The 142,181-nt window shown below is 45.3% G+C and overlaps 3 protein-coding genes and 2 long non-coding RNA genes across 18 annotated transcripts; 3 read left to right on the forward strand and 2 right to left on the reverse strand.

Annotated features, from left to right (window-relative positions):
• Positions 1-25,353: 25,353 nt before the first annotated feature.
• LOC309848146 (uncharacterized protein C18orf63-like) lies at positions 25,354-35,915 on the reverse strand. The gene is made up of 4 exons (XM_082699338.1): positions 35,770-35,915; positions 27,860-28,879; positions 27,594-27,683; positions 25,354-26,473 (listed from the first exon to the last, which is right to left on the reverse strand). The coding sequence occupies exons 1-4, from the start codon at positions 35,821-35,823 to the stop codon at positions 26,468-26,470; spliced, it is 1,170 nt and encodes a 389-aa protein (XP_082555464.1). The 5' UTR covers positions 35,824-35,915; the 3' UTR covers positions 25,354-26,467.
• Positions 35,916-37,173: 1,258 nt separating this feature from the next.
• On the reverse strand, positions 37,174-55,957 carry LOC309848147 (uncharacterized protein C18orf63-like). Of its 4 annotated transcripts, none has more exons than XM_082699340.1 (10): positions 55,898-55,957; positions 53,291-53,459; positions 51,548-51,626; positions 49,299-49,355; positions 46,626-46,737; positions 45,990-46,031; positions 44,370-44,446; positions 38,743-38,852; positions 37,811-37,907; positions 37,174-37,697 (listed from the first exon to the last, which is right to left on the reverse strand). In XM_082699340.1, the coding sequence occupies exons 2-10, from the start codon at positions 53,422-53,424 to the stop codon at positions 37,587-37,589; spliced, it is 819 nt and encodes a 272-aa protein (XP_082555466.1). In that variant the 5' UTR covers positions 53,425-53,459; positions 55,898-55,957; the 3' UTR covers positions 37,174-37,586. The 4 variants fall into 4 exon arrangements, with proteins under 4 accessions (XP_082555466.1, XP_082555467.1, XP_082555468.1 ...); XM_082699341.1 differs by lacking the exon at positions 55,898-55,957 and adding an exon at positions 55,475-55,885; XM_082699342.1 differs by lacking the exon at positions 55,898-55,957 and adding an exon at positions 54,604-54,718.
• Positions 55,958-64,434: 8,477 nt separating this feature from the next.
• CYB5A (cytochrome b5 type A) lies at positions 64,435-101,674 on the forward strand. 5 transcript variants are annotated; one of them, XR_014302676.1, is made up of 6 exons: positions 64,530-64,820; positions 92,769-92,897; positions 95,535-95,564; positions 98,512-98,535; positions 99,597-99,631; positions 101,304-101,674. XR_014302676.1 is itself a non-coding variant. In XM_082698687.1 (5 exons), exons 1-5 carry the CDS (start codon positions 64,692-64,694, stop codon positions 101,383-101,385), a joined length of 405 nt encoding a protein of 134 aa, XP_082554813.1. In that variant the 5' UTR covers positions 64,435-64,691; the 3' UTR covers positions 101,386-101,674. The 5 variants fall into 5 exon arrangements, 4 of the variants coding, with proteins under 4 accessions (XP_082554813.1, XP_082554812.1, XP_082554814.1 ...); XM_082698687.1 differs by lacking the exon at positions 98,512-98,535 and having other exon boundaries at positions 64,435-64,820; XM_082698686.1 differs by lacking the exons at positions 98,512-98,535; positions 99,597-99,631.
• Positions 69,744-87,622, forward strand: LOC309847856. The gene is made up of 2 exons (XR_014302677.1): positions 69,744-72,879; positions 87,427-87,622. It is a non-coding gene; the product is annotated as an uncharacterized lncRNA (long non-coding RNA).
• A 28,796-nt stretch (positions 101,675-130,470) lies between the features above and the next one.
• Positions 130,471-140,259, forward strand: LOC309848340. 7 transcript variants are annotated; one of them, XR_014302971.1, is made up of 3 exons: positions 130,471-131,416; positions 134,104-136,888; positions 136,966-139,330. It is a non-coding gene; the product is annotated as an uncharacterized lncRNA (long non-coding RNA). The 7 variants fall into 7 exon arrangements; XR_014302972.1 differs by lacking the exon at positions 130,471-131,416 and adding an exon at positions 139,343-140,259 and having other exon boundaries at positions 131,890-136,888; positions 136,966-137,446; XR_014302973.1 differs by lacking the exon at positions 130,471-131,416 and adding an exon at positions 139,548-140,259 and having other exon boundaries at positions 131,890-136,888; positions 136,966-137,446.
• The last annotated feature ends 1,922 nt before the right edge of the window (positions 140,260-142,181 follow it).

Below are 142,181 nucleotides of genomic sequence, written 5' to 3' on the forward strand. Positions count from 1 at the left end.
TTCAGTGCCAAGCAGCGCGCATCATGCAAAGAAACACGGTGCTGAGGAGAGCAAACGGCTGCAGCGGGGGGGGGGGGGGGGGGGGGGCGGGGACCAAGCACCTCCCCGGAAACACGGGGAAAGAACCGTCTGGAAGAGACGTCCGGGCACGTATGCTCGAAATCTCAAAACCGAGGAGGCAGCGAACGAGCACGGGAGGACCCAGGAAGGCATGAGTAAAACTTCTGGGACAGGAGTAAGGTTATTCTAGAGACTCAGTAGACGGCAGCACAGTAAGTCAGATGCCGCTGAAGAGAGCGCTGCTGACGGGGAGAACGTGCTGGGGACGCCCCCCCCAGCTCACACAGCCAGAGAGGCAAGAAGGACAGAGCCTCGGAGCAACGTGACAGACCCAATGAAGACCTGCGGCGCACGCCTGCCGGCCACGTGGAGGGGCTGCTTCAGGAGGAGGAGCGCACGGGGCGGGGAAGGTGAGTTTGAAGAAACAAAGGCTGGGAGTCTTTAGAGTTTAGGGAAGGCAAGTCTTCAGGACGAAGAAGCCCACAACGTCCCAGCAGGAAAAATAAAAACAACTCCAGTTTTAGTCTCTCCGTGATGAGACAATGGGATGTTCAAGTAAAGACCAGCTTCAGCGAGAAGTAACATCCCTTACAAAGGGGTGACAATTTGACTAAAAACATGTTTCTTATCAGTAATAATAAATGCCAGTGAGTAATATTGAGAGAAAATAATTGTCTGCTTGGAGTTCTGTCCTCGGCTGCCTTATCGGTCAGGAACAACGTGAAATAACACGTTCAGTCTGAGACCTTTGCCAGGCTAAGCCCTTTCTGAAATAATTACTGCAGGGTGTATCCAGCAAGAAGGGAACGGGACTCCTGCAAGACAATGGGACAAGTTGTTAAAAAGCACAAATTCGGGGAAACTTAAAAACAAGGTGGGACTAAAATAAATTAAAATAATGTGGACAATGGGAGGCCGTGAGGAATGAACACATTCTGAAGGAGCGGTTTTGTTCCTGAGAATAATGGGAGTTTTAATTAAATTTAATTTTGAATGTGAAGAATGAATTGCTGAAGATTTCATGGAGAACCTTACTGTGCAAGGAGAGAGAGAGAGGGAGAGAGAGAGAGTTGCTACTACTGTGTAAGGAAGTTCCTTGAACGCAGTGGCATGAAAACTAGACATTTTTTCTATGCTCACAGACTCTGGGCATTACGGTCTGGAAAGGCCACAGCAGGCACTGCCCTCCTGTGAGGCAGGAAGACCCACTTCCAAGCTGGCTCCTTCTTTTGCAGTCTGGCGCCCAGTCTGAGCGTGGTCTGAGCCACTGCATGTGTTCTGCTCGGGGCCTGGCCATCTCGGGGCTATATCAGGTTCTGAGCAGGAGCGTGCAGATGGTATTTGATCCCAACGCAGAAAGTTCTTGGTCTTCATGGTGCAAGAACATTCTTGTTACTGGTATCCTTTCCATACTGTTCGAAGGAAAACAAAGCAGTCCTAGATAGCAAAACAGAATGTCCTGTTTATACTACGAGTGAGGAGGGTCGGTACTCTGGGGCTCAGTGCTGTCTCTGCCCTCTCTCCATGGCCTGGTCTCAGTTTTCACTCTTGGTCTTCACCACGAGTAGATGTCTGTACATTTTAAACCCGAGCGGTCTATTTATCTTCTTGATTTGCTCAGTTATTATTTAAGATAAAGCTATGGATTTATTGCCTGCCTTGGAAAACAGACAACGCGCGTGGATGGCCTGAAGCCACCAGAGGGAAAATGACGGTGGCATTTCTAGAATGAGACTGTGACAACGTCCACGTGTGCTAACTATAGGTTTATGGGTCTTCTGATTGCTCTCTTGGAGGGGAAGGTCCTACACAGAATGAGGCTGGAAAACATGCAGATAGAAGCAAGCCTTTCCACTCATTTTCTGGAAATTGAGAAAATGTGTAGTCAATTGTCTGTGTAATAAAGTGTCCGGGGTTGTTGCAAAATTGACTGCTTCACGGTGGAGATCATTCTCCGACCATTCCTTCATGGTTATAATGTGTATTTGATGTGAGGAAAAAGTCCTCAACATGAGTGGACTTCACTTCCTACCTTTTAGGGAAAAAATGGAGAAAAGAAAAAGAGGCACAAATTAAATTGTTCTCCAGTTGACTTTTGAATGTGATGACACAGCAATGTTTAAAAATTGCTGATACAAATGGCCAACAAGCTCAGGTGCGGCTGCACATCCCTGACCGCGAGGACACCGGTGTCAAAACCACAGTGAGGGGGCCCGGCCGGTTCAGCCAGCGGAGCATGTGACTCAGTCTCAGGGGCGTGAGTTTGAGGCCCACGTTGGGCACGAAGCCTCCTTAAAATACAAAGCCACGCGGTGAGACTCCACTCTACAGCCACTTGGATGGCCGTCATGGAACACAGTGGAAGCCAGCAAGTGTTGGCAGGGATCTGGAGACCCCGGTCGGGCTCACATGCTGCTGGTGGGCATGCAGACGTGCAGCTGCTGTGGAAGATGGTTTGGCAGCTCCTCAACGTGTTAGACAGAGTGACCAGATGCCCCGACAATGCCACTCCGGGGTCCGCACTGAAAAGAACTTATACACGTGTTCAAATACTTGCCCACAGATACTCGTTGCAGCGGGATTCACAACTGTCACGAGACGGAAACAACGAAAAGACCCATCAGCAGGTGAACAGATAGACCAGGACGGCTCCCCACACCATGCGGTGTCGCTCGGCCATCAAAGGGAACGAGGCACTGGCACATGCTACCATGAGGATGATCTTTGGAATGTGCTACAACAAAGAAGCCAGATACCAAAGGCTGCGTGTCATAAAGATGCCTCTTATGGGATGTGTCCAGAGCCGGCAATCCAGGGGGACAGCAAGCACATCAGTGGGGGGCGTGGGGCAGAGAGAGATGGAGAGTGACTGCTGAACAGGCAGGACTTTTATCTGGGGGTGATGAAAAAGTTTTGGAACTAGGTAGTGGTGATGTACAACGTTCTGAGTATACTGAATGCCAACTAATTGTACACTTTGGCTCAAAAGGTAAATTTTATGTCATGTGTGCTTTACTCTAATAAAAGAATTGCAGGGGCGCCTGGGTGGCTCAGTGGGTTAAGCCGCTGCCTTCGGCTCGGGTCATGATCTCAGGGTCCTGGGATCGAGTCCCGCGTCGGGCTCTCTGCTCAGCAGGGAGCCTGCTTCCCTATCTCTCTCTCTGGCTGCCTTTCTGTCTACTTGTGATTTCTCTCTGTCAAATTAATAAATAAAATCTTTAAAAAAATTAAAAAAAAAAAAAGAATTGCAGACCAGAAAGCAGAGATGCATTATTTTCCATCACGCCATTCAGAGTAGACAGGCTTCGCAGTTCCCTAGATGGACTTCTCCGGGGACCGTTGCCTTCCGGCTGGGCTTGGAACACTGCACTACATCGGAATCAGAGGCAGAGATAGTGCTGCTGTGCCTCGGGCCAAACAAAACAGAAAATACAGCCCCAAGTCTCAAAAACAAGAAAAAAGGATTTATTTCCTACACATAGAGCCTAATTTTTGGAAGAGAGAGTCCTTTGGTAGCCAGGGTCTGTCACCTCCACTGAGAAGGCTGGTTCCACGTGGGGGCAGAATTTCCAGATGCAGCTGGGAGTGAAACATGGAAGTTATCCCCTTTTCCGAAGAGCGGCAGCGGTGATGGAGGTGGGGAGAGCATGGGGCAGGCAGCGAGGGCCCCGGACCCTGCAGAGCTGAGCGGAGAAGGCTGCCGGTCACTTCTGACAACGCTGCTGCAGGGCTGGAGCGCTGTGGCAATGGGTCTCCCCTTCTAGGAATGTGCCCGGGAGGAATCACAGCCTGGGGGGCGCGAGTCTGAACAGTGTCGTCCTGTTTTCTCTGCTGCAATGCCCCTCCCTTCACCTGCAGACTTTTGTTTATGCCTTAAGACTCAATTCCCATGGGAGACCCTAAGAACCCCCTCAGCACTTGCCCGGCCAGAATCCGCCCCACCCGCCCCTATGGCTCCTAGACCTGTATCTCCTCCCTGCAGCTTTGTGAGGTTGGTAACTCACAGCGATTCCTGCTTTCACTCCACTCCTCCCTTCCGGTCCGAATAAGCGCAGCAGAGACCGCTCCGCTGGTCTGCAGCGGCCATTCTCTTCTTCCTTACTAACAAAATTCTAGTTTTATTAAAAGAGTTGGTGCACTTTTTTGGCCCTTCCCACCATCCTGGTTCCGGCTGCCTACAAAGCTGATGTGACGACTGGAGCTCCAGCAGCTCTCTTGGGTAATAAGGTGTTCTTGAGTATGGAAGCCACTGCTTGGATAGTGAAGCAGAGAACTTCAAGGTCCCTGGATCTTGTCATCAGGGACCTGTCATGGACCATCACGGGCCAGCCTGGGGCTGCTTGTGGACTTCCTTCGCATGAGAGGGAAATACATAGACATGTCATTTAAGCCACTATTACTTTGAATGTTTCTGTTTATATGCAGCCCAAATTGAATGCTGAGTGGTACACTTGCATATCCTTGCACCCAAATTCTCCCACAAGTTCCAGAAGTGTAGATAAATAATGTTCATTTTACTGACCACTGGAGAAGGATGTTATATTGCAAATGGACATGAATTCCTAAAATCCCCGTTAAAACACTCCCATTCTTTCTCCAAGATTCTTTTCCCGACAGCAGCAGCTTCATCCCTCTTCTTCCCCACTCCCTCCAAATCTCTTAATCGTACCCAACCCATCCTCAAAGTTTTGTCAACCTGCACCCTCTAGCCTAGGCATCTGCTGGGTAAGACAAGACACCACTTGCTCACCAAGAACATCTTCTGGGGCCTCGAGTCATTCTCCCATATTTGAGATGACAGTTACTTATTTCTATCTTTGTAGCCACGTCACTTCCTACCCCCCTCCCTGCTCACAGGGTGGGGTCCATCAGTGTGCTGAACCCCACAGACATCTGTATATCCACACTGCCTGGCAAAGCCCTCGGATGGCAGACTTCTACTCAGTCCACCTGCTCCCCTTTCTTGGGGCCACACTGGTGACTACAGCCTTCACAGTCAGTAAGTCTGCTCTGTCTTCGTCACGGAAAGAATGGGCTGTACCAAGTTACACCCTGAGCCACCGCAAGGTCTTCACTCCTCTTGACCCCCACTCGGGGGGCTGTATATCATCTCCTTTTTGGTGTCTTTCTAAATGGGGTGTAGGACAGAAGGACCAACTTCAATTGGCCTATAAGCTACAAATTTTGAAGCTAATGTACGTCTAGGCTTCATGTGTTTTTGTGGGCTTTGCTCTGTGCTTTCATTGGCTTTATCCCAAGCCTCTTGGGCAATTATTTTTGGCTCATTCAGTGGATGGCTTTAAATCAACTTTTTCTGTTCCAAATGCTTAATATAGGGCTTGTCCACTGCAATGTTCATAGTATTATTGGAAAGTGTTTCTTGTACGTAAATCTTTCTGACCCGAGTCGGTTGCCTCCATGCAGGTGAATTACACACCCTATTTGCCTAGCTGGACAGACAATTCTTTTTTAAAAAATATTTATTTGAGAGAGAGAGAAAGAGAGAGTGGGAGAGAGGCAGCGGCAGAGGAAAAGAGAATCTCAAGCCGCCTCTCTAATGAGTGAGCAGCCCCGGTGCAGGGACGGACCTCACCGCCCACGGGATCCTGACCTGAGCCGAAACCAAGAGTTGAACACTTAACTGACTGAGCCACCCGGACGCCCCTCCCCACCCCCGCCCCATAGCAATTCTAAGTGCGTTCTCCACTGGAGGGGCTGTTTCTCACATCCCATGTTCACAAAGGGGGCAGGGACCGAGAACCTGTACTAGGATTTCCACAATATTCAATCTATTCAGACCTTCGGAGGCCTTCGGAGTCGCTAAAGACGCGTGGTCCCTAACGGGAGTGAAGGGGCCTCCTGCGCGCCTCGGGGTGGAGAAAACCCTCAGGCAAGGCTGCTCGCACTGCAAACGGGGCCCTGGCTAATGCACGCCTGCCACGGGTCGCGAGAGACCGTCGTGCCCAGGCGCTGATCAGAGTGAGGCTGTGGGGAGCTCGGGCTGGTGTCCCAGTCGGGGGCTGGGGATGAGGGTGTCAGACTGTCCTGGTCAGGGGTTGGGTGTGAGGGATTCAGGCTGCTGTCCCGGTAGGAGCCTGGGTGGGGGGCGACTCTGACTGTTTCACATTTTCTCTCTGATTCCTTCTTTTTCTGCTGCAGCAAATAACCACACACTCTTGCACGCTTAAAATGACCCAGATTAACTATTTTACAGTTGTGGAGAAGTCTGACCCGGGTCCAGTGGGCTACAAGCAAGGTGCCGGCAGGATGTATTCCCCCAGGGGCTCTGGGGGAGAACCCATTTCCTTGCTTTCTCCAGCTTCTAGAGGCCACTCAATTCCTTGGCTTATGGCTCCTTCCTCTTTCTTAAGCCAGAAACGTGCCATCTTCAAATCTCGATTTCCCTCCCCTCTGCCCCATCTTCACTCTCACTCGCCCGCCTCCCTCTTCCCGCTAAAGGACCTTGCACGGGGACCCACTGAATATTCCAAGATAATGTTCCCACCCAAGATTCTTGACTCAATCAGGTCTGCAGAATATGCCATATAAGGTAACATAGCATAGCTTCTGGGAGTTAGGACCATGGGGCCCTCACTCCCTCACCCCTCCCTGTGCACTAAGGAGACCCTGGAGGCAATTCCTATGTTGCTTCTTCTAACTTCTGCCCCTCCACCCCCAAATCCAACATGGGCATTACAGCCAGTGGCTAGATGACTGGTCAGGCCTTGATCGACTAAGTCCAATAAAAAGCTTCTCCTGGCCATTGACTTTCCCCTTACAGAACGAGAGCCCACATCCCTCCCTCTGGCTTATTTTTTAATCTCGATTTCTCTGTGATCGACTTCCACCTAATTTTTATGCTGGTGGATTGCATGAGAAAGCTCCAGAGCTCACAGAGAAAAGGGACGAGGAGGGCTGGTCCCCGAAGAGCCCCGATTCTTCGGACTCTGCTCCCCGAGTACAGCTGTGGGCAGGGAGCGAGGAGGCTCCGTGACGAGGCAAGCAGTCGGGCACTGGGTGACTTTAGGCATGGAAATGTGCCGCAGTCTGCTGCCTATCTCCTCTTTTAGGCTGGTTTCCTTAATAGTTCTCTGCTACTCCCTTGAAAAATAATAACCTTTACATAACTCTGTGGCTGGAAACACAAGATAAGCCCGCTGGTTGTTTAGGAAATGCGAATTTTGAGACTAGGAAGCAAAAAAAAAAAAAAAGCAACATGTTGCTTAGGGAGCTGGAGATTCTCAAAATGATGTAGGTGGACACTATTCTGTCTGAGAGGTGACAGCTTTAAAGCTTAGGAATTTTCTTTAAAAACAAAATCCAAAGTGGTTCGTAGTCCCTCTTTTTTACTTTAAAAGCTTCCCCCCTCCCCCTCCAAATGATGCTTAATCACTTTAAATACGATGAACAGAGATACGGGGTGGGGGTGGGGAACGCCGCACACCCCCTGGTTCGCACCAGAGCTCGGAGCTCGACAACAGCAGCGAGCGAGGACAGAGCCGGCCTTGGACGCCGCAGCTGCCTGAAGTTACCTAAGAAATGCGCTGCGGGCGCAGAGGCTGCGAGCGCCCTGGTCCTGCCCCAGACCCGTGGCATCCGGGGTCCCCACCCAGCAGATAAGTCCCCACAGGACACTCATGGGGTCTGGCCTGCAGGGGCTGGTGTCATCTTCAGGGCCACCTCCCGGGGCTGAGCTGGGAGCTTCAAGAACAGGATCCTTCCTCCTACCTTTCCCCACCCATGTGGATACAACAAATCCCAAAATTAGCAACGCATTCCTTTTACGTTAAGCATTACCTCCCCTTTTTAAAATAGAAGAGCCTGAGAAACACTGTCGCTTACGTTGTGCTCTTCTGGGGACCGGCCAGGGCATCCCTCAGACCAGCAGCTACTTTGACTGCACAACTGAGGAGAAAGGATCACGGCTCCCGCACACGACACTCCGTGTCATTTGGAAGGATACAACCCTCTAAACAACACTGTCGGAATGTTCTGGAATGAGATGTCCAAGTACGGGGAAGACGGGTTCTACATGTTGGAGGAAAACAACACAAGAGGTTTGCGCGTTCTGCCTGTGCCAGTCCACCGGGGTGAAGGGCTTCCCTCTTCTGTCGCTAGCGGCGTGGACGGCCACAGAATGTAACCACTTGATGCCGGGCTATAACCCAGCTTTGTGCTGAGGAAGCACCCCCCCCCCCGATTTTACACACAGGGATGAACCTGGACAGAAGGTCACGAGAATCCCGCTCTCCCTCACATACTCCGAACTCGCTTAACTTGTCTGGAACGGACGGAGCCGCCGGCTCGTGGAGAGGTGCTGAGAAATAAACACCTTAAAAACACTTAAAAGTGTTTTTTGCAATTGCAGGGTGATCTAAGTCACAAACACTTGCTAATCATTATTTTCCCAGGCTCTTAATTTCTCCAGGTGCCAGAGAAATGCAAGATTAAATTAAACATTAGGAGATACCTTGAGTGCTGCGTTTTGAATGTTGACACATTGACTGTGGTATTTCAAGTTGGGAAACACGAGACCATAATACGTAAATTGGAATCCTAAGTACTCAACCACGTTCTCCCTGGGAACTCTTATAATAGATGTGAGTAGCGATGTTTCTTGAGAATAAGCCTGGAGATCTGGACCTGGGCAAATATTTTCCAAGTCTAACAAGAGAATATGGTGTATGTTTGAGACATGAAGCATTTTTCTTTCCTGAGCGTTCTCATGGTGTTGGGATCTGTCCCTCATTTTCTGCCAGTGGGGGCTGGAGCCCTGCCTGTTGATCTAGAGGTGAGCGCAAGGTGCCCTGGGATTTAACAGGGCACCTGAGCAGGCCCCTCCCTCCCCAATACCAGCCTATCGTGACATTGTGTAGGTCAGTGTGTTATATTTACGTTGTTTTGACTAAAGAATATTTATTCATCGATGAACCAAGAGCAATTTGCTGTGCAAAGTTCTTTTCCTTGAACTTTAAAATCTTTTTGGGGGGGCGCCTGGGTGGCTCAGTGGGTTAAGCTGCTGCCTTCGGCTCAGGTCATGATCTCAGGGTCCTGAGATCGAGTCCCGCATGGGGCTCTCTGCTCAGCAGGGAGCCTGCTTCCCTCTCTCTCTCTCTCACTGCCTGCTTCTCCATCTACTTGTGATTTCTCTCTGTCAAATAAATAAATAAAATCTTAAAAAAAAATCTTTTTTTTTTTTGCTTACTTGGTTTCCATGTTTTTATTATGAATTCAGCCTCAGAATGTTCTGCATCTGTCCAAATCTCCTCTCAAGACACGTGGAGGCACCGATTTCACTCTCTGAGCCGGTCTGAGACCTGTCTGCTCTGTCTGGGTCTGATGGGTGCCTGCAGACCAGCAGAACACACCTTCGCTGGGGTACTGCAGGCTCCCCTCCTTGCCTTTCTGTCCTGGGTCCCCTGCGTCCCGTGCTCCTCATCTTCCACTTCCTTGTTTGGGAGAAGCCCGTTTTCTAGTAACTTTCCTAGAAAGCAGCATGGGAATTTAGACCTTGCGTGTCTAAAATATCTTGATCTCTCTGAAACGTGGTTGACAGTTTGGCTGGACATAGACTCCTAAATCAGAAATTTAATTTTCCTTCAGAATACTAGTGAATTGATTTCATGGCCTTCTAGTTCCCGTGGCTGGGATGTGACGCTTTTTTTTATTCCTGTTGGTGTTTATGTCACCTATTTTTTCTCTCTGGACATTTGTAGGATTTTTGTTTTGTTTTGCGCTTCCAATGTTGCAAAATTTCAGTCATCATGTTGGGTGCTCAGCGAGTCCTTCTGGTCAGGAAACTCATGTCTTGTACTTTCAGAAGTTTTCTTGAATTATTTCTTTGATGATTTCGTCTCTGAGGCCCTGGACGGTACCTCAGCTTCATTTGCACCTGAGATTTGACCCCCGGAGGAACCCGTGTTGGGAGCACCTGGTACACAGAAGGCCCTCGATCAGTTCTCTGTTGAGTGAATGAGTACGGGGTAGTGGGGAGCAAGGTTTGGGTGGCTCCCGAGAGGCCCCATGACTGTGGGGGAGAAGGGACTGAGGTACGTGTCTTCCTTCTCCCCTTGCCCTTTCCTTCACAAAGTTACCAAGGACCCACAAGTCAGCAGCCAGCCTCGAGTGCAGTCTGGAGCCCCGTTAGGGCCTCTCATTGGACCCCAACCTGCCTTCACACCTTCCCTCCCACAGCGTCTCCTCACCGGCCCCACTCTTGTCCGCAAGGGGCTCTCTGTGCCTAAACAGACCGGTAAGCTTCCAACACCCTTCCTCAGCCTGTGCCTCAGGTCTCCCCCAACCAGCCCGGGAGGGACACTCGTCCCCTACCCTCCTTGAGCACCCCTGTCCGCACCCGCTCACGGAGCTCTGCTACGTGTGCTGTGAGGCAAAGCTGTTTTCCCCATGTACACACTCCCTGCGGAAGAGGCCGCGTTTTCCTGGGACTGGGTGACAGGAAACCTGACTCTCGCAGCACTGTGTCGCCCCAGGAGCTGATGGTCAGGAAGCCCCCGGCTCGGGGTCTCTCCCTTCAACACCACCAGCATCTGGGGTGGATGCCTCTGCTGTCAGGGGCTGAGGGAACAGCCTCCACCTCATGCCTCTCCAGGAATTTCCACCATTGCTTTCTTAAAAACACATTCTTTCCTGAATTTCTTCTATAAAATCATATTAGAAGAAACCGTGCAGGCTCCCACGATGCAAACTGACAGATCCACCCAGGGAACAGGTCTGGGCTGTCAACAGGCCAGTAAGAGCCTCTGGGCTACAAATGCAGACTACAATGAAGAAGTCTGCACTGTGATGTGTGGACAGGGACGTTCAGAGCACGACCTTGTTGTAGAAGTCCCCTGTGACGATGGCCGGGACCCTGATGACTGCAGACAGTTGCCAACTGCTCTGTCCTAATGTGACAGAAGCAAGCCAGTAGCCTAAGGACAGACCGTCACTCACGGAGAAGCTGAACGGTTGCCCTGGCGTGGCAGCCTCATGGGACATGGAGGTTCCCAGTACTCCTTAGGGACACTTGAGAATGTATGACATCTTCTCTCATTAGGGCTGTGGTTGAGTCAGGGCTTCTGGAATCCAAAACCAGAGCCTGATGGAGAAGTGGAATAAAATGTGAGGGTTCGAACAGAGCTTCTCAAGATGTCCACAGAAACACATGTGATCTTCTCAGATGTGGGACGGATGTGGCTAGAAATTTCCAGTTAAGGAATGTGGGTAGACTTCATGGATTTTAAGACCCCCAAGAAGAAATAACCTTCAACAGAGAATAAAAAGTGCCCTCCAGCTGGTCTCCCTTGAAGCTGCTGCAGGCCACCGCGTGACTTCTTAACACTCTTTGTGGCCCCTGTTCTATCCCACTTCCGCTTTCCGAGGACAACATTCTGGATGACAGGAAAACAAAACCCAAACAGCTCCTTTTCTCCCTTTAAACACTACTACATTGCCTAGGATGGGTGACTGAAAGAACTTAGAGGAATTTAAACTACCAACTTCATAATTTCTTCACTTCGTTCTATCAATTGCTCCTTTGTTAGGTCACAAGGCTGGGACCTGTACAGTGTTCCCTGAGGACGACTTTGATGTGATCAAAGAGGAACCCATCTCGGCCAGGAGTTCTCTATGGAAACCAGTGTGTCAAAACTTAGCAGAATTACAGTGTTGTGAGAACTAAGTTGAATAAGCACTCTCCAGGGGCCGTTGTGGTTAGAGAAGAGCAGAAGATAAAGGCATTAGGAGCTGGCCTTAGACATCAATAGGCACCGCCCCCCCCACCCCACCCCCGCATTCAGAGGATGAATTTACATTCTAGCTCCTGAGGGCAGGTGAAGCAGAACCCACAATCCCAGCTCATGTTCCAGCCCAACACCTGACTCTCTTCCTCACTGAACAATAGTAATAAAAGGTGATGCCCCTGGGGGAGACCAGCTTTCAGGTTGTATGTATATACCTTTATTGAGGAGAGAATTGTAATTAAAATTCTAAAGTTCCTGCAATATCTTAAGAGATAGGAGTTTGAACTGGTCTTCAAAGCCGAATGTCTATTTCTTCTGGGAAGCCACTCCTTATGGGTAGAGTCCTTCTTCTGGGAAAGAGATGTTTGCAACCCTATGGCTCTGGCTCCAGGGAGGCTCAACTCTGCATAATAATGCAAAGGTTGTAATTATTGTGGTCAGTGTCTCATTTCTGCAGACTGTGATTCTTTAGAGTAATTTTCTTTTCCAAATATGGATTTAGACTACAATGTGCCAATATTTTCTTGCTTGTTTTTGTGGAATTGGTGCATAGCTCTTCACAGGCATTGTTGAGAAAAAATCCACAGACAAGAAGACCTGCATGCTGGCCTGATCCTCTCTTCACTCCAATGTACTGGAGAGAAATCGCTGGAAAAGAAAAAGACAATGAAGTTAGGCAAGGCAAGATGAGGTCAGATAAAAAAGGCAAGGGAATCAACTGGGCTTGGAGTGGTACAGTACACAGACTATATCCTGGGCTATAAAACAAGCCTTAGTAAATAAATTAAAAGTGAATGACCACAGCAGCATTAAACTAGAAAACAATGACAGAAAGAGATCTTCAAAAGCCACAAATATTTGGAAATTAAACAATGAGTTTCTAAATAGAATTTTAAGTATTTTAAGCTGAATAAAGATGAAAACACAATAAGCCAAAATTGTGGGATGCAGCTAAAGCAGGGCTTAGAGCGACTTGCATAGCCCTGAAGGCTTCCACAGGGAGCTGACACCCGTGATCTCAGCTTCCGTTATAGCAGTTAACCACTAAGTCCTGGCAGCTCTACTTTGGGGAGATTTCTTAACCAGCTTGTTTCTCCACGTCATGAGACTGCAGCCCCTCCAGGACCCCCATCTCCAGTCGAGCCTTCCTCCAGCCTCAGTCTCCAGTCTCTCCTGTCCAGCTTCCCTCGCTGCCCTTTCTGTCTTGTGTTCCAGCCCTGCTCCTTGGAGCAGGTTCTCTGGCTCCTTGGGGTTCTCGTGCCTTCCTCCGGGTCTTCTCACACAGCTGTTTCTCCACCCCCACCACCCATACCTCCAGTTTACCCCACTAATTCCCACCCACAGAAATACCCTCGCTTGAACTCCCTTTCCTTCCGGAAGCCATGCTCCTGCTATTGCTCCCGTGATGGCGCATAGAGCTTCCTTCCTGGTACATTCAACGCATCCTCGGAATGGCTTGCCCTATCTCTCTTCCCCGTGGATGGGGGCCAGCAACCAGCCCTTTATATTTGATATTGCATATCTGGCTTCCAGCATAACTTCTGTGCCTTGTAGACGCCAAAGAAATATTTGAAAATGAATGAAAGCCTACTTTACTGGAAATATGACCACTATGTTTGTGGTTACAGGCTGATGAGGTCTGGGTTTTTGGGTCACAGCTTGCGGTCCACATCATTGGTTTCCAGGCATCCACTGGCTCTTTCAGCTTGACAATAGCCCTGAATTCTACCTGGGAATCTGCGTGGTTCCCCGGATCCAGACACTCACCCTGGCTCCAGTAATTACTTAAATACCATTAAGAAAGCCGATCTGCTTGTGGCTTCAACTGGTTGAAGCCGCAATTTCTCAATTAAATGAGTTATTGGGATTCCCTAAAAGGCTCCAGAGCCCTCCTGTTTTGTCATCTTGTCATCATGAGGAGACTGGGTGATTGCCCAGTGCTCTAGAAAGAGCAAAAGCAACAACTTGGCACATGTTGGAATGAAACATGCCTAAGGAGATGAAGAGATGCAACAGATAAGAATAAAAAGGGAAAACTAATGTGGAATTCATCTAAATTTAAACAATATCACTCCTTCAATATTTTTGCATGTATCAAGCAAAAGGAAATGGCTGTCTGGCCAAAAGAGAAAATTCTGTGTCCTGCCACATCTGTTTTTCAAAGTAACGTGACTTATCTTCTTCCTGATGACACAGATAGTGCATGCTCGTCATAACACTTGGGACATTTTTAAAAAAGGTATAGAAAAAAGAGAGATCACCCAGAACAGGACACAGAGTAACCACCACCAGTAACTCCTTTCAGAGTTTTTATACATATGATACAGACATATATTTTCCTTTTCAACATTCAAATGTAGATCATATGTACGTGCATGACTCCAAGAAGCAGTCTGTGCAGCCTCCGTTTTACAGACGTGCTATCACTTACAAGAGACACTTCTGTTGTTGCACATGCGGGTGTTTAAGTTTCTGCTGTTGGAAATTACTCGGCACTGAGCACGCTGAATACTCCTCTTCACGAGAACCTCTGCTCAAAGCACAGGTCAGCTGGGGCGCCTGGATGGCTCCGGGGGCTAAGCCTCTGCCTTCGGCTTAGGTCATGATCTCAGGGTCCTGGGATCAAGTCCCACATTGGGTTCACTGCTCAGCGAGGAGCCTGCTTCCCCCTCTCTCTCTGCCTGCCTCTCTGCCTACTTGTGCTCTCTGTCACATAAATAAATAAAATATTTTTTAAAAATCACAGCTTGGCTTCTCCTGTGTTGGATCCTCTCTTCCCTTCTCAAGCAAGGACACTCCTGTACCTCAGCGTGGGCGTGAGAACATTCTCTGGGGGCTTCCATCTTGCGCGGAGTCTCCCTGGCCCCACGGGCTCCCCAGCTGACCCCCCACGCAGCTGCTGACAGTGCTGCCTTAATTCCATGCACCCCTGGGCCTCGCCTCCATCACCTGCCTCTGCTCTGGGCGGGGCGAGCTCCAGCTCAGGGAAAACAGCTCTTCAGTCTCTGCCTGTTTCTCTGTCCTCCGTGTCCCTGACCTGCGGCACCGCTCCGCGGCGCACGCTTCCCTCCAGAGATGGTCCCTGCTCCTGGCGCGCACCACACCCTGTCGGTCCTCCCACTGCCACACCCGTCGCTGGTCTTCTCCTTCGGCTTGTCTGAAACCGTTGGGGGTATCTTAGGGTCACACCTCAGGCCTCTTCCCTTGCACACCTCGCCTGGGTAATCTTACTCTCTCCCAGGACTTTACCAGTGATCTGCTGATGACTGCAAACGTCTTTCCGGACCAGAACGTTCTCCAGATGCACAGATTAACAGTCCTCGTGACACGTGCCCTGGACGTCCGTTAGGCATCTCAAGCCTAACTGCTAAAACAAAAACATGTATTTTCTCCGTCTCCAAAATACCTCCGTCCGTGCCCTCTCCTTCTGCGACTCAGAAACTCCCACAATGGGTCACTGGTTTTTCAAAGCAAAAATGTAGAATTCACGCTAATTTCTCTCTTTTTCTCACCTTCACAACTTCACAGCCCACAGTGAGGTTCCTTTGTCGACCTCCGTAATGTTTTTGAGTTCGGTCTGACTCTCCATCTCTCCGGGTTCTCTGCTCATGCAAAGCCTTCACTGTGCCGTGCCTGCACGACCTGGCAGGCGCTTCACTGCGCTCCAGGCTTTAGGTCTCGTCCCCTGTGACCCGCTCTCCACACCCCGCAGCGCGGCCTCCTCACCGGCCTCCGACCGCACCTGCCGTCTGTCCTCTGCTCGCCGCTCCGTGTCACCTCCTCCGGCTCCCCCACGGGCTCTCGAGCCACCTGGGCAGTCTTGCTCCTCCTCTCCCATGTGCCCTTTCTCACCCCAGGGCCTTTGTGCTTGCTGTCCCCCCTCCTTGGAACATTCTGCTCCCAGTCTCCACAGGACTGCTTCCTTCTTATCACCAGGACTCACCTCACATGCCACTTTACAATTGAAAGTTGGCTCTGCTTTCACACACCAATTCCAGAGTCGGAGAAACTTGCCCACATGCAAATCACACACAAAACAAGCGGAGAACAAAGAAAAATGCCTACTGGAAATAATCTGAAGTCCAGCCACGGTGGGATGGATAAACTGTGGTATATCCCCACGATGGGATCGTACAGAAGGGAACAAGTGAACAAGACAAGGAGGCCGGCGCGGCTGGACCTCAAGTCGTGACGGTGAACGAGAGAACGAAGTCACAGAAGAATGCACGTGGTGTGGAGTTCACCGCACGACTTCAAATACATTGTGTGGGGGTATAGCTACATATGTGGTAAAACTATGAAGAACAGCAAGAGATTAAAGTAGTCAGGTGGATGGTGACTTTCCTTCCATGGGGGCAGCAAGGGGCACAGAGGGAGCCTCTGAAGGTCGGTAAGGTTGTCCCTTAACGTGGAGAGTAAGATAAGATATTTCATTTTTTATCTTTCATTTGTATATGCATAATTTCTAAGTGCTTTTGAATCCATGGCATTTTTTACAATAAAAAGTTTTTTTTTTTTAAGATGGGACTGTAAAGCAACAGAATTACTTTTTCCTTAGCATTATGATAATAATGCAAACAATGCTTGCTCTGTGTATCTTGGTTCCCTCACTGTTGAGTTGAAAGAACGTTACTCCTCAGCCAACATGTCTTTCTGTTCTTACATTCGGTCGTTCAGCACAGAGCAGGCTGGTTGAAGAGACCTCCAGAGGACATCTGGTGTATCTCCATTCTTTCCAGAAGAGTTGCCAGTTAATTAAAACCAGTCCAGACAAAAGTGAACAAGTTTGATTCGGAAATCCCACTCTCTGTCTTCCCAGGAAGAAATTACTCAGCCTTGTTATATAACGAAATGTCCGAAAATTCTTCCTTCCGACTTACATAGCTGGTTTACACTGTGAGGCCTCGTTTCAAACAAGGGGACAATACAGCCGAAGTTGGAAAGTTTGGGGAGACTAAGTCCAAAAGGGGATGCCCACCGGCTACCGCACCCAGACGGAGCTCTAACCTGCTCCTAGAGCACAGCCCGATGGGCGCCCGTGAGGAGACGGACTCTGGGCCCATGGGCTCCTGGGCCACATAAAATCTCCGTCAAGCTGACGGCGCAGTGTTCAGTGATCTCTCAGCCCGAGAGTCTCAGTGGTCCTGTGGCAGGACCCCAAGGCCGGCCGCGCCCACACAACTTTCTGGTGCCGCGCGGTGTGTTTCTCAGAGCCCCGAGGTCCACCCGCGCTGGCAACCAGGCTCGCCAGAGCTCAGTTTAGTCATGGCGTGGCCTGGCGGGGTATAGGCCACCTGGCGTGTTGAATTTCCTTCTTCGTGTTGTTTCTATTCTCCATTTCACGTCGCGGTTTCCTTGGGGCCTGCAGAGCCAGAGCGGGCAGCGAGGGGACCAAACGCGGTCAACGCGGTCAAGGAGAAGCGGGACGACGGACGCTTCCCGCCGTTTCGTCGCCGCGGCCCCTGGACAGCGAGGCTGACTGCGGTTCGCAAAGTCCCGGACGCGACCCCGGGAGGAGAGAGGCGAGCGGAGGTCCCTGCGGGGGGACACGCAGAGCTCGGTTTTGTGACCCACACGCGCCGTTTTGCGGACACGCCGTGAGCGTCCGGGTCACGACCTTCCGCTGCCATTGACAGCAGGTGGCCGAGCTCGCGGGAGGTCGCGGGCCCTACGGCGCGGCGCCCTGCGTGGGCAGCCCCGGGGCTCGCCAGCCGCTCGGAGGCCCCGCGTGGCCGGGGCGAGGTTGGCGGCAGCTCGGGGACGCCGGGAGGACTCTGGAGGCGTCGGTCGTGGCGTCCGAGGGGACACGGAGAGGAGCCCAGGCCGGCTCGGCCCGCGGGGCTCAGCGCCGCGCTGGGAGGGCGTCCGGGGCCCCGGCCGAGGGCGAGGCCCGGGGAGCCGCGGGAGGGAAGGCCTGGCCCCGCGCCCGCTCTCCGAGGGCGGCTCCCGGCGTCCGAGCCGCCCGCGCCACGGCCTCCGACCACCTGCAGACCCCCGAGGGCGGCGACCCGTGTCTGCAGGCGGGGTCGCCGGGAGCGGGAGGCGGAGGGAGGCGGAGAGCGGCTCGCCGAGGGGAGGCGCGGGGTCGCCAGCACCCACGGGCCGGTCCCAGACCGCGTCTCCTAAAGACCCACACGCCACCCCCGCACGACCGTGACGGCGGCGACGTGCGGTGTGGCGGGACCCGATGGCGCGCTGCGGACTCGTCCGTCCCGGCCAGTTGACCGGGCGCCTCGGCCTCGCCCGGCCCCACGGCCTGGCCTGGCCCCACGTGGTTCCAAGTCAGGGTCGGGGTGTCCTCGCGGACGCGCGGAAGGACGGGGAAGGGCCACGACGGTGCTCACGGGTCCCCTGAGGGAAAGGCCGCATGCGGGGGGTCGCAGGCTTCCCGGGGGACCCAGGTCCGTGGGAAACACGCGTGGGCGCCAACCAGGGACCAAGACCTGGCGCTGTCACCCGCAGCCGGGAGGTCGGGGTGGCCGAGCCGCAGCCCGGGAAACAGCCGTCCCCACGCCCCGGGCGGCCCGCCAGCCCCGCGCCCGCCCCGCGCAGCCGCAGACACGCGGCCGGCCCCGCGCCCGCCCCGCACAGCCGCAGACACGCGGCCGGCCCCGCGCCCGCCCCGCACAGCCGCAGACACGCGGCCAGCCCCGCGCCCGCCGCGCACAGCCGCAGCACGTGCCCGCCCCGCGCGCGCCCCGCGCCGGTCCTCCTCCTGCTGTCCCCGGGCCCGCCGCGGCGCAGCCCCGTCCTTCGCGCCCGATCCCGCCCGGGGCCGCGGTCCTGGTCGCCCACGGCCGTGTAACAGGCAGACCCGAAGCTCCGCAGCCTGCAGCGACCCTGAGCGCCGCTCTCTCGTGCTCTGAGCGCCCAGTGCCCAGGCCCCGGGCGGCTTGGCCGCGGGAGAGGCCGCCGGGGCCCGAAGCAGCCGGACGGGAGCGTCGGGGCGCATCTCGCAGGTTCCTACGGCCGCTCCTGCGACTCTGCGAGCCGGACACACGCCGCCGACTCTCCCTCCGACTTGGGAGAGTGACAGCAACTGTAAGTCCTGTCCCCCAAACCCCTTTCCCAAACAATTAGGTTTCTTTTGTTTGGGGTTTTTTTGGGGTCAGGGGGGGCCTTTCCCTCCTCTCTTTACAGTTTCCGTGATGCCTTAGGACTTGGCTGTTCCTTAAATAACTGTTCCTATATTCCACAGTGCGGCGACTTATACTGGCCTTTCGAGTTAATAAAGGAATGGTTTTCTAATGCACTGTTGTTCTTTGCATCAAACCCTGAAGCAAATCCATGAAATAAAAATAATCCTACCTTAGACTCATACTGGTCACCTGTAGCTGCTATAGGACTTCCCTCCCCGTTTTACTCAGCACAAGTCCTCAGCAACCTCATTGTGTGAATAAGGTTTGAATAAAACTAAGTCGGAAGCAGAGATTATAGGGTTTTTCCCCCCAGAGCACAGATGAATTGATCTTAAAACTGGGATCCACGGGTCGCCTGGGTGGCTCAGTGGGTTAAGCCGCTGCCTTCGGCTCAGGTCATGATCTCAGGGTCCTGGGATCGAGTCCTGCATGGGGCTCTCTGCTCGGCGGGGAGCCTGCTTCCCTTCCTCTCTCTCTCTGCCTGCCTCTCTCTCTACTTGTGATCAATCTCTGTCAAATAAATAAATAAAAATCTTATAAAAAAAAAAAAACAACTGGGATCCACAAAGTAAAAACCATGCGATATGACTGTAGACCAAAGGTCCATTTATTCTTTCACACTCACCATTTCTAGTTAAAACTCCTCAAAGCATCTGACCTGATTCGACCACTCAGGTGCATGCTATAGGGCCGCTGTTCTGTTGCCCTCTGCCCTTACCACTCAACCCACGTGCCTCTGCTGGGACTTTGTTTTGAGCCTAGGGTCCTCCTTCTCTGCTGTTCTCTCGCAACCTGCCGCCCCTGTATCTCCGCAAGTAGCTCATTCTGAGGGTGCGGGGCACACACCATCCTCCGGAGAACGGTCAGAACGCAGTCCTTACCGTCTACAGCCCCACTTGGCTACCTTACCGTCCCAAAGGAAAGCCCCTTCAGTATTCTACACTCCGTGAAGATAGTTTTCCATTTTTCTCTTTAAAAAACAAAACCCTGTGTAATATAACACACACACGGAAAAGCACATGAATATATAGCTACAGTTTAATGAATAAGTCAATGTCTGTATAAGTACCACCGAGGACCAGAAATAGAACAGATGCTGCTGGCATCCCGGAAGGGCTGCCCTGCCGTCTACCTGCCCCAGCCGCACTCCCTTCGCTCCCTCATGACGTACCATTATGCTGGATTTATAAGTAATAATTTCCTTGATTTTCTTTATAATTTTTACATGGTTCTTTTGCTTGATCTGACTTGAGTTCACTGCTTTGGTGATCGGTTCATTTACTCTAAATTTTGGTAAGAAAACCATATTTTTAAAGCTCCAATTAAATTGTCAATACATTGCTTTTTCTTTTTTCTCCAAAAGGCATATGTAGATGCATATGTAGGTCGCAGAAACTTTTATCTTGCTTATGTGATTTTTACAGATTATATGGTTATCTGCAGGGAATTAATACTTATATTAGCAAAGATTTCTTTGTCTAATGTATTGCAGCCTTTAAACAACATTGAGGGGAAGAGTAAGATATTAATTATAGCAAAAATCCTTGAACAACATGGATGAATTTTTTTTGTTTTTGAACTTCACATCTCACTTATCATGTAAGATTCATAATGGTCATTTAGATTGCCTTTGAGCTATTATGAACAGTAGTAGTATAAAACTATTACTGCTGTATAGTATATATACATTATATACATAGTATTATACTACTACTGTATAGTATATAAATATATATATATGTATATATATATATATATACTACTACTGTTCATAAGAGCAGCCAGGAAGATCTTTGTAGAATACAATAAAATACTGATGCTTTTTTGGTGTGTGTGTGTGTGACTACGAAAATTTTCTCTGGCAGAAAACAGAATAAAAGATACATGCAATATTAAGAAAATCAATCACGAACATTCCTCCTAAACTCAAAGCTCCTAAACACAAAGCTAAGAAGCAGATAATCAACTGTTTATGAATTTTTCTATTATTGGCAGCAGTTTCTAAAATTTTAAAAAATCAGAGATGAAAAGCTTAAGATAGAAAAATCCCATGCATCTGATACATTCTCGACAAGTATTTGTTCCTGAAGTGTTTCATCCTCTCGTTCCAGTTCACGAGTGTCCCTTGGATCTTGCCATCCCTTGAACCACAGTGCATGGTCCTTCCTCCACCGCCAGACCTCCCGTGGGGACCCCAGCACGTGCTTCCCGTGCACCTGTCTCCCCTTTGAACTGGGGACCACAGCCTGCTGACTCTCAAGTCTCCTCTTGGCCGGTGTGCTGATGCTGGCCTTGCCATCTCCATGCTGTCCTTTCCTTGGCTCTGGGATACCTCACCTCTCTTTCTGACCTGATCTTGGCTGCTCTTCTCTGCACCATCTCCCTTTCCCCATTCCTTACACACCAATATTGCGTACTCGAAATTGTCATTCATCTTCTCTTCACTCCCTAATGCTCCCATGCATCTTCAACAGTTCTATGTGGATGATATCCCAAACTCAGTTTCCCTGAGCTTTAATACAGTCGGTCTATTCTGTCTTTATGGTGGGTCTTTATCTTCTGCTAATGCCACTAACTCAGTTTACGATGGATGGAATCCACCATCTTCTGTTAGATTTTCCCCACCATGACTCCATTTTCTGCATTTTTGAAAGGTGACCTTCTTACAGTGGTTCAAGATTGAAAATCCAGCTTCACCTGTGGCCCTCCCTCCCCACCCAGTTTCCCTGATGGCTACTTCTAGGTCTGTCAGTACTTCTTATTTTCTATTCTCTGCTGCCTGGACTAGGTTTCTGGAAGAGCCTCCCCATGATTTTACTTCCCAGCCTAAAACTCTTCTTTACCACTGTGGTCTGGTCTGAAGTCATTCTGGTCCCCATATGAAGTTCACACTAACCACACGAGAACCCATGTTCACTGTTTCTAAACATGGGTACCTTTTCGTGCCTTTTCTCATTTGATTTCTGTTTGCATTGGCCTTCCGCCCATTCCTCCTATGTCCCAAATGTGTCGGGCACAACTATTGTTCAGCCTTCAAAGCCCCTGGGTACCCAGCACCAGTCAGCAAGAGATACAGAAAATTTGTGTCCAGAGTTGTAAGATTACGGACACTGTAGGAAAATATAGTTTCAAGAAGGGGAAAAATCAAAGGATAATATTGTTAATTGTGATTAACAACGATTCAGGGAAGTCCACTTATGACATTTCTCGAAAGAGCTGCCTCCACTCGTGATTTCCAATTCTCCCTTCCCCCTTCACCCAGTCAGGCTTTTGCCTCCATCACTCCATAGATCTGCTCATCATCAATGGCCCCCAAGTTGTGAAACACAACAATCAGTCCCCAGTCCTGCTCCTTCTCATCTTAAGTGATCAAGCCAACCATGCTGGAGTCATCTTCAGCCCCTCTCTTTCTCTCAACCCCTAAGCCAGCGTACGGCGTCCTTCACAACCTGCACAGAATCGACCACTCCTCGTGTCTTCCACAGCTGCCATGGCGGCACGCCACTTCCATCTTTGCCTGGATGACTGCACAGCCTCTGGGCTGGTCCCCCTTATTCTTCTCATGCTCTCCTCTAGCCTCAGTCTATTCTCAATGCACCAGTCAGAAGGAGCCTGTTGAAAATCAAGTCAGACCATGTCACCCCTCTGATCCCAAACCCATCTCACTCAGTGTAAAAGTAACTGTCTTTGCCTTGGCTAACAGGCCCAACATCATCAGATCGGATCTTCTGGTCTCCCTGCTCTGGCTCTTTTTACTCTAGCCACTCCTGGACATACATAGCCTGTTCCTTATGCCTGGAGAGCTCTTTCACGTCTTTCTCAATGTATTTTCTAATACATTATTATTGTCATGTTTATCATCTGTCTCTCTCAGTGTTCACTGATGTATCCAAGGCTAGTGTTCACTGAGATATCTCAAGCACCTACAATGGTGCTCGGCATGTAATAGATACTAAATAAATACCTGTTGAGCAAACTGAAGAAACTTTTGAGAACAGAAGTTCTGTGAAGTGGTGATGACCTAACTAGTTTACATGGACCCAGAAGCAAATGTATGTGAAGAAATTGAACCATAAATGTAAAATAGTTTGGAATTTATCCAAGTTTCTATTCCTACAGAACATAAAAATACACCTATCTGAATACTTTTATTTTCATATTTAAAATAAGACACTATGTAGGATACAACATGGACATTTTAAATATCAATACATAATGACCATGACATCTTCAAACATTTATAAGTACTGACCATTCTTAAGTATTAGTAAATATATTGTCAACTCCAGCATAACACCAGATGATGTACAATTTGAAAAAAAGAGCAAAAACTGGCTAGTGAACTCATTAGTAATAACTGACAAACCCATATATTTCACCTATTGATACAGTAAACAAATACAAAGAAAATAATATATAATAGTATATAATTTTAGTAAATACAGTAAACAAAAAATACTGTGAAATTGAAAATATAACTAGTACACAAAAAGCATTTTTCTATTTCTATGAAGATGATTCTTAGAGCATTAATTCTGGCATATTGCCATAGGTTTTTATTTTTATTATTTTATTTATTTATTTATTTTAGATTTTATTTATTTGACAAAGAGCTCACAAGTAGGCAGAGAGACAGGCAGAGAGAGAGAGAGAGAAGCAGGCTCCCTGCTGAGCAGAGAGCCCCATGTGGGGCTCGATCCTAAGACCCTGAGATCATGACCTAGGCCGAAGGCAGAGACCTAACCCACTGAGCCACCCAGGGGCCCCTGCCATAGGTTTTTAAATGAAATGGCTAATCTTTCAAGGTTCTGCATATAAGCAAACATAAAATTATTTATGGTTTAAAACTGTAATGGTTCCAAAACAAGCGTACAATTGGAATATGCAGAATGATTTTGAGGGCAGGGTGGGGGTGGTGTCCATATTGTATATAAATCAATAAAAATTTAAAGAAGTGCAATTCAGTTTTCCTTAATTAGATTTGGAATTACCCTGGCTTTTCAAAATTATAATCTTTAAAATGAACCAAAATCTTCATTAATTTTTTCAGTGAGTCTGAGCACAGCAATTTGGCCTGGAACCTCTTCTCTGAACATGAAATAGTAAATAATCAATCTATATGTTCATGTATCTCTATAGCAAATCATATATATATACACACACATATATAATATGTACATATACATCACATATACATATATATCAAATATACACATGTTACATATATTTTGTGTTAAGCTTTCCTTAAGATAAATATCATGAGATGAAAAATAAACCTTCTTTACACCAGAAAATAGACTGATACTAATAACATAAGCAGGCTTTGCCATGTAGATTAACATTTATCTAACTGAAATATTATCTTATAAATTAGTTTTAGACACTAATGGAGTAGAGGAGGAGCTAGGGAGATTATTTATATAAAGAGTTGGAAGATGCTACACACTAAGCAGTAGATTTATCTTTTTAATTACCTTGCTTAGTCTTATAATACAGTTAAATCTTTTATTACCTAGGGCATGATGACTGGTCAGTAGCAGGAAGGCAGCTAGGAATGCACGGAGCAGAGGGAAAGGCTGGTTTCAAGGACATACATGCTGTGACAACTGAGTAACCAAATATATCCTTATTCACAGTATTGTCACTGACAAATGTCACCACAGCCTCAAAAACACAATGACATAAATTTTTTTTTTTACTGCCGTCTACTAGTTCTCTACCATACCAGTTTTAGTATGAGCAAGGCCCACTCAAAATGGGCTTTAAACTAGATGTGTTCCCTCTGAAAATGACAATATTTCAAAATAGAAATACTCTGGGAAAAAGAAATGCTTACAGTAAAAGACATACAGTAAATTAACCAGGTACAACTTCAAGAGCAAGAATTATATTTACAGGTTTGAAGTGGAGTTTGTATTCACTTTTGCCTTTAATTGCAGTGATTTAGTGAAGTAGCAAAAACAGTGAATCACATTAAAAAAAATCAAAGTTCAACTTACACTCAGCCCTCTGCTGGGTTTTTAAAAATTTAATGAAGAATTCTTTCAGTAGAAGATTCATGAAGATTTTGTATTTCTTTTAAGTATCTTTCAAAAATTACATCACATTTTATAAATTAAACATATAAAAATGTTTTTTAAAAGCCAGAATCAGGTGGGAAACTCTATTTCTGTTTCTCTCTTTTTAAAAGCTCAATAATAGGGGCACCTGGGTGGCTCAGTGGGTTCAGCCTCTGCCTTAGGCTCAGGTTATGATCTCAGGGTCGTAGGATCCAGTCCCACATCGGGCTTTCTGCTTGGAAGGGAGCCTGCTTCCTCCTCTCTCTCCCTCTCTGCCTGCCTCTCTGCCTACTTGTGATCTCTCTGTCAAATAAATAAAATCTTAAAAAAGTAAAAGCTCAGTAATCTATTTGTAAATTTATAGACCAAAACGTCATTGTTGGCATTTGTTTCACTGCACATATGCCCGTATGTCCTTGCTAGGAGCCCAGAGTGGGTTGGCTGGGAACTAGACCACACAGCCAACGGCAGTTTTGTTATTTCAGTAGCACAGAGCACATACGTATGGCTAAACAAATAAATCTTCACGCCTCTATTTTAGTTGTATGACTGAAGGCTCTAGGTGTCCTGTAAAATATGTTTTATGTTTACTGAGGGCTTTCTGTCAGTTTGCATGTTAGACTAAAGTAAAATTTAGTGAGTTAGTAAAGATACTATAAATAGGCCAAAAATGTTATGTATATACATACACATATTCTTTTTTTCTTTAAAATTATGCTATCCCTTGTTTGGTAGTGAGCTATACTGAAGTGTTTATGGATGAGCTGTCTGATGTACTGAATTTGCTTTCAAATAGTATAGTAAAAAAAAATGTGCATCTGTGAGCAATAGAAGTGGAGTGGCAAAATATTAATAATTGTTAAAGCTGGGTGATGGCTCCTTAGAGAATCTTTATACTATTGTCTATATCTTCTAAAGCTTGAAATTTTCAATAATAAAAATAATACATTCAAATAAATCTCCATAAAAATAGTAAGGACAAAATAAAGGTATTTTCAACTAACAAAACTACTGTATACTTAAGATATTTTTTAAAATGTCTCTTCAAAACCATTTTTTTGTTTTATTAAAAAATACTTTTTCATTTATTTATTTGACACAGAGGGCGAGCACAAGCACAAGGAGGGGGATGGGCAGGCAGCAGAGAATCAGACTCCCAGCTGAGTAAGAAGCACAATCCCAGGACCCTGGGATCATGACCTAAGCTGAAGGCAGCCGCTTAACTTAGCCACCCAGATACCCTGTTCAAAACCGCATGTACAATATTGTTGCCACAGTGAAAAACTGGAAAGAACTTAAGTGTGAGTCAGTAGTGGCAATGCATATAATGTACCCACAAACCACGGAATAAATACTAGGCATCCATGAAAACAACAACTGTGAAGTGATAAAGGAGGTTCCACAGCAGGGACGGAGCCTGAGTCCATGCTCACAGGTGTGTCTGAATGTCCATCCCTGTTCGGAGTGGTTATCTCTGCAAAGAGGAATTACAGATTTGTTTTTTATTTTTATTTTTTACTTTTCTCCTGAAAGTGTTTTGTATTACTCAATTTTTTTTTACAAGGGTATATTCTAACTTTATATATGACAGAAATTATTTTCTATAACAACATCCATAAATTTTCTCATTATGCTCTTCTTTCTAGGTGATGGAATGATATAAAAATTATCCTAAGTCTTAAGTAAATCAAAATGGGAAATGGCTGTAGTTCTAAAAAAACAAAACAAAATAAAACAAAACTATGAAATCTGGAATCAATTTTTAAAAATGAAAATTAGAAATTTTAAGGCAATCCAGCACACACTTTTTTCCTTAGTCACCTATTGAGTGCATTAAAATATAAGTCAAAGACTACATAAAACATAAGATGCTTAAAAAAATAGGAACAGAATTAAGTACCTTTTAGTTAATTGAAATCAGGCTGAAATTCTATTACAGAAAGAAACAACATTTATAAGAAAAAAGAAAATGTTTTCTAGTTTGTTCACAGGAATTTGAATTGAAAATAATCCAATAATTCCACACACAAAAAAGTATTTGTTGATATTTTAGTCTCAGAATAAAACAGATGGCAGAATGGAATAAAATGCAATTTCCAGATGCATGGTTTGTGAATTCAGTGCCTTCAACTCAGCATTATCAGCTAAATCTCAAGTTTCACTTTAGCTAGCACCGCAATTTTGTGGAGTAAATTTTAACTTAGTGATTAACCTTTGAAACATCATGTAAGGTTAATTATCTTGGGGAGAAGTCCCAAAGGTACATGTTCTGATGGTTGTGGAATCTTACATCTTTAGGCGGTCTGCTATTGCTATGCCCTCTTTTTAGTCTGTTTGACCACGGAGCAGTGTGGGAACCAGCAAGCAGTGGGACCTCTCACCACCTCATCCCTCTGTGGGGGCCTTTACTATTTATGTACAGTCCTTATTCAAGTACTTCACTGTTCCAATATTTCCTATTTCCTTGCTGATGATAAGGCTTCAAGGAATTTAAAAGTATCTCCTTCTTACCGAGAGGTCAGAGACCCCTAAACGTGGCAATGCCAATTCAGATCATGTAACAAAAATCAATCAGAATGGATCACCTAACTTACCTGCTGGACATTTCCTCCCTTCCCATCCAGGTTCTGAGCTTTCGGGATGACGACAGATTTCTGAGGTTTTGATGTGTCCACATCAGGGACCTGTATTCAGAATGAAGAATCACACTTGGTTAAACTTAATACTTGCACTTGTGTTAAGGCAAGACCCTCTGGTTCTTATTGTTTCTAGATGATCTGGGGCAAATCATTTAAATATTTATTTAGGTGTCTGAAAGGCCTTCAATATGATAAATACCCCAGATTTTTTTTTTTTTTACCTTGTTCCCAGAGAAACTGGACTGTCCATATTGCAGAGTATTGGAATAAAGTCTTTTTGAAGTTTTTGAAGATTCTTGACACAATTTTCTTTTAGACCTATGGGTTGTTTGGCTTATCAGTTTGTGATCACTTACATTAACTTTTATACTTTGATTTACTGATTGTTGCTGTAGTAGTTGGGGATCTTCCATTTCTGTGTCTGATTCAAAAATGTGTGGTTGTTTCTTTATTTTTCGTGACTTGTGTCCTTCCCCTAAAATTTGTGTTATATATTTGTTTGTTAAATGTTCTTTTCCATTCACTTGGAACTCAACAGCTCTGTTTATTACACCTGAACTGTTATCTGACATCTGAAATGCTGAACTATCAGACAGGTATTTACTTTCATTTAAACTCACAGCTGATGATTCTTCATTAAGAGGGGGATATTTTACCATATTTTCACAGGACCCAGTGTTTTTTTCTTGTAGTCTACAAGTATTCTGATTTAAATTTCTAGCATTCATCTGAATATGATGATTAGGTCTTTTTCTAACAGCTGGATCTAAGTTCAGTTTGTCATTTTGCATCATGCTACTTTTAAGTGAAAACAATTTAGATTCTGTAACAACATGCTGTTTTCTTTTCAGGTTGCCAGGTTTTAAGATAATTTTATTCGTTTGTAATGACTGATTCTTGAAAACTGGTATGAATTTTGGGGCAGTATTATTCTGGGGGCTAAAATTTGTGCCTTGAACTCGAATCTTCTCTCTGTTGGGCTTTGGTACTTCCAAGTGTATTTGGGGTGCTTTGTCAGACCGGGATTTCTTTCTATTCTGGACAGCTTCTTGCCGGAGGTGTGGAGTTGAGGACACCCCCGGCTTCTCCAGGTGGCTGCCTGAAAGCTCCACCTTGTGGTGCGTGACTACTGAACACAGTTGAAGACGCTCAGCCACAGCAGGTCTTGGGGAAGGGGCCTGAGTCAGAGAGAACTTGAACATCTGTTTAGTGGTCAGATTAGGTGCCTTGACTTTGTTTTCCTGAAAGAACAGAGATTAGGAAATTTTTAAAATGTCAAAATGTTCTTAATGGAAAAGAAAAATATATATAAAATATCAAAATAAGAATATGAAGTAACACTACAATATATAATACAGCAAAAACCACACAAAAACCAATGAGCCTTCTTGAGGAAACATGTACACTCCTAACGGTTTGCGTCCTTGTTAAGATACAAACCTTTCAAAATATTTTAGATGAAGGTATGTTCTACGTCCTATATAAATCCTATGAAAACTACAGTTAGCTATCCATTGTCGTCCAAATAGATCCGTGCTGCTCTCACTGAGAATCTTTCCCTTTTCTTTATATTCTTTCCCTCAACTTCCTAAGAATATGCTATCAGGTATTTGTCACCAAAAAAAATAGTAGTAAAAGGTGGTGTTCTTACCAGCATGCGTGTTCCACCACCTTATGGAGATACTAGATTCTTTGAGGGCAGGAATGATGAGGTATTTATTCTTTTATCCTTCACATTTTTTAAGAGACTTTATTTATTATAGAGAGAGCTCATGAGAGCACAAGTGGGGGGAGGGGCAGAGGGCAAAGCTTCTAAGCAGACTCCCCACTGCCCAAGGCAGGGCTTCATCTCATGACCCTGAGACCATGACTTCAGCTGAAACCAAGAGTTGGTTGGTCAAAAATAAGCCACCCAAGCACCCCTATACTTCACATTCTTAAATCGTTCACAGTTACTAAAAAATGCTTGCTCCAAGAAATTAAATGAATGGAAGAAGTGGTTGCATCTATACTAGGCCTTTAAGAGTAAGTAGGAGTTTGACTAGAGGACACTGGCTGGCTATGTCTTGATCATTTTGTGTTCTCATAGTCTAAAAAAGTGCTGGTACTTGGTAGCAATTCAACAAGAATCTGTCGGACTGACTCAAAGAGTCAGACAACTCAAAGACAGCCAAGTGTTCAGTCTTTTTTTTTTAAATTGTGGTGATATAAATAAAACATAAAGTTCCAGTTTTGATCATTTTTCAGTATACAATTCAGTGGCATTGAATAAATTCCTTATTGTACTCCTGTTGTGTAACCATTACCATGATCATTTCTACCACTTTTTTTTCATTCCAAACAAACTCTATAATCTTCAGCAATTCTAGTTTTCTTTCCTTGCAGACCCTGGGGACCTCTATTCTACTCTCTAGGTCTATGAATTTGCCCTCTCTAGGGCAAGTGGAATTATACAATATTTGTCTTTTTGTGTCTGGCTTATTTCGCTCAGCATGTTTTCAAGGTTCATCCATACTGTAGCAAGAGACAAAATTTCCTTTCTATGCCTTAATAATATTTCATGATATAGAAATCCCACATTTTTTCGATCCATTCACCCGCTGATGAAAGTGTTTATAGTCTTGTAAAATACGTATCTATTGAGTCCTAGAGTCTGTAAAAAAGTGACATGTGACAATAATGTGAAACATGGGATGGAAAGTTCTTTTCTCATCCTCCGACATCAAAAACAGTCACAACTTGAAATAAAATTTTTAAAATTTCTAGAAATATTCTGCAAACCAGAACAATTGGCTTGCCCCTCTCCACTATGGGAGGTTCGGTTACTGAGCAGAGCTGAGAGGTGCAGAGTGTTAGGAGATAGGAGTTGGAAATAGGCAAAGAAACAGTGAGTGAGTGATCCGGTTATTACGCAGAACAAATCACACTAAAACTTCGTGATTCAAAACAATAATTAAGTCCTCTCTCTCACAATTCTGGGAGCTGATTTGGTTTAGTAGAGTCTCTCATGGAGCGGTAGTGAGAAGACCCTGGGGCTGATGTCATTTCCTCACTCATGTGTGATGCTAGATGCTGGTTGTAAACTGGACTAATTTTAGGCAGCCCCTCACGTGGTCTGGGATCCCAGAGCATGTGTCCTGAAAAGACAGCTTCCACCTGACCTAGCCATGGAAGTCATGAAGCACCACCCTGTCACAGTCCTGCCCAGACCCAGGAGGAGGGAACACAGACCGTCTACCTTGAAACAGCATGAGTGTTGTCACTGGTCACAAGGGCATGTAGATGGATAATCTTGAAAAATGGGAGTACATGTCAGAAAGCATGCTGCCTCTAGCCAGAACTCACAGCATCTCTCACAATCCACTAACTTTGCTGTTAGTGTGCAGGATGCAGTTTAGGATCAACTAATCAGACACATACATTATTTGGAAGGAAGAAGTAAGGTAAAGCCACACTTCTGCAGTTTCTGTTCAAAAGTTCAATTATGAATGTTTTTGGTTTTTCAGTTGCAGAGTTAGCAGAAGCCAAGTATCCAACTCATTGTCTTTGTACGCGTCCAGAAACAGCTTAAGGCACTCATTCTCCTGGACCAAATTAGGTAAATATACCAAACGCCCTCCCCCCACACAGCCTTTCCCTGCCCACAGATGTGACCATGGGGAGAAGAACAATTCTCAAATTTGAAAGAAATTCTATCTTGAAGAGATGTTTTATCAGAAGTAACTAGGCCATCTTAAAATATTTAGGTAGACATTTTTTCCATTTGATGAAAAAAGCCTTCAAGAACTAAGCCATTTTTTTGACTCCTGCATTTTACAAACTGTAGTAACTTTTAAATAATGTATCTACTACTTGAGGTTCCAAAAGAAAAACTCATTCTAGGTAGATTCACATGAGTCTAGAATCACTTGCATTCTGACATAAAACTTATGTAGAATATTGTCTGAAATATGTTTATATTCATACCCTGTTTCATCTTCATCTGTCTCAGAAACATACCTGATGAAAATAACTTCCAAGGGCTTGTATGGCCCCTTAGCCTGTTGATGTATTATTTACTCATTCTTTCAACTCCTAAAATATAGTAAATAGCCCAAAGGGTGACACCTCTAGGTTTATATTCAAAATTTATAAAAAGACTACATAAAGGACAATGTAAACAGCAGATGAGATCATAAATAATTCATGGAACTTAAAATACTTAAATGGTCAACAAACCAGAGCTTTATGAAGTCATAAATCAACAAAAATCTTATTTTTTACTGTATTATTGCCATTATTCTGCCAGGCCACTGGCAAGAGTGGCTAAGTACAAACATCTTATGTAACTTGGTACATTAATATAAATTGTAGAGGAAAACTAAAAGTCCTAACATATATTTAGATATGAATGGATGTCATTTAATGGAGTCCTTGAATTAAGGTAATGGTTAAATAAAACTTGATGACTGACCAAAATGACTGATCAAATGTGTTTTATCTATTAAAATCTGGTCCTGTGTATTGCACCACCTGAGTGTTTCTTGATTAAAGTTGAGCCAGAATTCAGTTAAACTTAGATCTACCCACAGGCTTGCAGGAAGTAGGAGGTCTAGAATATGTTAACTGCAAAGGATATAACACAGGAAAGCAACAGATCCAAAATATGGGACATTCTCTAGGCAAAATGGTCTAGTTTTTCCAGCAAATAACAGACATAAAAAAGGGAGGGGGTTGGAATTTTATACAGTAAAAGAGATCTAAAAGGTATAACAACTGAAAGAAAATTTGTGAACCTTGCCTGGATTAGGATTTAAACAAATCCTCTAAAATAAATCTTTGAGATAAACAGGGAATTGGAAGATAGACTGGTATTAGATTATACTAAGGAATTATGGTATGTAATTTTTAAAATTTACTGTCAGACATGTATATTAAAGTCTTCACAGATGAAAGAACATTGTATCTTGGGTTTCTTTTAAAATACTCCAGTTTACTCCCCACCCAAAAACTGGATCAAAGAAGAGCTAGATGACAGGCATATGAGACCTTGTTATACGAATTTCTTTTATTTATCTTTGAGAACTTCCAACAATTAAAAAAGAAAACTACTTTGGTTAAACACTCCTGCTAATTTAATTTTTTAAAAAGTTGGTTAAGCTTTATTAAATAGTCTGATCAATTTGTTTTTCGCTTTTTAGACTGCATGAATCTTAGAGCTGACATGTGGTATAGCAGTAATAGGAACTAACACTGAGAGCTTAGTACTAAGAACCATTTTGGGCATTACCTAACCCTAAAACAAAAAATAAAACACCCCGTGAAGCATGTGAAGGACGTGGTGACATGCTGCTCAGATCCCCTCCACAAAAGGTTTGCTGTCCCTACTTTTGGGAGCTAGCCCTTGCAGAAACTTACCTTACCTAAGGACATGCCTATCCCTGGGTGGCCCAAATCCAATGACAGATGAAGAAGGGGATATAAAGGCCTGGCTATTTGGACAATGCAAAACCACCAGGGTGGGCTGTTTTAGCCTTAGAGCTCCTGGGAAGATTGGCCAAAGCTACCTGATACCTGATTTGCTAATGACTTCTTCTTTTACCCCATCTTTTTTTTTTTTTTTTTAAAGATTTTATTTATTTATCAGAGGGAGAGAGGGGGAGAGAGCGAGCACAGGCAGACAGAATGGCAGGCAGAGGGAGAAGCAGGCTCCCTGCTGAGCTAGGAGCCCGATGTGGGACTCGATCCCAGGACGCTGGGATCATGACCTGAGCCGAAGGCAGCTGCTTAACCCATTGAGCCACCCAGGCGTCCCTACCCCATCTTCTTCCATCCTTGCCTTCCACAGGTATTCCAAATTCAGTCCCCAATAAACATCATGTGTGCTAGACTCCAGAGTCAGCTTCCTAGAGAGCCCAATTTGTAACAAATGTTATTACCACCACTACCATACCCTGTTTTACAAGGAAACTGAGGCATATGGGGATCAAATAACTTGCCTAAGACTATGAACGTAGTATGGATTCCTAGAATCGGAGCTCTTACACACAGATCTAAACTTTAACTAATTTCATGACTAAGAATTTTCCTTTGGGTTTCATTTCTAATTTTGCAATGTATTTAAATGTGTGGCTATGGTTAAATTACTTGGATGCTCTGAGCTTCAATTTCTTCTGCAAAAAGTGGGGAAAAATTCCTTATTCCAAAATGATGAAGATGAAATAATATACATAAAAGAAGCTGGCACCCAGAGGCACTCAATAAAACTGAGTAAGATAGCTTCTTATTGTCAGGAGAACTACAAAGACGAGAATTTCCAATTAAGTGTGATTTTATTTTTTTAAAGATTTTATTTATTAGAGAGAGAGAGAGGCAGCGAGAGAGTGAACACAAGCAGGAGGAGTGGGAAAGGGAGGCTTCCTGTTGAGCAGGGAGCCCGACATGGACTCAATCCCATGACCCTGGGATCATGACCTGAGCCAAAGGCAGATGCTTAGTGACTGAGCTACCCAGGTGCCCCAAGTATTATTTTACTTTTAAGAAGCAAATTTGTACAAGTGTATTATCCAGATTCACTAATTCTAAAATGGACATGGGCTATAAATAATAAGTATTTGATAAGTATATCCAATAAAAATGCATTATGCAATGATGTATTTACTTCTAAATTCCTCAGATTTGGACTTGGCCAGTAACTACTAAAAATGTTATGTCTGGGCAAAATTTTAAGATTCAGTATCATAAGGATATCGATTGGAATTTGTCCGCTCACATTTTTTTAAGATTCATTTATTCCAGAGAGAGAAAGAGCTAGTGAGCAAGCAAGGGGGAGTGGCAAAGGGAGAGAGAACCTCAAGCAGACTCCTTGATGAGTGCCAAGCCTGATGTGGGGCTCGATCTCACAATGTTGAGATTATGACCTGAGCTGAAATCAAGAATGAGATGCTTAGCCGACTGAGCCACCCAGGCACCCCTCACATTCTCTTCTTAGGAAATGGCCTTGCCTATTGGCCCTGATGTCTGTCTAGGCTGCCATGTTTTTACACCATTTAGATGAGGTGTCCTTGACTCAAGGATACCAAATCCACATACTAGCTGGTCAGAGATGATAGATCTAGCCTGGCCTGAAAAGATGAATGGGGCCTATCAGATCCTGGCTCTGGTGAATTTTAGTCGAGGATCATAAAGAGAATAAAGCAATTAGCATACAAGTAAATGCTGAAAAACTGCCATGATTCATAGCAAGTCAATATCATGTGAAAGCTGAAATCATTGGAGCAGTGGAAACTACAATAAACAGAGGACCCAGTCAGGAAAAAAGGTTAAGCAGACACAGAAATATTAATATAATTCATATTACAATTCAAACTGCTCAAATTGTTCAAACTTTTGTCTTTCTCTTTTACAAAAACACACAATTATCACTTATAAGAAAGGTCACTGTTGAAAATTTTAAATTAAATTCCTTATATTTGCTTCTTAAAAACTTCATGTCCAGTTTTATTACCTGTTCACAAAGAAATCTTATTCTAGTGAGTGTGAAGATACATCAGCATGTTTTCCTTGTCAGTATTGCTTAATTGCTCCTACTCCTTTTATTAGTAAGATTTTACTTAGCATATCATCTTACAAGGAATAATGCTAATGAATTAATTCAGTTTCTATAAATGGAACTATTCTATTCTATAATAGAAGGGAGTTCCATTCTATAAATGGAACTATATAAAGGTTTTTTGATCAAGCAGATGCAAATGAAGTTGCAGTTCCAAGTTAACTTGGATTTGCATGAGACAAATATTCCCAAACTACTCTATAAGATCATTTATTCATTGAAAAAAATATAATGAACACCTATTTTGTACCAGGCACTTAGCATAAGAAAATGAATATGATCTGTGGCCTCCAGGAGCTCATGCTAAATTAGAAGAGACTAGTAAACCGCTGTAACTGTAATTCCATGATAAATACAAAAAAGACAACAAATGGCAATGATAAATAGTCAAGTACCATAACAAACAGCTTTAGGGAAACACTGAACTGAAAGAAAAGAATTCTCATACAATGGGTTAGATAATCCCTCACAGAAAGTAAGGGATCCAAGATAAATTCATGCTATGTCTTAGAGAGCTCAGTAGGGCATGAAATCTCTTACCTGTACATGCGGCTTCATTAGTTCTTGTGTGTAGTAGCATGGTTTAGTGGTCATCTTTATGGGGAAGCCACAGATATGAGGCAGTTTAGATTTTAAGTCTGAAACGAAACTTTTCAACACACCTTCCAAATCTACCCTTGGAAAGAATTGTATGGGCTGACTTCTGATGCAGCTCAGAGGGTATCTGAGAAATGTTAAAGAACAGTAGAACAGTTTTTGTACTCAAGAGATAGCAATTTCTTTTTTTCTTTCCAAGATTGATTGATTGATTTGAGAGAAAGCATGCCCATGCACACACCAGCACACACCAGCGTGCGTGCACGTACACGAAAGGGAGGAGCACAGGGAGAGAGAATCTCAAGCGGACTCTGATCTGAGTGCAGAGCCTGCCTCTGGGCTTGATCTCATGACTCAGATCATGACCTGAGCTGAAACCAAGAGTCAGACGTTTAACCAACTGCACCATCCAGGTGCCCCAAGAGATAGCAATTTCTATGGAATTAAAAAAGTATTATAATAGTAACTGTTAAAAAAGCACACACAAATAAATCCTAACTATTTCATATATTGGTTAATTCATATTTTCCAAAACTTAAAGTGTTTTATCACAGGGATCTTGATTCATTCTATTTTAACACTCAAAATCAAGACTGCTCATTGTGTCCTTATTATAGAGCTTTCTACATAGACTGGCAGACTAAGACATTCCAAAAATGATTTATAAGAAGGACACTACAACCTTTGGAGATTATAAAAATAAGTGTTGACACGAAACAATAAAGAGGTTGCATCTCCAAAAGCTATAAAAAAATTAATACAAAGAAACAACATATATAGTGTATTCAAACTCCAAAAGCAATCCTTTTAAAAGAGCAGTAAATTTTCTGATGAAAAAAATTCTTGGAATAATGTCTCTGCATCTAATGAAAGGGAGTAGTTGATCCCTGTCAGCCTCAATTTTATATTAAGATTTGGGTTAGGAAGTGTAGAATGGAGAAAGAGAACACTATGCCTCTTCCTTCTTCCAATCTGAATCAGAGGTCAGAATACAGAGACAGGAATATGATATCAGTACCAGTTACAATCTAAGGGTTTCACCTGAACACTTTCAATTATCATTAACTTATTTAAAATAATGGTAAGACAGATATTTTCTTAAATCATTGGGGTGCATTAAGTACAAATCAGATCCTATAAATTTTGCCTGTAAAATTAAATAATCTTGCACAAACAAAAATCTTTGTTAAAAGATTAATTTTTTATATTTTGCCCTTTCAATAATATCCAAAATACCACTTGAGGGAGCCCTTGGCTAAGGAGAATCCTAAGATTTTCTTACAGTCTACTAACAATGATGTGAACATGTCTTTAAAAATATTTTATTTATTTATTTAACAGAGAGAAAGAGAGAGAGAGAGACAGCGAGAGAAGGTGGGAGAGGGAGAAGCGGGCTTCCCGCTGAGCACAGAGTGGGACAGGGAGCTTGACCCCAGGATTATGGGATCAACAGAACCCTGGGATCAGGATCTGAGCTGAAGGCAGATGATTAAGGACTGAGCCATCCAGGCACCCCAACATTTTTCTGTCTACTCTAAAATTCCATTTGTTGCCTAAATTGTTGCAATGATGCTTAAGAGAAAAAAAATAATTATTAAACTCATTTTCAAAAACAGAAAACGTGTAAGGGAAACAAACATTCAAGCAGGGAAAAAAGGTAGGGGGAATGCAGTTGCATTCAGACACAGAGAAGGTCGAAAATGATGAGAACATCAAAGCCAGGAGTAAGACTGGATCATGAGGTTGGCAACGGACTTCTCTTATAAGTGGCATGTAAAAGGATATGTGAAGATCTTTCCTCCTATCATTTTGAAGTAGATGCTGCAGTATATTTTAGTATTTCCACAATCTTCTGGAAGTTTATAGCCATACTAAAAATTAAGAACAAAGCGGAAATTTTCCTAAGAGAAACCTAAACTTAGGTTAAATTATAAGAAGCAAAAATCAAATAGCTTCTAACATAGCACACATTTCTTTTCCTTACCAGGTCATCCCAGTGCATCTGGAAATCTTCATATGAGTGAAAAGGACAGTCAGGGGGTGTGGTGTGAAGAATACTTATTATTTGTCCCCTTTTCATACTATAAAAAATAAGAGTTGATAAAACATTATGAGCCAATGCTTGGATATAAATTTAACTATGTAATTTAATTTAGAAAATACTCAAAAAGATTAAGCCACTATCAATACATAAGTAATAAACTAATCATTTGCTCCTAGTTCCAAGTAGACCATCGTATTAAATCTTAACAGCCAGAATTATTAAGAAAAACTAAACTGAATTAATGCAATGTACCAGTAATAAACACAAAATAATGTTTAGTAAATGCTGCCATATAGAAGCATGCCTAGTAACTCTTAGACTTTAAGGAAAAGTCTGTTAAGAGTTAAATGAATCAGAGTCAAATCTTTGTTCCCTACCTTCCTCTTCCCCACTTTGATGATTAAATTATTGTGCATATTCTGTTAGTTAATTAAAGCTCTTTCTCCTAAGCAGGCTAAAGTTTCATCCCATTAGTCCTATTTATATTAATAACAAGCTATTTTTCTCCTAAAGACAGTATAAACTTAAAACAGTTCCTAAAAAATGATAATGAATCATTAATTATATACACAAGTTATAAGGTTTTACTGATACTATTATAATAGTTGTAATTTCATAATGAGATATTTGGAAATTTTACTTTTGTAAAGACTATATTTAACAAAAATGTAAGTGTATAATAAAATTGTTTTAGTAATTTGATACAGGAAATTGATGGCTTTGTACAACATCTTTTTTAAGTCACAAACCACTTCCAAAAATTCAATTTCAAAAATACCTTCATATTTTTCTATACATCATTGCTGAAGCAAAATGAGACAGAACTAACTCTAACTTTGACCCATCTCAGATGACACAAATTGAAATCTCACCTTGGCAAAACATAGCACCAGCTGCTCAAAATTGAATGTCCTTCAATGACAGCATTCTTATTATTATCAAAATCCTTTATAATACTCTGAGAAATACCAAATTCTCTCAGCTTTTAATAGAAATAAGATGTAATGTATAAGTAAGACATCAAAAGAATTTGTCAAACAAAAAGAAACACATAAACAGTCAATTACAAAGTAGTTTTAAAGGCTTAGTTTAAGTAGGAGGTGCATAACACTTTACATAATGTAATCAATGTTTCAACTTTTCCTATTTCTCTCTGTACAATATATCAAGTATTTCATGCTTTCTCTCATTTTCCAACCCTGAACTACTCTCATACTTTTCAACTGGTTTTCAACTTTTTGATTATGTTTATAGGAAGCTGAATTCCTTCTAAAGGAAGGTATTTACATTTTGTGACAATAGTGCCTTAATTTTTTTTTAACTGGACAATGATTTTGAGAATTGTTCTTCTATTTGCTCTTTGGAAGCGAGAGCACAGGGCCAATATTCCCCTTCTGCATTCATTTTCCTTCTCATTGAATGCTTTTCCTCTGGTCCTCAGGGGCCCTATCTGCAGGTACTTAAGCTTATAGTTTAACAATCCTTTTCCCCTTACTGTTTCCTTACCCTGTGGGGCATTTTAAAACAGTGAATCAAATATAAAGAGAGACTTCAAGTGAAGTGTTAATGTCCTCCTCAGAAGACACTATGTTACGATCAGAAAGAATGCTCCATAATCCCTCAACCCCTTTTTAACCTATCCTCATAAGGCTTTTGGGAAATAATGTTCTAACTTCATTCTCTAGTACTACTTTTCAACAAAACTCCAACTAAGCTGGCCATTTTTTAAAATTGCCTAGACAAGTCACAAATGACAAAACATTTGCTTTAAGCACTGCTCTTACTGTGATTTATCTGCGTTCTATCAATAAGAGCCTTACAGGCGTAGAGTTAGACCCAACTCCTCTATGTTCAGTGACTGATCCTTCCCTGAATTCTTATAGCATTTATTGAAACTAATGGAAACAAGAGAACAAGGCAGAGCAGAAAAACACGAATGCAGAAATAAGAAGATAAGAACTGCTGGCTATGTTGTAAGGTAAGAAAGCTAAGACAGTAAGCGTGAGTAAGGATGCATGACTGTCCATGCAAACGAGATAAATCTTGCCCTGTGATGTACTGTGCTTAAGAACAAAGTTGTCTAATGTATGACCTAAGAAAAGGATGGTCATGAAGTGTCGGGTGGCTCAGTCATTTAAGGGTCTGACTTTGGCTGCAGTCATGATCCCCAGGGTCTTGGGATCCAGCCCTATCCATGTTGGGCTCTCTGCTCAGTGGGGAGCCTGCTTCTCTCTCTCCCTCTGCCTACAAATTTCCCTGCTTGTGTGCATATGAGCTCTCTCCTCTGTCAAATAAAAAAATAAAATCTAAAAAAAGAAAAGGATGGTCAGTGCTGGGAAGGCTGTGAATGTCAGGAAAGACTGACTGCAGGTGAATGAATAGATTTAGGAAAAACAGAACCTAAAATTGAATTCAGAGAGGGTAGGTATCATGTCCAAATATTCAGTTTATGGGTTCTCATATACACCCACTTACATAGCTTGAGTTTATATCCTTCTGGATATTTTCAACACTATTCAGAGACTCAAATTGCTGCAGAGATTTTCATCTTAAGTACTAGCACTTAATGTCTATATTGGCTTTTCTCAACATAGATTTTTCTGAAGACTGGCTAACTACCCATATGCCTCAAAAGAAAGTTAACCTCTTACATATATTTACTTAACAAATGTTTATAATGTGCCCTTTCTGAACAGATCTGCACTAACAAGTTACTCAGTAAATATCCCTTCTTCCTTATAATATCAAGCTAAAGAATTTGGACTTTATTTGCTCTAGGCAATGTTGAGATTAACTAGAGATATTTAGGTTGGGATCATCTGTTTTAGAAAGAGAACCCTCTTGATACTGTGAAGAAGAATTAGAGAAAAAATAAGGGAAAAAAAGAAGACCAATATGAAAACCATTTTAATAGTTCAGGCAACAGAAGAGACTTTAATAAGAGCAGCAGAAATGGAGGGGAGGAAGATATTTCAGAGACCGAGATAGGCTATTAATGACTGATTGGATATTGGAGGTAAGATCCATGGATAATTCTGATATCTGTAGCTAGTTAACTTATTGGTTATTGATGCCAGTAACCAAGAGCAAATACAAGGAAGAACCTAGCTGGTACTACTGAGGATGACAAATAATTCAGTTTCAGGCATAACTGAGACTGAGCATCATTAGTACATGCATGTGAAAATATTGAGAAAGGACAAATTGCAACTATATGAGACTATCTGGGAGATAAGTGTATAGGGTTACCACTGGAAGAGTTGAACCTGTTAAGGAAAAGAAAGGTGGGCTGAAAATGGGACTCTAGGGAACAGCAACATTTAAAGCACGGTAAGAGAAGAGAGAATCATTAGTAAGTGGTAGGAAATTCTGATAAAGCAGTTTCAGAGAAATCAAAAAAGGATATGATTTTAAGAAGGAAAGGGTAGAAAATAATGCCACAGTTTCAAATATGAATTCCCTCAAATATATCCTTTTTTCCTGAACTCCTAAAGTCATGTAATTCTTATGATACTTAGTTTGGTACTATATTGCCAACCACTGTTATCTGATTTTTTAAAAATATGTAATAAATATCCTCTCCTGTCAGGCTCTATAGGACATATGAATTTGAGTCAAGACACCTAAGACTAGGTGAAGGAAGTATAATGTAGCAGAAAGAACAGAATCAAAAGAAATCTCTTAAATCCTAAATCACTTTCTTAATACCTTTATGACCTAGAGCAAGTTACTTAGCTTCTTTCCCAGCTCAGTTACTTAAGGGGAATGAAAGTATAAAAGATAAACTGCAAAGAGGAGGGATGGTCAACATCCTCCTCCTCACCTTTATTCCCCTCACCAGATCTATACCCAATACTGGATTTTGATAAAAGGAAGACTCAATCCCAGTATCCTTTAGTCCATATGGGGAACAAGGATAAATAAGGCAAAACCTAGACTCTCAAAGAGATCCCAACTTATTAGGAACACAGACATGTATGGAACTAATTTTTATAACTAATTTTAGTGGGTAAAATGCCATATCAAAAATTTAGGTAAAGTGAGGTTTGGAGAAACTGACAGTCGATTATAATTTAGGCAATCAATTTAAATGAACAGAGTCAGTGTATACTGAGTATATAATGTTGAGTAGAAGAGAGGATTACATCTTTTCCATTTTGGGTGTTTACTTCCATGTTGAGAAAGCTTTAACACATATTCCTGTTGTCTCTCTGTCCATTCATTTTTCCCCAGGGCAGATCAGGTGACTTATCTGGTTGATAAAACCAGGACAATTCCTTCTTCTTCCTCTTGGGGACTGGCCTGTTAGCACAAAGTAGTGTACTGCATTCTGTCATATGGGGAATGGTGCCTGATCTCCCAAGGGAGCCTGGGAGCCTCCATTACTCCCACAAGTAGGAGTGGAATCCGCCTGATTCTAGGGGTGAGATAGGACACATTCTCTAATAACTGTTTTTTTTTTTTTCCAATAATAAACAGTGTGACCAAATATCTATTAAAATAAATAAAATGGAGACCAAACTTGAAAATTCCTTAAGCAGACAAAACCAGTTAAGCCACATAAAACCTAATCTAGCTCATTCTATAACACAACTGAAATTTAACTTCAATTATTTCTTGTAAATGCCTCTAAAAATCATAAATAAAACTTAAATTGTTTTCCAAAACAGAGTAACATAATCACTTTTAACCAATCCCCTGTCATTTGGAACACACCATTACTATAACCAATCATTATGAAGATAAAATATCTTCTACATTTCCATTATAGAAGCTATCCTGCAACAACACCCTCTGAGTCTCATTCATTACACTCTTAGTTTGAAGACTCAGTTCACAAACTATTCTTTTATGTATAATGAACTTAATAAATTTAATTTTAGTTGCTTTAATTTTATTTTTAACATACCCCAATTCATGTATGTTGGACCAGTATCTCCTTAGGTTAGTGTCCCTTTCACTCTCAAAAGTATCCATTTGGGACCATAAATTACATTCTCATCCTAGTAATAAAGATAGTATTCTGATCTCTATATGTCTTATTCTCCTTTTCAATCTCTAATTGATTCAAAACTCAAATATACAAAGCACAAGTCTCATATGTAGAAAACTCAAAGGGCAGTAAGACATGATATTAGTCTTAAAGAAGCTTATTATGAAGTAAATTGGGGATATAAAATGAGTACAATTCTAAACATACAATGTTGTATGTGAGCATGGTGCAGGAGAGCAGGAAGGTTCAAAGAAGGAAGGTCCAAAAGAGGCTGGGAGGTCACAGTGGGTCCAAGCCTTGGAAAGGTTCCTCATCAGTACAAGATATTCATGTCATGTGGCCCATTCCACTTGTTTTTATACAGGTCATTTTCCCTACTGGCTTACACAATTCCTGAGTAATTGTAATTGAGACAGTAGATCCTATTTATTTTTGACTTGTCTCTTGCAAAGAATTAAAGGTAAAGAGAAATATGAATGGAATAGCACTGGAGCTGGCCCTTAAAGGAAGGGCAGGATGAATAGCTAACAAAAGGGTCACTCTAAGCAAAGGAGGAATCATCTGCCTCATATGGACACTACTGAAATTTGGGGCTGGAAAGTCTTTGCTGGGGTGGAGATGGGGTTGCTGTCCTGTGACTGTTGGATTTTTTAGCAACATCCCTAGCCTCAAACCATTAAATGCCCTTCTCCCTTTGTCATAACCAAATTTTTCTTCAGACATTACCAAATGCCTCATGGGGAACAAAGTCATTCATTTCCTTCTCTACCCCGTCCACTGAGAACCACTGTCACAGAAGAAGGAAAACAATATTTATTGAGTTATTATTGATGTTTAAGTTTCTATGCTGGGTGCTATGGGAATTAGTAAAAGACATATCCTTCTAAGAAGGCAAACTGCATTACATATTTTTTTTACAAGTATAAAAAATGCTAGCAGAATGCTAATGAGGGGATATTACATTTAGTATGAACTGAAACAGTGTTTTTAATATTTGGAGATGAGAAAAGAGGCAAGAAGTGAGTGCTGAGGCAGCACAGGTTTGTGGAGAGTCTCCATTGCCATCTATAAAGATTTTTGAGCAAAAGAATGATAGGATTAAATCTGTGTCAGGGGCCCTGGGTAGCTCAGTTGGCTAAGTATCTGCTTCGGCTCAGGTCATGATCTTGGGGTTCTGTGATGGAGCTCAGAGTCAGGCTCCCTGCTCCGTGGGGAGTCTGCCTCTCCTTCTCCGTCTGCCTCTCCCCTCTGCTCATGCTCTATCTCTTTCAAATAAATACAATCTTAAAAAAAAATTTTTTTTAAAAATCTGTGTTAAACTGACAGAATGTTTTCTTTGAGTAAACAGATTTAGAACAATTTCAACATATCAAGCATTTAATAATATGGATTTTGATAATAAAAAACTCTTACCACTTGTTAAAAATTAAAACCTACTAGTATGTTGGTAATAAAGTATATAGTATATATAGCAAATTTAATTATAGAAATAAAAATACATGGTACCTCAGGTAATGGCAGTCTGATTGTGTAAGCTTCTATACTTAGACAAACTTGAGTTTCACTTACATTGATGTCTAATACTGAAAATAAAATATTTAACTGTGAATTTCCTGGAATTATTACTCTATTTTATTAAGTTAAATATTTTAATAAAAAGTAACTTTAAGTTAATTTATTCACATTAGAAACTCAATTAAGAATATGTAATTTTTCCTCACATGGTAAAATCCAAAAAAAATCACCAAGTAATGTTTGAGAGTCTGCAGATGAGAAAAAGGCCTGAAACAAAATGGAAATAAGGGCATGTATGTGTTGGGGAGGTCACAGGGCAGGGTTACAATAAGAACAATGGGACATCCCACGGTTAGAAAAATTCAACAAGTAATTTTACAAGCTTGATTTCTATTACATGTGAAAAATGGACATTGTCCTCTTAAATTGGGAGAGGTGCCATGCCCAGCTCCTAACTTTATAGTCTTTTCCTAACAAATGCCCATCAATAAACCAGGAGATACAATACAGATCTCATAGAGCACCAAGGCTCCTACCTTGCTTTCTCATAATTAGAATTACTTATATAAGTCAGATAGTGGTCATCTTGGGAAAAGGTAGTACCTGAAAGAAAGCATGAGGGGATTCCTGGGGTACTGGTAATGTACTTCTTGATTTGAGAACTGGTTATGAGGATATGTTCAGTCTGTGAAAATCCAATGAGCTATATACACTTATAATTTATCAATTCTGCTATAAATGTTATATTTGGCAAAACTAAAAGAAAAGTTCTAACACAAGAGTGAAGAATTTTGCTCTTCTCAACTTTAATCTTTAACCTCTGACATCTATAGTCTCTTGACAGTGTCTGAGGATGAAACTGAATTTCTGTAATGAACCCATTTGCCTGGAGCAAGAGCACAGTGACTGTCACTCCAGTTTAAACACAAAAGTAGAGGAAGGAGGGCAAATAAACTTCAGCCTGAAAGTCAACTCAAATTAAATAGTTGTGGATTATAGGCGATAGCTCAGGATTTAAGACTATGCCCAAATTGTGGTGAAAGCTAGCATGATTGATTAATGTCTACTGGAGCTTAGGATTTCCACCTGTCTGCTATCTGTGGACTACTACTTAGGAACAGGTCTACTTGAACAGCCATGCTTATCAATGAAGAATTAGACCATACTATAAAGTGTGTATTTTAGATCATCTTTGTCTCTTTAGACAATCTTTTTTTCTCTTTTAAGAAAAAGAAGAACTATGTTCTCATAAGAAATACATCTTTTACTTACAACAGTACTAAAGAGTTTTCAATGATATGACTCTGGAAACTATACATTACAAAGGCTTGCAGAATTTAACTTCTTCAGAGTAATAATTTGAATTAGGTAAGATACTAAAAATATAGATTTTACTACCAATTAAGAGAAGTGATTTTTTTCTTTTATAAATAAGAACATATACTGTGGCCCAGAGAGGATGTCCTGGATAAAATTGTGATTATAATAATATATGATTATATTCTCATAATCATCAAAATTGTAACAACCCACCAATATGTAACATTGTTTTCTTCAACGACTGTTAACCATATTAATATTTTATCTATTTATTTAAGCATTTTTACTTACCGACAGCACTTTGCTTTCCCATCTGAGAAAGAAATTCTCTTCCTTAAAAAATTCATAAGGTAGTCCATATTATTATAACTTATAAATCATACTTAATAAATATAACCTTTTATGTTTAATTATCAAAGCCAAGGAAAATACCTTAAAATGTAGTTTTACACAAAGGAATAACCTAGAGACAGTTCAGAGAAAAAATATAACCACTCGAAAATTATCTTTTCAATTAAAAGGACAAATACCCAATTCTTCCTTCTAACATTTATTTCCTGGCATCGAATTCTTAGAAAATGATCAGACCTCAACACAAAATTCAGAATAGCCTTTTGGTTCCAACAGTTTTTGGTAATTTGTATTCGTTGTATAATAATGCACCATAACTTTTATTTATTCCTTTCTAAATATCAAGTTATTATATAATGTTAAAAAAATTCTTTGAAAAAACATCAGCAGGCCTCTCAATATCATCCTAGGTAAGATGACATTTATGTTGTTGTGGACTTGCCTGAGAAGGCTTAGTGGTGGCTATGCTTTAAAAACTATTCCCTAAAAATAGTATATCCTGAAATTTAAAACAGATGTACAGAATAGAAGTAATTTAATTCAGAAACCCCCAATGACTGAAAGAGATATAGTCACCTTGCACCAAGAGATGGCCGATTTTATTCCAGGCTGGAGCAAGTCTAGCTGTGAGTGAATATGAAAGGCAGTTTTGAAGAATTACAGGAATTACTCTTTGTGGAGCCTCTACCTAAACATATTAAAGAACAAAACATAGGCAAATTTATAGCAGTTGGTATGTCCTATAAACTCAAGGAAAATGTGTATTTAGATCACCATCCAAAAACATGGGTTATTTTGGATATGAGTTATAGTCATCACTACAGCTAATCTTTTCTGGTTCTAAAGTTAATTAGTGTTAAAACATAGTCACTTTGAAACCATGAAGACTATCATGCTACAATGGCAGTATTCTTCCTCCTTATCCTGGCCCAATAAGCCTAAAGTTTTAGAGCTCCTGTGCTAGAATACTAAACTTCATATTCAGCTCTGCAAAGAACTGTATTATGGTTTTCATTGTTGTTCACTCTATTTTAACATCAGAAAACAATTACTTACATGAGCACACATGAAACCAGCAGACTAGCTCTACCTGTAGAGTATTTTTTAAAATCAAGACTTTAACTTCTGACTAATAAAAAGTAATAGGATCCAGATCTATCCTCCCACTTTGGGTAACTAAGCAATAACTGAGCAAGTTACATGAAACTGTGGTTCACAAGACACTGGACATCTAGCAAGAAGTAATAGCAATCCTTAAGAGATGGGAAACCTATAATTAGACCCCAATATATTGATTACAGAGGGTTTTAGCCTGTGGTGCAGAGAGGTAGAACCCTGGAAAACCCAGTGGTCTACCTTAGTTGACAGGATAGCCGAGAGTTCAGGAGGGCTAGGGAGCTAGTTTGGGGGGCAAAACATTACAGAGGGGAGAGAGGTGCACAGAGAGCAAACTCTGAGATCAGTAGAGTCCCTCTTGAGTCATCAGCAGAGTATGGATCAGCCACACAAACATATAAGAAAATACACAAAGCTAGGAAAAGAACCAAGGTTTTCTTCTATTCAAATATCCTTATAAATATAGTCCAAAAGAAAATGCAGCCATTGCCACTCTTAGTAATATATGCATAAAAAATGAGAGAGCCAAGGAGAACTGCTTTCTAATATCATTCACCCCTCATTTTTGTACTATTTTAGTTTCTGGTAAATTTTCCCAGGATAACTACTTTGCTGGCAGTGAAGAAGACAAATCTGTTCAATCTGTTTCACAGATATTTTATTAAGGATGCTCTCTATCAATAGGAGTTCAGGCAGCAGGATGAAGCCAACCTGTAACACTAACCTCAAACATGAACCCAAGGTCTCAGGCCTAAATGCCTGAACAAACCCCATAAACTATCGGGATCTTTCTTAGAAAGCCAAATGGCTTTCTCCTTGATTCTGTACTGACCTTTCTGCTTGGATGGAGGTATTAACCCCAATACAGTAGAATGTATCAACATACATTCAGCCTTGGTGTACAAGGAGGAAATGTAGGGCAATTCTGTCATCAATAACCATCCTGATTCATGACCTGGAGGCCTTTCAGAACAAAGATGGTGTCACTGACCACTGCAGCTAAAGTCAGTGCCAAATTTTGTACCATGTTTTCTCAATAATTTATACAACAGGTAGAAAATAAGAAAAATACAGTAGCTTAATAACACTATCAAATGCTGTGACCCAATTAACATTTCTAGACTACCTGAAACAGCAGCAGAATACACATTGTTTTTAAGTAGACAAGAAATATTTACTAAGGAAGACCATATTCTGGGCCATAAAACAAGTCTCAATAAATTTTAAAAAGTTCAAGCTATATAAAACATGTTCTCTAGTCACAATCAAATTAGAAAAAAATAGAAGGATCCTTGGAAAATCCCTGGATATGTGGAAACTACATAATACACTTCTAACTAACCCATAGTTTGAAGAGGAAATCAAAGGGGAATTAGAAAGCATTTTGAACTGAAGAAGATCAAAACAAAACACAAACATAGGAGGAAATTTAGAGCACTAAATGTTTCTATATTAGAAAGAAATGTTGTCTAATCAATGACCTCAGTTTCCACCTTAAATTAAAAAAAGAAGAGCAAAATAAACCCAAAGTAAGCATAATAATAATAATAAATAAATAATAAATAATAAAAAGTAAATAATAAAAAGAAAAACAATGAGATACAAAATAGTAAGACAACAGAGAAAATCTACCAAACTAAACTCTTGTTTTTTGCGATCAGTAAGCTTGCTAAAGCCTCTAGTAAGATTGATTAGGGAGGAAAAAGAAAGACAAGACACATTACCATTATCAGGAATGAGATAGGTGACATAACTACAGACTCTACAGCAAAGGAAATTAAGGGTGTATTATAAGTAATTTTATGTCAATAAATGTAACAAGTTAGGTGAAATGGACACACTCCTTGAAATAGATAATTTTAATAGTACTATAATCTATTAAAGACATTGAAATTGTAGTCAAAAACCTTCCCACAAGGAAAATGCCAGGCCCAGATAATTTGGTGAATTGTACTAAGTTTTTATGGAAGAAATAAAAATTCTATACAAACTCTAAAAACTAAAAAGGTGGTTCTTTCACAGAGAGCAGTATCATATGAGAAAAACATTTTAATTTTTGTTTGCTGATGAAAAAATTGAATACATAATTAATATAAATAGCATTTGGAATTATTAAACTTCTAAAAAACTTACTTTAGCTCCATATTTTTCAATATAGGCATTAAGTTTCCCAGCTTTATAAAATGGTATCTATAACAAAAAAACAACAAAAAATCCACATTTATAAAAATTACTTAACACAAATACATTGTTAAACAATGCAATACATAGCGAATTTAAACATTCTACAGCAGCTGACCCATCATCAGGCTATCATCCTAACAGCTTCTATGCCTTGGGAAAGCAAGTGATAATTGTTCTCTCCCTAAAAAAGAACATGTGGGTACATTCTCAAAATGAAGAAAAGCCTATCTGAAAGTGACATGAACCTAGAAAAGGAAAAGGCTAATAAATTTCATATAATATCTAACACCTTTCTTAATAAGTTTCTAGGCATGGATAAGGAAAAGGGACACAAATGTGAACTCAAAAGAGAGTTCAAAAGGCCAAAGTGTTTCAACTAACCAAGGAAAGAAATAGAAATCAAAGAAGGTATTATTTTTAATGTAACAGATTGGCAGATGTGTAAAGGTTGTTAATATCTAGTGTTCATGAGAATGTGGAAATACTGTCTCTCTCAATACACTATTAAGATGCCATCTAGTACAAGCTTTTCAGAGAATAGCATCACTTAGATTTTAGTTTAAAATGTACTGCAATTGCACTTCTAGAAAGTTAACCCACAGAAACTACCAAATAAAGACTATAGAATTTTAATGATGCTTTCTGAAGTGCTGTAGAAGTACCACTAGAAATTCAGATGCGCGTTAGAAAATTTTAACTAAATTATTATACACCCATACAATGAAACATTAGACAGCCTTAATAATGGATAAGATGTATGTACCGAAACAGAACAACATCCAGGAGAGGATGTTCAAGGAGAAATGAAAGGGAAGTTTCAAAATAGTATGTATAAAAATCCAATTTTCTACTTTAAATATTTTCAAAAAACTTATGGTATGTAATATCTTTGTAAGAAAGCAAAACACATTTTTAGATGGCTACTTTTCATTTAATATTCTTGCTAAGATTAGGATGCTTGAATTTACAAGAACTCTGAAACAATGTTCCCTCTGTTCCATAAAGATTTGCAGGTAGAAAGGAACACAAGTAAGAGGTAGTAGTGTTTACTTGTCCATCAACAGCTTATCTTTCTTAAAAATAATATAAAAAATGAGAAAATAAAAGATGAATATGTAATGATATAACTTAGAAGAAAAATAAAGGAACTAAAGATTTTTTGATGGATTGTTAGTATTAATAAATGTTCATTTCCCTGGATTCTGAAGAACTAAAATCTCAGAAAATGAGGATTTTCAGAAAGATTTTTGATAAAAATCTGAGGATAATATAATTTTTATAAAGATTTTTGGCTTTTCATTATCATTTCCAGTGACGTACAGCACTGGGACATAGGTTTCTTACTGTAGTTTTATTATGTGTAAATTTTTAAAAATTTTTAAAGACTATTTATTTGTCAGAAAAAGAAAGCACATGCAGGGGCAGGAGGAGCAGCAGGCAACTGGAGAAGCAGGTTCTCTGCTGAGCAAGGAGTCCAGTGTGGGACTGGGATTCCAGGATCATGACCTGGACCAAAGGCAGAGGCTTAACTGACTGAGCCGCCATCCCTAAAAATTTTGTTTTAAATAAAATTTCAAATAAAAATAAAAACTGTTGGGGAGTCTGGGTGGTTCAGTCAGTTAATCATTGCCTTCAGTTCAGGTCATGAACCCAGAGTCCCAGAATCAAGCCCGATGTTGGGCTGTTTGCTTGGTAAGGAGTCTGCTTCTCCTTTTCCCTCTGTGTGTGCATGCAAGCAGGAGCACAATCCATCTCTCTTAAACAGATAAACAAATATGGGGGGGGGAAGAAATATCAAATTTAATGTAAATAAATAAACTGTTGATCTAAGTTCTTTAAAACAATTGGAGATGTATTGGAATAGGAAATTTCTTCCTTTATATTAAGTAGAATTCTAAAGAATAAAATTTTAAAAAAGATTAAGGCCATGCTCTTAAAATTATGTTATATTTTATTCATTAATAGTCTTTATCTTAGTGCTTGTGACAAACTAAATATTAAATCAGAACCACAAAAATGAATTTTAAACATCAGGTATACCAGTTAAAGTCTATAAATGGTTCAATCAAACTATAACATGGTACTTTGGTTTCATAAACCACCTTCAATTTGAGCTAAAATGAATACCTGAATTATTGCTTATCAGTATTGCTCCCAATAATTAGTAATAACACTTCATAAAATTTTAAAATACTAACCGCCATCACTACCCAAATTTGGCTTAATGTTCCAGGCACAGGTGATGTAAGAATATCTTGATGCAAAAACAGCAATTGTCTGTAGAGATGAAACATACAATTTTAAGTGGACTTGCCTTCTGTCTGATTTTACCCATCAGAACATTTTGAAAATTGCTTAGTTCAAAAGTTTACATTTTTCCTAGGGAAGGATTGTGTTATAAAGACTTCTGTATCTCTCCTCACACTTAACATGGTAACTTGAACATTTAGCCTCTCAGCCAAGACTTAAGAATGTTATAAGCTTTCAGATATTGATATAAAATATTATCCTTGCATCTGATTTTCCCAATCTCTTTCATCCGTGAACCTAGATTTCTCATTTAAAACTCCATTTCTGTCCAAAGAGAGACTTGAAGATATCTTAATGTTGTTAAGAATCCAGCTCTTCTACTCCTGTTTTCCTTTTTTAAATGGTAGTCAGGAGGCAAGAGTCTAAGGATTTATCTGTCAGTGATATTATCAACTACTTCAATGTTAGAACTACTAACTAGATGCTTTTACTTCAAAAAAGAAATTTTTTCCAAGCCTAAATAAAGTAGGTAGTGGTTTCATTTTAGTATTCAACAGCCAAATGAACTCACAACAAAAATCACAATTCAAATTATCATCAAGAATTTTGTTTCAAAGATCAAGGAAAAGGTGGATAAAACACACGAAAAATTTCAAAATTAGTATCAAGGAAACAAACTTTAAAAAAATAAGAGTGTGTAGTGGGGAGGGGTTACCTCAAAAAGTTAGATGGGCACTTCTGTTTCTGTTAAGACCCCTGGTGCAGAACCAGATGCAGCAGATACTTGGTTTTGCAAGGCCTGCCTTTGTTTGACATAACTAAGTCTACAATGCCTACAATGAATCAAGACACTTCACTCTGTGGGCATGGCCACCTTCAATTTGAGGGTAAACAGGAGAAAATCTCAGGTTTCCTATCCATTTGTTTCCCAAAGGAGTCACAAGTAAATGTCCAGTAAGTATCAAATTATACTTTAGCACAAAGGGTACAGGCTCCTGGATGTACTTTACTGAAAAACTATACATTGGGGAGAAGAAAACTTTTGTAAATGAGAGAAAAATGGGAGGACACCCCCAAAAGCATCTTCTTTATTTCTGGCTCCTAGCAATCTTGTGTTTGTTCCTCTCCAAGAAATTCAGTTACGGATATTATCTGTATTCTAAGAGTCCTTCTTTGACTCAAACAACTTAATGGACTAATAAATGGTGGGTTCTTAGCAATCATGGAGTTATACTTTAGGCTTCAATCAATCTTGGGTCAGTCATTTCAAAATAATTCTTGGAGAAATACTTTACAGAAATTATCTTATGTTGACCTGCAAATTAAGAAACTGCATTAATCAAAAATGCTTATAGTATCTCCTAAAGTGTTCATAAACACCAGGTACTCTGTAAATATTTATTAATTTCTACCTCTAAGTTTTTGAGAAACTAATTTATCAACGTCCATAAAAAATTTAAAAAGATCACACAAGAAGTCACAAATATAAAAACACTCAATCACAGATACTTTAAGTCCTTCCCTAAATGTAATCCAATCTATCTGGTCAGAACAAAACTGAATTCCTTTATTTAAAGCTATATACACAGATTAAATAAAAGAGTATTTTGTTTTAAAGGAGATACTTCCAAAACAGCTCTAATAGGTCTCAAAAAATTTAGAAAGCCTTACTTATAAAATGGATTTTTTACCTGCATATCTTCATTTGTGTACTTCTAATCTCAGTATCAGCCACCTCATTACTCAATATTATCCTGACAGCACAGAGTTTGTGTAAATCTGGAGATGTGATGAAGAACAGTGATTGCTGCCTAGAATCATTCATATTTTCCTGTTGACCAAATGTCTCAGCTGCCAGGCCTTTAAAAATAAACAAACAGCAATAAAATAGCATTGAACTATCTTATCAAAGGGTTTTAATATGAACCCATCACAGAATATTTGATGTTGTATTGGAATAAGGCAATAAAAACAAATTAGCAGATTTTAGCATTTAAATATCATTACCACTTTACCCTTAAGAATTGTTTATCCTGGGTGGCTCAGCTGGTTGAGCAAATGCCTCTTAATTTTGGCTCAGATCATGATCTCAGGGTTGTGAGATTGAGCTCAAGCCTGGCTCCACACTCAGCGGGGCAACTGCTTGAGGTGCTCTCTCCCTCTGCCCCTCTCTCCCATGCACACACATTCTCTCTCAATAAATAAAATCTTTAACCTGCTAGAACATGTTACAAACATCATTAAGATGTAATACAAATAACCTCCAGTTTACCTTTTTATATTATCAATTTCAATGGTTTTTAGTATCACAGTTATGCAACATCACAATACATACTGGAAATTTTTCATCATTCTAAAAAGATAATATAGAATTACAAGGCTGAAGTTCTACACTATAAGTAAAATAACTTGAGTGTAATAACACAAAAGTGAGCTACTGTTTATCAAATGCCTACTCTGATCTAGATACTAGATATATTTCTATCCCATTGTCTTCATTTAAGAAAGTTAAAGTTCCTGGCTATTCTTAAGTTTCTTTTTGTTTTCAGAAAAAAAAAAAAGTATCTCCTATGACAGTAATAATTTTTTGAAAATCTAAATGTATATAGTGAAGTCTTCTGTTGCTTCAGGTTATCTTTAAAGCATTTCAAGTTTGAATATTTTTTCATCTTTTTACATGAAAAGAAGTATTTACTAGGATGTCTAATTTTTGTTATCCAGTTTCCTTTTCCACAGTTAATTAGCTTTAAAACTTCTATTTGGGACCCGTTTCACAGTTGGTAATTCACAGAGCATACCTCCGCAGTCTGTCCTGGGCATTAGAGAAAACTGGCATGCGCAAGTGGCGGAGTTAAGCTCAGCTTCTCGCACATGCACACACACAGCAGGGGGAGGTAACTGAGAGTCTAACACTTCGGATTTTTAAACAGCAACACATTTTCTCCCTTTAAGAAGAAACGTAATCACGTATCCGCCCGGGAATCGGGAATACGACCTGTCTTACGCAGAATCTCAGGAACCACATGTGTTGGGGTCTAAGGCGATGGCGGACAGTGGCCTCTGGCTGGCTCCCATGCAGCTTCCTCATTCAAGAAGGAGTGTTTCAAAGCTTCGTCTCTAGAGGGGCCCTTGGTTCTCTTAGGGACACGACTCTCAGGTTAACACAAATTCCCACACGTTGTTAATGACCTCATCAATGGGATTTCCCATAGCGTTAAAAGTAGAAACTGCCCTTCCTTCCGCTTTCCTGCTCTATTTTAACGTTTACTGTTATGAAAAGGTTTTTTAAAAAGTACAAGTTCCAAGACAAAGACAACCTCCTTCGCAATTTCGCCTAAAACCCACTTTCTCTGAAGCACTGTGATAAAGGGCACCAAAGCGCACCAGGCAGAGCGTCAGGCGAGCAGCTCAGGACGGCGCGGCCGAGCACGCGCGGCCGAGCACGCGCGGCCGAGCACACGCGGCCGAGCACGCGCTGCGCGCCCGGAAGAACGCAGCTCAGAGCCGCAGGCCCGCGGCCCACTTTCACGTCTGACCTATTTCCCCTAAGATGACTCCTGCGGATTTTAACACCTTCCCGCGGAGGAGGCGCCGCGAGGTCGCGCCGGCCTTCGGCGGCGGGCAGAGAGCCGCGCGGGAGCACCAGGGCCCCGCTGAGGAGCACCCCGGGAGCGGTTGCCGTTCCTCGGCGCGACCGTGGGCGCGTTCTGAGGTCCGGAGCGGTAAACCGGCGGCGCTCCGAGCAGGTCCCCCTTCGCCGGGTTGCCCCGGAAGCCGCGCAGAGCGCCGCACAGCTCAGCCTCAGCGCGGGATGAGGTGCCGGCGACCCGTGCGGTCCGCAAGCCACAGGGGCCCGCAGGGGCCCCATAACCTACCCCGCCCCCCGCGGGCCTCGTGTTCTCCGGGCGGGGACGGGCCGCGCAGGAAGCCCTTCCAGGTCTTTCTTCAGCTTGACGACGCTGTCTGAGCGCGGCCTCCAGGAATGAGCCGGGCGCGCTGGAGTCCGGGCCGCGACCCACCCTACGCGCCAGCAGCCCGCCCCGCAGAGATGCGCTGCGCTTCTCGGGGCGCCGGGACGGGCCCCCGCCGGCGCTCCCTGCCGCTCACAGAGAACCTGCAGCGCCTTCAGAGCCGCCGCCTCGTGAGGCGAACCCACAGGCCTTCACACTGGCGTGAGGAAGGGGCGCGGCAGATGGCGGGGCCCACAAGGGCCTCCGTGCTGCCTCTCTGCATCCCTCACGCTGACATCTCCACAGGGACGTTCGCCCTTTGCTCTGAGGGCTCGCAGTCCTCCTCACCTGCCGCCTCTGCGATCTCCTCCTGGCTCTTGGTTGTACTCCCAGCACGCCCCGCGCGCCCTCCCGGCAGGCCACGCGCCCCAGCACGCCCCGCGCGCCACGTGCTCCCAGCATGCTACGCGCTCCTCAGGTGCTCTCTGGCACACCCACGATCCCCCGCCGCCGCCTCTGCGCTCTCCTGGCAGCTCTCGGCGGTGCTCCCAGCACGCCCCACGCACCCTCCCAGCCGGCCCACGCGCCCCAGCATGCTCTGTGCGCCACGTGCTCCCAGCGTGCCCCACGCGCCTCATGTGCCCTCTTGGGATACCCATACTCCTCAGCCGCCTCTTTTGCACTCCCTTCGCTGTTGTTGGCGCCGCAGGAATTCCTGCAAGCCCCACGCACGTGCGGCCCGTGTGCGCTCCCAGCATGCCCCACATACCCCACCCCCAACACGCCCCAGGGGCCTCGTGCTTCCCCGGCATGCCTTGCGCACCTCGGCTTTTCCCACCAACGCTGGTGACTGGTGACTGGGGACGCCGCCTCGCGTTCATTTAGAGAAGAGCTGGGGTTGGCCCCAGCGGGAAAGCGGAATTCCGGGGCGAGAGGCCTTCTAGCTGTGGAGGGAGAGCACGGTGTGGCTAGAGGGGAGCTGTAGGCCTTGGCCTGCTTTCAGCGCTCACCTAGGTAAGTGCGCCCTTTCCCTCCCATGAAGGGCCCGCCGAGTCCCAACCGTCCCTGACTGGAAGGTTGTGCAGCGCTCTGTGGAGCAGCAGCTGGCGGCAAGCCCATCTCGGGCACCTCCTCCATTTGACGGGTATTTATGAGGCGCCTGCTGTGTGCCTGGAGCTTTTCTAGAAGCGCTGAGAAGGGACAGACCGGCACCGAGGAACGGCCGGGAGCGGAGGGGCAGCCTCCTCAGGAGGCCAGGGCGGTGTTGCAGGAGAGCAGTGGTGCGGCCTGAATCAGGGGAGGGCTGGGCAGGGGGCACTGGGTCCGGAACGAGTACGTCTCAGACACGGATTGGCCTGGGGTGTCGGAGGAGCCAGGTCGAGCCCCACGGTGTTTGTCTCAGGACTGGGAAGGACGGGGTTGCCGTTGGCTGAGAAGGGAAGGCCCTGGAGGAAGGAGGAGTGCGTTTGGGGATGAAGGTGAGGAGGGTGCGGTTCCGGGCACGTGGGTGTTGGGAAGTGAAGAGGATCTGCTTCGAGCAGCATGATCCGCGGCCGGATCCCCAAGCGGGCGTGTAGGAAGAACAGAAACCCTTACGCGGGGGCCTGGGACACTCCAGTGTAAGTTCCTGGGGGTGAGGGGCGACCGCATAGCTGAGGGCCGGGGTATTTTTACGCAGAGAAGAGCCATTTCTGAACCTCGCATTTCACCGGTCTAGGAAGGTGTATTGTGAAAGGATGGGATCTGGTATTGTGTTTGGCCCACTACGGTAGTTCACTTGTTTTGTGTTTGCAAAATAAGCTTTGGCCAAGAGGAGTGCGCGTAGCTATCTTCCCAACTCAGGAGGAAGTGCTCAGTAGGCGTTTGGTTACTCAGCGCCAGCCCGGAGGTCGTCGTAAGTGATTATCACAAGAGTGACCACCAGAATCAGCCTATGACCGATTGTAATGTTCTTTTGAATCAAATATACCAGCAAATAAACTTTTTGACCTTTTAAATTTTTTTTTTCTTATTTGAGAGCAAGAGAGACTCCCCTGAGCCCAAGGCCTGGAGAGAGGAAGCAGCTGAATGTGGAGTGGAAGGTGGGGCCAGATCTCTTGACCCTGAGATCATGACCTGAGGCAAAATCAAGAGTCCTTCAGTTAATGGATTGAGGCACCCTATCGTAAACTTTTATGGTCTGGTTTTATGTCAGCAGTCATTGGAATTATTAAAACAAATCTTTGAAGACAGGACGGTCTCTATCCTACCTGGCATAGGCACATAGGAAGAAAAAAAATTGCATTAGGACAAGGTGAAAAATTAATACAGATTCAGTTTAAATAAATGTTTATATTCACTAGTTTTTTTTTTTTTTTAATCTGTTTAAGTACAGGTAAAGTCTAGTGTTTTTCATTTGCAAAACACACCTGTCAGCACTTCATGTTCTTAATACCTCTGCTATTGAACTTCTGGTCTCTGGCTTCAACAGTTTCAACAAGGCAGAATTAAAGATTTGCAATTTTCAGATACGCCCATATCACCAAACACCCAAGTACTATGTCCAGTTCTAGTCCATTAAAATGAAACGTTGCCTTATGGAACAAAATAGATAAATCTTTTAAAATGTGAATAAATCATAAGTAGATATTTTTATGGTTTTTCGAAAAAGACTGTCATTGTTTATCAACCAGTCAGACCTAAAAGTAGAATATTACCTGCATCTCCAACATTCCTTCGTTTCCCATCCCAGACACTTCCTCACTTACCTCAAGGTAATCACTGTTTCGACTGCTAATGTCATAAGTTAATCTTGCTTCTTTTGAAAATTTATATTAATGGAAGCGTACAACATGAATTCTTTTGTGTCTAGCTTTTTTGTTTTTGTAAACATGATTGTGAAATCCATATTATTGAGGGTAGCAGCATTTCATTCATTTTCATTGCTGGATAGAGTTCCATTGTGTATATATACTTCAATTTGTCCTTTTTTTTTTTTTTTTAAAGATTTTATTTATGTATTTGACAGACAGAGATCACAAGTAGGCAGAGAGGCAGGCAGAGAGAAAGAGGAAGCAGGCTCCCTGCCAAGCAGAGAGCGTGATCCGGGGCTTGATCCCAGGACCCTGAGATCATGACCTGAGCTGAAGGCAGAGGGTTAACCCACTGAGCCACCCAGGTGACCCCAATTTGTCCTTTCAGGGGTTAAATGGACAATTAGATACCTGCCAGTTTGGGATTATTATGAAGAATGCAGTGAAGAGCATTCTTGTTCAGAAAAAAGTCAGAGAATGCTAAATAGTTGTATAATTCTATTTTTATAAAGCTCAGTAGTTCTCCAAGAAAACCTGAACAATAAATTGTTTCTTGATACATTTATATGTGCATAAATTTTTTATAAGCAAGGAAACAATAAGCGCAATTCAGGATCATAATGAATGATTTTTAGGTGACAGAAGGGTGGAATGTAGCAGGAGCCCATAGTCCCCAAGTCAAGTAAAGCGTTCACTGATGCTCATTTATATTATTTTTCTTCAAAATATGTATGTGCATTCACTTATATGAACATTACATCATTGTTTTTAGTTAATAAAACACAAAATGTCATAGCGCCAGAATTTTTATCTAGGGAAAAACTTTACTGACAGGATACATTTTGATGACAACCTTGTGGACATAGTTATTCAATTTACCAGGTATATGAGTCACTTATTGTTTTTCCTTTTATCTCACAGGCATTAAGAATCTTTAAGAATCCTCTTAAAGATTCCACCTATGAAGGTCAAGGTTGTTGCATTATATTAAATGACGTTTAAACTGAGCACACAAAGATTGGGCCATATTTTGTGGTTAGTCAGGTACCACGTTAAAATGAAGGTTATTTCTGAGAAAGATTACCTGGGGAAGAGTCAAATCTTTATTCAGAGCTGGAACTAGGATGCTAAGCTCCAGGCGGGGACTGAGGCTGTGTTCAGCATGCATCTTGACCTGGAATTTGAAGTGTTTGGATGTCTAAGAGCATATTTGTGGTAGAGCATAATCAGCTGTCCTCAAACATAGAGAGGGAGACTGGGACCCTGTATGATTTGTCCCTAGTAAGGGTTCCCACTGGGTGTGTGCCTCATGGTCACAGGAGAATTGACAATCTAATGAACTGATTCAATTGACATCACTGCTGCATTTATTAAAGATGAATTGAATTGAGTCTCTCAGGCTCTAGCATCATTGTATGTGGTGGAAAATTATTTTTGCTTCCTTCAGCAAAGTTCATTTGAATATTCTGGCCCTGCTGTAAGAAAGCAAAGAGAGAGCTATATCTTCATACTTAAACCAGAGTGCCAAGGAGGAGTGGTGGGTGACAGGGAGTGATATCTGTAATCAGTAAGAGGATTAGGGAAATAAAGATATCCAGAGACTAATATTTACTTCTTTGTAGCATCAGCTTTAGAGATCGGAAGTGATATTTTTATTCAGGTAAATAACTGCTTCTGGCATGGCGCTTCCAGTTTGTAAGAACTCCCCTGCCCTCTCCATCATTCACATTGTACACTTAGGCAGATGCATTGAGCACTTTGGATTGCTCCTAGGTGTGCACATTGTTCATTTTAAACTATTTTCATGCTATTGCTGCATTTAGCCTCTCTCTTTTTGTGTGTCCTAGCCTGGGAAAGAAAGAAAACAGCTTTATCTTTAGTATGTGTCTTGGGAAAAGTTAGAAAACTTAGCTAGTCCTCTTGCTAGTGACAGATAAATTAATCCACATTTTTCAGTATGGTTAAAGTAAAATTGTGACATTTCCAAGTACTTACATGCAATCTTCTATGTAAGTTTATACCCGTATTCATCCAAAAACATTTATTGAGCATACACTGAGTTCTGGACACTCTGCTGAAGACACAGCTGTGACCAATTATCCCTGCCCTTGAGGAACTCTTGGCCCAGTGAGAAGGGCAGATGTGTAGACTGATGACTTAGTGAGTGTGTGATAATCAGAGAATCAAGGAATATTGAGTGGGCATTAGTGAGAGGGGAGGAGTGTGATCAGCACGTGCCTCCTCCAGTGTTGACTACTAAGCTGAGTCAAAAAGGGCCCTGAGTTCTAGGGCAAGAGAAAGGAATGAAGAGAGTCCTCTGGCGAAAGGAGACTTGAACAAGGGTATGGAAGTAAGGATAGGATGCTGTGTCTCCAGCGACAGATCTCACTGTTGCTAGGTTAGGCTGTAGGTTTGAGCTGGAAATGACAAAAGGTGGAGCAGGAATGAAGCAGATTTTGAATGATCTTGGATGCTCTGGTAAGGAATGGGAACTTTAGTTACTGGGAGACCTTGGAAGGTCTTAGGCAAGTAGTGATGTAATCAGATTTTAATTTAGATTCATTATTCTATGGAAGATGGACCTGAGGAATTGAAGACTAGAAGGGGAACCTGTCAAGGTATTATAAGCAGGTCGGCAGGTAATCATGAAAGGCAGATCTGGCAGAATGGTACTAGGGATAAAAGAGGAGACCACTCGGGACACCTGGGTGGCTCAGTTGGTTAAGCAGCTGCCTTCGGCTCAGGTCATGATCCCAGCGTCCTGGGATCGAGTCCCACATCGGGCTCCTTGCTCAGCAGGGAGCCTGCTTCCCCCTCTGCCTCTGCCTGCCATTCTGTCTGCCTGTGCTCGCTCTCTCCCCCTCTCTCTCTCTGATAAATAAATAAAATCTTAAAAAAAAAAAAAGAGGAGACCACTCATTAGATATTTAAGGGGGAAAATCTCTGGGACTTGGTGATGATATCAATTCTGAGGATGACTTGGATAATTTGCAAGCTTCTTACTTGGGAAATACACCATCAACTGTTTCATAGAACTGTCTGGAACCCTAAACCCTTTACAAAGTTAAATAGGATACCTGGAATTTTCATTATATATACCATTTTGCTCTTGTTCTGTTTATTTGTGCTATAGACAAAAAGATTTTTAAAAATATAATATTGCAGCCATCTCCTACTATCAAACATTCTCCTTATTTGCCTGCTTCTAAAGAAGGACATACAAGGAAAATGTGCCTAAGAATGTATTTACAATAAGATATATAATGTTGTTTGAAGTTAGGAAAATTGCCCTACTTCAGCAACGAACTTCAGATATTTGATGAGCTTTGTGATCAGATAATACCCATTGCTCTCTCCTCCTCATTTCTGCTTCTGCAGTCCAATTGAACAGAGATTCTCAATTGACATTTGGTATTATACATGGATAGAAACAGCCTCAAGCCATACGTACTTTATTTGAAAATGAATAAAAATGTAAAATATTTAGAAAATTTTGGAAATTATTGCTAATAGGAAACTATTTAGAAATCAACAAAATAGGCTATATAGATGAGAACTTTAGATATTTTTTGAAGGAGAAAGTTAAATTTTGCTAATATAGTACTTAAAAGTCCTGGATATAATGCAAATTATCTGTCGATATTTGAATTGGGAGTCCCATCTTTGTTGAAGGGCCCATTTGTTTGAAGGAACCAGTTCTCTATGGTTTACCTGTATAATGGAGAATTTAACTATCAATGGGCAAGGAAAGGCTGTTCAAGGACATCTTGTGCATGATTGACAGAAGTAGAAAATGAATAAAAAATGTAATTATGTTTGCTTATTTTTGGCTTATAGTGGAAAAGAAACAGTGCTTTTTACAGTACATTTTACCTGAGGAACTTTAGAAGTGGTGTTGGTTTTCCAAATGTTTATAAAAATGTCTTTGCTGGAGGGGAAGTCAGGAGTTTATAAGTATTTGTGTTCTTTAATCTCTCAGGTTTGTTTCCAAATTTGCCTAGATTTACATCACCTTGGAGCACCTGCCATATAGGATGTTTCCTCATACCTGTGTTTTAGAAAAAGGAAGCCTTTTAGAATAATAATAGCATCACTAGCTGAAATCTATTGAATTCTGCCTATGTGCCAGACCTTGTCCTAAGCATATTATAAGTGATATGCCTAGAATAGGTAACTGACAAGCTCATAGCTATGCATCTCTGAATAAATCATCACTAAACCAGGGGCAGGATCCAGGTCACTAGTGCCAAAGTTTTGTTTTTAACCACTTCTGGATTTGGAACTGAGACTGAAATCTGGAACAATATTGATGGTGGATTATAGATATAGCCATGATCTTAAGAGAGTCAGTGCTCTGCTAGAAGTCATGGGAAGATTTAGCTGTTCTAAAAACTGTTTAGGGAAGTAGTGTAATCTGGTTTACTATTTTTAAAATATATAGGAGCATTATAACATGAAATGTAAACATTTGAAAAGAGAAAAAGTGTCAAGTCAATAATTTAAACTCCTGCTTGGAGCAACTAGGAAAAAGAACAATAAACATAAGGTAAACAGATGGAACTAATACAGAAATTAATGAAGTTGAAAAAAATAGAGAAAAACAAAAAGAAATCTGGCTTTTTGAAGAGATCAGTAAAACTGACAAACCTCTAGCAATGCTGACAACCAAAAAATGAGAGAAGTCACAAATTACTAATATCAGGAATTAAACATGGGCTATCAATATAAACCTTACAGACATCAAATGGTTAATAAAGGAGTATTATGAATGGATGAAATGGATCAATTCCTCAAAGAGTAACTCTCCCAGTATGAAGCAGATAATTTGAATAGCCCTGTATCTGTTATGGAGATTAAATTCATGGTTTAACTTCCTGAAAAAGAAATCTGCAAGCTCCTTGGAGAACTCTACCTATTCTACTTTTAAAGAATAATAAAACCAATTCTACAAACCTCTTCAGAAAAATAGAAAAATAGAGAATACTTTCCAATTCATTCTCTGAAGCCAGTGTTACTCTGATACCCAGACCAGATAAATACCATTGTGTGAAAGAAAACCGCACACTAATTTCTCCCACAAACACCGATAAAAAATTCTTTAACAGAATATAATTTAGCAATAAACAAGTGGGGTGTATTCAGAAATGCAAGGCTGATTCAATATATGAAGACCAGTGTATTCCATCATCTGTAAAGGCTATTTAGAAAGCTTGGAAAAAACGTTTCCTTCTCCATGGCCATGCATTCCTTTGGAGGAGGTAAGCAGTGGGGAAGGGAACTAACATTTATGAGGCTTCTAACATGGACGAGCTGTGTTGAGTCTCTAGGAGGATGACCTACATGTGTAACCTGCTGGGTAGGCCCTTTTAAAGAATTCACTACCGTTGGTGAAAAGGACCTTAACAGATGACTTGATAATACCTCCCCAGCCATTTGCAAATCTTCCTATGAGTGCTCCCTAAGCTGGGGAGTTGCTGTTCTGGAGTCCTAGTGCTGTTGATCCTTTGGGATTTATGTAAACAGCACACCGTTGGGAAGAGACCGAGGGGACCCTACCGCAAGTACTCGCCCAGTCAGGGTCAACAGCCGAGAAGCGCTTCAGAGCTTGAGGGGTAACTAGGACTTTTTTCTTTGTACCGCACAAATAATTCCCTGGGTTTTCTTCCTGTGAGAATTGGATACGCCCGGGGAGGGGAATGTCCGGCACAGTTCCCGAGTGACGATGCTGGGCAGCACACGTCCTCTGACGCAGAGTGCTGGCACTGCGCGTTGTAAGTCCCCGAGGCTCGGGACTCCCATCACGTTAACAGATCTTCCTAGTTAACAGACTCGCAGCGGAGCGACTTGGTTACACAGTGACATCCAGGGTTGGCCAGTCTGACCCGATTGCGAAACCGAGGCGAGGGTGGCGTGCGATCGCTGGCCCCCGCTGACCACCCTTGGACCGCCGCCCCACGCAGATACCCGACGTCGGGTGCCCTCCGCCCCCTGCCCCTCAGCCTTCTGCGCAGACGCGACAGAAGCCCCGCCCCAGCTCGCCACTCCCTCCGCGCGCTCCAACTACCGAGGCCTGAAGGGCACCTTCCGCAGCCAGTGCACGCCCGCGCGCTGGGCGGGGGCGCACTCGGGTTGGCGGACGGTGTCGGCCGAGGGCGGGCCCCTTGAGTGACACGCGTCCTGTCCACTCATCGGAGGCCGTGCGCCACCGCCCCCTCCGCGGCGCGGGCCGCCCTGCTCTGGGCGCCGAGCCGGGGCCCGGGAATGTCCCGGGCCCAGCGAGCTGAGACGCGCGCTCCGCTCCTCCCGGCTCCGCTGGTGTCTACACGGCCCGAGGCTCTCCGCGTTCCGAAATGGCCGAGCAGTCGGACCAGACTGTCAAGTACTACACCCTGGAAGAGATCCAGAAGCACAACCACAGCAAGAGCACCTGGTTGATTCTGCACCACAAGGTGTACGATTTGACCAAGTTCTTGGAGGAGGTGAGTTGGAGAGACGCGACGCGGGCTGGCTTTGGGGTTTCCGCGCGGCGAACCGTGTGTCGCTCGCGGCGTGCGCGGGCGAGGTGTGCGGCTGTGTGGGACGCGCTCGCCCGGGCGTGCACCCCTGAGCGCGTTCCTTCCGTCGGCACCTGTGGGCGCACACCTGTGCTCACACGTGGGGGCGCCCCCCGAATCCGCACGCCTGGGAGCGGCCGCGGGGTCTGCACACCGGGGCGTGCACCCCCGGGAGTGTCCCGCCGCGCGTCGGCCGGCGTCGCTGCCCCGCGAGCCACCTCAGCAGCCGGCGGGTGCGGGTGCGGGTCGGGTGCGGGCGCCCGGCGGAAGCTGCCTCCCTCCGCGCGCCGGGAGCACCGCTTAGAGCGGGGTGGGGAGCACCTTCGCGCCCGGAGCTGCCTTCCTGGGAGGGGGCGCTGCTGCGGAAGGATTTGGAATAACCCTTTATGGGTTTACACGGGGGCTGGGGGCTCCATCGGAGACCAGGGTCCTCGAACTTGGATTCCCAGTAGAAGCCGTTGGAGACCACCCGCCCTGAGAACTGTGAGATCCCCGGGAGAGGACCCTGAGTCCCGAGGTCTGGGGGTAGTCCGCCCCCGCCGCCCCCGCCGCCCCCGGCAGCCGCAGGCCCGCCCGCACCCCCCACGCGCAGCCTGTGCTCGGGGAAGGAGTGCGGGGATTGTTAACCGCATCCGGGGAGGACAGCGCGGCGAGGTGCGGTGCCGGACTCTCGGGACTGGGCAATCAACCCCGCCTGCGTGAGGCTCTGATGCAGAAGGAAGGATGGTGGTGAGAACCGCCAGGGGGGCTTGAGCTTGAGCTTTGGGAGTTGTGGACGAACTTTGCCTATCTTAAAGGAGAACATTGCTTTGATGAGGTCCTTGGCATTAGGTTACAATGTTTGCAGTGAATTCTAGGGTGTTTTCCTTTGCTACTTCTGGATTTGTTTTATCACTGTGGGCGAGCTTGAACCGTAAATCCGAACGCAACCTGACCCTCCTTCGCCGCCCCCCACCCCTGCTCCTCCCCCCAAACAAAGGAGAATGTTTAGTGATGCTAACTTTTTTACCGAGTTGGAGGGGAAATGGAAGTCACAGCCTGGTCTCAGCGGAATTACAATTTACCTCAAGGGACTTTTGCTGAGAACTTTTTTTTAAAGCTGTGTCTTAAAAAAGCTGAAAGTGATGTTTATTAATAAGATATTTTACTCCTAAATTGCCAGTTGGTGGTGTGCCAGAAGATAAAATAGTGTTCCGATTGAGGAGTGGTTTATAGTAGGAATGCACACCTGATCTGTCCCTCCTACCTAGTCACAGGCCATAAAGCATCAGGAGTTCATAACCTGGCACCCTTACATCAGGGCTAACTGATGCCAAAGGTCTACTTTCACCTGTTCCTTTTTCCTCTCCCATGGTATGTGTAATTCTAGAATTTTAAGATTTAGCGTGTGCTTTCTTTGTTTCTATCTGTAGGAAAGAACAGCATTTATGAAATAGTAATAGGATATTTTTGGAAAAAAACGTTTTTTCCTTCTTTTGTGGGCTCTATTGTGTCCATTGTGTTGTACGGGCGTCTGCCCTGGCCTCTCCCCCCCACCAGATGTCAGCACTCCCTCCCTGATTGTGACAGTCAGATTGTCTCCAGATACTGCCAAGTGTCCAAAAATCACTCCTAGTGGAGAATCACTGTCCTAAAAATGTATTTTGCATAACTTTAAAGGTAAATTTCTCAGAAGGAGATAAGGAAGAGAAGATTACTAAACTTTAAGCCACTTACATTTCATTTTTATGAAGCAGGAAAGAGAATTGCACAGAATTTTCTGAGTAAAATTGTAAAAGGTGCGAACAAGCTGTTGAGTGGGTAAATTAGCGGAGGACCAGTTCTTTTGTTGAATCGTTTTCAGTACTCTGAAAGTAGCTTGAGAAGAATGTGTTAGGTAATAGGTAAAATGCAGTGAAATGAGTTTCTCACTAATATTTGATAACCAACACAGTGAGATAACTAAAAACTATTTATAGTGAGATAAATAAAAAGTTTACGGTGGTTCCTGTTTCCTTTTCTCAACTGGTACTTGGTAAAATGCTCCCTGTTTTAGCCTGCCTGTGACTTGAGTTTGGGGCGCCACTGCTGTCTGGGCGTTGTGCCCTTCCTTTTGATCAGTAAGTTCAGTATCTTCTGAACTCTTTCGAGTGCATCTCCCTCAGGAGATTACAACCTGAGAGGAAGATGCAGCATTTCCGTTCCCAGAAGCTTCTGTTGGAGGAAGCAGGACTAGCACTGGAAACAGTGCTGTGCTGGGGTCCACGGAGTTTGGTTGAGTAGGGAGCAGACCCAGGAGGGTGGTGTGAAGCCTCTAGCCTGAGCTCTGTAAAGAGGCCCTGAAGCCCACAGTGGCAGGCTGGAAAGGACACCGCAGGTGCGCGGAGTGGGGACTGGATTAAGGTAGCGGAGCAAAGTGGCTGACATTTTGCAGTTGGACCCACTGGCAGGAGTCGAGGCCTCTCTGGAATGAGACCCCATCCTAGGGTTCCTGTCTGTGGCTTCTTGCATCTTAAACACAGATCCTCTCCGCTTCTGCAGGCCACTCTGCCAGGTGTAAAATTCTTCCTAGATCTGTCCTGTTTCCATTACTTTATTCTGCCAGTACTCTTTATCTCTTAACTTCTTTTGAAACAGAGAAAGGGCCCCAGGTTATCTGTCTCTTCCTTCCTCCCCTGCTGATTTCTTCCTTCATTTTAAAAGCTCCAGGATTTCATGAAACTTTTCGGTGTTCACTAAAGAATGTTCTGCTTTCCCTAATTTACCTAGGTAGGAAAGGTTTTTCTTTTTTCTTTTGGAGTGAGGGACTTCCTACCCCTAAAGTGAACTTTCAGTCATTATGGGCTCTAGATCTCCCTCTACTATGAGTTCACCCGCCTGTATGGACAATAAGACTTTTCATGGCAGAGTATTTTTTCCTGCATTCATGTTGAGAAAATGTATAGTGTGATGGGTGGAAGGGGGTACTCCTCCGCTACCTACACTCTCCGTGTCTCTGATGCCTTATTTTAACGTAAAGTGGAGGATGGTAGTAGTGTCTACGTCACAGGGTTTATTACCAGAATTAAAACAATGCTGGTTAAACACATGACACAATACCAGACACGTGGATACATGAAAACCCCTGCTCTAGTTTGGTGCAGGGTGGGCTGCTGGCTCGTTTTCTGTAGTATCTTATGTAGCTGAGTGTTAATGGGAGATTTTAGGTAAAGGTGTAAATCTGGCAGGCAATGTTGAAATGAGAAAGGATTATAAAAATTATATGCTTCCAGTCAAGAGCACAGGTGAAGTTTCTAAGTTGTGCAATGAGCTCTATCTCTTGAAATAATAGCCTTAAAAAACTGGTTTGTTGTTGAAGAGGACGGGAGATACCTGAGAGGGCAGGCTGGCTCCTGGTTAATGGCACGCTGAGGACCAGCAGGTGTTTAGTTACTATCTGTGTTGACCTACAGGATTTTATTGCTTGCAGTTTTTAGAGTAGATTTTCTTTTTTTCAGTTCTCAGTTCTAGTTTTTAAATTTATTTTCGTGAAGCTTGGTTTTGTCTCATCTGATGGTATTATTAGCAGGACTAATGACTATAGAGCTTTGAGGGACAGTTACTTGAAATGAAAACGTAGGCCTTTGGGGCCAGGAGGAAAAAAAAATGGTTTGCTTTTCCCTTTCTGTGATTTAGGCAGCAGTGTGTATTCAGTTTTTAAGAGTTGTGGGAGGCAAGAAGAAAGCATTTTATAAGTGATGAAGTTATGTTAACTTGCTTTCAGCTCCAGTCAATAGCTGTTTGATTTATAAAATTGGTATCTTCCTAAACAATGTGGTAGAGGAGAATGCCTTTGTGTGAAGTTGGTGCCTCCTTGTTTCTGTAGCACATTTTTTTGTCATCCTGGATTTCCTTTAACAGCATTCTGCTTCACAGAGCTGTTGGTTCCCCGTTCGCTTTTGCTTTCAGAGACTGTGTTCATACTAGCAAGTTTTGATGTAGAGATTTATTTTTTTGTTATTTTCCTTGAACATGGTTGCCTACTTTTCAGAAACCAGTGGTTCCTATCCTGGGGCCCTCAGTTCTCCTGGACCCAGGAAGAAAGTGGGTTCTTAAAACTTAAGCCCTTAATTCTGAAAAACACAAGGACAGTATAGCTTGATAAGGGGGTGACATATTTAGGGCTAAATCCTAAGTGCCTTTGCTTTTTTCAAGGAAAACTAATAACACTCTGAATCTGATAGTACTAAAGAGCTGTGGTTGCAAATATGTTGATGACTATAAAGTAGGAATGCTATTATTTCATATTCATAGTTTGGTAAATAAAACTTTAGAAAATAATGAAGCATGTAGGAGGAAAATATAATAGGGGTAAATGTGGAAAATATAATATAATAGGGGTAAAATATAATATAATATAATAGGGGTAAATGTGGAAAATATAATATAATAGGGGTAAAATATAATATAATATAATAGGGGTAAATGTGGCTCAGGTGTCTTGGGTAAACAGGCGGCAGAGCCACAAGTCTACTTGGGGAATGTGAGCCTGTGGGCAGGGTCTTTTATATTTCTGCATTTTTTCCCCCCCTTGGTAACTTTCTGCTACTTTTGAGAGGAGGTTTCAAGAGTGCTTGTATGCTACTACTCTGTTTTGAAACATTAAAAACGGAACAATAAAAAGCAACACTTGAGATTGTTAACTTTTGACTTTTGTTTATCTTTAAGGTGGATGGAAATTCCAAAGGAAGGGAGAGGAGATTATGCAGGCCAGTTTGGCTAACTCAAGGAGTAAATAATGCTCTTTGAATGCAGGTGTCTTTATTCCAAAAGTCCTCCAGAACCATAGAAGACAAGCAATGGGTACTTTTTTATTTTTCTTTTTTAAGATTTTATTTATTTGAGAGAGAGAGAGAGAGGGAGAGAGATACTATGTGCACATGCACAAGCTGGGGGAGGAACAGAGGGAGAGGTACAAGGTGACTTCCTGCGGAGTGAGAACCTGACAGGACAAGGGGAGGGGGCACTCCATCCCATGACCCTGCATTTTTTTTTTTTTTTTAGATTTTATTTATTTATTTGACAGTGATTACAAGTAGGCAGAGAGGCAGGCAGAGGGGGGGGGGGAAGCAGGCCCCCTGTGAGCAGAGAGCCCGATGCGGGGCTCCATCCCAGGACCCTGACGATCATGACCTGAGCCAAAGGCAGAGGCTTAATCCACGGATCTACCCAGGCACCCTTGACCCTGTGATCTTGACCTGAGTGGAAATCGCGAATCGGAGGCTTAACCCTTTGAACCACCCAGGTGCCTTGCAGTAGGTGCCTTTTGGATATAATGAAGTTTGAACAAGCCAGTTCCTGCTAGACATTCTAAATGTTGGATGGGGGTTAAGAAAACTATGTCTCATCTTAGACCCGTTTTGAGGTGAGTCAGGTAGAATCTGTAGATCATTTTCTTTATTCTTAAATGGGAACTATTCTGTCCCTTGTATCAAGTTTGTGAACATTAGTATGTGTATAAGCACTTGGAAAATATATAAATATTTTGATTACGATAAAGTTTTCTTCCCAAGTAAGTTAAAATTTTGTTGTATGGAAGGTTCAATATTTATTTAGTAGGAACACATATCAAATTATAATGTTAAAAGCAAAAATGGTTCAAAATACAAATATTCACTTGAAATATAATTTTTGAGAAATATGTGCTGTGCATTATGGGTATCCTCTCTTTTCTGGCATCTTTAAAAATACAACTTTAATTTTTTCTAAAAACATTTTTATTTATTTTAGAGAAAGAGAGAGCATGAGCAGGGGTAGAGACAAGGGGAGAAGCAGACTCCCCCAATGAGCAGAGGGTCTGACGCAGTCCAATGTGGGGCTCAATCCCAGGACCCCTGAGATCATGACCTGAGCTGAAGGCAGACACTTAACTGACTGAGCCACCCAGGTGCCCTAAAAATACAACTTTATTGCTGTGGGGGAAGGAATACATGTTACTCTGAGGAATTGGACCGTGTGGGAAAGAACAAGGGAAAACTCGCCGAGTTCCCCTGCCCAAGGTGACCGCTGTGAATGTCTCGATGAACACCTTTCCAGGAGCTTTACACACATCCACCCTTGTACAGGGATTTGCTGTACGTAAATGATAAAATACTCCGCATGCTATTTGGTAATCTATCTTGTCCCCCTCTACGTGGAGGACACCATTCTGTGTCAGTAAATTGTATTCTTCTGGCCACTTTCTTATTGGGTAGATGTGTCATAATTTATGTAACCAAACCTTTTTTTTTGCACATTTCATTGTGCTGTTTGCCACCAGTGATGTCTCCCTAGGTGAGTCTTTGTAAACTAGATTGCTGGGTGGGAAGTTACACGCATTTTGCATTTTGTCCCATATTCCCAGAGTGCCCATGGTGATCACAGGAGTGGCCACAGCCCCGGCTTACACGCTAGTGAGACTTTGCTCTCCCAGACCTTTGTTTTCTTTAGTAGCTGAGAGAATTGATTACCCTCCTTCTCTCTGGAATTACTTGGATGTGTATTTTTCTCAGCAGGGCAACATATGAAACCTTTTTTTCTCCTTTAGCACATACATTTTCTTAAAAATGCAGCTGTGGCAAGTAACACATTTTTTATCCTAAAACTTCCAGGGCTGGTCCAGTTTGGAGCACTCAGGAAAAGTGGCCGGAGGTAGCAGCAGAACGATGAGGTTGGACGTAGCAGTGGCTCAGGGCTCTTCTCTGTGTCTTGCTGAAGTGTGCTGCTTTTTCCTGCTAGCTTTGAACCTGAGTTTCCTGGGAACTGCTATTTATGTGCACATATTTATTAACTGGCTGCTTGTGTCTTAGACCAGACCAGGAGAGTGAATTGAAGATGTGGGACTCAGTTCACTCTGGGTGAGTAGAATGTGGTACGAGCAGCCTGTTGGAAAGTGATCTCCGGTCAGGGGGAGCTGACAGCTTGGGAATGACAGCGAGATGTCACGTCCTCGCGTGCCGAGTTGTGTCTCTAGTCAGGCCCATGAGGTCTCCGTGTCCAGAAGGATGGCCCGGCCCTGAGCCAGCTCTGCTGCTGGGGAGGGGCGGGATGCTGGCTGGCTGTGGGAGAGCCGGCGGTGGGGGGCATTCATGGCCCCAGGCACGGTCAAGGGCCTTCTGTGCTGGCTTTCTAGGGGTGGCAACCTGTTGCTCCTTGGCAGCAGATGTCTAGAGTGTCCATTTCCACCTGTTTCTTGCAGTCCCTGCCGCTGGTTATCACGGGCAGGCTGTTCAGAGAGTTTTGCACAGCTGTGTGGAAAATTCCCCTGGACACACAGGACGCCCAGCCTGCTTTCCCTTCTTCTGTCTTCAGAAAGTGTTAACTAAATGTCATGTGTACCCCTCCCTTGGTGGAGATCCCCAGTGGACTAGTGGTAAAAGTGATAGCAGGGGACACTCACTGAATACTGATTGGCGTTGAAAATGTGCCAGATAGTATGCTGAGTGCTTTTTTGTGCACAAAGCCCTCTTTTAATCCCCGAAATGATCCTCGTAGGTTGGAGTTGGTATTCTCCTCTTAAACGTAAGAGCAATGTGGCTGGGAAGGTCAGGGACTTGCTCTAGTCACACGGCCAGTGAGGACAAAGCCAGGATTTAAGTCCATGTTGCAGGACTCCCAGCCCACGTTGTGGAGCGGACACTGTGGCCAGGGCGTGAGACCCGCGAGGACTCGGAGAGCTAAGACAGGAGCCACCCGTGTGGTACGCAGTTGACGGTACTTGCGTTGAGTTTTCCACCCCATGTCCCGGGGTCCCTGCCGGAACCAGGGAGAAAGCAGAGGGAAGTTGAGAATGGAAATATTTGAACAAAAAGAAAACCCTGAGAAGGTCAACGAGCAAAAATGTGCCTGCCTTTCTGTCTTGTTATTTTACTGTGTTGCGTTGCAGAAGGGGAAGGATGTGACCAGCCGTTCCAGTTTCTCACAGGAGGTTTTTCACGCAGTGTCTTGGTGGAGTCTTCAAGGACCCTGTTCCTAACACAAGTGACACGTAGGTGGTCTTAAGAATCAGTGTCCTGTTGTTTAAGGAGGAGATTGTGTATGTAACGGTTAGGTATGTGTGAAGAGTTAATTGCTGTTCTGGACAGGCTTCTTAAGTGCGTGCTCTGGGAGGGCTTGTTCTGAATGGAAATCTGAGGAGGTTTCTGCTCCGATAAAATCCCCGCGTGGGTTCAGCTAATCCCCGCCGGCCCCTTCCACCCCCTCACCGACTGTGGGTCCTCAGCCCCGGTGCTGTGTGTGACACCCTGCCTTGCCTTGTCTGCCTGTGTCACCATTCCGCTGAACGTTGCAGCCTCAGGAGCCCCCCGGGAGGTCTCCCCCCTTTCTCGCTGCTTCCCTTCTGTCTTCTTGCTGCTCTGTGAGTGTGTCTGCCATGCCCTTGCGGTGCTCTGTCCTGTGGACTCAGAGCGGGACCTCACCCAGTCTCCAGGATTTCACGGGTTCCGCCAAATTGGTGGCTGCTTTGAGTTTTCAGTTTGAGGAACGTATGTTGTTATTCTATTAGAGAATGGAACTTCTTGAAGAAAATCAAAGAACTTCATTTTGTGGAAACAGATTGCCATTTCCCTGCTTAATTCTTTTCAATGACTTTCTGTTGCGTTTATAATGAAATCCCATCTCTGTGTCCTGGTTTAATGAGATCTGCATGATCCGGCCCCGCTGCAGGCAGTAATACTATCGCCCTGTCCTCTACCCCTCGCTCAGGCCCTCTCTGTTTCTCAGACACGTCCGGCTTGTTTCTGCCATAAACCTTTGTACTGGTTCCCGCTTTGCATGGTGTGTGTTCCCTGATCGCTGCCCTCTTGAGCTCCCAGCTCGGGATCTTTTCCCAGGCCTGGGATCTTCTGTCCCATCGTCCTGCTTTGCTTCTCTGTTAATACGTCATTCAGTACCTGCTGTTTTTCCTATTCGCCTGCTTGCGGCCTTGCCACCAGGCAGTGGGGCCCCAGTCCGTCCTACTCACTGCTCTGTATCCTGGCATGTAGTAAGTGCTCACTTAATGTGAGGGACACAGACACATTCTCTATACTGTCTTATGTCCTTTTTTTTTCCCCTTTCCACACAAATGTTACCTTCTAGTTTTATTATGACATGATCCTTTCTTAGTCTGTAGACGTTCGCATGGAAGTCCGTCCCAGAGACGTAACACTTGGAGAAGGGAGAGACTTTATAGGAGAGTTCAGAGTACGGCATAGCCTCAGGGTGTGGACTGGAAGAATGACACCGAGCCTGGCTCCCCGGAAGTAAGGAGAAGGAAGTGGAGAGTCAAAGGCAGGGGTTTCCAGTACATTCCGCCACAAGCCAGCGATCCCCCTTCCTTCTGCTCACCCAGAGTCCCTTCGTCCTGCTGCCTCAGCAAGCGCCTCCTCAGCCCTCACCTCACCGGGTCATTCCTGCCCATGTTCAAGCGCGCTGTTCCTGGTGCTGTCCTCAAACACACTCACACGTAGCCCCTCCTCACTTCCCCCCTCCTGGTGCTGGTTTTCTGCTCCCTTATGTAGTAAAATCCTCGAGAAGGTTGTTAGCCTCTGCCTGCAGTCTGTCTTTGCTGTTCTGTCACCCAGACCGTTCTTGCTAAGGTCCGCAGTAATGCCACTGCTCCGTTCTCAAGGCTCCTTTGTTTGATTTTCCTGCACCCCGTGACCTAGTGTTCCCCTCTCTTGGAGACATTTTTTGTGTGTGGCTCCCAGTGCCCTTCTCTCCTGCCTCCCGGGTTCGGGTTCAGCAGGGGAGTGCCCTCTGGCCCTGTGCTTTGTACTTTGCCTGGGCCATCTCTTTCAAAGTCCTGACTTTGAATATGCTTGCAGCTTCTGAATTTGTATCTCCAGGGCGGAAAGACTTCTTCTCTAGCCTTGGGACTGTTGTATCCACAGTCCGCTTCACATCTCTACTTGAATGTCTGCTAGACCCCTTACATCTAATATATTAAAAATTGAGCTGACCTTCCCTTGTAAAACTGTCCCCATTGTCACACTTACCCACTTCAGTTGATGACAGGTCTGTCCATTGGCTCAGGTCAAGAACCTTGAGATCATATCTGACCCTTCTCTTACCTCTCAGTCCACACGAGTCCAGGAGGACATTCTGTGGTCTCCACTTTTATAATAGAGTCAGATTCTGACTAATTCTTCCCACCTTTCTTGCTGTCTCCTTGGTCTGATCAACATTGCTCCTCACCTAGAATCCCTTGCTTGGGACAGCAGATTCTCACTACAGTAGAGTAGTCTTTTATTTATTTATTTTAAAAAGATTTTATTTATTTATTTGACAGAGAGAGATATCACAAATAGGCGGAGAGGCAGGCAGAGAGAGAGAGGAGGAAGCAGGCTCCCTGCTGAGCAGAGAGCCTGATGCAGGGCTCAATCCCAGGACCTGGGATCATGACCTGAGCTGAAGGCAGAGGCTTTAACCCACTGAGCCACCCAGGTGCCCCTAGAGCAGTCTTTTAAAACGTACATCAGAATGCATCACTTTCCTGTGTAAACTTTTTCATGACTAATTACACCACCAAATTTAAGATTTGGGTGATGGCTATAGCAATCAAGAAAAGTGCATTCCTTGGCAGAGAAACATACACATAGTTCAGGGGACAGAGTAGAGAACCCAGAGGTAGACCCATGCAAATACTTCCAACTGGTTTTTGACAAAGATGCAGAAGCAATTTGATCAAGGAAGGGCAGCCTTTTGAACAAATGGTTCAGGAACAATTGGACATTAGTAGTTGAAAAATAAATCCTGAACTAAACCTCACAGTTGATTTAAAAAAAAAAAAAAAAGTTGGGCGCCTGGGTGGCTCAGTGGGTTAAGCCGCTGCCTTCGGCTCAGGTCATGATCTCAGGGTCCTGGGATCGAGTCCCGCATCAAGCTTTCTGCTCAGCAGGGAGCCTGCTTCCTCCTCTTTCACTCTGCCTGCCTCTCTGCCTACTTGTAATCTCTCTCTGTCAAATAAATAAATAAAATCTTAAAAAAAAAAAGTAACCCCCCCCAAAAAAAATAGTAACCCAACTATAGGTCATAGATATAAATATAAAATGCAAAATATTTTGAAGAGATTTAGGCAGAATTCTTAGACATGACAGTACAAGTGTAGTCCATATAAAAAGCAAATGGATAAATTAGACTTCCTAAAAATGAGAAACATTTGCTTTTTAAAAAACCCTCTTCAAGGAATGAAATGATAAGCCACTGACCAGCAGAAAATTTGTTTCTAATCTCCTATCTGACAAAGGACATATCCAAAATATGTAAAGAATTCTCTAAATTCAACGAGGTCTCAATCCCAATAGAAAACGGGCGAAAGACTTGAATACACATTTCTTTCAACAAGATACATGGATAACATATCATCACGTGAAGGATGTCCAGCATTATTAGCCACTAGGGAAATGCAAGTTAAAGCCACAGTGAGATACCACTACAAACCTCATAGAAAGGCTGTGAAGGGTGGCTGCCTTAGTGGTTCAGTTGGTTAAGTGTCTGATTTAGGCTCAGGTCATGATATCAGGATCACAGGATCAGCCATGTGGCCCATGTGGGGCTCCGAGTTCAGTCGGGAATCTGCTTGAGATTCTTCCGTCTCCCTCTGTCCTTACCTCCGCTTGTGCATGCGCTCTCGTGCTCTCTTTGATCTCTGACTTAAATAAATAAATCTTTTTTAAAAGGGGGGGGCTGTGATAAAACAAACAAACAAACAAACAAACAAACGTAACCCAAATGCTGGCAAGGATGTGGAAATACTGACTCTGGCATGCATTGCTGGTGAGAATGCAGAAAGGTACAGATGCTCTGGAAATCAGCCTGCTTTTGAAAAGTTAAACATACATTACCGTATGAGCTAGAAATCACACCCGTAGCCATTTGTCCTAGAGGGATGATAAATGTGGCCATAGGAAAGCCTGTACACAAGTACCAGCAACTGAGCAATGCTGGCGCATAGAGACGACCCAGTATTTATTGGCTGAACAATTAAGTTTGTGAAATGTTAGAGAATCGATACAAGACGGCTATTGGCTAGTGGCTTTATGTATCATATCCCTGAACTGCAAACAGCTCAAGGGCTCTTCAGGGCATCGGTGGTTAGGGCAGAGGATGACTTGGCACTGAAAAGGGAACAGAGCAACCTGAACGAGCGTCAGGGGCATTACGCCCGGTGAGAAAAGAATCTCCCAAGATTGCATGCGGTGTGATTCCATTACGGGACCTGCTCAGCATGGCGAGAGGACAGTGAGGGGCAGATGAGAGGTTGTGGGGGTGAATTAACAGGCAGTGGGGAGCCCCTTGTGATAGGGCTGTGGCGTATGACGTACGTGCGGGTGCTGCAGGCCGGGACGCACCAGGCAGACGCTGTGCGCGCCCACAGCAGCTCCCTTAGAAAGTCATCCTGCCTTATGCCAGGGCAGTGCTCTGCACTGCTGTAAAGATGTCATCCGCTGAGGAAGTCTGGTGCGTGGCATCTGTCTGTACTATTTTTACAACTCCTTGTGAGTGTCACTATAATTAAAACAGAAGATGCCTTCAGGGGCTCACTCTCTCTTTCTGCTTCAAGCCAGAGTCTGATAGCTGTGGGGTCCCGTGTCGCTTGGTGCCAGGTTCCATCTCTGATGTTCCATTCTGTCACCTTCTTCCTGTCATGTCCCGCTTCAGACATACAGATGCCCTCATTCTTGCCTGGACCTCTCCCACCTTAAGTACTTTGTAATGGAATTCATTCCCCCAAATACCTGCGTAGCTTTCCTGTTCATCTTCCGCAGTAAGGCTTGCCCTGCCCCCTGCCCCCTGTTTTAAAGGGGGAAGTTCTTCCAACCCCATGCCTCCCGACTGCATCACCTTGCTCTGTTTCTCCTTTTTTCTACGGCAGCCACCTTCTGACATGCTGTGTAGTTGACCTACTGTACTTAGCGCTTGTCTGTCTCCCACCGCGGATGCAGGAGCTTACATTTTCTAGCATTTTGGGGCATCTATTTCCTCCTCTATTCCCGGATGTTTCCCAGCAACCAGAACAATGCTGGCACATAGAAAAGACTCAACAAGTATTTGCTGGATGAAAAATGAAAAGTTTTTAAGTGTTAACTAAAGTGTTAAGTATTAGAAAATTGATTCAGCATGGCTGCTGGGCTAGGTTGAATAATTTCCCGACAGCTTATTTCATTTCTGTCTTGCCCTTGGCTCAGGTTTGAGCCAAATTTATTATTCTCAACACTAGATATAAAAGGAAAAATAGGCCGAAGGTTAGAGGGGAAAAGTGAGAAAAGACAGACCAGTGCCACCATCAGTCTTCTTTCCTTCCCCCGTCATTGTCCACACAGGCTCTCCTGTCCTCTCGTCATTGGGCCATTCTGACCCAAGGTACGACTAACAGTGCCTCACGGATCACTGCCTGTCGCTGGGTCTTCAAGTTTGGTGGCTTTGCTTATTCTCCTGAGAAACATCTTGAGCGGCATCTCAAGGCTCATAGTGTGTTCTCCCCACTCCTCTCCTGGCCTCTGTGTGCCCTGTGCTCTTCCTTAGAAGCAGGCCTGTCCCTGTCCCTTCCCTCTGCCTGAAGTCTCTTCTTACTTCAGAGATCAGAGGAATAGTTCTGTCCGTAATTACCACACTTGCTTTATCTACTGAGAGGTGATGAGTACCAGTAGAATTAGTAGTTTTGGCCAAGGCATACTCACTAAAAGCAAAATTACCTTTGATTCATGGCACATTTTAAGCCAAACATTTACTATCTCAACCCTAAAAATAACCAAGAAGAATTTTGCTTCTCTCTTTTCAAGGAGAGAAAATCTTAACAGCATTCCTTGGGATAATCACCAGCTCACAGCTGCCTCGTGTTATCTGTTCTTATCCCACATGACCTTCAGGAATCTCTCGTGTAGGCAATGCGTGTTGTCCTTGCAAACTTTTTGCAGTTTCTGTTAGTTCTCGTCATTGGGTTCTGTGGCTTTGTATAATCAGGCTTAGTAATGTGATTGAATCCACAGAAATCTCTTGAAAGGCAGGGTAGAAATAAGTGGGGGGGGTCTTTTGGCTTTGGTGCTGGACTTGGCCTTCAGCAGTTCATGGGGGCCAGTGCTGTTTAACTTCTGGTCAAGTTCTCTGTGGCAACAGCAGATGCGGGTGTTGGAGAAAGGGAGCTAAACCGATGTTACAGGAATACCTGTTACAGGCCAGGCATTCTGCTGTGGTGTTTGCTGTCTTCGGCAGGCATTTATGATGTGGAAACGGAAGTTCAGAAAGATCTGGCACCTTCCTGGGTCACCTCACTAAGATGTGGCAGAGTTGGACCTTGTTCAGCTTAAAAAGTCCTGCCGGGACACGGATGCTGGCACAGCTGGCGTACAGATCACGGCTTCTGGAATAACCATGACACAGGGACCCAAGGAGTGTAAGAAGGTGGAGGAGTTAGAGCCCATTGAGAGGTCACAAAGGTTAAGGGGCTTGAAGTGACTAATGAGGGGTCTGATACCACACTTTGATCACTGGCAATGGAAAGGGTTGTCTGTAAAGCTGGTGGGAGGTGATATGTGCTTAATTCTTCTTTCTAATTGCCTCCCCGAGTTCAGTAACAAAAGCAGGTGAAAAAAAAACGTTCCTGCAATACATCTTCATACCTGTGAAGTCAGGTTATGACTAGTGCCTGAGGGTCCTCCAGGATGCCCTTGTGTTAACTTTGCATAGACCGTCTCTCCCTTGTTCACATGGGGAACGGCTGGTGAACCTTTCATGCCACAGTTTGGGCATCTCCCCTTAGTGTCGTTCCCTGGCCCCTCTCTGCCTCCAGCTCCAGCTCTGGGGAGTTGATCCTGCCACCTGCTGGGCTGGAGCTCCCCTACCTGCTTCCTACTGTGTGTGGCCATTGTCTGCTCACCAGACGGTCCCGGAGGATGGGGGTCAGTACTTAGCCATCTTGCAAGCAGAAGAGCTTGGCTTGGGACTTAGCAGATGTGTGAGTGAGTGGATGGCTCTCAGGCTAGTGCGGAGAGTGCATAGGTGGCCCTTGTTTTAAGTTTCTTCCTGTGATGTTCAAGGGAAACAGGGAGAAGGAATTCAGATGACGCTGTGAGCCTCTGGTCCTGAGCTTTGAGGATACAGGGAGAGAGGGTGCAGGGTGTGTGCAAAGCCATAGGCAGTGCAGAAAAACCATCTCTGAAAATTATAAGAAAACATTTGGTTGGGCCTCTTATTATTTTTTTCTAAATCTTGTGTAAATTGTTTATGTTTCACACTCCTTTGAATTGTTTTCATCTTTGGCTTAAGTATTGTAGATAATCTCTTTAAATAAATTTTTTGCTTAGTCATTGTTTATGGACAATATGTTTACTTGACCCTTTTTTTGACAGTGTTAAGTGTTTGGATTGAAAGAAAACTTTAGAACTGGTGGACTTTGGGTCCACATAACATTACATTTAAGTGGAAAGGGGTTTTTCGTTGTGTTTTGTTTGTTTAAATAGGCCCTTGGAGGGAATGACTTTGACCTGACACGTTGTGACACTGTAGTGTAGTTTAGCATATCCCTCTGGGTTTTTAATAGCGATAACCTCGTAGCCAGAGAAAACCCTGTAATAGAAATGTGTGTATGTATGTGTTTGTGTGTGTGTTTCCTAAGAATCTTTCTTAGTTGGCAGGACCCCCCCAAATTTATGGAGGAACTTTATTTTTAGGGCATCTTATTCAAGGTTATTTCGATTAGAAACATAAGCATGGTCATTTAATTTGTCTGTTCAAATAGGGGAGGCTGAACTAGAAGTTGGACCCCAGGATTCTGGTCCTGCCTCCTCCATGAACAACACTGTGCCATTGAACTTAGTTTCTCCTGGTTCCAGTTCCTCCATTTGTGAACTTGAGGACATTGAGTCTCTGAAGGTTCTTTCAGACTCTGCCATTCTGGGACTTTTAACCTTCAGCCCACTTTTTGGAGTCAGGATCATCAGCTCAGTTTGATGCTTTTGATGCCAAGCTCACGAAGGGGTGGAAGACAGGAGGACTTTGAGGAAGCTGAGAGTGGTTTATGATTAAGGCTGGAGCCTCTGGTGGTTTGGGGGGGAAGTGGGAGGCTGGAAAGGCTCAAGTCTGAGAGCCTGAGATAAGATGGCATGTCCCAGCCCAATCAGTGAGGCCAGAGAAGGGGGCACATTCCTCCTTCCTCTGTGTTTTGTTCTCTCAAGCTCTCCATGGACTGGAGGGAAGGCAGTCTGCTCTGCTGAGTCCGCTGGTGTGAACGCTCATCTGACGCAGAAACACTCCGAAATAGTGTTTACTCTGGGCATCCCCGGATCCAGTCAGGCTGACACACAGTCTTACTTGTGCTTCATTCAAGCTTACGTCTTCACTAACCCCAAGCACTCATGTGCGTTTCGGTCAGCGAGCCTTCCTCGGGGCTCGGCCTTCCTCGGGGCTCGGCCTTCCTCGGGGCTCGGCCTTCCTCGGGGCTCAGCCTTCCTCGGGGCTCAGCCTCTTCTTGAGCTTGTTCATCTGAATCTCTGTTCCCCAAATTCTAGTTCTCCTGGGGGGACCTCGATAATCTTTTAATAGCCCCTGCCTTTCTAGACTTCTCTGTTCAGTCAGCAATTAATATTGTTAATCCTTTAACATTGCCCTAGTTGTTTAATGTGTGTGAAGACCATTGTCCTAATACGGTTTTAGGTGTCCTGACCCTGGGAATAATGTTTATTCACATCTTTTAAATGCTTTAGGACTTTAGTGCCTGGTGCACAGTAATGGTAAAATGATGGAGGCAGTGATTAGAATTAACCTCAGAAGAACTCCAAATAACTGTGCTTAAATAAGTTTCCTTGTCTGTGGTAAAGAAACAAGCCAGGTAGCCCAGGGCTGGTGTGCTGGCTGCGCTCCACCAGACCTCGGAGAGCTTCTGGCTTACTTCCGCGCCATCCCTAGGGTCTGGTCCTCATCCCACTGTTCAGAGGCAGCATCTCCATGCCAGGAAGCAGGATGAAGAGAAAGGGGAAAGGGGGCATACCGTTCTAAAGAAAAGACTTCTAGAAGGTTCTTTTGACGCTTCACTTCTATTCTGTTAGCCAGAATTTAATCACATGGCCGAAAGGGAGGCTGGGAAAGTCTCTATTCCAGGTAGCAGTTTCCTAGCTAAAAGTTTACATGTTGTGCGGAGTAAAGGGAAGAGAGCGCAGTGAGCAGTGAGCAGGCTTTGCCACTACCGACCTGCTTGGGCCGCGGAGGCTGTCCTCTGGGCTGTGCTTTCTTTATCGAGATACTCAGGAGACATTTGATCGGCATGCAGAAGTTCACCGCTGTCCATTTTTGAGTGGGATACAGTAAACAGTCAGTATTTAAGGATGAACATTCTAGCAGCAATTCGGAAGATGAGTAAGAACGGGAGAGGAGTTGGGGAGAGGAGGAGCAGTGTGGCGGCCGGGGCCGTGGCTCCTGAGAAGTCCTCTCCGGGCTCCTGTACAAGAGGCAAGGCTTTCTGTCGGGTGAACAGCACCCAATGCTGACTCGGAAATTTTACCGTTTGTTTTTCCAGTGTCACTAAAATGTCGGAATTCTGGGAGTTAAGGTCGAAGACTAAGCAAAAATGTTATTCTGTATCAAGCCTAAGACTGTCTCATTTGTGAAATTGTTTACATTAAAGGGGAGTATAACTAACACAAATAATTCCAAAAATATAATTTGCACCCATCTTTATTTTCTGAGGAACTGTGGCCGTCACAGCCGCAAACAGCAGGGATGCAGAGTGGAGGGGCATGGAAAGTGTTTTCGCTCAGTGATTAGTTTCGGAATTAACAGTAGTTGCAGGCACCATTTGAATCTAGAGTGACTTGGATTTTACATTGTCTTTCTCATTAAGATTATTGCCTTCCTAGGGGAGGTGGGCAGGGCATGGGTTAAAGAAGTGATAAGGACCAAGCGAGGACACTTGTGATATGAGCACTGCTGTGTGGAAGTGTTGAATCACTGTATTGTGCTCCTGAAGCTAATATTACACTGCATGCTAACTAACTAGAATTTAAATATAAACTAAAAAAATAAAAAAGAGAATTTCACAAATCATGTTATAGCATAGTAAGGATATAACAGAATCTCTGTAGCTTCATGGTGTTTAACAACAAAAGGATAACTAATAATAATCTAGTCATTTGAAAAATACTGAACTATTTCTAAAAATGTTTCTATTGCATGTGATAAAAGTGGGAATTAAAAATTTTTAAAAAGTACTCTTGAGGAAAAAAAAGAAAAAATTTTAAAATAAAAAAGATTATTGCACTCCTAAAAAGTTTCTTGCTTATTGAAAACATCTGTATCAGGGGAGGCATCTAAGTTTATCTTTTTTATCTTGCCAGTTTTTACAGATCCACTTTCTACTGTATTATTAGCATTATTTATTGTTATTTTGTATACTACTAAATATGAAGTAGAATTTTATTGCCATTTTTAAAATCCTGTTATTATGCATTTATTCCTTTACTTAGCATTTCTTTTTGACCTCTTTCGAAAAAGGGTTTGAGGCCTCACTTTCGTTCTGTTGATGTTATTATTCTTGACCTCTTAACACACAAAAATAATCCCAGGCTTTGCCTTCATTGACTGTACTTGTTCTGTACCTGATCCCCTGATATGTTTGCACTGTTGTGCTCTGGTCAAGCGCCTTGTAGTTTATTCTGATACTCTTTTTTTTGTGTATGGGAAATTGGACTTCTTTTCTTTTTTTTTTTTTAAGGTTTTATTTATTTATTTGACAGACAGATCACAAGTAGGCAGAGAGGCAGGCAGAGAGGGGGGGAAAGCAGGCTCCCTGCCGAGCAGAGAGCTGGATGTGGGGCTCGATCCCAGGACCCTGGGATTGTGACCTGAGCCGAAGGCAGAGGCTTAACCCACTGAGCCACCCAGGTGCCCCTGGACTTATTTTCATTTGAAAAATGTTACATGTTGTATGTGGCATTGCATGTTCTATGTGGTGTCTCTTGCTACTGGTTATTACTGAAGCCGAGACTATCCAGGGTCAGGGCTTGAGCTCTAAAAAGCAGCGGTTCTGGGACTGGCCTTCACCCCTTAGGCAGTGCTGCTGTGACATCAGCGGACCTCTCTTGCCATCAGGTTTGGGTCATGTGCTTTTTTGTAATGCTCTGGGGTGGAAACCATTGAGCTCCTTGGTGTTAAGCAGACCACACCGTCTTCTCAGTGAGATTAGATTTTGGTTATAAATGAAGCTTATCATCTGGTTTCTGAGTGGAGGCTGTGAGTGTGGGGTTAACCCTGATAACACTGGTATCCTCCTGAACCAAGCAGTCCCAAGAGCACCTGAGCTGTACCTCTCCTGAGTGTTTTTCAGATTAAAACAAATTCTTATCTGGAGGATGTTTTTGGGTAGGATCACGACTAGGCTGGCTCTGTAGGTGAATGAAGAGTAACAAGCTGGTTATTGGTTTTAAGCGTGGGGATTTTTCTTTTTCCTTCTTTTTTTTTTTTAAGTAAACTTTACTTCCAGTGTTAGGCTCAGACTCACACCCTCAGGAACAATAGTCGTATGCTCATGGACTGAGCCATCCAGGCACCCCAAAGCGTGTGGATTTTTCACAGCACGTAACTCATCAGTGTTTACCTCATAATCCGAGCATGATTTAAGAGAAAGTGAAAATCTGAATTTGTTTCTATTTCAGTATTGTCCAGAGGACCGTAAGTACTGGTGAATTCATTATGGATATTTGATGCCCAGGAAAGAAATCTTAATCAAGTTCGTAATATTTTTTCTTTCTTTTCTTTTCTTTTTTTTTTTTTTTTTTTTGAGCTATTATTTAGAAAGCAGGTTATATACCTATTAGATCATGGAGTACCATACAGACTCAGTGAGTGCCATTAGCGAGTTGGGGTGCTCTCACCCTCCCTATCCGTCACTGGGCATGTGGAGGGCGCCATTGTTGCCTGTCCTCCGTCTGGAATGACCTCATTTTTTCCTTGCATTTTGATAGTCATTTAACACTTCTTATTTTCTACCTTATTAGTATTACTCTCTGCCTTATTAGTATTACTCTCATTTTTGTATGTATTTGTGAGTCCCTTGACTTTGCTAAATCCTTAAATTCACAAGTACAATTACACCTGCATTGCTCACATGAAGTAGAGTATAACTGAAAAGCCTAAGAGACCACTTCAGACCTGTAGTGATTGAAAAAGGACTAGAGCCATAAAGTAATAATTTGTTAACTTAGTATGAATGAACTGCTCTGTCTTTACTGCATTGTCATTATATATTACGAGGATTTCAACAGCCTTACCCTCTAATGCCTTAGGGTTGGTAAAACAAGTCAGGCTTGATCCTACAATCTGCCACAACCACAGAGGAGTCATTTGGCCCTTGGCCATCACCAGGTTTTATCTTGGCCTCTCCTTCTTGGATTAGTTGACAAAAGCTTTTTTTTTTTTTTTTTTTTTTTTCCCAAGGCAGTTTGGTTCGTGCTGAGCCTGTCTAGCTGTTAGCTCTGGTCTCAGTCTCCTCACCTTGTGAGGCAGTGCACTAACAAAGCTGTGGGGTTGCCTGTGTTGTGTGCGGTCTCTCTCTCACACACACACAATATACATATCTTTCAGGGCAAATGAAATGCTTTTTCAGTTTTCACCTAGGTTGTCTATAGGTCTTGAAAAAGGTTTGTGTTCTCTATAGCTACAGTATCCAGTGTGGTAGCTAATGGGTGTACATGGCTTATTTACATTTAAATAAGTAAAATCAGTTTCTCACCCCCCACTTCAAGTGTTCTGTAGCTGTTTGTGACTAGCGGCTGCTATCTTGGAACAGTTTTATAAACTTAGATAGTTTAGATATAAGAATATCCATCATTACAGAAAATTCTGTTGGACCGTACTGGACTAGACACTCACTAAGGCAGCTTTAGGAGCCACTTGGTTCGCATGTAGATAGAGTATGTGCTGGGACCATTCGTATCACAGATTGAAGCCATTTTTGAATTCACATGTTCACATATTGCTCCAAACCCCATTTCTGATGTCTGGCAACAAAACCATTGCTTTAGTGTACTTCCTGATTTTTCTCTTCACTTCGATCAGCATCATTAGCAGGTGACTTTTTTCAGAGCCATCTGTCACAAAGAAAGCTTTTATCACACAAGTCACAGTATTGAAAATAAGTTGCGAATCATTGAATCGCACTGTACTACGGATGCTGGTGGTAGTTCCCGGCCTCATTCGCTCCTGACTCTCAGGGAGAGGGATTCAGATCCGTGCTCAGCAATGTTGCATATTACTACATGTTTAGGACCTCTCGGGTCATTCATGATAAGGCATAACTGTGAGGCTGTATCAGTGAAGGCCCAGGGGTTTTTCTGTGTTATTTAACCTCAGTGTAAGCACATGGTTCTTCAGGATTGAGCCATGCTGAGTTTTTCATGAACTTTTGTGTGTCCCACACAATGTCTTACTCAGAGTAGACAGTAAATATTTTGATTAAATAAATTAGACAGCAGTTAAACATGAAATTATATGGTTTCTGAATGGTAAGAACTATTATAGTTCAGGAAAAGGAGAGTGGTATGAGCTAGAATAGTTGAAATGAGAAAGTTGTCATCAGCCACATAACTGGTTAGATGTTACGGTTCTAAAGCCAGTGCACAGTGACCTGTGTTTATCTCCTTTATTTATCCAATAATTACTTTTAAATATTTCTTCATCCCTACCATGTGCCAGGCATTGAACGAGGTATTGGGGCAGTAGTGATGAGTAGGACAAACAAAAGTCTCTGTCCTCATGACTCTTACAAACAAATTGATATAAATATCGGTAGTAATGAGTGTTGTGAAGGCAGACAAAACAGGAAGTGGGTCGGGAGCCTGGTTGGGGCGGGGCTCTGTAGATGGGGAATCCTTGAAGGGCTCTGAACAGCCGACCTGAGTGTGAATGAAGGGTAGACGGGATCACAGAAACGTCGGGAGAGGAACATGCCAAGCAGAAGCAGATGGGAGGGTTTGGCCGTGGAGAACAAGTTCGGCAGGACTGAGGACTTGCCCCACTGGCTAGAACTGAGCAAGGGAGGGTTCCCTTTGCCCTCTTAGAAAGCTGGAATATTGGATGTGTGCAAGTGTGGGCAGAATCTGTGGGCATGTCTGTTTTCCTTTCTACCTCCCTTTTACCTCTTCTCCCTCCACTATGACCAGCTGCCCTGGACGAGGCTAACATTAGCCCTTCCCTAGATTACCTTAATCATCTTCCAAAGGTCCCCATTATGTGACGATGTGAGGCTGCTAATTGTAGAAGGGGCAAGAGGAAGCAGACCGGTCAGGAGACCATTGTGGTCGTCTGTGCGTGGTGTTGGTAGCTTGGTCTAGAGTGACAGTGTTGAAAGTGGGGAGAGGCAGTTGGATTCTGAGTATATTTTGAAGGTAGTCACCTTCACCAGTCACCTGCTGGTGGGTTGGAGTGGGAGGGAGAGAGGAATACAGTTTGACTTCTGGTTTGGACCGTAGCAGCTGGGTGTGTGGGGGCACTGTTTCCTGAGAATGGAAATTCTGGAAAGCGGCGCCTTTTTTCTTTAAATTAAAGATTTATTTCTTTATTTTAGAGGAGGAGCATGATCAGGAGAGGCAGAGGGAGAAGAGAGAGCATCTCAAGCAGACTCCTCACTGAGCACAGAGCCTCGCATGGGGCTGGATCCCATGGCCCTGAGATCCTGACCTGAGCCGAAATCAGGATGCTCGGGCGCCCTTGGAAAGCAGTGCATTTTGAAGGAAATAAAACATTTGGTTTTGATTATGTTATGTTGTGCTCGGACCATGCGTTAGATGCTGAGTGAGTGCGGGACCGGCTGCTGCCGGTGGGAGGCCTCGCGCTCGGCGGAGGTTGGGGATGACTCCCCTGCGCTCACGAGGGAGCAGTGATTTTCTGGGTCAGAGGCCGGGTGGGATCATTGGGAGAGCTGGTGTAGGTAGAGTGTGAAAGAATGCCAGGGCCTGAGCCCTGGGGTGCGCCTGTGTGAAGACTGGGTGATGAACAGATTAGAAAGTAGTGGCCAGTGAGGTTGAAGGGGAACCAGAAGGGTCCACTGTCCCAGCAGCTACGAGAGGCCAGCATTTCCAGAAGAGACCTGCTGTTGCAAGGTTGCTGAGGGCTTTTATGCTGTGAAAAGTAGGGAGTCGGCCCTTATTTCAGGCCCTGGTGGCCGGTGTTACAGTTGATACTGCAGAATTCACCGTGTCTTCCTGCAAGTGTCCTTAGGAGTGGGGCTGTGGCAGTTCGTGTCTTCTGAGTTATGGACTGTGCTAATCTTTTATCTTACAAGTATATTTTCCTATAAATAACGCTTAACTATGGATGTCAAGAGTGAAAGTTATTTCCAGTTATTTTATTGGAATTCCCTTGTTTGTACCTGGGGGTTCTCATACGGTGTCGGAGCAGGGCGTGTTTGGAAGCCTCGTGGACTGGAGAAACCGCAGAGGCAGACGGAGGGAACTACTGGATCAGCAGGTGTGCGGACCGGTGAGCGCGCAGAGCCTGCTCGGCCCGTCTGCCTCACCTGGTCTTCCAGGTTCCCGTTCCCAGGAGGTGGCACCGTCATCCATTCGACTGGGCAGGCCGTAAACCTGCGTCCTCGTGTGGCGTCATGTCTCTCGTCCACCGTCTTCACACGGTCACGATGTCCTTCCTCTCCTGCCTTGTGTCTTCGTCTTCATCTTCTTCATCTCCGTGGCCGCCAGCAGCAGCCTGCCTTAGGCTCTCTGGCCTTAGTGGATTGTCTTCCTTCCTGGATCTTTTCCCGTCCTTTTATCTGTTGTTCACTCGGAAGACCAGGGTCCGTTTTTAAACGAAGTCTGCTTTCATCACCTTCCATTCTTAGATCTCCTCAGAGGCTTCTCCTCGCTTCCAGGAGAGAGCTCAGAATCCTCGAAGGGGCCTAGAGCCCTTTGTGGCCCGCCCGGCCGTCTGCGGCTTGCCCCTTCTCCCTCCCCTGCCCCAGCCTCTCCCTCCCCTGCCCCAGCCTCTCCCTCCCCTGCCCCAGCCTCTCCCTGCGCCGCCGGGGGACATTCATCCCCTCTTTCTCTGCCCCTTGACCCTGCCTCCTTCCCGCTTTGTACCTCAGCCTGGGGAGGCCCCTCCTGAGTCCTTTGTGTTGTAGCTTTCACGGCACTGTGCTCTTCTGCTTCAGAACATTGGTTGTCACTGGCAGTTAGTTGTACAATTACAGATTCTTCCTATAGGATCCCTATTAGTTTCAGCCCCCTAGGGCAGGCGCTGGGACCTGCTCTGTTCTGTGTGTCTGGCACACCGTGGTGTCTGGCACATGGAGATTTTCTGAAAGATTGGTATGTGTTTCTTGTGTGAATTGACTTTAAGACATAGTAACATAAATGGAAAACAAAATTTTCCTTTGGAAAAATGGGAGACTTAATGTTAGAAGGACAACTGAAGTGGAAATGGCTAGTTTTCCCACAGCTGCACCCACTTCTGTCCTTCCTGGGTCCTCCTTTCTGTCACCCCTGCCATTCCTGCCCATCTCTCTCTCTCCGGACTTTAGAGCTGCTGACTGCTGCCTCATGGTGGGACGAGTGGAGGCCCTCGAGAGTGCTGCTTTATGAGGACAGAATTCTGTTACAGCTTCACCAGGGCTTGGCTCAGACTCTTGAGGAGAGTCTCCCCTCTTTTGTTATTAGCTCTCATCTTGCCTGTGTGTGACTAGGCACTTTGGTCTTTCCCTTAAATCTTTCAGAAAATCTCCAGATAATTTTAGTCACCTCTTAACTCTACTGCTTTCCTCTTGCCTTGCCTTTTCTTTGTCTGTCTCAAATTCTAGAAGCTGGCCAACAGATAGTAAGTTTTCTCAGAGTTTCTGGGCGTAAACTGTAGACCTACACCTTCTCTGGGAGTAACCAAGATGGCGCCAACACCAGTGCGCCTGTCTCTTAAGAGAGCTGACAGGTAAGGAAAAGTTTCCTTTGGGCTCAAAATGAGATGTGTGCATACTAAGATGACAGCATGAATCTGCTCACAAGAGTGAAGAGAGTGACAAGGTGAACCACCAAGTTTCAAACCATCATGATTAGCCTTGATTTACTTCACAAAGTGTATGTCTCTATCTCTCCCCACATCATAAATGTATTTCAAGGAAAATACCTGGTATTATAATAAGCTCATCCCATATCTTTTGCTGTTTTGCCAAGATTGGAGTTATTTTATTCTGGGAAAAAGAAACAAACTTTTAGTTTGTTTATTCGTTTGGGTTTTTTTTTTGTTTTTGTTTTTGTTTTGCTGTTTAAAAAAAATCCCTAGAGTGGGGCAAAGGTATTTTAGTGTCAATTCATTCATTTTATAATTTTTCTTTTGTTTTTTTTTTGTTTTTTTTTTTTAAGATTTTTATTTATTTGACAGACAGAGACCACAAGTAAGCAGAGAGGCAGGCAGAGAAAGAGAGGAGGAAGCAGGCTCCCTGCTGAGCAGAGAGCCTGATGTGGGGCTCGATCCCAGGACCCTGAGATCATGACCCGAGCTGAAAGCAATGGCTTTAACCCACTGAGCCACCCAGGCACCCCACTTTATAATTTTTCTTAAATAGCAGTCAGTGGAGCCAGTGGAAACCAAGATGTTTTTCCCTTTTTTCCCCTGAAAAAAACTGTCTCACAGAGATGGTTTAGGCAAAGTCTAAGTCATAGCTAGATACACACATATGTACATGTAGAGACATATTCTCCTGTTTTCGTTCCTTGGTCAAAAATTAAGTTGGGAAGTTGCCCTTTTGTTTCAGGTTAAGACTGTTGTGTTATTCTCTGTGAAGCAGAATGTTTACCTTTATGTTTTAGCATTTTAAAAATCAAAATTTTCTATTTTAAAAACTTGTCTAGTTTTATGATGCTTTATGAAATGCCAGTCTATGTTTTTAACCTTATTTGAAAATTTCCTTGGGAGATAGACTGTAACTGGAAACTAATGATTTGCTGTGAGAGATTTTGTCTATATTCACATTTCCTTAATAGGAACCAAAAGTTAAAAAGAACACATGAGTTCAGCCACCCACACGAAAGGAAAACAGTCTGTGAACTTACATAATTTTTGGCTGTTGAGTAAGTTGTCATTTTATATCTCTTGTGTTTTGCTTCGGTACTCCTCAGTCCATACCCAACAGTAAACAGACTGTTCCAGAATCAACAAATCATGGTTTCCATTGCCATAGCCTTTGGGGTGCACCAGGAATCTTCAGACTGGCTTTCAGAGTGAGCCACTCAACCAAGTATACCACTGGTGTGGCTTCTCATGTTTGTCGAAAGTGGACTTCCGATTTTCTGTGTGCCCAGTAGAAGACATCTAAATAAGTTTGGAAATTCCTGCAGTATGCAGCATTAGGCAGCTGCTTAAAAAGTCATGCTGAGGAAAGATACTTTATGACATTGGGAAATATTTAATGAAAATGCTGGACAATGTTTATCGGTCATTATGTTATGTGTCAGACACCTATATTAACACATTTAGTCTTAAAAAATTATATGAGATAAATGCCATTATTTTCCTGAGTTCACATAGTAGTAGTAAGTAACTACTAGGCAGTACTGTCCCTGTATCATGTATTATAACCTGCTTTTAATCTAACAAAACCATATGCAAAAGATAATGATCTCCGTTTTCTTTAAAAAATTACTGACATGGGTACATGTGTGTATATTTAGCGCCATTGAGATGTCAGGACCATAGCTGGTTTCGGTGATTTTTATTTTCTTCTTTGTGTTTTCCAGTTTTACTATAATTTAGATGGATAGCTTTTACAATAGTAGCGGGAAAAAACAAGTAGATTTCTATAGCAGTAGATATATTTAAACAAAGTAGGAGGAGAAATGGATTTCAAAACAGAAATTGTCCACTGTTCTGTTAGGTGCCTTTGTATTTTCCATCACTGGGAGCAATTAAGAACGGAGGCTGTGAGTTATGCAGAGGAGGACTGTTTTGTTTAGTTATTGGGATTCCTGCCTACAGGTGCTTTGCTCAAGGGCAGGGTAAATCTGATCTAAGGAAATGGTGAGGCTCAATTTAAGAAGGTTTCTTTCTCCCATAAAAGTGTTCAGGGTGATAGAACCAAGCACTTACTCTTTTTACTTGACTGAGACAGCCTTTCCTTGCCTGAGGCTCTCTCGACTTCAACTGTGTCGGTGCCTGGGCCACTTGGTCAGCCCCTCCCTGCACTGTGACCATCTGTTTCACTAATTGGAGCAGCTAAGCAGCGGCCGAGGTCTCTAAAATACTTGGGTTGCACAAGGCCTTCCCTCCGGCCCCAGTGGAGTGGTACTCTTGGCCTCCCTTGTCCCCGTCAGTCATTTGTCCGGACGGCAGCAGCTTAGACAAGTTCCTGCTGCACCTGCTTGCTTTCCTCTTTCTTCCTACTAGAAAGTGAGTTCTGCTAGAAGCAGGGGACATGCTTACCTGCCCGGCAGGCTCTACACGTCCTGTACTTGGCTGATGGGCTGGGTGCTTTTCAAAGATGAGTTACCACACAGCTACCATCTGAGGTGTAATAGTATGAGTCCACACCTAGAACAAAGCAGTCAGAGGTGAGGGTATAGGACTCCAGAAAAAATAGATTGGGTAAAGGTCAAGAAGAACAATTTGGAGAGCTTTAGGGAAAAGCAAAGAGGACATTCCCAAAGGGTTGAAAATGCATGTCTGAAAGTTTTGTAGCTGTAAGAGTGATCTGGGGAAATGAACATCTTGACTACTGGAGAAAGATTTAATGAATTTTCAAGAGGGAAATTAAATACAGAACAGTATGCTCTTTTCATCCACATATTGGATGAATCGTATTCACGCATTGACATCTGAGACTCTAGAGTAGCCTGTTTGGTTAAGAAAACTGGCCACTTCCTTTTAACTTATTTACTTATTAACTTATTATTAACTTATTAACTTATTTATCTGTCCTTCATACAGCATCCTGGTGGGGAAGAAGTGTTAAGGGAACAAGCTGGAGGGGATGCTACTGAGAGTTTTGAGGACGTGGGACACTCTACAGACGCTAGAGAACTGTCCCAAACATACATCATTGGGGAGCTCCATCCGGTGAGTACCTTACTGGGGACCCCACTTCTTGAAGGCTGTGGCTTGACCTCTCTCAAAAATGTAGACTTGCATCTTACAAAACTGAAGTAGTAAAGCAAAAACAATTCCTCCTGACTATATAATACCATTCTCGTCATAAATAATCGACCAGAAATTTCTTTGTATTTCCCTGGTTGCAGTTTTCACTGTCACTTAGAGTCGGGACCCTCTAAACCAAGGCTAGGGGCCAGTGCCTCTCATACTGTGAAGTGTCATGGTGGGGGTCATTGACCCTGCACGGTTTCTTTTTTTTTTTTTTTTTTTTTTGTAACTAAAATGTTTTAAGAAAATTTTCTTTTTCTTTTTCTTTCTTTCTTTTTTTTTTTTTTTTTTAAGATTTTATTTATTTGACAGAGACACAGCAAGAAAAGGAGCACAAGCAGGGGGTGGGAGAGAGAGAAGCAGGCTTCCGGCTGAGCAGGGAGCCCGATGCGGGGCTCGCTCCCAAGACCCTGTGATCATGATCCGAGCCAAAGGCAGGCATTTAACAGCTGAACCACCCAGGCGCCCCTTAAGAAATATTTCTTAAGAAACTCCCTTCTGCTGTCATAATTTGAGAATATTTCAATTCTAAAAAAATGATTAAAAATTTTTAAACCCCTTCTGTTAAATGAATGAACTCTGTCTTCTGTAAAACCCACACATTCTCCTCACTCTTCCTACATGACCCCAGATCTTTAAGAACATCAACTTTGGTGCCAGTCCCCGAACTGACTTGGGGAAAATGCTGCCTAATATAGCTTTTATATAAACCCGGGGCTATAATACGAATTTAGGTCCTTCTGTGACAGTTTTGAATGACAGTATGAAACTTTGCTAATCTGTCAACCGAAGTTATCTGGAGTGTAGCTGAACTCTTGGGAGGAGGTGGTGGAGTTCTCTAAGCAGATAGTGAATCTGTTGCCTGACATTCAGCTGTTCTTACCTCTAGAGAGCACCTGGGTCCCTCAGCACGGTTACGTGGTCTCCTCTCTGCTCCCCTGCTCATGCTGCTTCACCGGAGCTAGCCAGAGGCAGGAGGAGGTGTTGTTAGAAAGGGGCTAATGACTCTGCCTTCGGCTCAGGTCATGATCCCAGGGTCCTGGGATCAAGTCCCGCATCGGGCTCTCTGCTTAGCAGGGAGCCTGCTTCCTCCTCTCTCTCTCTCTGCCTGTCTTTCTGCCTACTTGTGATCTCTGTCTGTCAAATAAATAAATAAAATCTTTAAAAAAAAAAAAGGGGCTAATGAGGGCATGTGGCCTTAGCCTAAGTGTGCATGCTGAGAGACCACTGAAAAGCAAAACCTATATGAAAAGTTTTGTCATTATAATAAAACTCACATATAATTGCCAAATATATTTGCCAATAATTATAATATTGTCATTTATTATAAAACATTTGTAAATACAAATCAACAGGTGTGTCATATAAAATATTAATCAAATAACCTCCCATATACCAATTAGCAAGCTAAGAAATTCAACATTGCTCCCCCACAAAGAAAAGTTTTGTTTCTTGTAATATCCATGAAGGAACGAAAGCTTACAGGCTCTTTAGGAAGGTCTGAAAGTAGGAAATCTGTTCTAGAGCAATCTCCATTGAATGGGGAGGTGGGTTTTTTGTTTGTTTGTTTGGTGGTGGGAGGGGTAACAGTACCCCCTGAGGAAAGAATGAGCTTTCCTTAGCTAGAGAGTTTATTCACCCACATATTTTCATCTTCATCTTCATACTTCACCAAAGTTGAGGTAGTTTTATGGTAACCAGAGGGGGTTCCCTTTAAAATGTTTGATTCTATCCTTATTCTTCCCTTTCTAAACTTGCGGGTGTAGAGGAGGTGGGTTGTGGCTGTGATTACAGCGTTTCTGCCCCTTCTGCCTACTGTGATCCCCTGGAGTCCCCTCTAGGTGACCTTAGTTTGGACTACCTCAGTCAGAGGTTTAAGAAAAGTATAACCCTGGAGCGCCTGGGTGGCTCAGTGGGTTAAAGCCTCTGCCTTCGGCTCAGGTCATGATCCCAGGGTCCTGGGATCGAGCCCCGCATCGGGCTCTCTGCTCCGTGGAGAGCCTGCTTCCTCCTGTCTCTCTGCTTGCCTCTCTGCCTACTTATCATCTCTGTCTATCAAATAAATAAATAAAACCTTTAAAAAAATAAAAAAGGGGAAAAAGAAAGAAAAGTATAACCCTGCAGGGGGAGAGTGCAGGGATTCACCGAGGATGCAGCACCCAGTCGCACGCACAGGTACACACACCTGCGCTCATTTCCGAGGGTAGTGGGGGAGGACCCAGTTCGGTCCGCCCCCAAACTGAAGATCAGAATCCAAGGCTAGTAAATGTGTATGTGCACAAGTGCATAAATGTGATTATCATGGGTGATGTTCTAAACTTGGAACTTTAGACTGAAAATTCATCACTTAATCAGCTATTAACTTTTGCAGTCAAGTCAGATGGATCAGACTTCGTCATGAATAATCTAGATAGAAGGTCCTAAAGTGCTAGTTACTGAATAGCAATGTTTTTTTAAAAAATCTCAATAAAAGTGACTTACTTTTGGATATGGTACTTTTGTAAATGTCCTTTCATTCCACAATGTGCCTTTTTTTTTTTTTTTTTTTTACTGCAGGATGACAGAGCAAAGTTAGCCAAGCCTTCGGTAAGTGTGTCATCTCCAGTGTCTCCGTGGCTGTGCCTGTCTTCACTGTATTTCATACCTGTCAAACTGCAGAACAAGCATTTTTTAGCTATCTGAATGAGACCAGCGTAGGTCTCTCTAGGTTAGATGAACATGTAACCTGTTGACTTAGCAAAATACTTTGTGCATAGATCAGCCATCCTGTTTCATTAGGACTGCTTGTGTGTTCTCTTTATAAGACTCTCAGTACACCATTTTTTCATCTAAGTATAAGTAGATACCTCTTGAAGAGTTACTTTTATGAGTAAGCACTATGCTTCTGATCTCAAAAATTTGACACAAGCCTTATTTTCAGAGAACTTAAAATCTGAGCAGAGCTCTTACTACTTGAGCCTTGGAGGACACTGCCCACGTTTTCTCCATCTCCTTGTCCCTGGGACATAATAGGTGTTAAATAAGTATTTATTGGATGAATTTAATGTTAATCAAAGGAAATAATAACTTTTTGATGCATTTTTCCTTAGGAAAGGAAAACACATTCTGGGGGATATTAATTTTATACCCTGGTTCACTAGCCCTTCTCTCTGAGCTGGTCTTCTCACTTAACGTTTGAAGATAAAGCCATAGTACGAATTGATGACAACAACCAGAGTCCCTGACAAGTACAAGCAGACAGAATAGTTGTTGGCCTGTAATTAAAGGACCATGGAGGAACATTTTGCTTAAACCTTAGAATAAGAGAATAATTTTTCTTTTTTGGTTTCTGTTCTTGCTTTTATTAGAGCCCAACAGTGGGACTCCACAGGGCCTGTATGAAGAACTGGTGAACTCATTTACTAGCTGCTGTTGACAAGACAAAATCAGAGCAGTAAATCCAATAGAGCATAAAGGCCATATTTACCTTCATACCCCAAATGGTACAATATAAGTCTTGATTAATGCTATTTCCTACAAAGCAATTTCATTTATATCCTCTCCTTTCCCTATTCAACAAGTTCAGTGTTGGTGATCTGAGTACTTTGGGAAGATAAAAAATGGACTTCAGAGTTTGAATTGCCTCTGTAACAGTTGCTGAGTCCTCGCTGTTGGGTCATGTGACATTAGCACCTTTTTTGAGGCTACTTTTGGGGTAACAAATCCTGTGATGTGGATAGATTTTGCTTTTTCTGCACAGTCAGGACAGGGAAAAACTATGTATTTTTTTCCTGTTAGGTGTTCAGTGTGTTAATAATCTTAGTGCAAATCATTTAGCTATAATAAAACAAGGATTTGATCAGGCTCATTACATTAACTTAGATTTACTGTAGAGCCAGTCATATCCCAAACAGTGATGCCCACAAACAGAAATTAGCTGAGCTGGTAAGCAGGTCCTCTCCCATGCTGCTCTATTTCTTAAAGACAGACTCATTCCTCTTTTCAAACATACGTGACTTTGCTTGTATCAGCAGAAGTAGGACAAGAACTTGCTGTCTTTTTTAGAGGACATAAGTAAATACAATGGAAAAAAAATACATGACCACTTTTTGGGGTTTATCTTTCTTATACTTCTAGTTTGCCAGAAGAGTGTGTCCTTAGGTATTTCTTTTGGTGTGTGTGTCTCTGTATAACCATCGGTCTATGTCCAGGCTGATACACATAAGCTGTGGTCTGAATTTGTTCATTGCTGCCCCTGAAAATACCTATTTGAACTATGAATAAGAAGCAACAAAGATTATTAGCTTGACCCTGCCCCAAAGAAAACATGGTGTTTAGTTGCCAAAATAAGGTATTTTGTGGAGTTAGAAATGATCCATGTTTAAACAAATTTATATCTTAAATTTGCTTACATGCAGGATATCAGTGGTATCAATACCTTTTTTTGGTTGTGGTTTTCAAATCATTGCAGTTTAAGTGACTTTATTGGGGCCTTATGCTCTCCCTGTGGGATCCATAGACCTTCTACGGAAGGTAACAGTAAAGCTCAGATTTTGCTGCAAGCTTTGACCTTGTTCAGTTCGCACCGCAGAACCATGGCTAGCGCCCGTCCCAGCTGCAGCTGGTGCAGTTTCTTAAACGTCTTCTGTAGGCTCCAAGGCGTCAGTGTCCCTGATATTTTTAGGAAAGCTTCCAATTAAGGAATAGGCTGAAGTAGATGAATGTATAAATGAGATGATTTTGCTTTACAAAAACTTGATGAACTTTGCATGATTTTATATATAGCTTCTCATGTACTGATGGAATTATTAATTTTTGCTATGTGAAATTGAGCCCCTCAAGGTCATAGAGTGAACAAGTGGCAGAGCCTGTAGTAAAAAAAACATGGTCTTTTCTGCCTGTTGGTTGTTGACATATTTGTTAGTTACACCCAGAGGCCCAGCTTGGGCCCCTCAGACCATTGGACGGGCAGGACAGTTTCAGTTTCCTTTTTCATCAGTGTGGTAAGTGGTAATTCAACTTGCTTTAACTCTCAGGCATCTCTGGGTTAAGAGCCTAACAGATAATAAACACTCAGAAATGTATATAATCTTTGTCGTTGCTGGCAGTGATGGTGCCCTAACAGTTTCAGCATTAACGCTAAAGGCAGTGATGGAAGCTGGGGGAAGGCTAGGCCAGCCTGGTTTCCATAGAGTTGTCCGCATGTTGGTAAAATGCACGTGCTTGGTATAACAAAATAACAGATTTGTGTTTGCCTTGTTTACTATTCTGGGCTTAACTTTCTGTTGTGACAATAATGTTTCACTCTCAGTGAGCCTTTGTGCTCCAGTTTCAGAGCTTATTGCGTCTTCTAGTAGCGGAGTAACCGTTTCGTGTGGTCCGGGGACTTCTGGTAATCCTCGTTACTGTTACTCATCCACGCCAAGTGTAAAAAATACTCTTGCAGTAGCTACGAATACTTTTGTAGTCACTAAGATTTAACATTGCTTAGAAAGATAATAAATGTGTGAAGTTTTCTTTTTAAATGACTTATTTTTCCCCCCTATTGTGTCAGGAATCTTAAAGGCCGTATTTCCAGGTTTGTGGGTCTCCTAACTGATTTGCTTGCTCTTCCCTAACAGTTTTGTGCCTTTTCACTGGGTTTCTCTAACGCGCTGGCTCGCTGTGTATAGCTTTGCCTCACTGCGGAGTGTGGGTTGTTTTGCTAATGGCTTATCTTGTGCTTTGGGAAACTGCAGAGATGAGCTTTCAGATGAAGCTACCTTACTTATGGCTACCTTCCTCTGAGGCACTAATACTTTTTGCTGGTGTGAAATTTCTAAAGAGTGCTTCTTAGCTTTCAAGTCCAGAAAAGTGTATTTTTCCTCAGGCCTTAGTTATTCATCTGTTTGGGGAAGTGTGTATTTTTTTAGAGCCAAAATTAGTTCACTTATATGGTACTGATAGAACTTCTCTCAGAAAGTTCTGGAAGGCAAAATAAGCCAACTGTGAAAGACCCCAGGACACACAAAGGCCGTCCTTATTTGGAGGTTTCTTGGCCAGTGACCTTGTGAGGTCAGTTCCTGAGGCCTCCACTTTTTAGAGTTGTCTGGTCAGAGTTAGAGAAGGCCAGGAAAGGTGGTGGTCCACAGTGTGGTGATTTAAATGACAGTTCTTATTTTTTCTCTTCTTGGTTGACATGCCTTTTAATACAACTTGGGTACATTTTTACTTCAGATAAAAATCAAATGAAATAATTGATTTTACTGAAGGTTTCATTTATGCTTTTAAAGAATTAAACTTCTCTTCCTCAAGGTAGTCATGGGGTTATGTGCCCATGTACATGATATCTGTTTTCAATTTTACATTATTCAGATGTGTACTGTGTAGAAGATATTTTATGTCGCCTATTTTTAACATTTTTTCAAATTATCTAGGTTATGTTTGTAAGTAACTTAAATACACATGATTTTTAAATCCTTTTCTTCTAAAAATGGTGAAATTAGGCCTTTTAGTGAAAAGTTTATGTTATAATTTTCCCTTCCAATGCATTTTGAAGAATGTACTGAGTATTGTGATCTTATTTTAAAAGAAGTTCTTAATCAATTGAATAAATGTTCAGATGTTCCCTTTAAGTTCACTTTTTCTCTTGTGTTTCAGGAAACTCTCATTACTACTGTTGATTCTAATTCCAGGTATGTCGTAGTTTTCTCTTAAACTGATCAGAAGGCCAGTGGAATCAGGGTGTGATTAGGGCTCTTCCCCACCTGAGGACTCAGGGTCCCACTGCACCCCCTCTCAGTGGACAGCCCAGGGTCTTCGCCACTTGGCTCCCAGATGACTGAGGACACCCCCTCAACTGTCAGAGAGCTCAGCCTCTGGACATTCTTCAGAACAACCCCAGATCTCTCCCTCCAGCTGCGGACTGAATAGATTAGGTCTCCTTTCCTCCAGGGTCGTCCTCTGGCCTACACAGTCTTTTACTGTCCAGGCAAACGTGCTCTCTCATTCAGTATATGGTCCATTTCTTAAATTGTAGTGATTATTTCTCCCTGAGCCTCAGCTCAGCATTCCTTTAAGTATAACATGAACTCTTGGTCTAGGGACTGGATTTCTGTGTCACAGTCCAAGATCCTATTAACATTTGTGACAGCTCTACCATATCATCTTGCATAACCGCATGTATCTCTTGGTGGACAGAGAGATTTGGCCCCAAGCTCAAAACCACACATTTGTGCCAATTTTATTTCACCCTGTCAGATGTAACTGAGCCAGTCTGCTGGGGTTCTGGTACGTTCCCTGTATTCAGGCAGTAGTCCTTCACCATACGTTTGTTGGCAGGTCAGTTTCCTTCTAAATGGAAACTGAAAACCTCAGCAAGATGGAAGTGATTTTTGTAATCCTTTTGCAGTTTAGATCTTTTTATTGAACTCAGTCTTTGTAGGGGTTGGTGTTTGAAGAGTATTAGAGGATAGTAAGTTTATGACAGAAAATATATTTTATAGGCATTATCTGGCTTAATTCACATTTTACAGCTTGTATTATTTTGTTTTCTAAGAAACTATAGGTTCATATCTAAATTGAAGATCATTCTAGTTTTGTCTCTGGTTTGATCTGTTATCTGTCATTTATAGTCAATGAAAAATTCTAGGCACCAGGACTGAAACAGTATGTAAGTTAGGGATTTTTCTGCATTTATACCTATGAACCACAGATTAAGTAGTTTGGGCACGCGGTTTCTTAATGTGGTAAATCTACTATGCGTGGATAAATATTAGATTTTCAAAACAGAATCACGGAACATAGCGCTGTGGTGCTCATAGCGGCCTTAATAAAATCCTATGACTCAAACTCCTTAACTTCACAGTCCGGGAGATGTGCTTTTTCTCTTGGTTGTAAAGCTTGCTGATGGCTCTCCTAAGATGAGAACCTTGATTTTCTTGTTCTCAGTTTAGCTATTTTAAATTCTTAACATATGTAAGTAGAATAAAACCTGTAAGGAATATTTGCTTTTGTGAACCTGTGATACATAACCCAGAGTTGGTGTCCTTAGGTAAGTCGCTATTTGTAGGGAGCATCTGTTGGGGGAGCGATTGATAGCTCTTTGTGTAAGTTTAGAGAAATAGGTTTAAGTGGCCTAGGGATAGGGATCATTAATTTTCTTACAAAGCTAGAGCCCTTGCTGGTATACTAGGGCATGTGTTGCACTCATGTTGCTTTTAGCAACTCAGAGTTGACGTTTCATCCAGGCAGATTACAGAGGTAGTACAGACATGCCACAGTGATTTTCATGGTAATTAGAAGGAGCAAAGGTTTTGAGTCCCGTGCGTCAAACGTCATGCAAGCATTATTGCCGTTTCTTTCCAGCTGGTGGACCAACTGGGTGATCCCAGCCATCTCGGCGCTTGTGGTGGCTCTGATGTATCACCTCTATACCGCGGAAGATTAAACACATTCTCAGAAGCCAAGGAAAGAGGAGACTGCTTTGGACCAGGGAGAAAGAAGCCAATGTTAACTGCTTCAACTGACAGAAACCTTCACCTGAAAAATAATTTTAACATACCTGTTTCCCTTTTCTCCTACTTCGAACCAAACCAAAAAGAACTCTTCTGTTCTTTCTACTCCTGAACTCTTAGAATGTGCCTTTTGTTCATCAACTTTTTTTGATGTTTCATCACTACATAATTTACTTATTGTAAGCATGATCTTTTAAAAATATATCTGGCTTTTAAAATATACCACCATGTTTGCCTGTCTATTTGGTATATAACTGTACCAACATTTAGAATCTCATTATTTAGCAGACTCATTTAATGTGCTAATTGTTCAGACTCAAGTAGTCTCTAATGAAGTGAGATGGACAGTGTCCTTAGATCTCTCCTTGGGTGGCTTTCTGTCTCCCTCAAGCCAGTACTGCCTGCTCCAGCATAGTTTCCTTTCCCAGGGAATTAAGAAAAGCTCAAAAATGAAGATTTCTAATTGTTCTACTTGAAATAGATGATAAAATGAGAAGGTGACGTGTAGGACCTATGAAAAAGACTCTCATCTCTTCTATGATTAAAAACTACAGTCAACGTAAAAGGAAACCTGTGAACCATGAGAGGACATATTAACTGTTCCCTCTCACAGACTAAAAATTTACTGAAGAGATTCTCAGTCATATAGGTTCTAAAGTTTAAAAAAAAATCCTCATTCAGAGGCAAAAACTTTATATACTCATTAAGGAAATGTTGATTTCCTACTTCACAAAAGCAAAATTTGAAAGAGAATATGGGACATTTGGAATCCAATTTTTGAAGAAATGTAGCTGGTGGCGGTGAGCCCAGAGGAAGTCTGGTACGGCTCCATTCATTTTCTCATTCGAGTTCCAGTAGACTAATTCTGTCATCTTTATTCTCTTACTCATGCCTTTTTTCCCTTTAAATGTGGAAGCTTAAGGGATGAATTAGATTCTAAGTACTTTGTAGTTATGTATGACTGTGCAAGTTTCTGTTGGCATGCTAACCAACTGATAAGCACTGGAGTTCTTCAGAAGTAACTGAAACACCTTAGAAAGGAATTTTTTAATTACAGAGTATTGTTTAAAAAGAGGCAACAGGCCCCAAATTGAGTCACTTGTGCTAAACCCATGTCACCACACCAAGACTTGATACCTAAACTGTTGGGCAGTTTCAGCCTCTCTCAGGAGTGGCATCTTAAGCCAGCCATCTAGAATTAATCTGGTCAGCACTAGCAAGATAATCCCCAGTGGACACCCACCCCCACGCGCCAGCCCCTCAAACTCAGGTGACTTTGCTTGAAACGGTCAGCTCTGCTCAGTCTCTCTGCCCGTGAACGTCTTCCATTTGGTACAGCTCTTGGAGGTTCTTTCTATTTGCCAGACAGGATATTGCCTGGTTGATGAATTATTGAATAAAACTAATAAGATCTTTACATTTTATTCAGATGAATTTTGGATTTTAACAGATTGGGTGGCAGTGATGGGATCTGAAGGGCACTTCTGACAGCTTCGGGGGCCATGAGAATCACAGGCATGGCACCCACAAACTGCATTCTCTTTCTTGTTGTTCCCAAGGGCCGTGGGTAAGTTCCTCTCCGTTCTGAGCTCTACTTTCTTTGTGTCAAGCTCCTGACCTAACTGGCTTCCCAAGCTCACATTAGATGACTGTCACTGACTTCATGTTGAAAACTGCTGGCAGTCCAGTCCGAAGTCCCATCGGATCAGGATCCTTAGCCCTTGGTTAAGTCTCTGATTCCATGTTGCTGGTGGTTCACGTAAGCTGGCCTGGATCCAGTGTGTTTTGTGTAGTTAAAGGCTATTGCTAATGGGAATCTTGGACGCCCAAAGCTGCATGATTGGTGGGCATGGGCTGAGCGTCTAATAGCTGTTGGAAAGCTTGCCACCCAACTTCACCCAGAAGTTGGTCACAGAACACATTAGATTGACACTAGGTTACCCGCCAACCTCAGGAAGGTCTCCACGTGGTGAGATACACTAGAGAACACCACACAGTCCGCACCCCAACAACACATCCCTTTGGATATTACTTGAGCCCTAGAAAACCCAAAGCCTTAGTTCCAAGAGTTGAGCACACCACCTTTTTGGCACAACTTCTTATTTGTTGTCTAAGAACTGTGGTCCAGAAGCTGTAGATATTTACAACAATGACAGAGTTTTACTGAATACAACCTAGAATAACGATGGCCATTCTGAGGAATGTTCCCATTGGGCAAGATTTTGAAGGCCAGGGCTCCCAAACCAAACAAACAGAATGGGTTCCCCCAGGCTGCAGGAGATCCTCCTCAGATATCTTAAATTCCTTGGTCAAAGACTGAACTACGGAGCCATAGTCAAAGAATTTCCTCAGAACGGAGAGGATTCCCAAAAGTTTCCTGAAGAATTCAGTCACTAGCAGGTCCAGGGACCCAGGCTTCCAGAGCTCTGTGGGCTTAAGAGTGTGCTGGTTAGCCCCGAGGAAGCCCCAAAATGGATGCCTGAAGCAGATTGGTATAAACCTGAAGACATTTAGGGTTCTCGCTCTTAATTATAGTTCCCTCAGGGCCCAGAAAATGCTTGCAAGAATGGTGATTGACCTTTGAAAAGCCATTGTCGGAAGGAGTTTTCCCTGACTGCCCCATTTGGTTTATTCAAATAAGCAAACAAGATGAACCTTTCCAGCCCCGTCTGGAAGCTCTCTTCCTGTGGGACCCCGGTTGCATATAAGAAGCGAGGTCACTCAACCTTGCTTTTGCTGCCCTGTTTGTAAATGGACCAATTCCTGAGACCAGTAGACTAGTTAAAAAAAGCAAACCAGGATGGAACTGAGTTCCCATCACTCTGATAGAACTCATGACTGCAGCTGAGTACTTTGAAAGGAACTGAGGAACCAGACTACAAAGCTTGCCAGCTGGTGTGGCCTTATGGACGCCTCCATATCTACTCAAAGGAGAACTCCCATCTGGGCCCCTCCCAGAGTTGATGGGACTTCAAGGGTTTTTTGGAAAATGACTGCTATTCCCTTAAATAGCCCAGGGAAACTGAAAATGAATGGGAAACCTTGCCAGGCTCTGGTGGACACTGAAGCTGCACTAAGTCCCCTTGGAGCCTGCGGGTGAGGTCTTGGGGAAGCTGGCAGAGGCAGGCTAAGGGTGAGGGTCCTTACCAGAGCCAGCTCTCCTGGATCTCTGTCTGCCGTGCCCAGTCAAGAGGGGAAAATAAAATTTCTTGAGTTGTCTCTTCTTTTCCAAAACCCATTGGTTATCGACTCCCTCTCCCCACAGGGATAGGTCTTGCCCTTTCACTGGTCTCACTTTGTATCCTAAGAACTTGGCTTGGCTTTCTGCATGCCTTGGACGTGGCAGTTGTCACTTCTTTGTTTTGGCTGTTTTGGGAGTTACTTCCTGGAGTAACTCCAGTAATCCAGGGAGTTACTCCCTAGATCTTGGGAAGGTAGTCATCTTTGTATGTCTTTGTGGGGGGGGGACCCCCTCTTACATCCAAGAGGGGATGTTCACTCCTGCCAAAAATATTTGTTGTTTGTCCCAGCTAAAAACTAACAAAATATTTAAAAGATTTTTGTAAAGTAGCTCTGTGATCAAAAGATGGCCAGACCAGAAGCTGATACTCAGTGCCTAATTGTCATTTTATTGTAGGCCTTCTCCCCTAAGCTAAAATCAAACTGTGCATTCAGAAGGAAAGAAAAACCTTCTGAAGGCTTTGTAAAAAGGATTTACTTAAAACTTCCCAAAGACAAGCAGGTCTAAATACAGAATATAGAAATCTTTGATTTTCATCTTAGCTGGAAATCTCCCTGAAACATAACAAATCAAAGATAATAGTTAGATGGACAGATCAACCCTTTGCAACCCTTTGCAACTCTGGGATCAATTCAAAGTTCACCTATTGTTACCAATCCTAAAACCACTTCTATCTCCCAAATGGCTGGTCAGTATTGTAAAAACTCTTGTCTTAGGAAACAAAGTTTCTTCTGGGAGGAACTTACGTGCCCCCACCCCGCCTTGCTTTTAGGGTGTAAATGCTCTACCTGGTCTTTTCCCCACACCCTTAGCTAGGCCTTGTCTTTGAATACACACTTCAGGGAGGTCATTCTTAACAGAAGAATAACGAAAGGGGAAAGGGTTATATGAAACTTGGGCAATTGAAAAATCCTAAGTGTCTTCTCAACACTTTAGTCACCTGAGCAGGTAACATTTACTTATTTCTTCTTCCAGACATACAATTTGGATCCAGGTAGTGAGTTCTGCATTATTCTACCTGTCTCATGGCTAAAGTTTTAAAACAAAAGCTATAAGGTCTCTGTTGACATCTATGTGTATAGGTGTTTATACATACATACTGTACTTGTGAGGTATTTTCCACCTCCATATGGCTTGCCAAAGTTTGTAGAAGAGCTCTATCCAGGTGACTTAAAGAAAATTAGGTGCTGAAATGAATTAAATGTTCATAAAATTCTCACAAATAGCATAGAGGCCTAAATGCTTTTCAGGTTCATGTGATCTGGGAAAATACTCAGTATTAAAGCTGATTAGAATTTGTTGGTTTAAATAAATAGACATGTCTATAGAATTATAACTTTAAATATGCACACTTATATCTTTTATTCTGCCTGGATTTATTAGTTGAATAAGCTCGTGTTTTGGTTTATAAAATTTGTCATCAGGAAAAATAACCTGGTATAATGGAATTTTCGTAAGTAAATTGTTGAGAGAATGAGTAACTAGTTATAAGCGGGTCAGAAGTTTTTAGCTTTTTTTTTTTTTTAACTTTTAACTTTTTAAATAGTTTCCCAAATGCTTTGTAACCTGAAACCTTGAAGTTTTGTTAAGTTAAATTAGTCATGGAATACCTAGGCCATTTCTGAATAAAATCCTGAAACATTGATTACTGAGTATGGATAGGTTTGTCTGCTTTCTGGCTTCGCTTTACAGAGTAGCTAAAGCTATTTGAGTCTATGACTGAGTACGTGTTGTGTCATACTGAGAAAGCATGTGTTCGAGGAAATATAACATACTTATGAATTTGCCAAGCCAGAGAATTCAAAAGTAAAAGACAGCTCACAATTGTTAACTTCCTTATTTTCCTCAGAAATTAAGATATTTGGAGCATTAAAGATTAGAACTTAGTGTAAGGTATTAGAAATAATAAGGGAAAGATTTGCAAGGAACATAAGATGCGTGTTTTTGGTAAGAGAAGGTGTGGGAAATGAAGATACATTTTTGTTGAGAGAAAAGAGAGTGATTTTGTTCTAAAGTGAGACTGGTTATTTCAGAATGGGAAAAAGGAAAAACAGCAAAAAATTTGAAGGGATATTTAAAAAGTTGTAGAGGTTTGTGGAAAAGGAATCTTTGCTAAAGAATTTTGTGTATGGTCAAGCTGGCTTAGAACAAATTTAAGATTTTGTTTTCAATGAATAAATTTAACGTCAAAAGTAATCTGCAGGGCCATCTGGGTGGCTCAGTTGGTTAGTGTCTGACTCTTGATTTCAGCTCAGGTCATGATCTCAAGGTTATGGGTTCAAGCTCTGAGTTGTCTCCATGCTGGGCTCTGTGCTGGGTGTGGAACCTGCTTAAGATTCTCTTTCCTTGGGAAGCCTGGGTGGCACAGTCAGTGAAGTATTGGACTGTTGGTTTCAGCTCAGGTCATGATCTCAGGGTCATGAGACTAAGCCCCACCTTGGGCTCTGTGCTCAGTCCATAGGCTGCTTAAGACTCTCTCTCCCTCTGTCTTTCATCCCCCACCAAATAAATAGATAAAATCTTTAAGAAATTATTTTCTCCCTCTGTATCCCGATCCATGTGTGAATGATCTCTTAAAAAAGAAAGATCTCTAGAAAGAAAGAAAGAAAGAAAGAAAGAGAAAGAAAGAAAGAAAGAAGAAAGAAAAACAAAGAAAGAAAGAAAGATCTGCAAAATTAGATTTGGGTGTTCTCTCTTTTAAAAGGGCAAAGTGTTCTTGGACTTTGGTCTGCTTTTGGTAAGAGGTTGTGAAAAGGTTGTCCTTCACTTTTTAAGTAATTAGAAATCAAAGATTCTGTGTTTGCCTAGAAAACAAAGGTCATGGTCAGGTCATGATTTCAGGGTTCTGGGATTGAGCCCCATGTCAGGCTCCCTGCTTAGCAGGGAGTCTGTTTCTCCCTCTCCCTCGCCCCCTCCTCCCTGCTCATGCATACGCTTTCTCTTAAGTAAATAAAATCTTAAAAAATATAATAATTTCCTGGTTTCATAATGTGTTTTTCATGGCTTTGATTACTAAAGAAAACTGAGTCTTCTCTGTTGATAGAGCTAAGTTTTTTACGCAACTGTTTAACTGTCCGCATTTGCCGAAGTCTTTGTCATTATGATTAAATGGAGAACTAAGTATAGTTTCACCATGGCCTGTGATCCTATTTGACCAAGTGCTTTAAAACCTTGTGATATTTTTTATAAACTTCCCCCAAAACCAAATTCTAATTGATGTCTTTTTGAGCTGGAGATAACTTTGGGATTTTCCAGAGACCCTACTGCATCTCAGAAGGTTTGTAAAATCACCTTATCTTTTTAGAAAGATGTTAAACTAATTAGCCTTATTTGACATGTTAGGTTACATGGGAAGTATTGTCAAATAAGTCATACTAAGCCTTCTTTGTGTTGTGTAAGTATATGTTGCAAGTATTCTAGAAATTGTATAAAATTTCTAGAAATCTGATATGTCCTACTATAATGTTCTTTCTTTTTTTAATTAACATATAATGTATTATTTCAGGGGTACAGGTCTCTGATTCATCAGGCTTACACAATTCACAGCACTCCCCGTAGCACATACCCTCCCCAGTGTCCATCACCCAGCCACCCTATCTGTCCTACTTCCTTACTCTCCTCCCCTCCAGCAACCCTCAGTTTGTTTCCTGAGATTAAGAGTCTCTTATATGGTTTGTCTCCCTCTCTGGTTTCATCTTGTTTCATTTTTCCCTCCCTTCCTGTATGATCTTCTATCTTGTTTCTCAAATTCTTCATATCAGTGAGATCATATGATAACTGTATTTTCTCTGATTGACTTATTTCACTTAGCTTAATACCCTCTAGTTCCAATCACATTGTTGCAAATGGCAAGATTTGGGGGTTTTGATGGCTGCATAGTATTCCATTGTGTATCTATACCACATCTTCTTTATCCATTCATCTGTTGATTGATGGTTCTTTCCATAGTTTGGCTATTGTGGACATGGCTGCTATAAACACCGGGGTGCAGGTGCCCCTTCGGGTTGCTACATTTTGATATTTGGGGTAAATACCCAGTAGTGCAATTGCTGGGTGGTAGGGTAGCTCTATTTTCAACTTTTTGAGGAACCTCCATGCTGTTTTCGAGAGTGGCGGCACCAGCTTGCATTCCCACCAACAGTGTAGGAGTGTTCCCCTTTCTCCGCATCCTTGCCAGCATCTGTCATTTCCTGACTAGTTAATTTTAGCCATTCTGACTGGTGTGAGGTGGTATTTCACTGTGCTTTTGATTTGTGTTTCTCTGATGCCGAGTGATGTGGAGCACTTTTTCATATGTCTGTTGGCCATTTGGATGTCTTCTTTGCAGAAACGTCTGTTCATGTCTTCTGCCTATTTCTTGATTGGATTATTTGTTCTTTGGGTGTTGAGTTTGCGGAGTTCTTTATAGATTTTGGATACCAGCCATATATCTGTTAGGTCATCTGCAAATATCTTCTCCCATTCTGTCAGTTGTCTTTTGGTTTTGTTGACTGTTTGCTTTGCTGTGAAAAGCCTTGTATCTTGATGAAGTCCCAATAGTTCATTTTTGCCCTTGCTTCCCTTGCCTTTGGCGATGTTTCTAGGAAGAAGCAACTGCGGCTACGGCCAAAGTGGAAGAGGTTGCCGCCTGTGTTCTTAGTAATAGTTTCAGTTATTAAAATGTTGTGTATCACAGAAATAACTACATTTCCTTTTTAAATGAACTCTCATCAGATTTAACAGTGGACATTTGACAGTCTTTTATCATTTAGAGACAGTTACCATTTTACTCTGATGAGTAAGATGGTGAGACTGATGGAAAGGACCCAGTAGGAATTCTTGATCACTGACACTGCTGCCAAATGACAGTGTCAGTCCTTGGGCACATGCATCACAACTGAAGAAGGTGCCACCAGTCATCTGGTCCCAGTAATCTGGTGCAAACACCAGACACCTCAAAATCAAACTGACAAGATAATTAACATCAGAGCAGACTGCTTTCACACAAGATGCCAGATCAAGACTTCATACTTTATCTAGCCATGAATCCTTCTCCTCTCTCCCCTTCACTGCGACATTTTCCTGGAAAGATGACACCACCATCTGTCTTTCTCAGGCCATTGCTAAGGTGGGGGGTGGAGGAGGTAACCTTTCAGACTGTTGGATTTGTCATCAAAAACCGATCTGTCCATGATGCTGGAGACCCCTGGTCTTCCCTGGACCAATTTCTCTTCCATTCCCAATGCCACTGTAAACCGCAGTTGGACTCCCCTCAGAAGTCACAGACTCTGACTTTCACGGCTAGAACATCCAGTGCCTTGTTTTTGCCTTTTTCAGTTATAACTGTACTTGCACAATGAGACACAAATATCTACTCATCCCCACGTTCTCATAATTATCTAAATCTGATCTGTCCAGTCATGAAAAGATCGTACCAGCAGTGTCCATCTTTGCCAGGAATTTAGAATGACTCTCTATTTCAGGCCAGGAGATTTACTTTCCAAATGTGCTGAAATGACCCCTGGCTTGAATGGGCAAATGTGACAGTCCTTGGGAATGAATCCATTAACAGCCCTGCCTTAGCAGGAATGTTTTGTACCCTGACAGGAGTTACCTTGGTCTGTGGTGGTTATCGTCATCCTTGGGTCTATGAATGTGGACATGGCTGGCACATTACCAGGGCTGGGGCTGGTTCTCCTCGTGGAGAACTTGGAGGAATCTGAAAGTCCTATATTCAAACCTAGTGTTTTAGGCCATTAGCTAGTAGATGATAGCAGACTTGAAAATACTCAGACCTACTACGTGTGTTTCCTGTGTTTGTACTACCCCACCACATACATGTGAGTGGACTCCAGTCTTGTGAGGATCAGAATGAAATGACTGGGGCCCCTGGGTGGCTCAGTCAGTTAAGTGCCTGGCTCTTGGCTTTGGGTCAGATCATGATCCCAGGGTTGTGAGATCAACCCCTCCGTTGGGCTCTGCGCTCAGCGTAGAGTCTGCTTGAAATTCTCTCTCCCTTTCCCTGTGCCCCTCCCACTCATGTGCTCGCACACACTCTCTCTCAAATAAAATTTTTAAAAATATTTTATTTATTTATTTGGCAGAGGTCACAAGTAGGCAGAGAGGCAGGCAGAGAGAGGGGGGAAGCAGGCTCCCTGCTGAGCAGAGAGCCTGATGTGGGGCTCCATCCCAGGACCCTGGGATCATGACCTGAGCCGAAAAGCAGAGGCTTTAACCCACTGAGACACCCAGGCGCCCCCTCAGATAAAATTTCTTTAAAAAGAGAAAAAGACCATCAAGCGTGTACCCCTTTGCTTGGTGCACATGTTTTGAATGTTTGCACTTCCCCCATCTGGATCGCTTTAGAGGAAAGATTGCTTTTAGTTAGGATGAGGTATTCGGTATGCGAAATTCCAGAAAAACTGTAATTGTGATGCTTACAGCACACACATCACATCCACATACAGAGTCTGTGAGGCTGGGCTGAGATCCAGTGTCTAAACTCCTCTCTGTGTTCCTCTCTGACTGTATTTGTGTTCACTCTCTCTGAAGGTGCAGTTTGGTTTGGCCCCAGGGTGGGGAACTCTCATACTTTCCAAAGTAGTAGAGTCCCCCTTGAGAGATCAGGATCCACTCCTGTGGCATCATCGTTTGCAACACAGGCTGCATATAAGGTGACAGGGAATGAGATGGTCCCTGTTCTCAGCGAGTCTTGCGGTCCTCCAGGGAGGAGTGAAGACATGATGGCAGGCTCTGGGCTAGACTTACACATGTGCTGTGTTCAGCTGCTCAGAAGCAGGGACAGACTGAGGGGGGCGCAACAACAGGTGAGGAAGATGTTTCATGCAGGAAACCTGGGTATCAAACTCCAAAACAATAAGAAAGGATCCGAAGTGTTTCCATCATGATGGTTGAGGAGGGAAGGGTTCTATCAGAAGGTATATCCTGCAGTCAATCAACAAATGTTTGAGAATTTGAGACCAAATTACATAAATTCTGAAATCTAAATCCACTTGTTTTTTAATTGTCAAACATGAACATTTCCATCGAGATCGAAAACAAATGCCAAGTTGTTGGTGGGAACGATGCATCTGTTAAGGGAAGTTCTAAAAATCGAGAAAGAGGCAAGTCTTGTTTTCCTGCTTCTCTACTCTTGCCTCAGCCTGGTATCTTCGTGGTCACAGTCCTTTTGTTCCTACTGAGGCTGGTGACACAAAGAATCCAATGAGTCATGAAATTCAGTATGAACCAAAGCCTACACGAGGTGTACCATTTCTGACACATTAAAGGAGTTGCTTTAAGGAGGGTGAGTGTGCAGCAGGTCCTTCCGATCCCACAGGTGGTCTCTGCATCTGAGGGCATTTGGAGTCTCTCCAGGACCAGGTTGAAGTTTGCTAGAAGCACACATGTCCTGCTGTGAGGCAGTTGTATACTCCTGCTTAAAGAAGCAAGTGAAACAAATTTGCTTTTGTTGACAGCTTAGGTCCCTCAGAAAAACAACTCAAAATATGAATTGCAAGCATTTCACCTTCAGTCCACATAATATAAGGAACCCTTCAAATGATATTGTTGTCACTTTTAGATGATGAAATTTAATAGTCCTGAAGCCATGGAGGATTCTGGAAGTAACTGAACAATTAAAAGTTCTCGTAGAAAGAATTCACAATTCCCATCATTTTAAGTGACAAGTATCCTGTGATGAACACTCAATAAATTTGAAAACTCCTGTTTCATTATCCTAATATTATCCTGAGCTGAATTTCAGTTTCATGATTATGCTTTTCATGTCAATAGCTCTTTAGGAACTAAAGCAATTAGCAATTGATTTAGGAAGAAATCAATTGAGAATGGACAAATGGAAAAAAATTAATATTGTAACAAAGAGGAGTAGCATTACCTTCACATTCATTACTTAGTTCACTAGTTCAAGGGTAAATGGGGAGTCGTGGCTACTGTGTGCTGGGTCTCTTTTTGGTGTGATGAAAACGTCCTAAAGTTGCCTGGGGTGACGGTTGCGCGTGTGTGAACATATGAACGCCCAGTGGAATTGTGCAGCTTAGGCAGGTGAGCTGTCTTGTATGGGAATTACATTTCAACACAGCTGTTACTTAAGAAATTCAAGATCCAAGCACACTCATCCTTTAAGAAATAGTTCTCTGGTTTGTTATCTCAGAAGTGTCTGCCCAGGTCACACCAGAAATGGGGGGAGGGGGACATCCTGCTCTCCCTTAGTGTCCCTTCCTAAAATCAAACATCTGTTAAAAGTGGTCTCCTGTGATGTGTGGGGTGTGAAGCCAGAGAAGGGGCTCTTTATATTTTGTCCTTATTTATACAGTTTGAATGAAAATGTTCGGCTTTTGCAATCAATAGTAAGAAACAGCTGGAAGGACGATGAGCTCTAATACCCGTCTCTTTTCTCCACCTTCCGTGTCCCCGCCTTAGGGCACCCGTTCATGCTCCTCTGGACTGTGGCTGCCAGCACCCCCGGCTCCTCCCACCCGGATCTGGCCATGCCACTATGTTGTCCCATGCTGTCCCATGCTCCTCCACCTCCTGGAGCATGGGAAGAGTTTGTTGACTGAATCACTAATGACGAAGTCCCATAGCTGCTGCCCCACCCCCATCTCGACTCCTAACGTGGAATTCCACCCCCACCCCCGCCATCAGAGGGTTCACACACAGACACCACTTCGGTGTCACTCTCGCCACGAAGCCTCGGAGGCGTCACGAAGCCCGAGGCAGTGCTGAAGACACCTGAGCAAGTCCTCCTCAGCCGTGGAAGGAGGCGGTTTGGCAGAACTGCAGTCGGAGACGGCGCGTGGTGCGCTGGAGCGAGGCTGCGGACTCTGGAAGGTTCTCGCGCGGCCGCAGGCAGACAAGGTGTTCGCGGGCAGAGCTCGGACCCCCGCGGCCGGCTGGATCCTGTGGCTGACGAACCGCTCCGAAAGGCTGCGTGGGAGCCTCGGCCTCGGAGCCCGTCCAGGAGCTGGAGGACGGGGAGGGAGGAAGGTTATCAGCCGCGAGCAGGAGGGCGGGCCAGGCCGGCGGCGCGGCCGAGGTCAGGGCAGCTCCGCGCTCTCGGCCTCGCCGCGTTTGATTAGCTCCTGCTGCTGCGCCCTTATCTGCGCCCGAGGCGCTATCTCCGGGCTCCAGCTCGGCCCCACGGCCCAGTCTGCGGACCCTCCGGGCCGGCGCAGCTCGCTTGGCAGCCAGCCCGGGTACCTGCGAGCCTTTGGGCTGCGGCCACTGGTGCGGGGCCGAGCGGCGCGCGGCTCCTCGGACACCCGTGCCCTCCGCCTCCCAGACGGTCGCCACGGGAGCGTTTTCCCTTTCCTGTCGGGGGGAGCCGGTCACCGACCCCACTTCCTCCGGGGGGGGCCGGTCACGGACCCCGAGACCCTGACGACCCGTTCATGCGACTCCGGGGCTTGGCTGACGCGCTCGTGGGCTCGAGGAGCCCTTCGGGGCGGCCGCGGGGCAGGTCTTCGCTCGTGGGCCCAGCGCCCCCGCGAGCGCCCTTCCGGGGTCAGCCCGGCTGAGCTCGTGCCCCTGCTCGGCCGCTCCCGGGGCGTCGGCCGAGAGCGTGCGGGGTCGCTGCCGTCTGCTTTCACGGGGCCGCCGAGGCCCCCTGAGCGGAGCGTTTGCGTGGCGGTTGCTCAGAGTCGGGGAACGCGGGAAACCGTTTTATTTAGCGCGTTCTCGTGCGCTCGGGCGTCGTCTCCTCGGCCGCAGCCGCGCGGGGGCGCCCCGGATGGCGTCAGGCGCGTCGTCCCGAGGCCCTTGCTGTCGCCCAGAGCCCGAGTTCGGGCCGCGGCCCTGCTGGGGCGTTAGTCCTCTGCGTGGCCGTCGTCGTGTCCCGCTGGCTCGGGACCAGCCCCGGGCGAACAGCCCCTTGACCAAAGCGTCCCACCGCGTCCGGCTTCCTCTGCGGCCTTCCCGGGACCCTCTCGTCCTCGGCGTCCCGCTCGTGGCAGCTGCGGGACGTGCGGGCCCGGCAGGATGCGCCTGCGGACGCGGCCCCCGCGGGAGGGACCTGAGGAAGCCAGTCAGCGCCTGTAAGGCCTGCCCCTCCCAGAGGAACTTGCTTATGGACCCCGGATGTAGGGGCGGGGCAGGCCAGGTGAAGACGTCCAATCGGTGCGGCATGTGTATATCCACTAGGGTGACTTGAGATCCGATTGGCCACCTGTATAGGGGTGGGGCTCAACCAACCGCATAAAGGTTGGTGTGCGAGGCCAGCAGGAGAGGGGAGAGCTGTGACTAGCAGGAGAAGAGTGGGTGGGAGCGGAAGAGTCCGCGGAGTGGAGGAGCTGGGACAGCTCTTGTAAGAGCTATAACCTGCCTCCAGCGGCTCCGAACCGCCGCCTGCAGCCTCCAGCCGCCCCGCCTTCAGCAGCCCGGAGCCACAGCTTCCCGCAGTTGCGCTGATGGCAGTCCCGAGAGGCCAGCGGTCCAGTGATCAGCAGTCCCGACGCCTGCAGCCCCTAGACGCCAGTGGTCCTGAGACACCAGTGGTCCAGCCCCCCAGCGGTCAGCAGTCCCGAGACGCCAGCGGTCCAGTGGTCAGTAGTCCTGATGCCTGCAGTCCCTAGAGGCCAGCGGTCCCGAGACACCAGTGGTCCCTCGGCCCAGCGGGCAGCGGTCCTGACACCTGCAGCCCCTGGATGCCAGTGGTCCCGAGACGCCAGTGGCCCTGATATGCCAAGGGCCCCTAGCCGCCAGCAGCCTCGCCGCAAAATGCCTTGCCACCCCGAGCCATGAGCGGCCTTGTCTGCAGCGGTGGCTTCCTCTGGGTGGCAGCCTTGTCAGAGTGGCATCGTGGGGAGCAGAGTCTGGGTCATCCGGGTTGTCCTTGTCATCGTCGCTGTCATCGTTGCCTCTTCGTCGTCGGGAGCGGCCTCGTCGGGGAAGCGGTCTTGTCCAGAATGGCCTCTTCTTGGGAGCTGCCTTGTCTGGGGAGCGACCTCATGGAGCAGCGGCCTCTTCTTGGGAGCAGCTCCGATCATGGAGCGGCCTCATCTGCGGAGCAGCCTCCTCTAGAGCAGCCTCGTCCAGAGCGGCCTTTTTGGGAGTGCCTTGTCAGGAACATCGTCATCGCCTTTTCGTAAGAGATAGCCCTGACCGGTCAGTTTGATTCTTGATGCTTGGCGCGAAATAAAGTTTTGCTTGACCTTCGCTTTGTATCAGTCTGTTCCTTTGCTCCGGCCGTGAGGAGAAAGGTCTCCTTTGTGCGGTGCTCGCGCCGCCTCTCTCGGTCGGACGAACCCGAAGGAAAGATCGTTCTGGTCACTTACTCGCAAATTAGGCTCTGAAGACGGACACCTGTGGTTCAGGGCAGTGGATTTCAGCTTCATGAAGCCGCTCCACAAGGTCCTCAGAGCCCCGGAAACTACGTGGAACATTCGTTCATGCTTGTTCTGGGACAGGTATTAGGAACTTCCCTTAAATTCTTAGGGGGCCTGTTATTCCCTAAAGATCAAGGACCACTAGTGTCCGTGTAAGAAAGAAGGAAAAATCATCCCTCTTCAGGTCACAACCGTTTCCAAAATTTACCCTCCAGCTATGCACTGAGTTAGGAATCACCTGGGCCTGGGCCACAGGTCTAAACAGACCCTACCCTCCGGAAGCAACATCCGTGGGACCTGCAAATAAGACACATGCATGGAACACCAGCCAGTGAGCGGTGTAATGAAGTGGAGGAGGAGGAAGTGTCCAGGGCTGGGGGTGCGATTCCAGAGGGATTAGGAGAGCCTCCATGAATGGGAGACTTCTGGGTGCAGATCGGCATGAAGTGAGGGAACCAGTCATCCAGGTGTCTGTTGGAAGGCATGCCCTGAGCCAGACAGCAAGTGCAAAGGACCTGTGGCAGCAGAGTGCCAGGCGTATTTGAAGAGGAACAAGGAGGCAAGCCTGGCTTCAACAGCCATCACCCGATTTGCATGTAGAGGGAGCTCTCTGCAGATTATAGACTACGGGTGGCCAAGAGCAGGAACGCAAGCCTAGGAATGAGTGTGTCTTTATAAATACGTTTTCATGTATTTAGACTTCTCAAAGTGGGCATTTTTAAGTTACAGTTATTACCTTTGTACATATTTATAGAGAAAAGAAAAAAGACCTGTAAGTCAGAAATATATGAAAATAAAATTTAAATTGGTGACCCCCTAAAAATAACTACAATTAGCCTCTCAATATATGTATTCTTCCAGAACTGCTTCTCGAGTTCCTTTAGAAAAGTGGAGTCACATTGGAAAGATAGTTTTTCACTTTATAATGAATAGCAGGAATCTGTCTAGATCAAAATGCAAAAGACTGCATCTTTACTGAATGTAGTCTGTTAGGTACTGTTAGTGCATTAAATGTAGTAAAACATTCATGAACTCACTTTTTTTTTTTAAGATTTTATTTATTTATATGGCAGACAGAGATCACAAGCTGGCAGAGAGGCAGGCAGAGATAGAGGAGGAAGCAGGCTCCCCGCTGAACAGAGAGCCTGATGCGGGGCTCGATCCCAGATTGTGACCTGGGCTGAAGGCAGAGGCTTTAACCCACTAAGCAACCCAGGCGCCCCATGAGCTCACTTTTAAAGGAAGTCCACAAGGCCTCCACCCAGGCTACCCCATGTCCATTGTGAAGCCCAGCAGCATCCGTGAGTTCGTTAAATGAAGGATCTCAGCCCACTGCAGCAGGGTTACTCTGGAGGCCTTTGGAGGAATACCCCTGAATGGGTTGTTCCCTGAGGCTCTGTCTGCACTCCTCTATTTGTTCGACCTGGAGGAAGGCAACTGCTGTCATGACCTCAAGTATGACCTTGTCATTCCACACTCCCCTTCTGAACCCCTTGACCAGAGACCTTCCATCCACCCATTCAGCCCAGTGAGAAGTTTCCGTATGTCAGTTTTCATAGAAAGCCCTGGAGGTACAAACCCGCCAAGACATGAGCAAGCTGGAGAAGGTTCCAGGAGACTGGCTTGGGCATCTGGGAGTTGGTGGTGCCCTATCATACAGGCTGGAGACAAAAGCCATCCGCTCTCCATCTAGGGGACAGGGAGACCTGGGAGGAGGCTGAGCACAGAGGTCGCAGGGAGGCCAGGGGCCTGCAGGGCTCTGAGCCCAAGGGAGAGACTGCCACAGAGATGTCCCTAGGGGGACAGAAGAGCAGGTACTGGTCCACAGCCCTGGCAGCTTTTCCACGGGCCAGGCACACTTTGGAGGGTGTCACGTTAGGACCTCACCCAATCCTCACATGCACAGGAGGTAGGAACCTGCTATAATCTCCGTGTTAAAGATGAAGCCGCAGAGGCCGAGGGAGAGAACTCCCCCAAGGTCACCAGCAAGTGACAGCTGGGACCCAGTTCCTGTCAGGCTGGCTCTGAAGCCACATGCCAGGATTGAGACTGCAATCATGCCGTAGGAGAGCGGCAGGACAGTCCTGGCCGGCCTTTTCGGGGGAGACTGCTTTGTCCAAAATGCTGGTATGATGGGGCTCGAGGGTGTGGGAGAATGGGGCTGCCTCGGGGCCACAGGTCCCTGGGCTGGAAGGGCCAAGGAGGCCAGAATGTTCCAGAAGAGTCAGAAAGAGGAGAAAGGAAAATGGGAGTCCACGCCTCTCATCTTCCATGAGGGGAGGCGGCAGAGGACGGAATGAGGAGTGCTGTGCGGACAGGACGGAGGGTTGCCCAGGCAGCACCTAGACGCCAGTGGGGTCAGAGACCATGCACGTGGCGGGGTTTGGTGTCCCCAGCTGGGTTCAAATGCACTGTCCAGTGTCCTCTCAAAGTGAGGCCCCACGTGGCCCCACAGGCAGGAAGTAAGGTCCCTTGGCCCCATGGCCTTCCTCCCGCGAGGCGGCTGCTACCACTCAGGGCGCTTATGGAGTGTAAAGGCTTGTTCTGGTCACACTCACCGAAATGGTAGCAACCTGCGCTGGGCATCTCCTCTCTGCCACCAGTGCCCTTTCCCACTTGCTCGCAGCACCCCGATTTGACTGGCAGGAGATCACTTTCCCTTGCTCTCAGCTCTGTGTTGTGGGTGGGATTGACCTGCCTCCTACCTCCAGGGTGAGCCGAGATGAACTTGAGCTAAAAACATCCCATCTCCTGACCGTTGTGAAAAAAGTATTTCGCTCTGTCAGAACCAAGGAGGTGGAGAGCTGTTTGCCAGTGTTTGTGGGAAGGTGGTGCCTCTTCCCTCTGTGTGTGCTTCTGAAGAGGCCGTTTCTCCTCTCCTGGGTGAGAGGGTGTAGGGATATATGACTTGGCTTGCTGTGGCCATTTTGAAATCATGAGATACTTTGGGTCCTGCTGGGGTGAGGACTCGAGGTCTGAGATGAGCCTGTCCCTATGGAAGGCAGACTAGAAAGATGGGGAAGTCTGAGTCACTAAGCTGCTGGGTCAGGCCTGTCCTGAAGCTAGCATGATCTAACATGGGGCTTTTTAGAACACTGGAAGCATAGTATACTATGACAAGTGTTGCCCTACAAGAATGGCAGTTTCTGTCAGTTCAACCTGAGAGTTGAAATTCATAAATCCCCTTGCTTATCTAAGCCAGTTTTAGGTTGTTTTTGTCACTTGCTCCTCAAAAGACGGGCAGTGAACACAAGCTGGACCTTAGAACCATGCTCCAAGGAGGGGGAAGCTCCCGCACTGAACCCCTGGGGCTGATGGCTCCGAACCACCTCTGTGCTGCTCTTGCTGCGTCCCAGCTGGTAGCAGAGGTGCGTTTACGCCTGTGGCATCCCGCAGGTGGTCAGCCCAGGGGAGACAGGTGTGGGCGCTCTGCGCCTGTGGCATCCCGCAGGTGGCCGGCCCAGGGGAGACAGGTGTGGGCGCTCTTGGGCTCCTTGACCACCACGTCTGTCAGTCCCAGCCTGGAAGAGTTATGATTCAGAGCAAATCCGAGGTCAGGTCGGCAAAAGGGAGCAGGTTAGCGCTCAGGAGCCCCCTTCACGTGGGTGCCGGCGGCAGGCAGGGGGTTGGGGCGGACGCTTTTCTTTGGAGCGCACTCTCCATTCCTGTCACGGATGTTCCCTCAAACACTGGCTTGGCCCCAAACAAGGGCCGTCCCATAAATACTGAGAATGCAACAAGGGGCCCTCAGGGCACACGCGATTGTCTGAATTTTTGAACTTGGAGTGAATATTTGGAAACGGCCAGAGGGATTTGTGCGTGGTGGGGTAAGTCAGACCCGCGCCTGTTCTCGGGCTGCCGGCAGTGCTTCTGGATTAGAACATGTGCTCTGTGGCTTGCTGAGCTTTCCTGCGAACACCGATGTCGCTTGGATGACCCACAGGCTCAACTGGGAGCCATAATTCATTATCACTGAGTCATTGAGTTTCATCAGGTAACAGGCACTGGCTTGTGTGGGGAGAGAGAAATCCAAAGTCTGACTGCACATGTGTGGGTCTAACTGAACTGTGCTTATCAGTGAAACACGCCCCTCCCTCCTCCCGCCTCCGATTTGTCAGTTCCAAACCCTGTCCCAGAGAGAAGGGGACGTGCCCCTTCCTGAGCCCAAATGTCTGCAGGTTACCCCCATGGTTGCTACAGCTAGTGACGTCTTCACTTCCACTGTCAGGGTTCAAGGTCAAGGAGCTATTAAAACCCACACACCTTCTTTCCAAGGAGTATAAAGTGAAGGATTGCATGAGATGTTAATAGGGAAAGTCAGATTCTGAGCATCTCTTGGCTCTTGCCTTTCTGGTGTGAGAATGTGTCCCCATTGTTGTGCGGGCCGTGCTATTTGGGTGAGAAAAGTATTCTTGTTGTAACTGCTTCCCCATAGAGACTAAAGGCTGCACAAGGGCCTTGCCTCACACGGCCCCCACTACCTTGAACTCTTGTGTGGGCAGGAGAAAAGAAAGAAGATATGTTTAGTATCTTTTGTGACTGCCTGCCTTTAAGTATTGGTCTTAAGTTAGCCCAACAATTAAATGATGGACAAGATTCATGTTCTCATTTTGTATGTGGTACATCAAAGCATTATTATATTTTCATGTGACCTAACTTCTTGGCTTTTACTTTCAGGAAGTAATTGAGTTCTCTTTGGAGAAAGCATGCCAAGGAGCCCTTCTGGAAACCCTTTCTAAGATCATGAAAGCTAGACTAGCAAACTGGCAACTAATTTCCTAACCACCACGAGTCAATTATCACCATATGTTTTATTATATTTTTATCAGTTATATATAATTGATAATCTAATCGATTGACTAATCGGTTACAAAACCCGTGCTAGAAACCAAAAGTTCAGAGGTAGGTTATCTGGGGGCAGATCTGCGGCTGACTCACCTGTCAGTTACCTCTCCTGGAAAAGTCCAGGAGCGGAGGATGGGGATGAGGGAAGCATCTCCCGTTGTCTTGATTGACTTGGGCACAACTAGTTAGTTGGCAATTAGTCTGTCGCATTGGTTTTTCTGGGTCGTAGTAGGAGGTGGGTGTTTCTAACACTACAACTTTTTCTTTTTTAAAGATTTATTTATTTATTTGAGAGGGAGTAGGGGGGAGGGGCAGAGGGCAAGAGAAACAAACTTAAGCAGATTCTGCACTGAGCTCAGAGCCCCACAGTGGGCTCGATCTCACGACCCTGATATCAGGACCTGAGCTGAAACCAACAGTCAGATGCTCCACCGACTGAGCCCCCCAGATGCCCCTGTTTATAGTCCAACTTCTGTTGGACCTCTTCTTCATCATTTCTGCTCAAAATGTACCACATGGGCCTCCTGGGAATGCCAGGGATTTTCCTGAGAAAGAATCAGGTTTTGATGAACAGAGTCCACACAGGGAGTTTCTGATAGACAATACATTTCTATTCTTTGTAAATAAAACTGTAACTGTTGGGCCCATTGTTTAATTCATTAGGTTGTAAAGCAGAAAAATACTGTGCAAGCAATCAGTGATCCCACCTCCTTGGTGGAAAGGAAAACATGAACAGTGAAGGAGACCCAGATTTTTATCCTGGAAAAATGGTGTCGTGACCCCTGTCCAGTGCTCCTAGAAACTTCGGTGGCCTGAACAGTATCTGTGGAGCTCCTTGGGCCCCAGCTGGGTCTAGCTGTCCCCGCAAGCCCAGGCGAGCGAGAGCAAGGCTGGCAGGAAGGAAAAGCATGTTGAACAGACCCTGCTGGGATGAAGAACTCAGCCGCCCCACATGCTCCGCAAATCCAAGGGCTCCTGGACGGGGCGGAGCTGAGCCCAGAACAAAGTCCCACCTGTCTGCGTTGACAAATCTATTCATCACAGGCACTCGGGGCAACAGGTGGTTTCACTGCCCTGCTGCTCCTTCTGGGTTGAAAACCTGACCTGCCTGGCAGTGCCCATGCCAATGACTCAGCACCTAGCTGGGCGTGGAGCTTTGCCAGAAGGTGCCGTGAGGCTGATGGGCGGGAGCAAGCCAGGCCTTCCCGGGGCACCTTCTGCCCTGTGCACGCATGGGTGCTTGTCAAGGTCACTAGGAGTCGGTGGAGTTCAGATTTCCAGTCTTCAGCTGGGAGGAAGGGGCATTTGCTGCATATTTTTGCCTGAAGCTCTGTATTGAATTTGTGACTGGTGAAGAACTAAAAATTACACCTCCTCACAGCTACTGCTCACGTCCCTGGTAGCATCACGTTTCCTGCCAGCAATGGGATAGAATTTCTATTAGCTTAAAAAAAAAAAAAGCCTCATTAAAACTTCCTGTTCACTGCATTATTAGGACCATGTTCATTTTCAGGCACGAAGTAGGGTTAGAGCGTCTTAAAGCAAAGGCGGGGCAGCGTGAGGAGCTCAAGGGTGACAATGAACCTGGAACCCTGCACGGGCGGAGCCATCTCCGGGGGCGAGTGTCCGCCTCGTTCTCTGCCATAGTCTCTTCCTTCCCACGTCACTTCCCCACTGAGTCTGCTTTGTTCTTTCTTCCTTTACTTCTGGCTGCGTCTGGATATGTCTGCGTCTTCTGGCGCACACGCAGGGAGGGGCTGGCTTTCGGGCCCGGCAGAGGATCGCCGAGACTTTGCACCCCACAGACAGGTCTGCTGGGCTCGGGGGTCTCTGTGGTGCAGCCAGTGACCCTGGTCACAGAGCACAGCCCCAGGGCTTCTCGGGGGACATGGTCCTGTGGGGAGTTTGGAAATGTGCAGAGACCTTTTTGTCTTCTGTCATAACTGTATGTACCAAGCACTTACAGATTGAAATAGATATTAACTAGGGGTTCTTTTCATCTTATTTTTCTTTCTATGACACTTTGGTCGTCATGATTATTCTTTCTGAATGTATGTAGAAGTTACATCATCTAGGAGTCGTCAGATGAAGATGGCATCTCCAAATACTGGTGCTGAGCCGGTCGCTAGGGGCTCTGACAGGTTGAGAACCTGGAAATGCCGGGGCTCGTATATACGGATGTGAGTTACTTTCTTCCGAGGAATGACTACCTCTTTTCGCCCGTTTCAGATGTTGATCCCTCACTTTTTAAAAACCTCCAGAATTTGGGGCAGGCGGCAATTCCTACCACTTCCTGAGCAGTGCCCCGTCGTGGACCCTGGCTCCCTCTCCGAAGGAGGGTGCTGGCCGCCGGCCACCCGCCACGCTCGGGACCGCGCAAGGCCGCCCAGCGGTGCGTGTGGGCGCAGTGGGCCCGTGAGTCTCCGAGTCTCTCAGTTCTGCTCGGAGTCTTGGCCCTGCTTCTTGCTCGCGTTTTCCCCTCAGATGCCAGCATTTCATGCTTCCACCTGTCCCGTCCGACGGATGGGAGGGCCTGAATTATTCTGCACCCGCAACTGAAGGGCGATGGGCTACTTTCTCTTTTAGTGACATACACACAGCCTCGAGGTATTGGTGGCCTGTAGAATTTCCTCTGTCAGTTGGGATAAGACAGATTATTTTACGTTGAGGGGAGGGTGGGACGCATGGATACCCCATTCAGTTGAGCATCCGACTCTTGATTTCGGCTCAGGTCGTGATCTCAGGGTTGTGAGATCAAGCCTCGTGTCCGGCTCTGCACTCAGCAAGGAGGCTGCTTGAGACCCTTTGTCTCTCTCGCTCCCTCTGCACCCCTGCCCTACTCGTTCGCTCTAAAATAAATAAACGAATCTTTCAGTTGAGGAGAGACTGGTAGTGGGTACTTTATTGAGAGCTCCATATGTATGCTTAAGTTACGCCGGACTCGTGTGTGGGAGAGGAATGTCAAGGGTTGAAAGACGGTTCCCCCAAAAGCCACGTAGAAGTCCAAGTCACTGGTCACCAAGGATGCGGTTGTTCAGAAATCGGCTGTTACAGATGTAATTTGTTATGATGAGGTCCAGTGGAGTGGGGTGGACCCCTGGTTCAGTCAGTCCTCCTGAGCAGACGGCCATGTGAGGACGGGGACACGCGCAGGGATGGCCACCATGAAGGGTGAGATGCGCGCGGTCCGGCTGGAAGCCCAGGAACGGCACGGACTGCCCACAGCCAGCAGGAGCTGGGAGAGGCAGGAAGGCTCCCCAGCCCCGCAGGTTTCCGAAGGAGCACAGCCCCGTCCACACCTGGCCCGCACCACTATGAGACAATACGTTGCTGTTATCTGCTGTGGACTCCTGTTACGGCGGCCCCAGCAAACCAGTCCGGGAAGAAGAGGGGATGTGTCGGGGGGACCTGAGTGGCCAGCATTTTCCTGCGTGATAACCAGTGCTGCATCTCTCTGTACCCCCTGGATCTTGACCTCCTAACACAAACAGATATTTAAACAAACAAAACAAGACCAAGATCAAGTTGTCACGTTAGTAAAAATAAACATAAAAAGATAAGTGATTTCGAGGCATGTTTTGCTTATTTTGGAGAGCTGTGAGATGCCATGAGATGGGCTTTCGGTTTTCATGTGAACGATGCTCGCGGGGTGCCTTCTGGTGGTGGGAACCCCAGGGCATCAGCCATGAGGGCTGGCAGCACACGCAGAAGCCTGGGGTGGGTTTGGCGACCTCCTTTCAGAACTCTGAAAGGGAAGACTGCTTTTCCTGTGATCCCTGCGCACCAGCTTCTGGGCGCGGGAGCACCAGCTCCCCACGGGGCCGGCTTCTTCTGGCTGATCTGCGTCATGATTCCCAGAGGGGTTCCCTTAGTGAGCGAAGCCGTCTGCCTTGTCTCCTTCTGTCTCTTCAAACCGTGTCACCCCCTCAGTGGCACCTGGGGAACGTGCTCTTTTCTCTCTTCTTAGCACCTCGTCACCCACCAGGTCTGCCTCTCCCTGGGTTCCCTGGATCATTTCTCTTCATATATTAAGGGCTGACTTGACACTCAGCCACACCCAGGACATGGGAAATTCTATCAGAACTCCCGAGTCTTCAACCAGTGAGTGGCATTAAAAGGAGGAGGAAGCTCTTCAGAGCAAAATCCATGGCGTAAAGGGTGTTGGCCTCGTTGGCTTAGATCCTCATTTAAACACAGTGTAACGGGACATTGTGGAGAGAACTAGGGAGGAGGGCGCCTGGACTGGGGCAGCCTCCCTCATGATACTGGGTAAGAAGGTTATTACTATAGGTTTTGCTGGAGATGATGATGGTATTGTCCTTAACCGTGAGAGAGGGGGACTCGAGTTTGTTTACAATTTGCTCTCGTATTTTCTTGCCAAAAGCTACAGCGGAGCTGGGGTGAGGCGATGAATAAGAAGACAGGGCGAGGTCGCACGGGCTCTTTCCTGTATGTGCGTGTTGTAGACTTCTCACAATACGGCGTTTCAAGAAGAAAGAGTACATGGGCTGTGAGCTCTCCAGGGCCAGTGCTGTCACCAGATTCATGATTAGGGCCCTAAGGAATTCATTTATTATTTATTTCTTTAGGATTTATTTATTTGGGGGGAGAGAGCGCACTCGGGGAGGAGCAGAGAGGAGCCAGAGGACCCCCTAGCAGCCTCTCCACAGAGCTTGGGGAGCGGAGGCGGGACTGGATCCAGGGCCCTGAGAGCATGACCTGAACCGACATCAGGAGTCGGCTGCTGGACCGACTGAGCCACCCAGGCGCCCCATCACCGAATTCATTTCATCACCACGATGACAAAGGATGAATTCAAGCCATGCCCCCACGGGTTTCCATGGGCGTCCCAGCAAGGGCGCTGCTCCGTTTTCTAGTTTCCACAGCCTGGCAGCTTTCTTTCCAGAACCGTGAACATGAACATCCAGGTGACCAGTGGCAGAGGGCAGATCGTGGGACCCTTGTCCCACGGGGGTGGCTTCTCTGGTGGGGCAGCCCCCAGCAGTACCAGTCTGCTCTGTCGGAGTGTCTGTGTTGTTTGCCTGCTCGTAGCCTGAGCTCTGGGACTCTTTGTTCCAGAGAGAACAGAGGGAGAGTCTTGTTGCATCATGCCGCTTCAGGTAAAAACCGCCTCTTGGAAAGGACACCCTGCCACAGAAGCTAGCACACTTGCCCAGGCCTTTGTCAAGGACTCTCCCCTCAGAAGGAGCCAGGGCTCCTCAGGGAAATGGCTAATGTCAGGGCCAGGAAACTCTGTGTGGGTCCGTGAGCCTGGGGTGCCTTATGCCACAAAAAGCAGAGTGACTTTAAAAGACAGGACTACGGGTGCCTGTGTGGCTCAGTCCTTAAGCGTCCGCTTTCGGCTCCAGTCATGATCCCAGGGTCCTGGGATCGAGCCCCGCATCGGGCTCTCTGCTCGGCGGGAAGCCTGCTTCCTCCTCTCCCACCCCCCCCTGCTTGTGTTCCCTCTCTCACTGTGTCTCTCTCTGTCAAATAAATAAATAAAATCTTTTTAAAAAAATAAAATAAAATAAAAGACAGGACTGGTGAGAAGGACCCAGGAGCCACTTCGGCAGGGCTCCCTTTAGCCAATCCAGCCAGACCTGGGCAGGCACGCAGCTGCGTACAGTAATGACTTACAAACCGCTACAAAAAATAGGGATCAGTGAGTCCATAATGATAATGAAAGAATAAATAAATGGGAGGGTGAGGAGGCCTTTCATGGGACAGAGGGTTCAACGGTTTCTTGACTGACTGGACGAATGAGTGTGTTCCTATCATGGAGGTGTCCTTCCCAAGGGTGAGTTTTTATCTGGACCAGCATTATGAAAACGCCTCTGCTGGGTGGTGACTGTGACGTGGGGACTGTCTGCAGTCCTCACGGGGAACGCTGGCTCGGTCGAGAATCACCATGAATGCCGAGTCTAAGAGGAATATTTCGTGAGGGTCAGCGTCTGTGCTGGCCAGTGTGTGTCCCCTCTTGGAGCGGGTGCTCATCGAAAGGGAAGCCATAGCATCTGCGGGGTAGGAAGCTGGTGATGCCTCGATGGGGTGCTCGTTTGCATTCCTAGTGAGTGGCCAATGGACAGGGCATTCCTCCAGGCAGGACGCCCAGATTGGGACCCAGCATTGCGTACGTGGGTCACTGGCCAGCAATGCATCAAACCCTAAATGCGGACAGTGCCACTGGGAGGGAGAGGAGACTGTTCTTCAGAAATGCAATGTCCTAAGAGGTAAACGCAAGCTGTAAGAGCATTCCAGAGTGAACATGACTACAGATGTGACGAAGGGAGGCGGATGCTGGGCGGCGTGCTGAGCTGGAGGAAAAAGTGCTGCACGGAGTACCGGCTGGCCAGTCGGCAGAATTGGAATGTAGACGGGACCCTCAGCAGGTAGGGTGACCGAAAGGGACTGGGGTGGGGCCCCATGGCTGCCATGCGTCCTGCGAGCCCCCGGCAGCGCAGGGTGGGCTGGACTGCGTTCAGTGTGCTGCTCCCTGTGTTTCTAGGAGCCGCCCCTCGGGAACCAGGACACACCCGCCCCGTGCGGTTCTGCCCATGAGGCTCGTGGCTCTCGACCCTTCCTCCTGCCTCTCTTCTTTCTCACCCAAGCACAGGCCAGGCCTTCTCTGCTCCGTCTAAGATTCCCTAAAGTGCCAAAAGGTGCAAACTGCTCATTCTTCCTTTGTAGGTGGGCTGCCAATTGGTGAGCTAAAAGATATATTTGACATTTTTTAAGCAAGTACTTAATGAATAGCTTCTTTGTTTTTTTACAAGTGAGCCTCTTCTGTGGAGAGGGGAGCCCTCCTACACTGCGGTGGGAATGCAGGCTGGTGCAGCCACTCCGGAAAACTGTACGGAGGCTCCTCAGAAAGTTAAAAATAGAGCTACCTACGACCCAGCAGTCGCACTACTGGGTGTTTATCCAAACGATACAAATGTAGTGACCCGTGCCCCAGTGTTTATAGTAGCAATGTCCATAATAAGCACAATATGGAAAAAAAACAAGATATCCATCACCAAATGAATGGATAAAGAAGATGTGGTGTACACACACACACACACACACACACACACAGGAATATTACTCAGCCATCAAAAAGAATGAAATCTTAACCAATGACGTGGATAGAACTAGAAGGTATTATAGGCGAAGTGAAGTAAGTCAATCAGAGAAAGACAATTATATGATCTCACTCATATGTGGAGTTTAAGAAGCAAAACAGAGGATCACATGGGAAGGGAGAGGAAAAGAAAAGAAGAAGAAAGCAGAGAGGGAGACAAACCGTAAGAAACTCTTGATCGTAGGAGACAAACTGAAGGCCGCTGGAGGGGAGACGGGTGGAGGGATGGGGCAACTGGGGGGCGGGCGCTCAGGAGGCACGTGGTGGGATGAGCACCGGGTGTTACACGCAACTGATGATTGACTGAATTCTGCCTCAGCAACTAAAAGAATGAAAGAAGAAAGGAAAAGAAAAGAAAACAAAGGAGAAAAAAAGAAAGGACTTTTCTTCCTAATGAGTCAAAGGAAGAAAAAAAGAGTGAGTGTCTCCTGGTGTCTTGGGTTCTCAATATATTCGTTTCTGAAGTGGCATTTCTGGTAAAGAAGCGTATACAGCTGGAACGCATGGTTTTCATTAATAAACGTATGGCATTTCAAAACCACGTCATTACGGGAACCTGGCACACCCCACCCCACCTTGGTGCTTCTCTAGGCTCTGGAGCATGACCCAGTGCTGCCGCAGATTTTCACCTGTCAGGAGGGCTCGGTGGTACCTAAGTAGGGGTACTGGGAGTCCCAAGCCTCGCTTTCTGGGGCAGCTCTCACGGGGCCACAGGCTTCCCGTGTCTCTGCCTGAGGCGTTCTCCGGCTCTGCTGGGGACCCTGGCTGGCTGGCTAGTGCAGGCGTGATGTGCTAGGGAGGTAATGTCCCAGGAGTGACTCAGGTCGTGGGCACAGCCGTGGGTGGTGGTAGATAGCTGGCTTCCTCCCATCTCTGGGGCAACACGGAGACAGACTCCTTGCCCTCTCCGGAGCTCCTGTTGCCTGCGACTATATCCCTACCATGACCTTCCTGTGTTTCCTCCCTTCCCTGTGCCACTCCCACACTCTGGGGTCACCCCTCCCATGAACTCTTTGAACTTGTAGGCTTGTCCTAGGGTCAACTATTAGGGGACACCCATCTGAGACATGCAGGCTTTTCATGTTTATTGCTGTAGAAATTGTCTATTTCCAGAAAGCACGATGATTGGTCATTGCCTTTTACTCATTCGTGCGCTCATTTATTGAGTCCTACAGTGTGCTAGAATCCTTATAGAGACACAGACCTGTGGGCACCAACCGGGCGGACGGCCATGGCCTGGAGGAAGCCACGGGGGAGGGCATGTGCTAGGACAGACGTGGGGAGAGCCCAGAAGGACAGGCAGACAAAATATAAAGCAAATGTGCTTGGAAGGTGCTCTTAGAAGTAGAGCTTTTTTTCCAAATGAGCACTGGAGTTGAGCCAAGTCTGGCTTTCTCACAAACAAAATTGGCCTTTTCAGTATAGTCTGTTGCAATTTGAGTTGATATTTCCAGCCATGTTGCAACGCAGGTTGGGTTGGTACCATCGTGGCGGCACTGGCTGACCTGACCGTTTTGGAAGGCAGCTCGCTGTTGCCCCATCTCGGTTCCCAGCACCGTGAGTGAGAGCGTCGTCCTCAAGCTTCATGGGGCCTCTGGCTGAAGCAGAAGGAGCGCAGAGCCGGCAGCGGGAGAGGTGGGTCTGAAGTTCACGTGTTGCCTTTAATGGACTGTGACCTCGGGCAGCAAGTCCTGCAACCTCTTTGAGTCCAGATTCCTTGTAAATTATCAACGATAAAATTGCAAAACAATGGGCCAGGGACGGGCAGGGTTTGGGCTGCAGAAGCCAGGTGAGGAAGCCCATGGTGGACGGTTCCATTTAAACACAAGAGCAGGGTCACTTGGAGGCTCAGGAGTCCGCAAGCCTGTGTCTGCCTTCGTGTGTAGTGTTCGTGATCTCTTCTTCCTGAAAGGAGGTAGTGTGCTGCCCCCGGTGTCCTCGAAGACCCCTTGTGGCTTAGAGGCTTGGCCATCACTGTTCGAGCCTCAGGTAATAGCTGCGGTTTAATCTGACATCTTTTGAGATAACCTGATATGTCTTGAAAAGGATACGTACAGGATTATAAAAGAAATGTTTTTCTAAAGGGTTTGAGGGAGAGTGAGAGGGAAACAGAAGGAGCACACACAAGGGCGTGGGGAGGGGAGGACAGAGGAAGAGGGGGAAGCAGGCTCCCCGCTGAGCAGACAGCCTGATGCAGCACTCGATCCCAGGACCCTGAGATCACGACCTGAGCTGAAAGCAGACACTTCACTGACTGAGCCATCCAGGCGTCCCCAAAGAGGTGTTTTTAAACTGTGATCTGTGTGTACCTTTGTACAGTTCTGAATACACCTGTGAGCTTGGAGATGTCTTGGGAAGGTGTGAGGTGCGTGGGCCATTCTCCTGGCCCCTGTTCCAAGTACACAGAGAAGTGATGCTCGTCGCCATTAAGTCTTACAGGGATCCACTGTGCCCACGACATCCCAGGGGGAGTGATAAACTCCTTATCAGATGGAAATATTTGCTTGTTCGACTTTTCCTACATCACACTTTCTTTCCTCTGGTTGTTTATTCCCAGTCGGTCCTATTTATAAGTCAGAAGAGTTCACTCAAAAGCATCGCTCCAAGTCCCAAGGAACCATGCACACCAGAGCTCACCTGTTGTTGTTGTGTTTTTTTTGGATTGATTTATTAATTTTGAGAGATAGAGAGAGAGAGCACAAGGAGTGGGGGCGCGGAGGGAGGGAATTCCAAGCAGACTCCCTGCTGAGCACAGAGTCCAACTTGGGGCTCAGTCTCCCCACCCAGGGATCACGACCTGAGCCAAATCCAAGAGTCGGGGTTTCACTGACCATGCCACCCCGGGCGCCCTGAGAGCTCACTGTTTAGAGCACAACCTGCTTTAGGAATGTCAGTTCTAGTCATTCCCAGTCTGCCATGCAGGGTGCTGGTGCCCAACAATTATGCACGAGAATCTATCCCTCCCTGCCCCCTGCCTGGCCCGCGCCGGTTCAGAAGAGCACCCACGCTGCCAGTGCCTCCCTAGCTCCTGAGGCCCCGGCCGTGGGTGAACTCCGTTAGCAGCAGCACCAGGCAGCCGGCAGGGGAGGAGCAGGGCGTGCGGCCGCACCGAGGACTGCAGGGCTGCAACTTCGCTGATGAGGCCTTCCATCATCCCAGGGAGGCCTATGACCACCGCCCTTCCCTGTGTCCATCTGTCTTTCCCTCTGCCGGAGGGCATGCTCTGCCTTGCCTCCATGAGCCCCGTGTAGCTTCTTGGTTCTTGGATCAGCAGCTTAGCAAATGCGGCAGCACTGAGATGGATCTCAGACCCTCGGCGGGGTTTCAGTTCTCCTGATCAGATCCTGACTGATGCCCCGAGGCTGATGGCTTCATTCCACACTGGAAGCAACAAAGACAGAGATCACAGAGCTAATTAAGGTGCAAAGAAGGTCAGTCCCAGGTCTTCAAACCACACTGCTGGGGATAGCCTGTAGACCAGATCACCTCAAATCCAAAAGGCCTGAACGCTGGACAGGAACCATTCGATGTCACGTTGTCCCATGATATTAGAGCTCCGAATGTATTGGTTTAGACACCCAGAATGATCTTTTTAAAGTCAAAGAGAAGCAGGAAGCACATTGTTTTAGATACCTAGTTGATACTTCTCATTCTCAGCAAAATCTCGCTTTGAATGTGTATTTCTGAAAAGGTCACGAGGGATGATGAAATGCGTATGGGCTGTGACATACAGTTCCTGAGGCCTTGACTACTGCCCCCCATACCCAACCTTGGGGGCTTCCTGTCCAGGGCCGGGCTGTCCCACATCTGGTGGCCAGTATTTTCAAAAATTATCCTTTCTTCACGGACTAGGACTTTCAGCAATACCGCTAGCAAGAACCAAGGTGCTCCTTTTAAATGTTTTGTTATTCTTTTTGCTCACTATTTGATCAAGATACTAGAGAACAGGGCAGCTGGCTGGCTTAGTTGGACGAGTGTGCGACTCTTGATCTTGGGGTCGTGAATTTGAACCCCACATGAGGTGTAGAAATGACTTAAATTAAAAAAAAATTTTAAAAAGAAAAGAGAAAGGAACTAAAAATCAATTTAAATGGCCAAAGAGTATTTATAAGTTAAGTATAACAATTGCATCTCTCTCTATATAAAGAGAAAAGAGTTCTATCAAATGGAAGTTTCAGAGCAAGAGATCGAGAATGGACCCAGAAGAGGGGGTTTTATTTTGGGGTGTGTGTGTGTGTGTGTGTGTGTGTGTGTATGTGTCTGTGTGTGCTTTAAATACAGTCTGTAGAAGGAGGAAGAAGACCAGTGTCTGGTCAAATTCTGCAGACCAGAAAGTTGATTTTGTGCTCTGTGTTTGTCGTATTGGCAGACTTCTGGATTGGCAGTGGAGTAGTTTCTGTGTGCGTGGATGAGATTACAGAAGCATTCAATGTGTTCCAAAGTTCAGGGCTTGTTAGTTCATTACGTTGTTTTTAGAAACCTTTTATTTTACAAGGCAGTATTTCAAATTTTGGTTTTGGAAACTAAGAAGCTTTGAAGTTGGGGTAATGCTACGTTCTGACCACTGAGGGAAAGGTTGAAGTTAGGTAAGCTATTACTAAATCTTAGCATGAGAACATTTGAAGGTGGAAGAAAACTGTAATTTGGTACAGAGGCTGGACATTTAGGGCAGAAGGGGGTGTGGATTTTTTTTTTAATTGATTTCAGTTGTTTTACATTATGATTTTGAAAGAGGCTCAGACTAGTTAGGGATCTCTCTAATGGCTAAACAGGGGCCTAGCCCAATAGCCTTTGTACAAAGTTTTCACCCCTCACAGAGACACACAGCAGGACCATGTGAATGACCCCATCTCCAGGGTGGAGTGCCCCTGGAGAAGACCGCATGGACAATTTCTCGAATCACTCTCTGGGGTCTGGGAAAGGGAGGGAGCCTCCCTGCTTCCATCCTCCAGGACCCCGAGAGCGTTTGGTGGGGACGCATGGGGGACAGCTGGAGGCCCTCCGATCCAGGCCACCTGTGGAAGGGCCCCTGGGACCCCTGCCGTCAGCGGTCCCTGCTCCATGTTGCCTCCAGAGCCCCAAGTCTGAACTGCCCCGCAGGGTAGTTCCACCCCCCGAAGGAAGGAAGCCCATGGAGTTCCCCGAGCTGTTCCATGTTTGTTAGTGAAAGCCGTGCTGGGAGGGGTCCCTAGCCGTCCTGTGGGACAACCCCAATATCTCACAGCTGCTCTATTCTAGGGCCTCTGATTCTGACTTCCAGTTCAGCATCTTTCTATGGCATGCTTATGGAGCTCTGAAAGGGAGGATGGTGGTTCAGGGATGTGACCAGAGGTCCACGGAGGGCCTTCCACATGGGCTCGGATTGGGTGATGGAGCAAGTTAGGCGTTGGCATCCGATTCCATCCTCGCCTGGCCTGGCACCCAGTCTGCTCTTGGAGCCGTAAGTAAGGTGGTATAATCAGTATACCACCTTACTGATGAAGCCTGAGCTAGGATGTTGGCCCACCCCCCACCAACAGGGCGAATTTTGGCAATTTGTACAAACTACTCGTGTCTTCACTTCCTCTTTCATGTAAGAAAGTCATGGCACCTACAGGTCATTGTGAGAAATCAGTGAGTGTGTGAAAAGTGTTTATAGCATTTCATGGTGTTTAGTAAGTGTTCAATAAATGCTAGCTCTTCTCAGGGATTTGATAGGACGTCCAGGAACATGTGCTGTGCTAGAATTTTAACATATTTATACTATAAAGCCTGAATAATGAGCCGTGGCTTCGGGGACCCACCTAGAAAGCGTCCAAGCCGTATCTGCAATTGTACATGCCTATGCTGTTGTCAAACAGCTTTATTGAGATATAGTTCATGTACCCATACGTGCTTCTATTTTGAGAGTGGAAAATATTCTAAATCTGGAATTCTGGCCAAGACTGAAATAATATGACCATTACTGGACATGCAAATCTATAAATAGGATTTCTTTTATGTATTATTTCCCACAGCTGGAACTGTGTCTGGTTATCTTGACAAATAATTGCATTTTCAAAAGCAATATGAATTACATAGCTCCAATTAAACATTTTGTAATAATTCTGTTACCTTGACCTAAGTCTCTTCTTGGCAGATCATGAATTCTGAACGTATACAGCGCGATGCGATTATACCCCCTTACTGATGAGTGTCTACAAGGAACTAAGTAAGATCGTGGGGATGCACCCAGCATTTTTATTATCAAATGTGGGTGTTTATTTTCATAAGCTGCTTTGGTTTCTAGCACTGGCTTGAACTGAGCAGGCGAGAACAGAAGCAATTCCGTGGCCCTGTTTACTGAATCAACAGATGCGCCTTGTCTCTTCCAGACTTTGACATTTCTACATTTGACATGGTATTCTCTTTTGGTTATGTGTCATGGACTTAGAAATAATATTTCCACATCACGCACATAGTAAGCTTTATCTGGAAAAATGCCATTTCTCATTCTTCCATGCTGATTTATTTTGGGTTGACAGCCCTCAAGATCTTCAAACATTTGCTCTTTGGAAGAGAAGAACTAAATGTCTCACAACTCGACACTCGCGGGTATTGCCCTGGTGTAAATGTCTGCACACAGCACCGCAGTCAACTGCATTCTACTCCCACCCCCATCGTTGCTGCCTGTATGCTGTAGAATTTTCTAGAAGGGATTCCTGAGTGCTCAGGCATAGTCAATGGAACGTGAAATTCCTACTAATTTCATGGTTCTGAAAGTGAGTTGCTCACTCCCAGGTCACATAAGTATGTCAGCTTTTCATCTCTAAGAAATTCAAAAAATGCTCTAGAAACCTGAGAACCATGACCAATTACCTCTTATTAAGTTTTGCCTAAAAAATAACATATCAATAAGATCACTGCAATACCTCACTGCACCTCATACGGAGTTTCTTATACATGAATGACATTATTAACATTTAAAAAAACTTGACAATATTTTAAATCTTTCTTTAACTTTGTTTCCAAAAGGTTTAATTTTTCTTGTCCTGCTATTTTTACTAGAAGCCTCTAATTATTGGAAATGCTTGAGGCATGGGATTTTTTATTAACTATTAACCAGTTTAATTAGAACTGAGACTGTCCCAAACCGTCAAACATATTTCAAATGTTGCTTGAATGGATAACGACTATTATTATTATAAACTTAATACGGTAGAAAACTGATGGTCAACGATATTTCCCATAATTGGGTTTCCGAAATGAGAGTAAGTCAGAGTAATACCTGTTTCACATCAGAAAGTTAATAGACCGTGATGAATCTTGGATGTTCTAGAGTGCGATGGGTGCTATCTGGTGGGTCTCCTTACACCCATGGGGACGGTAGGTGTTAATTATCTCAGTTATTCTGATTAAAAGACTCGGGTTCTCAGAAGGCTCCCGAGGAAGGACCAGGTCGCTCTGATCACTGGGGCCTCAGCACGTGTCACAGCACCTGCAGTAAAGCTGGGCGCGCCTGTCAGCAGCCGTCAAGGGAAAGGTTTCTGCATGGCTGACGTCAAGCGCGATACTCTAGATTAAACTGCGAGGAAGACTGAGGTATGTATGTTCTGACGCCAGGATGTTGTCTTAAAGAAACACACACTTCCCCAGCTGCTTACTTGTCATCTGGATACTGGCCGGATACGGACTCAACACTGAGTTTCTGTTACTTCCAGTGCCGAAGTGAAATGTGGAGAACATGATCCCGTTTTGGTTTTGATGTGATAGGCAAGACTCGGAGCTGTTGCAGACAGACTTGGTGTGAAGACTCTTTGACATGTTAGCCTAGTCCAGCGTCTAAAGGAGCTGATCACACCTTGGGGAGGCGACTCCCACCACCGGCTCCGTCTGAGACGGATGTCTGCGTGTTGCTTGGTGAGAACCATGTCACCTCCTCTTGCCCCCCACCCGCTGACTTGCCCCTGACCTCGGGCATGGCTCCCCCTGGCCCTGGCAATCCCAACTCCCGTCACAGAGCTCTGGGGTGACATTGGCTTTCTGCTCAGACCCCAGCAGATGGTCTGGGGGTGGTTATCTCCAGGGCTTTCTGCGGTCGAGCTGAGGGGAGCCCGGCCCTGAGCACAGAGGCCGTGGGCTGAGACGCCGGAGAGCTGCTGCGGTTTCTGCGAAGGGAAGGGAGCCAGCCGCCTCCAGAGAACAGAGAGAAGCTACAGAGGGAAGATTGCTGCGGGTGTCAAGGCCGCCTCTGCGCATTCTTGAGGCCCAGCTGCATCCGCGGCCGTCCTCACATTTGGCTCCTGAAACCTCTTTTGGATTCCAGGGGCAGTTAATTTTTTTTTTTTTTTTACGTTTAAACTTCATTTCTGACGTTGGATGCTCAGTAAAAGGTCTGACCCACACGAGATTAATTTCTCAAGTACAAGGTCAGCTTATTCCCGAGTAGCAACCTGACTTAGCCGATAGTGAGGAGGGGGCCCGAGGAGGGAGGAGAGCAGCCGAGTTTCTAAGATGCGTCCTCCGGGAGCCATGCTCCTCACACCTGCACGGCCCGGACCACGGAGCCGCGCCTCCTGCTTCTCCTTCCTCTTGGATCCGCGCAGCTAACTCTCTCCCCGCCCGGACACATCTAGTGTAAAACATCCTTCTTCATGTAGACCAAGAACATTTTAAAAACAACTTTCTTCAACTTCAGCTATATCGAGGTAAAAATCGACATATAAAATTCTGAGATGTTTGAAGTGTGCATTGTGGTGATTTGAGGTACACACACATTGCGAAAGGGGCCCCATCTGGTTGGCCATCCACATCTACCTTCTGTGTTTCCGCAGAGAACACTGAAGTCTCACCCTCTTAGCAAATTCCGATCATGCAGTACCACGTTATCAACTACAGTGGCCGCACTGTACGCGAGATCGTCAGGCCTTCTCCATCTTGTGGGGGTAAGTTTGGACACCCCCCTCCCCCGGCCATTGCCCCTTTTCTGCCCTCTGTTCCTTTAAGTCTAACTTTTTTGTAGATTCCACAGGTAAGTGACTCTCTACAGCATTCATCTCCCTCCGTCCGACTTAGTCCACTCAGCAGAATGCGCTCAATGTCCGCCCACGTTACTGCTGACATAAGACAGGAAAAGATGCCCAGCATCACTCGCCATCGGTGAAACGCACCTCAGAGCCACCGCGAGTCATCCCCTCGCGCCTGTCACAGCGGCCAAACTCAAAAACACAAGAAGCCACCAGCGTCAGCGAGGATGTGGAGAAATGAGAAGGCTTGTGCCCCGTTGGTGGGAACGTAAATTGGTGCAGCTGCTGTGGAAAACAGTATGGAGTTTCCTCAAAAAATTAAAAATTAGAAATACGGTGTGATCTAGCAATCCCACTTCTGGTACATACTCAAAGGAAATGAAATCAGGGCGTGGAAGGATCATCCGGGCCCCGCCGCCCCCCCCCCGGCCCGCGCACCGTGGTCAAGACTCGGAAGCAGCTAATGCCCATCAGCGGGTGAGTAGATAAGGAAACTGGGGTAGCTGTACGGTGGAGAGTTATTCAGCCGTGAGAAAGAAGGAAATCCTGCCACTGGCAGGAAACTATTTCCATATTCATCAACTATCCAATTACATTTTAAATACACTGTTTTCTGAAGTGACGTAAGGAGTTTAAACTTCTCCTTCTTGAACCTATCACTTTCAGAAATATTCTCAGAATGTACTTGATTTTTTTCCTGGTACGTAGATTGATGCGAACATTCTTCTCAGGCTGATATTTGATTAAACCATTTCAAAACTTAGAGGGACCTGAGGCATGTGGCTGGCTCCGTCAGAAAAGCATGCAAATCTTAATCTCAGGGTTGTGACTTCAAGCCCCACATTGGGTATAGAGCCTACTTAAAAAAAAAAAAAAGTATATCAGTTTTTTCAAAGGTTAGAGGGACATAGACGTCCAAGTCATTTGGGTGTATTTTTTATTTTTTTAATAAAAACTCAGCAGTGCATGGAGTCCAGAAAGCAAAGGCATCCTCTGCAGGAACGGGTCTGTTGCCCGAATCTCAGTGACTGAATTGTGCAACAACTCTCAGGATTTGTTCATGAGAGAAACTTTTGGGGAGCGTTTCACCATTTTAAGTGATTTAATGGTTCAGTGACAACAAACTACAATTATTTCCTGACACATGAGTTGATTTCACTAGTACCTTCTACATTCGGGTATGTTTGCATTTGAACGTAAGTTGGGCAGTTCTATCTTCAGCCCTCGGGGGTCAGTGCAGATGGTCCCTGAGCATCCTGTCACCGAAGGACTGATGTTTGTGTCATCCTATCAATTTCACTCCGCATTCAGAAGCAAAGCTTGCGATGGGAGCTCTCCCTGCTCGCCACATTTGCCCTGCTGCCCAGCCGTGGCAGTCAGCTCCTCTTGGGGCTCTGCCCCCCACATCCTCTGGCCCTTCTTTTTACACAGGGCCACTCCCTTCCGCTAACTCAGATTCCTGCGCCACAGGTCAAAGGGCTCCCACGCGGGGCTCCCCTGCACCCTTGGCTTTCCCTGTTGGAGGGGGGTGTGGGGAACATACAGTGCATGGCGGGCCGCAGGGGACTCAGCACCGCAGCAGCCAGCTCTTGCTTTCTTAGGCCCATCGCCCTGCGGATCCTTTCCATGGCTGCTGGAGCCCCCAAGCTTGGCTTTGCCACAGAGACCACAACTGTGTGGCGCTGCGGGGACTTGACGGAGAAGTCGGGGCCTCCTCCAGCCGCACCGCGAGTGTGCCGGAGTCCGTCGGTCGCTGGCTGCCCTGTCCGCCACCCTCCTGCCTTCCTGGCAGCCCCGGGGCTGGGTCTCCTGCTCCGTGGCTGGGATGACCCCGCACTGGCTTCCTGGTGTCGCTGGGCCGTGGGATCTCAGACTGCACAGCTCGAACCACAGCAATCTCTTCTCTGCCAGTCCAGGAGGCCAGAGCTGCGAGAGAAAGGGGTCTGCATGACTGGTTCCTTCCAAGCACTGGGGGGGGCGGTGGCACACAACTCTGCCCCTGGGCTCTTCCCAGCCTCAGGGCTTTCCTCACAGTCTCTGTGGTTCCTCAGTTCCAGCATCTCCCTGATCTTGGCCTCCGTGTTCACATGCGTTCTCCCCGGTGTGTGCATGGACTTGCGTCCAAATGTTTCTGTTTTATCAGGACACTCCTGTTGAATTACAGGCCACCCACTGCAGCATGACCTCACCTTAGATCATTATTTCCTCACCAACCGGATTTCTAACTACGGTCACATTCTGGGTCCCCCACCCCATGAATTTGGGGGACATACAATTCAAGCCCTAACAGGTTTCCTGGCCCTGGGACTGCACCCAAGGTCAGAGGCGGGCTGAGGTCAGATGCAGGCTACAAATCCGTGCTTCTCTCCACAGTGACCTGTCAACTTCGGGCTGATTTCACCGCCTCTGCCCCTTCCTCTCAGAGGACAGTCTTCTGTGCCCCCTCCGGCCAGATCCCCTCCGGGTCAGGGCTGTGCTCCCCTGGCCTCTCCGCTGGAGGGACATGGACAGGTCACCACCCCTCGTCTTCCTGCGTGCCCGCAGGAAGGCACGTGGCCTTCTCTCTCTGTCTCCTCAGACCTTGACTTCGTTCCTGGGACCAGAGCCTTGCTGAACCCACGACAAACAGTGTAAACGATCTCGGGCAGATGCGGAGCTCTCCCAAGCACAGAGGGTTCACTAGAATGAGGCGTCAAGTATTAACCTGATTGCAAGAAGTTGTTGTGGAAACAACACAACCCTTGAGCTGCTAGCACCTTGGGGTTCCTGGACCCCGTGTTACGGAATTTACGACAGAGCTCAGGGGGTGCTTGGAGATCGTCTGGCCTGTGTGAGTCACCGGAGGTCTGGGGGGAGGCTGGCCGCAGGTCCCTCTGCCATCCCTGATGGGGACACTCAGCTGGGGCCACGGCCTTCTGCTCCTGCCCAGACTTTGGGGCCACGCTGGCTGGAACTTGGGCCAGTGGAGGCATCCGGCCCCCAGCCTGGACCTAGACTCTTCCCCGTAGGCCAGGCACAAGGGAGACGTAGGCTGCAACCTGCAAACTGGGCGGTGCATTGAAAAGCCGACTGAGCAACAATCCCAGTACCGCTCCCCCTTGGGTTCTCAGATGACAGCAGGGCCCTCAAGCTCCTTCCTGAACCGACCGACGCTGCCCCCCCCCAAGAGGAAGGAAAGGGACAGACGATATCCAACACAAAATAAACATTTTGTTACATAATCTCACTCAATCCCCGCGGACCAGGATACACTACTGTAGGGTTTCTCAGGGCCTCCGTCACACAATGTCCCAGGTGGGTGTGTAAGCAGCAGACGCTCATTCTCTCCCGGTTCCGGAGGACACAATCCCCACATCAGGGCGTTAGCAGGGAGGCTCTGGGGGGTGGGCGGGAGGGTCCTTCCTTGTCTCTTCGAGCTCCTGGCCTTGCGGGAGTCTCTGCGTGTTTCTTGCCGCGTGGACACAGCCCTCCAAGCTCAACCTTCTCTGCCCACGGGGCCGGGAGGCCCACCGAAGCCCGCGTGCGTGTCGTCCTTTCCATACGGATCCACCTGCAAGGACCCTGCGTCCAAACGACACCGCAACCGCGTGTCTCCCGCGGGGACAGCTAACGCCCACCCGCGACCGTCATTTTACAGACGCGGAGGCAGCGAAGTCAGGCTTCGGGCCTTAGTGGGCGCCGCGGCGGAAGCAGGACTCAGAGCCGGTTCGGTCCCGTCCGCGACGGCGTCCTCCCGCCGCCAGCCTGGAGCCCGGCCTCGCCCGCCCGCACCCCTGCGCCCGCCTCCGCCCGCGCGCCGCGGCCCTGCGCGATGCTCCACGACAGACTCGGGGCGGCCCCCGCGGCGTTCGTGGCACCGAAGACGCCGTCCGGCCGGCCGGGCGAGCCGAGCCCGAGGGCCCTCCTAGGAGCCCTGGCTGGTGAGAGCCGCCCGCCCCGCGGTGCCCCGGCCACGACGCGCGGAGCGCGGTCCGGAGGGAGAGGGAGCCCCGGACCCCGCAGGCTCGCGGAGGGAGAGGGGGCCCCGGACCCCGCAGGCTCGCGGAGGGAGAGGGAGCCCCGGACCCCGCAGGCTCGCGGAGGGAGAGGGAGCCCCGGACCCCGCAGGCTCGCGGAGGGAGAGGGGGCCCCGGACCCCGCAGGCTCGCGGAGGGAGAGGGAGCCCCGGACCCCGCAGGCTCGCGGAGGGAGAGGGAGCCCCGGACCCCGCAGGCTCGCGGAGGGAGAGGGAGCCCCGGACCCCGCAGGCTCGCGGAGGGAGAGGGAGCCCCGGACCCCGCAGGCTCGCGGAGGGAGAGGGAGCCCCGGACCCCGCAGGCTCGCGGAGGGAGAGGGAGCCCCGGACCCCGCAGGCTCGCGGAGGGAGAGGGAGCCCCGGACCCCGCAGGCTCGCGGAGGGAGAGGGAGCCCCGGACCCCGCAGGCTCGCCCCGGAGGCTAGTCCCCGGCGTCCGCGCTCAGCCCGGCGTCCCAGTTCACACCGGGCGGATTCCAAATTCTTGGAAGAGAAAGAGAAATCGTGCGAGGGTTGGGAGAACAAAGGAGACTTCAATCCGAGAGCCTTGCGCGCTGTGCCGGTGCTGCAGAGCCCACGGGGGCAGGAAGCGGCGCGGTCCGTCGGACTCACTCGGCAAACCTCACTCGGACCTCCTGGCCCCTGGGGCCCGCCGCACGGGTTCCATTCTCCTTCCCTGTTCCTCATGTCAGTAACCGGGATAATGCATGAACCCCCAATTTTAATTTTTCTAAAGTTCCCCGCCCCCCCATGGACCCCCCCCATGGACTTCGGCTAAACCAAGCACCCCCTAACTGCAGGCACTCAAGGAGGAAACAGGGAACTCAGTGCTTTGAATTCTGTTGACAGAGATAGTAGCGGCACTTTGGGAAGACCACGCAAGCATCGTGCTTCTCCCGTGGGGAGAAAGTGGCTGGTGGCCGGCGTGGTGCAGGCGTGGCCGCTGGACCAGGGCAGAAGGCGGCAGCCGGGCGAGCCCCACCCCGTCCGCCGAGTGCCCCCCACATCTGGGAGCCCCCTCCTTGCTCCCGTCCTGCAGGGCAGCCAGGACCCTCTTCTTTCTGATCTTCTTCCCACACCAGGGGCTTGTGCTGAGCCCACGTACCAGTAACACAAGGCATGATGGTTGTGGAAGAAGACTATTGTCCCGAAACAGGCCTTTCTCACCTACTCATGCTGACTGTTGCAAAGTCCTTCT

Source organism: Mustela nivalis (assembly GCF_964662115.1).
Source record: "Mustela nivalis genome assembly, chromosome: 14".
Classification (NCBI taxonomy): Eukaryota; Metazoa; Chordata; class Mammalia; order Carnivora; family Mustelidae; genus Mustela; species Mustela nivalis.

What these genes read in the sequence shown, in the direction of transcription:
- LOC309848146 (XM_082699338.1), bottom strand. Translation starts at nt 35,823, where the DNA reads ATGACCACTAAACCATGCTACTACACACAAGAACTAATGAAGCCGCAT. An exon ending in TAATGAAGCCGCATGTACAG is followed by an intron (nt 28,880 to 35,769) that starts GTAAGAGATTTC and finishes CTGTTCTTTCAG; the next exon opens with GAAAACAAAGTCAAGGCACC. An exon ending in CCAGTTTCTCTGGGAACAAG is followed by an intron (nt 27,684 to 27,859) that starts GTAAAAAAAAAA and finishes TTCTGAATACAG; the next exon opens with GTCCCTGATGTGGACACATC.
- CYB5A (XM_082698686.1), top strand. Translation starts at nt 64,692, where the DNA reads ATGGCCGAGCAGTCGGACCAGACTGTCAAGTACTACACCCTGGAAGAG. An exon ending in TCATTGGGGAGCTCCATCCG is followed by an intron (nt 92,898 to 95,534) that starts GTGAGTACCTTA and finishes TTTTTACTGCAG; the next exon opens with GATGACAGAGCAAAGTTAGC. An exon ending in CAAAGTTAGCCAAGCCTTCG is followed by an intron (nt 95,565 to 101,303) that starts GTAAGTGTGTCA and finishes GTTTCTTTCCAG; the next exon opens with CTGGTGGACCAACTGGGTGA.
- LOC309848147 (XM_082699339.1), bottom strand. Translation starts at nt 54,419, where the DNA reads ATGCCCAGGACAGACTGCGGAG. An exon ending in TTGAAAAATATGGAGCTAAA is followed by an intron (nt 46,738 to 49,298) that starts GTAAGTTTTTTA and finishes TAATATGTTTAG; the next exon opens with GTAGAGGCTCCACAAAGAGT. An exon ending in CGGCCATCTCTTGGTGCAAG is followed by an intron (nt 46,032 to 46,625) that starts GTGACTATATCT and finishes GAATTTTTTAAG; the next exon opens with GAAGAGAATTTCTTTCTCAG.